We start from the raw sequence: 144,179 nt of genomic DNA on the forward strand, positions 1-144,179 counted from the left end.
TCAGTTAGCAATTACCCGTCACCTCTCACGCTGTGATATGGTGTCTCTACAGACAGCGGGTCAGCCTCCAACTGATCCATGCTTAATTAACAAACAGCACCATGCAATATTAATTTCCTCTCTATACTGTTTCACATTTTGAATGCAATTATGATCATGTTGTCTTAAATTGTTGTTCCACCCTTCAAGTGGTGTGTTAATATCAAGATCACTTTGTCAAACCCTACACCACATTTTTGGGCTAAGCAGTAACAGACTATAGATGCAACTCAGTTGATAGTACAGGCAAATTGCTGTTCTTTCCCTGTTTGTAAATAGTGGCCTAAACATTGATGACAACTCTTGATAAAGAAAGAAAAAAATGGGGAGACAGCACACAGTTTTTCATCTGTATCTGAACAGTTGCACCTTGTGTTAAACGTTGGCACTTGCTTGGCCTGGTGTGAGCGTGGCTTGTGACGGATTTTTACCACATTCAAGCCTGATTGCCATGCTCTGAATTATTATTGTGAACACAGTGCCAGTTAAATTGCTTGGGATCTCACTCCCCCACACTTGATGAGCACACTTCAATATACTCTTTGTGTCCACATTGGCTCCACATTTTTAAGATGACAATATTAAAAGGAATTTATGTCATTATAAGCATTCAGTTAATATGTCTTGTCCTTATCCTTGTCCATTATGTATATCAAATAAAAGTCTTCCCAACGTGTAATTCTTCCAGACATTCTCCTTGCTTACTGTTCTTTTGAAACTGTCTAGGCCAAAGCAAATGCATTCCTGAGGTTCCTTTGTGCAATAGATAAAGGATCAAATGTCTTGTCAGCTCTCTATACTCAATTAGTCAGTTAACTTGTTATGACAAAAATTCTACACCACCTGAAATGGAAAGAATGATGAATAAATAAAACCCTTCCATTGTTTGTGGGGTTCAGACAAATTTCTGCTTACATTTACTTTATAAGAAAGACAAACATTTTGTAAATCCCCATTTCAGACATGTTAAAAGGAACAAAACAATTGTAAAGATACTACAGTGACTGCAAGATTCTTTGGAGTCAATCATTAACAGATACACTGAATATATAAGGACAACATCCACTCCTCTTTATCATCTGTACATTCCAGATGGTTTGAAATTTTACATTCCTCTCCACAATGTTTTATTACACCCTGCAACACTCAATCATAATAGCTCCTATAGACCTGTGTCGTATATTTCTTGCACAGGCACATGCCCATAATTGTCTAGAATAATCACTTTTGTGCTTACAGACAACTAGAGGCATTCCTGTCAAGTAGCTCTAAAGACATAGAAAAAGGCCCATGCAGCCTATAAGAGAATAAAGAATGTTTGCTCAAGCCAGCACCAGTGACTGCTAAGAATGAAATGCAAATAGTGGTGCCTTGCCTTACAGGATTTTAAAGAAAAAAAAAATATTCTTAGACTTGACTCAAGCACTTTTTCAGCACTGAAAGACCAAGTAACTTTTAGCTTTACCTCTTGTGTTCAGATTCCGTGGATCAGAATTTCCCTGTCCAGAAACTCCTGTTCTCTCACCTTTTTCATTCTTGTGCTGGTTATCAGGTCATGATGCGTGCATGTTACATTGTGGCAATGCTTAAAATGTATCCAAATATTCCTATAAAAAAAAATGAATCTCTCGAACATTGCCACAATAGTAAGTAAAACATACACATCTGGTATACGGTATACTTAATTTCATAATACTAGCAAGACAGTCAGAAGTTATTCCAGTAGAGTATTCACACACATTCCCTAATGTGGATGATTGTCATTTGCAAACAGCAGAAAAACACGATTGCACTTTTAAGAATTATGTAACAGAAGAGCTTATGTTTTCATTGTAAGCTAGTAACTAAAGTAATCACAAAAAATAAATCGAGGCAAACTTGGTGTAGAATAAGAGAAACAACAAATATGCAAGCAGCCTTCACACCACCATCATGCTTTGTAATAATGTAGCAGTGAATATTACGAAGGTCACTTCTTCCTCACAATCCTGTAATGGGCGAAGCAGATTCTGAAAAAAGGAGTTAGGGCTGTAGAAAATGAAAAAGTTAACATGAAAACTGCAGGCAACACAGTCCTTAGCACTATCACCTCACAAAGTTAACATCATGGGCTTGAGTCTCAATGTTGACCGTCATCTCTGTGGAGTTTACATGTTCTCTCCAGGCCTACTTAGGTTTTTCAAGTTCTACCCACGTTTCAAAAATGCTAGTGTACAGTTAAGTGATGATTCAAGACTGTTCCTATGTAAGTGTGGGTGTGGGCATGAGTGAGCTGAGAAATGTGCTTAACAAAGTGCTGCCTTCTTCCTTACACTCAATGTTGATAGGATAGGTTTCACCCTCAGCCATGCATTAAGTGGGTTTAAGAATGTTACGTTTATTAACACTATATGTGATTTTTCAATTGCATTATTTTTGTGTCAGACAGACAATCAACAGGCAAAGTACCTGATCACACTTGCTGCTTGATCAATTGCTTGTATTGAACCACTGACAAAGCAATTCTTATTCATCAAAATAAGTATTATGCATTTCATTTTAGAAAGAAAGATCTTCACATAACAGAAATAAACAACAAATCTTTACACAACAGAGAAGGCCATACAACAATAAAAACCTTAAATCAGTTTATTTTTGAAGCATCAAAGCTGCATATATGGAATATACAGTGCAAATTTCCATTACATGTATGAAATGGTGGAAGTACACAGGGCTAAATTAATAAATCAATACTAACATTGTTAAATTTCATTTTATTGGTGTGGAGAACATTGCATGTAACCACAATTTAAAATATTAGTTGACACATTTTTACCCTACATTATTATTCTAATCAGGTCATGGCTTTATAACTAGAAAATTCATATATTTACTTCAATAATATTCTTATTGTTTTAAAAAAACGTTTTTGGTTTGGACATATTTATGAAAATTTGTCCTTTTTAATCAAACCTGATATTTGTAAACATGTTATTCGAAAACTGTCAGCATCTAAGAACACTTGGCAGCACTTTAAGTGTTTTTGAAATTGCTCTGTTACAGCTGGAGCATTATACTTTGGAAAGAGCCACAACAGTAAATCTTAGTTCTTCAGGGTCACGAGCCATAAACTTCTTGCATACTTCAGCAGCATCCTATGAAATTCATTGGGGGATAGAAATGAATAGGAAACCATTAGATGCATTTTTAAAAAAAACTTTTAAATTAGACAATTCATTTTAACTATTTATAAAATTATAGACAGCTGTTACATAAAATGTATAAGATTTTTTAATAAGAGAAACAAACAAATAAAAAGACACTGGTGGTAAATGTTAAACAAACCCCAAATGATATCCAACTCCCATCCACATCCCATTTCTAATACAAAAGGAGTTTCCAAAATTGACAAGATTTTTAACTCCTAATCATCCACCCCAAACAAGCAGCACAAACAACACACACAAAAAACTACATTAAAACTACTGCTGCACTAAATTACAAATAAGTTCCAAAAAAGATTTAATGAAATTAAAGTGCTAGTAATTTGGCCTAACTTAAAGTAAATGTGACTGAAGTGCAAGGAATTCCTGCATATATATAGCTGTTGTCAGAACTATTGGTATTATTACATTTTGGGAATATTATGTGCAATATCTTTACAAGTAAATGAAAATGTACCAGTTTTGAATCATCAGAATATTGTAATAGAATGTCTAAATTTTACAGCAAAAAGATACAGTATCTGTTTAACTTGCAAGTAGTTTTAATTTTTACAGTAGAAAATGAAAAAATTACCCTGACAATATTTCAAGTACGATTTAAATACCTGGTTCGCCTATCATGCCCTTCTGTTCAGTGTGTCGAATATGGTACGGGCTATTACTTCAGATAAGCTTTGAGCTCTTTGGATGTTTTGTGTATGGTTTTTCAACAGTTATACCAAGCTTTACCAGCTTCTTTGATTCAATTTTCATTTTCCCATCACATCCTGGGAGGTTGTTGATGATTCCACAATGCTTATTTTCTTGATTTTGAAGTGTCCTTACTGAAGTGTGTACTTGGCAATATCATGCACATACACAGTATATACTGTATAGGCCAAAGTTGTTTTACTGCCCACTTTTTTCAGGAAATATTATACATGACATACTTTACCTAAAGTGCCAATAATTTAGGATGACAGCCTTATCAACAATCTTGATAATTCAAGTGACTGGTTTGATTTAATGTAAATAAGTGATTATAGATTGATTTACTACATTAAACTGTTAAACGTATGTTCCCCTGGTATGGAACTACCTTTGATGGAATTTAGGCATTCTAATACAATATTAAATACTGAAAAAAAAATCTACAAGATAGACTATGTTTGGATAAAGTAAACAAGTTGCATTATTAAAACTAAAACTGTTTTCACTTTTATCTAAGACATAAAAGCACACATTTTAATCATAAGCAACATAATGGCATTACAAGTCTGCACTTGTCTGAATTGTTTAATTTATTAGACATTATACTTCATAAATAACTATGCCTAATAAATACCTTATGAAATTAGTCAGACTCACAGACTATAAATATATAAAAAAAAAATGATAAATAGTGGCCAAGTCTGTTTTCCTGTTTCAGTAAGATATTGATTTTTATTCCAGCTTTTCAGAAATAAAATCTTTACAGTTAATAAATAAATAAATAATAAATAAATAAATAAAAATACCTGCAAAAATGTGTCTTCAGTGGTATTTCCATGAACTATTGGGAATGGTTTACGGCCATCTGTTTAAGAATTTTGAAGATTACAAGGGCTTAATTTAGAACTTGGTATCTAAAATAAGTGCAATAAAAATTTTTAAAATATCCCCAATTTCAAAGGAGGCCACATTGTGACTATTTTGGCAACAACTAGAAATGACCAGGAAACCCACTCATACAATACCATAAAAAAATAAACAGATATACAGCACAAACTTCACCTCCAAGCATACAAAAATCAGTGTAGTCCAGGGGGCCTTTCCAATTTGGCTTTAGGGTGAAGTCAACTGTGGTACTCCAGCTAGATGAAGAACTGCAAATATACATTGTCTTGTACTTTCACAGACTGCTGGCTATAATAACTTTTTTGCCTGATTCAATGATATCAGTAAATCTGAGTACAGCATGATTTTAGATAAATAAAGGAGCACAGCTTTTCAACCATAATAAGCAGCATATGGGACAGTAACTACAGTTACCTACTTTGCCATTCACTACTTAATACATCATTTTGCATGCTGCTGTCAATCTCCTACATATCTGGTCATAACAGCTAGCTCATGTTTCTATTAATTTGAATTCCAATTAACAAAGTGTAGAGCTGTATGATATTCATCCTAGTTCCACTATCTCATCTGGATAATGTCTGGAATTGCTGCAGACTTCAAACAAGGTTAACCAAGAACATTTTTACTTTTAGGAAGAAAATAAACATTAAAAAAAAACCTCATAGATCCTCCTAGTATGACACTATAAGCCATAGCTTCAAAGTCTCAGAATTACTAAGGACTAGTAGATAAACAACATAGGTACAAGACTTTTTTTCACCATTTTGCTTTCATATTCAGTGTATGCATTTCTATACCAATTTACTAAGGCCAATTATTGCTCAATTGCTACAGAGAGGGGTTTTCCTTCTGGACTCATCTAAACATCCCATGCATTTTTTCCCCCTAGAAAATCCTCTCTTTATACATTTTGTTTTGCAAAATAAAAAACAAACATTCTATACATACAGCAGTCTGGCCTTCTTAGCATCATTCTGGTGAAAGGATGAAAGGAAAAAAGTGCCCCCTTGTTTATATGTGTTGTATCTAATTTATTTAATCAATTTTAACATATATTTTGGTTATAGATAGGTGTACTCTATTATTATTTTTGAAAAATACATATTAAAGTCATTAGTCACATTTACTTCATAGGGTCTAATAAATTATTTTGACTTGTTAACAGTATATTAGTCCATTACATTTTATATCCATGCTAAACATTTATACTCTATTACATATACTGTACTTATTTGATATGCTTTTTGAAAAAGGGTAATACTCACCTAATTCATACAAGCATCCACTCACATTTACAATTGCAATGAAATGAAGGTCTACTTTTTCATCTATACTTGGTGCCTAAAAATGAAACCACATAATCTTCAAATCAGAACTTCTCATTAAACTTAACAAAACTACTGAAAGGCTAAACTTCAGGGTTATTCTGAATATTATTATGCTTTATTAAATGTAAATCTATGAAGCAAATTAAACATATTCTAAAATGTCTAAATCAGCATCCACTGTAGCCAAGAGGTTTAGCGGCTTCACTACCAACTACACAATTCCTAGCCATAAATTACTGTATGAACTAGAAAAAAAAAAACAAGACTAATCTGCCTCTGGTTGAAAATGTAAAATTATGGAAACAACTGTACTAAACACCTGCAATCTATAGTTAAAAAAGATAGATAGAGAAATAGATGTTGTAAAACAAGCATTATGATTGTGTCTACTTTGTGGCATTATAAAAATAAAAAAAATATTTTTTTTTTTTAAAGAACACAACTGATTTGAACATATAGAGCAGGGGTCCTCAATCACGGTCCTGGAGGGCTGCAGTGGCTGCAGGTTTTTGTTCCAACCCAGTTGCTTAATAAGAAGCACTTATTGCTCAAGTAACACTTCTGCTTCACTTTAGTTGTCTCGCTCGTTAAGATTTTGAACCCTCATTGCTTATTTTAGTCTTAAACAGCTGTATTCTTGGTTTTTAACTGGTTTTTAATAGCTCTTAATTAGCAATAACATGCAAATGACAAAAAAGACCAGCATTTATCCATTTAGCTTGTTACCATTTACACCTGTGTGTATTTATCATGCACTATTGGGTTTAATTAAATACTTGGAAGGAAAGTGAAGAGAATAAAGTGAAGGACTGAGAATTACTCATCCATTTTAGGCTTCATATCCTTTGGATGATATCCTTAGAAAAGGGAAGAAAATCTAGGATATGAGAATGACCTGACATAGAGTTAATTAAATTATTGGCAAGAATTGCTTTCTAATTAAGCAAGCAGGTTAGAACAAAAACCTGCAGCCACTGCGGCCCTCCAGGACTGCGATTGAGGACCCCTGATATAGAGTATACTGCAGCTGCAACAGCTAATCCACATTATCGACAATAATCGATTAAAAATATTGGCAATAATCACTTTCATCAATTAGCTGATTATGTCATTAGGCTTCATATGTTGAAGCGTGCAATTGTGTCTGTACTTCTCTCAGTTGTGAATGCATTTTAAAAAAGACAAACAGTAAGCAAGTGACAGAAAAAACAGTGCGACTGAAGACTTTCAAGGTCTGAGAACATTGAACTCTGAATGCAGAAAAAAAAAAAGGTAGTGAGTTGCAGAATGTGTAGGTCTGACTTCATGTGGCATGAGAGCACATCGGAGAAGCACAAACATTTGAACAGGAAACATACCATTACAGCACAGGATTCGAACTCCAGTCCTCGAGGGCTGTAGTGGCTGCATGTTTTCATTCTAACCATCTTCTTCATTAGTGAGCCGTTTTTACTGCTAATTAACTTCTTTTGCTTTAGTTTTAATTAACTTGACTCAGACCCCTTAATTGTCTCTTTTTCCTTAATTAGTAGCCAAACAATAATGAGACATCAAACAAGCCACCATATGACAGAAGAAACAGAAAAATCAACAGATTTGGAAATGTCTGCTGTGGCAGAATGAGAGCAGCAACAAGCCATTGAATTAAATAACGGGCTTAATTAACAGCAAGAATCAGCTTCTCATTAAGAGACTAGTTGGAGTGAAATTGGTTGGAGTTTGAAATCCCAGTTTAGCTGGTCATCTGTTTGCTCGCTTCACATCTCATTTCTGTTTGGCTGCCATTTAATGAAGAAACAAATCAATTCAGAGGACTGAATCCTTAAAAACAGGGCTATTGAAATGAAGGGAAAAGTAGAGTTAATTAGCAGTGAAAACTACTCACTGATTAGGAAAAGGGTTAGAATGAAAACCTGTAGCCACTGCGGCCCTCCAGGCCTGGAGTTCGACACCCCTGCATTACAGGCTCTGTGGAGCAACACTTGCCTTCATCCCAGTAAGTTGAATGTCACTTCTGTATGAGGGGCCAAAACAGGCCATAAATCATATATTTTTGTACGAAAATGGTTTACGTGTGAACACTATTGGTTTATTAATAATTACTATCTGTTTGCATGCATACTTAATTGGTTTGCATGTGAACAATACTGGTTTCATTCATATGGACTATATTGGTCCATGTCCATATATTATCGGTTTGTGCGTGAACTACATCAGTTTGTATATGCATAGCACTGGTTTGCATATGAACTATATTGATTCACGTGTGTATATCACTGGTTCCAGTATGTTTGTTGTTGGTTTGTGACAGACAATGCACTAGCAATTAAAACACTAGCACATGTGACAGAGTTCTGTGATAAGCAACTAAAAATATGTTTCACTAGCCAGTACATCTTCAGATTTTCAGTTGGTATATGGGGGTGTTTGTTTATTTTTTTTGAGCCGTGGTCACTCTGCTAAATTATGGTGCTGCATTACACGCTTGCATTCACGTGTAACGCTAGCTTGTTTGTCCTTACAAAAATGGCTACGAAGAAACTTAAATACCAGTACAAGAAGAAAATTTGCATTTCATGAACTTTGGGTTTAATTTCAAATGATTTTTTAAATTAATCCAACTAATCAATTAATCGACAAAATAATCACCAGATTAAATCGATTATCAAATTAGTAGTTGCAGCCCTACTATATACATACATACATACAGTATTATATTATATTATATATGTATAAACCCCCCCCCCCCCCCACAAAAAGTACATCTATCCAAACACATGGACTTGTGCATCACACATTTATACTGTACTTTTTATACTTTAAATATGAGGAAAAAATGACAGCTGTTTTTGATGAAGGAATTTAGTATGTCCCATCTCTAATTGGACTAAAAGTACAGTTTGAGGTTTTTCTGAAATTGAGTCTATAAATAAAACCTGAAACGGCACACTAAATTATGGGCTTCTATGTCAGGAGTCTATAATGTTCATTTTTCTGTTCTGCACAACAAATGCCAATGTTGGTTATTACATCAGATATTAATAAACAAAATCAGAAAGTATGTGGGCCAGATTACTTTAAGAAAAGTTAAAATTATAGATGGCAATCAATATGCTGTCCAGTGAAGCTTCACTATTTACAAAATGCAACAGCAGCAAAAGACATGTTCTGGCTTCAAAACGTACAAAGACAAATGTGCTAATGTATAAGATTTTGAAATAACAGATAAGATTCCCCTCAGTTTTTGCGGACACCCAATTGTGAATTTTGCAACTGTTAAAATGTATTTATTGAACAACTTTTTTTTTTTTTTTTTTTTTTTTTTTAATATAAGAGTCAGATGAACTTTAATTAGTCTTTGTGCACATTTTGTTCAAAATACAGTATCCATCATTATACCAATATTGACTGAAAATGCATACACTATCAGATAAAATAAGTCAATGCAGAAATACAAAGCAATAATTAACAGTTTTCTTTGGACATTTTAGTATACTTTAGACAAGGACATTGAGATATGTTTGACACTCAATTTGAGTTTCTACTTAATGGCCAAAGGAAAAAAATAAATAAAAGCAATGAAGGCCCAATTAAAAAAAAAAAAAAAAACACACAGTGGAACTGCCAAAAACCTAAATAGAAATACTTTAGTCTTTTGGATGAGAATTCTTACAACTGCCAGAACCTGGGGTAAATGAAATATTGAAATATTTTTGGTTATTGGTTTCAGTGGTGCAGAACATATTCTGATAATTATCTTACAGGCATACCACAATCTAAGCTTTCTTAAAGAGCCAGTAAAACTGAATGAGTCTGAAATAGAATAAAAAGATAAACATGTATATATTTTTTTAGTAAAAAACACACATACAGAAAGGGTAAAAATAAAAATGATACATCCTTTTATTACAACAAAGAAACAAAGAATAGGGAATCTGCTAAACCACAAAAAATATAGCTGAAGGTTGAAAGATTAAAAATAGTACTTATTTTATTCAGAACTCTGCCATTGCCAGTCCCAAGCCTGAATGCAAAAGGTGGAGGGAGGCTAGTAATCTGGCGCTCTAAAAACCTCCACTGCTAAAGAAATGCTGACCATTTTTTCAGCTGCATTCTATGAGAGTGGGTTGGATTATACACAAATTACAGTGTCAAAGGAAACCGGGAATGTAGTCCAACGCCTAAAGTATGATTTGATTTTTATCCACAAAAACAATTACTCGTATTGGTACTTGAAAGCTATTCCAAGTTAGGTGCCTCACACAGCTGTTCCAGGACTTCAGCAGATATCAATTGGATGTCTATGACAATAGAGAAGTTTGTTGGACCGTCACTGGCTGAATGAACAATGAAGGCAAGACTGTCTTGTTTTCTGGACACATGGAACATCACGAATGTGGAGTAAGGATCATATTGAACAAATGAGCAGCCAATGACCTTATTTGATGGAAGGCGGAGAATGACAGAATTATTATTGTATGGTTTCTGACCAGTCACACCCTGGTTACGATTGTCTAAGTGTACGCACCAACTGACAGTACCAAAGTTGCTGAAAAGGATGATTGCTAAGGCCAACTCCAAAATACCCTCAATAAGACCATGCAACACACCCTCAAAATTATTCTGGTTGACTTCAACGTGCAATTTGGCAGGGATCATCGCAGATTAGAGTGGACTTTTGACCCACTTATATCATCCGATCATCTAAATGACAATGGCAAGTATTTGGTCTCGCCACTTATTTCCAACATTGCCATATTCATAAAAAGACATGGCGATCCCTGGATGGCATTACCTTCAACAACGTTGACCATGTCTGCATCAGCCGTTGGTGGAGGACATCTCTTTGTGATGCCCAGATATTCTGGGCGGTGGACGTTGGCTCATATCATCATCTAGTCTGGGTGAATTTCAGGCTCAAGTTGAAAGAAGACTTGTTGCCATGCAACTATACTCCAGTGAGAAGCTCAAAGACACTACCACCACAAACATCTTTACTGTTGAGTTAGAAAATAGGTTTGAAATGTTTGCTGAACTACCCAATGTCGAAGAGAACTGGACAGCGGTTAAAAATCACCATATGGGACTGCAGAGAAAGTCACATGACACCAGAGTGGCAAGCAGAAGGAACAGTGGATTCAAGGTCGTTCATGTGAACTTATTGATGAAAGTAGATTGTAACAAAGGCAAGATCAAGCAGAGGCCAGCAACCTGCAAAATGTCAAATCATAAAGTCAAAAGATCATGCTGCCACAATAAGAAAGATTGGCTCCAATGGAAAGAGGTAGAAGCCCAAGATGCCACCGATCACTGAGACTCTTTATAGGATCATCAGCAAGTTGACAGGTGCATGATCCAATTCAAATGTTCCAATTAAAAACAGAAATGGCAAGCTTCTGCTATCCCAAGCCGAAAAGGATGAATGGTGGATTGAACACTTCAAAACCCTCCTTAACCAGCCTAGTCCAACCTACTATGTACAACTTTGACGAGGAACAACCACTCGCTGGGTTCATCATTAACATTGGTGAAATTATGATTGAAGAAATTATGGTAGCCATCAAGAGTCTATGGAAAAAATGGCTGTTCTTGACGAAATTCTAGCAGAGTTCCTGAAGGTTGGTGGTCAGCCTTTGGTCGAACAGCTGCCCTGGCTTTTCAACAGCTCTTGGTGGCTGGAAAAATTCCCCAAAGACTGTAGAAAAGGCACAATCATCTGACTTCCAAAGAAAGGCAACATCTCTGCACAAACTGAAGCAACTACAAGAAAGCAACTACTTTCTTCAGTACCTGATAAGACCTTTTGTGCAGTCCTACTTCGACAACTCTGCAGCGCCATCAATCAACATTTCAGGAGGAGCAAGCAGGATTCAGAAGCGATCAATTATGCTGCAACCAGATATTTGCTCTGTATAATATTATTGAACAATGTTTTGAATACTGGCATCCGCTCTCCATTAACTTCATTGATTTCAAAAAAGCCTTTGACAGCAACCATCAAGACTTACTGCGGGCAATCCTTTGTATCTATTGCGTGCTGCAAAACTTTGTTATCATTTTCAAGAATCTTTTCCTTAACTCCTGCTGTGTTAGAACCGAAACGGGACTCGCGGCTTTCTTCAAGATTACCTCTAGCATCAGACAGGTCTGCATTTCTTGACAATATTCTTCCTTATTGCGCTGAACTTTATCATGAGGAAGGCAATGGCATAAATCAGAGCAGGCATCAGATCACGATCACCTGACCGATCTAGACTTCATGGATGATATTGCACTATTGGCCGAGGATGACGCTCGAGTCCAGAACACTACAATAAAGCTCAACCAGTAAGCAAACAGGATCAGTTTGCAAATTAGTTACGGCAAGTCAAAGCTCATGAGGATCGGACATCCTGAAGCACAAGGGAATATCACCATTTGTGGCACACAATTGGAGATAGTTGACAAATTTATCTATCTAGGAAGCATTGTCTGCCCTGATGGTAACGCCAAGACCGACATCTGAGGCTTTATCTGGAAGTCTTCGACCATATTCCACCACTTCCAATCATCTAGATGTTAGCCTCAAGATCAGGCTTTAATCGTAAGCCTCCATCATTGTCCCGGCAGCAATCTATGCATGTAAGACTTGGAAGATGTTAGTCAGCATCATCAGGAATATCAACGTATTCCACCATCGCTGTCTGTGACAGATCCTCAAGATACGTTATAGTCCTGCAGAGGAGTGGATCAACTAGTCTCCATGTTATTGTTGCATGGCATTGAAACAGATTATCTGGCCATATTCTTTGTGTGCCCCGACACCACATACCCTGAGCAGTCATGCACTGTCCCCCACAAGGGACTAAATAGGCATGGGGACAACCTCTAAATACCTGGTGGCAAACTTTCAAAAGTGACCTCAAACTAGTCAATGTGTCTTCGGAAGAAGCTGAAATGCATCGCAGTAGAGGGACCTCATTACCCAGCATGTTTAACAGCACAAAAGGAATTAAGTCTAATTATTTTACTCATAATTACAGCACTCCATTACATAGTCTTCACATTTTGGAAAATGATTTAGAATGGAACACGGCATGAAAGGAATTATGAGATGAGCATTGTGTGACTACTTAGTTACAGCATTGGCTCACAATAGTATGAATTACTCCTTTTTATACATGGTACCATTACATCTTTCTCCTCTTACATGTTATAATATTTACTAAGAAAGGCACTGTGTAGATTTAACATTAATTATCCTATTACTCATCTGTAAATGTCACAACAACATTGCTTACAATAAATAAATTAGGTTTTGTAGTTTATGTAGGCTACAGAACGAGTCACTGTACTTTAAAGTGTAAATTTAAACTTCAAGAGTGTTCAGTCTTTGCTACAGAGTTATTATTTTCCTCTGAGCATACTTGTAATATATATAAGAACAATACAAAAATATTATAGGTTTACACTTGTAAATTGTCCTGGGATTGTGCTCAATGCAAAAAATAATAAAGGGCATTCATGAGCCTGAGTAGTCCTGAATTTCAAAGACTAGCAGTTTGAAAAACTGCAGAATCAATTCTGCTGTCATTCTTTTGTAACATTTGGTAGCTGGTTTAGAAGAGATAGTAACAAAATACATTATGAATTCCACCATTTCTAAGATGAGGGGCGGGTGCTGTTGGTAATTAAATAAATTCACTGAACACACAATTATTAAAGATGGCTACATATACTTTACTATGTAAAGTAAACCAGATTAAATTAAGTGTTGGGCATAAGCAATTGTGATATTTGGGTGTTGCCTCTATTTGTAAATCGAGCATTAAATTCACATTACAAAACCCATGCCTATCATGCTCAATAACTGGGGCTGTATTTTTCATATAAGATACTGTAAGACTGCATGTCATTTGCAAAAATTCATAGCTAATATTGTTTTTCCTATTGTACTGTTCATTTTTCCCATTAGTCTCACTTGTTTACTGTATTGTTATTTCAGGACTGAAGGCTGAAATTTCAATCCAAAAAATAGTGTTGCATTGCCCCCCATCAGAATTTATGAAAAATAACTGAATCTATATGTGCTGAACAGAACAGAAGACTGTGAATCTTTTGTTGGCGTGCAAAAGAAAAAACACATGTGCAAGTTAGCAATATTGCAAGGTAAAAAAATGACACTATTACATTCATATTCTTTATGCCAAAACAGAATTTAAAAAGGCAAAGGCTCCAAAGAAATCAGCAGGTTTCCTTTCAGAGGATAGGCTAGAACACATTTTTCACATTATGCGGTACATATGGTGGAAACACACACATTGCTCATAAACCATTCAGAAGAAGAATATTAGGCAAATCATTTCATTCTGGTAACTGTGCTGTACAGATTACTTAATGCATTTTTCTACATGTATTTTAAGAAGAGTCAAATAGAAAAACTAAGTAATGGATCGTTGATTGATTTGTACTCCACGCAACTGGTAAGTTTATTTGATGGTTCTGCCATCTGTATTAAAATAATATGCACACATACTGTACTTTTGCAGCCTATAAGAAAATGTTTCATTAACCAGCATAGCTTTACAAGTGAAGGAAGCATTTGAAATAATGGTAGCCACTTTATCTCCATGAGTACAAATTTTTCACTCTAGTCTTTATTCTCAACTTCACCCACACGAATAGATGAACACAATACTACATCTTTTAGGATAATAAAGGATGTGCAACGTGTACATTTATTTTTTTTAATTCTCCCACTAATTTTAGCTTTATTGCATACTTTTCAAAGTGTATTGTGATGGATATTTATCCAAATGCAATACTTGCTTATTTATGAATTAATTTCATTCATCTTTAATTCATTTATTAAAGAAATCTCACAATCTCCAAATGAAGTTGATGTCTGGATATTGATAGGTTGAACTAAAATTCCACCTTTCCTTTCTTTCAATTATTCTGAAGTAAATTAGCTTGTGTCTTTCAGATAAAGTTTTTCTATTAGACATATAATCCGCTCTGAAATTACTGGAATGGCAAGGCCAATTCATTTGCTTTTGCTGTACACTGTGTAGACATTTGGGTATGAGATCAATGAATCTGAGACAAGAGTTCAGCATTTCAGCTTTTACCTACTAGTATTAACTAGAAGTTATAGCAAATCACCCACATTTTTAGGCAAGCAAATTATTAGGAACATGTGAATGACAGGTGTCCTTTGATATCCAGGTGTGTCCTGTTGGATTGTTTACACAATGAAATAGCTCTGAATGTGAACGCTTGGTTTTAGCCTTGGGTTTCACATTTGAATACTGTATTTGTTGTTACACAGGACAAACCAACATGACCAGAGAGCTGTCTATGGGAGAAAAGTATGTCATTTTGAAACTAAGGAAAGCAGTAAAATAAGTTAAAGGCAATGTACAAACATTGGACACAGTCAGTACAACAATTTGGAATGTCATTGAAATGAAAAAAAAGAAACAACCACCAACAGATATTGAACAGGTCAGCCAAGGTAAACAACAGCGGCAGTAGTTGACAGAAACACTGCAAGAGCTGTGACGTAAAATGCCAACACAACAGTCAGTGACATTACCAACAACCTCCACAGGTATCACAATCCACAGTTCAAAGAAACTTGAAGTACAGAAACAAGTGTGACATACCACTCATATCAGTACAGTGATCCCTACTCGATTGCGGGGGTTGCATTCCAGAGTGCCCCGCAAAAGGTGAAAATCCGCGAAGTAGAAACCATATGTTTATATGGTTATTTTTATATTGTCATGCTTGGGTCACAGATTTGCACAGAAACACAGGAAGTTGTAGAGAGACAGGAACGTTATTCAAACACTGCAAGCAAACATTTGTTTCTTTTTCAAAAGTTTAAATGTGCTCCATGACAAGACAGAGATGACAGTTCCGTCTCACAATTAAAAGAATGCAAACATATCTTCCTCTTCAAAGGACTGCGCCGTCAGAAGCAGAGGATGTCAGAGAGAGAGAAAAGCAAACAATCAAAAATCAATAGGTGCTTTTTGGGCTTTTAAGTATGCGAAGCACCGTGCGGGAAGCATATCGCTTGACAAAGCAGCTGCAAGGAAGGGAGCAATGTGAAGGTAGTCTTTCAGCATTTTTTAGACGAGCGTCCGTATCCTCTAGGGGTGCGAACAGACCCCCTGCTCACACCCCCTCCGCCAGGAGCAGAGAATGTCAGAGCAAGAGAGAGAGAGAAAAGCAAACAATCAAAAATCAATAGGGCTGTTTGAGCTTTTAAGTATGCGAAGCACCGTGCAGGAAGCATATCGCACAACAAAGTAACCACAAGTAAGCCCAGCAAGGAAGGGAGCAATGTAAAGGTAGTCTTTCAGCGTTTTTTTAGACGAGCAGCCGTATCCTCTAGGGGTGCGAACAGCCCCCGTGCTCACAATATATTTGAGGAGTTTTATTTAATACGTAATACGTGCTCTGATTGGGTAGCTTCTCAGCCATCTGCTAATAGCGTCCATTGTATGAAATCAGCTGGGCAAACCAACTGAGGAAGCATGTACCAGAAATTAAAAGACCCATTGTCCACTGAAACCACATGAACCAGCGAAAAGTCTATGATATATATTTAAATTTGCTTACATATAAAATCTGCGATAGAGTGAAGCCGCGAAAGTCGAAGCGCGATATAGCGAGGGATTACTGTAATAGGAGTTGGAAACCCAGATTCGAATTTGCAAATTCATACAGAGATAAGCCACAAAAGTTCTGGAACAAAGTTTTATGACTGATGAGACCAAGGTTAACCTCTACCAAAGTAATGGAATGGCCAAAGTGTGAAAGAAGACAGGATCTGCTCTTGACTTAAACATACAAGCTCATCTGCAAATATCGTGGAGTTAGTGTCATGGCTTACACTTAGATGCCTACTTCTGGATCAGGCTCACTAATCTTTAGTGATGACTTAGCTCAGGATTGTATCAGCAGAATGAATTCAGAAGACTACAGAAACGTTCTGACTGCCGATTTATAGAGAAATGCATCCAATCTAGACTTTGTTACTTCCCTAGATTTTAGAGTTTATTCTTAGATGGATTTTGGCAGAGTGAATAATCCAAAGACAACTGAATACTGTCCTAACTTTTCTGCATTTGGATATTTTTTTGGTGATATCATAATGTCTCTCCCTAGAGTTGGTATGCAGACAGCTTAGGCCTACTTTTAAGTTCCAAAGTTAGTCCACCCCTTTTGAATATAAACTTGACTAAGTCAGATGTGAAAATTGCCCAGAGTGTTCAGACTGCATACCCTGCTTTAATTTGGTTGACTCAATAAAGGATTCGATTTTGATTACCGTGTATATAAAAATTTCCTTGTTAGTTTTTCCTATGTGCAATTTCAATGTGAAATAATATTTATTAATGCAAAATTGGATACATTTTTCATTGCACTGTTGCCTGAACTATCCAACTATTTTTCTAATTTTAGTTCCTCATGTCTTTTCAAGATGATTAGTATAAGAATCAGTGGGCATAACTAATTTTTGGATGAATTAAAAGCCAAAGTGAGTACTGCAACATCTCATATAGCTGCCAAAGGCACCAACCAAAAACGGAACATTTGGCAATTCTATAAATAATTACATTCAAAAATGCTCAATTAGATAAATGAGTCCAAATGCAAAACTATTCCAAAAACAGGTTAATCTAAACAGAGCAATGTAAGTGTGTAATATTAGTTTGATTTGCTCCAAAAACCAAAGTTATCCAAGACATTTAAAGGTAATATCCATCACATTATGTGAAAAAATATTTAATAATTTGTGTTTGTGTTTTGTCCAGAGTTGGTTTTGGCCTTGTACTTTAAATTATTGGAATAGACTCAAGCTCCATGTAACCTTATCATAATAAAAAATCAAAAACAGATGGGGAGCATGTATGGTAGCTAAATTGTTTGAAAGGGAATATTTTAAAATCTTGAATTTGGAAAATGCCATTGTTGTAAAATTCAGGACTGTGAAAATTAACATTTTTCAGTTTCTTTAGGATACAAGCTTGAGTTAAGAAAGAGACATACTGTAATTTATTTTGTCACACTGGCCAAATCAAGTGACTGAGCTGTATTATAAATAATTCAGAAAGAATTCTGACTCAGTTCTGTCAGATAGTAGCCATTTTCGTTTTCCTAGGAAAAAGGTAATTATTCTTCTTTGTAAAAATCTTGATTGTGTGTATATGAGACCACTTTTTTCCCAGCTTGAGTTATTTTCTTGTATCCGTTTAAAAATGCCTTCTGTTGTGCTTTTCCTGATGCAAATAAACTTCCCTCTGGGATAATAAAGTCTTCTTATCCTGTCCTAAATCTGTTATATGCTACAAGATTTTATAGATAAATAGCTGTCGAGTGTCATCATTTTTCTCTATTAACAGTCTTAAGACATTCAGATGTTAAAAATGTTTTTTTTGTACACATTTCTTATTTTGAATTAATAATCTATCTCTTCTTCACAATGTACATGTCAAGAAATTGATTTAACAATATTAATTTCTGAAAATCATTAAAAGACTAAATTAGCTAATGGCTCTGACCCATTTATTTTTGTTCAACCAATGTTTTTAATGAGTGTTTTTGAAATTTAAAAATATGTACAGCTTGCTCTGTTCCAGTAATCTCAAAAAATGCTGAACTTTCCATACAAAAGTTCTCCACTGGAGTTATTTTATGTGGAAAGAGAGAAAAACAACATAAAAAAATGTTTGGATTAAGTGGTTAAAGTCTGAAGGTTGGTATTCCTAAAACTGCTGTGGGGGAGAAAAAAAAAATCACTGCAATCTCTGTATATATAAATATATAATCCAACATCTGTCTGTCTGTCTGTCAAGAGAGAACTACTTAACGGATTTAGATCTGTTTTTTTTGTATCATTTGCTTAAACATTACGGTTGATTTTAAGACTTCTTTCATCGCGCTAAGTAATATGGTTCGGCTGTGGCACCGATGTATTTATGTGAATCCGAGAGACAGGCTGCGGGCTGAGGGGAAGGAGAGGCAGGACCTCAGGAGTAGGGTGCCGGGTGGGGCCATCCTCCATTCGAGTCGCTCTATCTCTTTCCACGTGTTGGAGTGTACCTTGCCTCTGCTTAGCTAGTGATACCTGTTTGTTCAGCGGACACATCATTTAGAGATTGTTAAAGAGCAATGTTTGACGTTTTTGAGAGAGAGAGAGAGAGAGCGCTATGTGCTCTTCTCCCCACGTGGGGGATGCTCTCCCATCAGAGCTGAACACAATCAGAAATAGTGGAAACGTTAGACGTTGGAGCGTACCTACCTTCCACTTGGCCAGAGATACCTTGCCAACTTTTTTGGCAAAGAGATCACAGCTACATTCTCACCCCTGACAGCAAATCCAAAAATACTGTATATCAAGAGGCCCTCGGATGCGAAAGCTATCAATATAAATTCTTCTCAATACAAATTACTACTTTTGTCCTGTTTCACTACTGCTAATAGTTAATATATAGAAGTGCATATGCCATAACAACTTCATACAGAGTAAAAATTTAAAAAAAGGCATTCAATGAATATCTTTAGAACTTATGCAAGCCAAGACCAGTAAAGAGAACAATGGTGGAATATGTGGCTAAACTGGATTTACAGTCTGTAGTTAGCACAAAGTATTGTTATTGTTTCACTTTCCTATGTTATTGGTAAAAAAAAGAAAAATTAAAAAAAAAATTAAAATAGACTAAACTAAGTATAACAAACAATGTAGTACATGTCATAGTTTAAAAAGCTAATAAATAAAATAAGACTTTCATTTAAATATATATTTTTACACAGGTACAGTTTAAAACTAAATAAATCTGAACATTCGAACAATCCAGACGAGAACAGACCATTCAGACAAACAAACACTTGGCAGTCCTATCCACTTAATTTTTCCCAAATAACATCAAGTCTAGTTTTGAAACTCCCTAAAGTCTGACTGTGTACCATGCTACTTGGTAGCTTATTCCAAGTGACTATGGTTCTCTGTGTGAAGAAAAATTTCCTAACGTTTGTGCGAAAATTACTTTTAACATGTTTTTAACTGTGTCCCCTTGTTCTTGATGAACTCATTTTAAAATAACAATCTCAATCCACTGTACTAATCCATCTATCCATCCATTATCCAACCTGCTATATCCTAACACAGGGTCACGGGGGTCTGTACTAATTCCTGTCATAATTTTCAACACTTCAATCATGTTACCTCTTAATCTTCTTTTGCTTAAACTGAAAAGGCTAAGCTCTTTTACTCGTTCTTCACAATTCTTCCCCTGCAGACCTGGAATAAGCCTAATCACACTTATGTGGACCTTTTCTAGCGCTGCTATGTCCTTTAAGTAGCCTATACACTAAAACTGCACACAGTGTTCCAGATGAGTTCTCACCAGTGCATTATAAAGCTTGAGCATAACATTCTTGAACTTGTTACACATTGTGCTATATAACCTAACATTGTTATAGCCTTCTTAATGGCATCTGAACACTGTGTGGAAGTTGATAGTGTTGAGTCCACTACGACTCCTAAATCCTTCTCAAAAGATGTACTTTCTATTTTCAGACCTCCCTTTGTGTATTCAAACCTAAAATTATTTACTTCAGATAGATAGACAGACAGATAGACAGATAGATACTTTATTAATCCCAAGGGGAAATTCACATACTCCAGCAGCAGCATACTGATAAAGAACAATATTAAATTAAAGAGTGATAACAATGCAGGTAAACAGACAGACAATAACTTTGTATAATTTTAACGTTTACCCCCCCTGGGTGGAATTGAAGAGTTGCATAGTGTGGGGGAGGAACAGTCTCCTCAGTTTGTCAGTGGAGCAGGACATTGACAGCAGTCTGTCGCTGAAGCTGCTCCTCTGTCTGGAGATGATAGTGTTTAGTGTTTTTTTTAGTGTATATAAGTTTTATATAAGTTTTTAGTGTATAGTGTTTTTTTCTTATGTGTAATGCTTTACATTTACGGAAATGAAATTTCATCTGCCACAAATCTGCCCAAGCCTATATGCTGTCCAAGTCCTTTTGTAATGATTTAATGCAGTGTTTCCCAAATTCGGTCCTTGGGAACCCCTGTGGCTGCAAGTTTTTGTTCCAACCGGATTCCTAATCAGTGACAACACCTGATAGCACAGATCTCATTTAATTAGCTGTTTTTTTTTTCTTTTATTCGACATTCAGAAAAGCATAGCAGCGTGATTTATAAGACATTTAGAAATATTTATGCTTTTGCTATAGATTTAAATACTTAACTCTCTTTAGTTGATTTCATTATACTTTGCCCTTTCTCTGTGCAGTTTTTCCCCCTTCATTGTATCTTAATAATGACAATTTAAAACGAGCAGATCAGACACGCTAGCATACAACACTGAATAATCAAAGGCTGCAACTACTTTACCATCAGACCCACTAATTAGTAAATAATGGATTAATTAAACAATTAGAACACCTGGAAAAGTAGAATAAAAATCAAGATGAAAATACTGTTAAAAAGAAAAAAATATATATTATTCCTATATAACTGCTTGGTACATTTTAATATTTTTTTTTTATAGCAAACTTAGTTTTCTAATTTCTATATTGTTCTCTAAACATAGAACTTGGGAAATATCAGTTCACTTTATTAGCCCAGGAGTTCAATTAAAAACAGAAGCTGGTTGGAACAAAAACCTGTAGCCACAGGGATTCCCCAAGACCGAGTTTGGGAAACACTGATTTAATGGATTCCAGATTTTCTGCCAATTCACCTATCTTGGTATCATCAGCAATCTTAACCAGAATGTTACTTATATTCCTATCCAAATTATTTATATACATTAAAATAGCAGCTGCCCTAGCACTGACCAGAGGAGTACCAATCTTAACATCAGCCAGTTCTGATAAGGTTCCTCACACCATCACCCTCTGCTTCCTGTGTCTGAGCCAATTCTGCAACTATCTAAAAACATCACCCTGAACACCCACTTATTTTAGTTTGATGCCCTGCCTCTCATGGCACTTTATCAAATGCTTTCTGAAAGTCAAGATAAATAATATCATATGCACCACTTTGATCATACCCTTTTGTTGCTTCCTCACAGTATTCCAGCATGTTAGTAAAACATGACCTACCTCTTCTGAACCCATGCAGACTGTTCAGAGAAACTCCTGTACATGCCATGTGCTGCTCAACCTTATTCTCCATTAATTTTCCTGTGATGCATGTTAAGCTTACTGGCCTATAGTTGTTTGGATCTGCCTAGTCACACTTTTTATATAACAGGATAATATTTGACATTCTCCAGTCCTTTACAATTTCCCCAGTGTGCAGTAACTTCCTAAAAATGTGCCAAAGGTTTTTATATGTACTCACTAACGTCCTTAAGAACTTGAGAGTAAATATCTGGTCCTGGAGATTTGTTTGATTTCAACCTATTTAATCTGACCACTATGTCTCCCTTTACAATTTCCAAATCAATCTGTACCTCCTCAGTAGGGAATCCATTCCCGGACAGGTTTATCCATTCCCGGGAATTCGGGAATCCAGGAATCCCACATGTCATTCCCAGGAATGACACAGTGCATGAGCATCTCACATGTGAACGGTTTTAGAACGAGCGACACTTATTTTTAATAAAACTACTGCAATATGTTGACACAAATAAAAGACTAACCTTAACCACAAGCAGTTTATGCTGTCATATAAGTACATGTATCTAGTTAGTTGTGGTAATAAGAGCGTAGAAAGCACAATGTCGAGCGTGCAGTCGTCCAGGCGGGAGCGCACCTTCGTGCAGAGTACACCAGCCGCTGAAAAAGCATGCTCTGCCTCCACTGAAGTAGGCGGCACAGTCATCAGATACTGATACACTTGTTCTAAACAACGCCTGCGCTTGCCGTTGCTCTGAAACACCGCCGTTTCAGCTTTTACTGATGCATCCAGTTTCTTGTCATTATTCTGTGATGGCAAGTTTCTTAGCACAGATAATGCGGATGCAACAGAGTGACGCATTGCAATTTCAAGTTGCTGTTCAAAGCTGTCAACAGCACAGACGTCAAAGAACTCTGCCCCATCCCGGCATTCGTGCGCTGCAAAGTGCAGACTCCTCCCCGTCCACTGTGCTCAGTCAGCCAGGAGATTGACTGCTACTGGTCTGTTGTTGACTGAATTAAATAGGCAACAAACTACACCGTGGGCCAAAAAACCGTGCCACTTAATTATTTTCAACTATAACACTGTTATTTCTTGATCGATTTTTATAACATTTACACGCTATATATGCGAGCTTAGCCATTCCCGTTTTCCCGGAAATTACAGCAGTTTCATTCCCGGGAATGCGGTAATGAAAAATGTCCAGGAATTCTGGGCTCCCCGTAATCGGGAGCCCGGAAATGGATTCCCTACTCCTTAGTAGTCCTGTTTACTGCAGGTTATCTACTTCCTCACTTGTCAAGACCTCAGAAAAATGCTTATTTAGTGCATCCGCAATTTCCTAGTCTGTATTTTTTAAATTCCCCTTTAGTATTCCTGATGCACTTCACCTCCTACTTGACGGATCTTTTACTACTAAAATACTGAAAGAATCTCTTTGGGTCATCTTTCGCCTTATCTGCTATATTCCTCTTGTAGTTTTGAACAGTCCCTAAATTAACTGCCTATTCTAAACTGGAAAATTGTTTACCATGATTACAAAGGTCTGAAAAAATGTTTGCTTATATCAGTATAATAATATTTTTGTTATTAAATCATGACATAATATGAATCTAATGGATATATTACATTTTTATTTTAGGTAAAGATCCTAGCAGAAAACAACTTGCATCAAATCTAATTTAATTTACTTGCATATGTGTGATATTTCCTTAGAGGTGTCAAATATCCCAGGAATTCCTAGCAATATGATGTCTGTTCTTCTGTTTAACTATACACCAAGAATGGTAGACATTCCTTAGTGGTGTTTCAATTCGCTATCGGCACATACTGACAATAATGTAAAAAAGAAACGTCATCTTTCAGGCATTTCTGAGCATTAACTCTCCACTTCCAGTAATCATAAAATAGAGTGCAACTTTAGCAACATCAGAGTGAAAATGAAGAAGATTATCAATGAGGTCTACTTAAGAAAAATGCCATCTTTGTTATTATATTAATGCAATTACTTTGTGTTAATAGCTTCTCATGCGGTTTATGGGTATGCCTTCATCGTAGGAAAAAAAATCATAATGCACTTACTTCAGTCTGTCCTTCTTGTGCACTGCATTCATGAGTAACACGAATGCTCTGAAATGACAAAGATAACTTCTTATTACACATCTTTAATACATGCTTTTGAAAAAAAAGAAAGACTTTACGTTTACCATATGTAAATCTGGAAAAACCTTATTATATTTAATTGTGTCTCCTCCACCTCAGCAATACAGGAAAACACTAATTTAAAAGTTTTTTTGCATAAATTTTACTGCTTTACTTATCAAATCTTCCAAATAATTGGATTAAGGTCATTGTCATCACAATCTAGACTGAAATGATGCTTGCTACTGCTCATTCTGTGTGGCATCAGTGTACAATCACCCATGCATTATGTACTTTTCCTGAATTAATTTGGGATTAATAACCTATGAGTGCATATTTTTGTATTGAAGTACAAGACAGCAACGGACAGCAAACATACAGCAGGTTTGTGCAACAGTACTTAAAAAAAGTTACATTTTAACTTTTTATTGTTGCACTTCACTTCAGTATTTAAAATGCAACAGCTTAGTAACACATTTACAGACCATGTGAATTGCATCTTCACAAAGTACAGTGGTGTGAAAAACTATTTGCCCCCTTCCTGATTTCTTATTCTTTTGCATGTTTGTCACACAAAATGTTTCTGATCATCAAACACATTTAACCATTAGTCAAATATAACACAAGTAAACACAAAATGCAGTTTTTAAATGATGGTGTTTATTATTTAGGGAGAAAAAAAATCCAAACCTACATGGCCCTGTGTGAAAAAGTAATTGCCCCCTTGTTAAAAAATAACCTAACTGTGGTGTATCACACCTGAGTTCAATTTCCGTAGCCACCCCCAGGCCTGATTACTGCCACACCTGTTTCAATCAAGAAATCACTTAAATAGGAGCTGCCTGACACAGAGAAGTAGACCAAAAGCACCTCAAAAGCTAGACATCATGCCAAGATCCAAAGAAATTCAGGAACAAATGAGAACAGAAGTAATTGAGATCTATCAGTCTGGTAAAGGTTATAAAGCCATTTCTAAAGCTTTGGGACTCCAGCGAACCACAGTGAGAGCCATTATCCACAAATGGCAAAAACATGGAACAGTGGTGAACCTTCCCAGGAGTGGCCGGCCGACCAAAATTACCCCAAGAGCGCAGAGACGACTCATCCGAGAGGTCACAAAAGACCCCAGGATAACGTCTAAAGAACTGCAGGCCTCACTTGCCTCAATTAAGGTCAGTGTTCACGACTCCACCATAAGAAAGAGACTGGGCAAAAACGGCCTGCATGGCAGATTTCCAAGACGCAAACCACTGTTAAGCAAAAAGAACATTAGGGCTCGTCTCAATTTTGCTAAGAAACATCTCAATGATTGCCAAGACTTTTGGGAAAAAACCTTGTGGACTGATGAGTCAAAAGTTGAACTTTTTGGAAGGCAAATGTCCCGTTACATCTGGCGTAAAAGGAACACAGCATTTCAGAAGAAGAACGTCATACCAACAGTAAAATATGGTGGTGGTAGTGTGATGGTCTGGGGTTGTTTTGCTGCTTCAGGACCTGGAAGGCTTGCTGTGATAGATGGAACCATGAATTCTACTGTCTACCAAAAAATCCTGAAGGAGAATGTCCGGCCATCTGTTCGTCAACTCAAGCTGAAGCGATCTTGGGTGCTGCAACAGGACAATGACCCAAAACACACCAGCAAATCCACCTCTGAATGGCTGAAGAAAAACAAAATGAAGACTTTGGAGTGGCCTAGTCAAAGTCCTGACCTGAATCCAATTGAGATGCTATGGCATGACCTTAAAAAGGCGGTTCATGCTAGAAAACCCTCAAATAAAGCTGAATTACAACAATTTTGCAAAGATGAGTGGGCCAAAATTCCTCCAGAGCGCTGTGAAAGACTCATTGCAAGTTATCGCATGCTTGATTACAGTTAGGGCGGCACGGTGGCGCAGTGGGTAGCGCTGCTGCCCTCGCAGTTGGGAGATCTGGGGACCCGGGTTCGCTTCCCGGGTCCGCCCTGCGTGGAGTTTGCATGTTCTCCCCGTGTCTGCGTGGGTTTCCTCCGGGCGCTCCGGTTTCCTCCCACAGTCCAAAGACATGCCGGTTAGGTGGATTGGCAATTCTAAATTGGCCCTAGTGTGTGCTTGGTGTGTGGGTGTGTTTGTGTGTTTCCTGCGGTGGGTTGGCACCCTGCCCAGGATTGGTTCCCTGCCTTGTGCCCTGTGTTGGCTGGGATTGGCTCCAGCAGACCCCCGTGACCCTGTGTTCGGATTCAGCGGGTTGGAAAATGGATGGATGGATGGATGATTACAGTTATTGCTGCTAAGGGTGGCCCAACCAGTTATTAGGTTCAGGGGGCAATTACTTTTTCACACAGGGCCATGTAGGTTTGGATTTTTTTTTTCTCCCTAAATAATAAAAACCACCATTTTCAAACTGCATTTTGTGTTTACTTGTGTTATATTTGACTAATGGTTAAATGTGTTTGATGATCAGAAACATTTTGTGTGACAAACATGCAAAAGAATAAGAAATCAGGAAGGGGGCAAATAGTTTTTCACACCACTGTATATCAAAGATGACCAACAATGGTATGAACAAAATACACTTTATTTAAAAGTCTGCTTTGGATCAAACCTAGATCTGAACAGTATGAAATTCTGGCAATTTTGTTTCAGGTATTAGAGTGTAATTGGAAAAATAATCAAAATTAAAATGTTTTTATTTTAGAAAAAAGGAACTTACAAATACAAATCTACTGCCATCTTGTTCCATTCTCACATTTTACATTTGTGCTTCCTTGACAAATGATAGCAGTATATTTTTGTATAGTTCATTAGAAAATGCTATGACTGCTCTGGAGAAGAAGCCAAAGGGGCATCATGTTAACTTATAGATAACTTACAACCCTGCTACACAAAAGATTGTCTCTAGTACAGTTACATGCTACCTGGAGGGATACAGTGGCTCTCTTGCCTGTATCGATTTCCACTGCAGGTTGTTATAGTCAGAATGGGTTAAAAATTGGTTACTTAACCACAGTTTTCCTTTTAATAATGTCTTTGGTGCATGTGCCTTTACAATTAACAGGTATGCCGATTCGCAATTAAACACAGTTTTTGTTTATGTTTCCTAGAGAATGTGCACAATATGAATAAAGATCGACTGCCAGATTATTGTAGAGAGATGCCAGACTGCAGACACATAGTCTATTCAATAAAAATGTACATTTTCAGATGACACAAGTCAAGTGTTTAATCACAGCTCCTTTAGCTCCCTTGAAAACACAAATGATTAGGAGTAGCTGTTACATGCTATTGTACTGTGACAGATTCTCCAACATTTTACATTCAGGTGAAGTTATACCTTATGAGATTTTGGACTGCCTACAGACAGTTATGTTTTTGATCAACATTGCTGGCAACTTAGTGACAGGTCTTCCAGATGGCAACAGAACATTTAGAACTAAGTTGGGCTGAGGCAATACACTAATGAAGTGAGGAAAGGCACTTCTCCATAATTTGGCTAATGTCTCTTGCTGTATTCTATGCAAGTGTACTCAAATCAAATTTAGGCAGGCACACTGATGTCACTAAAGCAATTTTGTACTGCTTGTTAATTCAAGTCCTATACAAAATAAGTGAATGAGCATTTAACTTCAAATCACCTATGAAAATAACTACAGTACTTCAACAGTAGTACTGTCCTATACTATCACGAACTTTAGTATAAAGAAGCTTTATCTGCATTCTCAAGTGCTTGTTTCAATATTTATTTCAGATAAATCTACCCATCTATATTGAAAGCTCTTGAGTATGATCCCACAAACCCTTTTCCAATAAAGACTTAAGAGAATGAATTCCCTTAGCCTGCACAAGTAGAGAATATCTTTGAATTAAAGATACATATAACTGCTTTTCTCTGCAAACAGCTTGAGGGAATAAAATGCATCCAAGATTAACACATATTCTTCACATACTATCTCACAAGTCAAGTGTACTCTACAGTTTGAGTATGAAGCAAAATAATTATTAGCATTTTAGTTTTTTGGTTTTTTTTAATATTGTCTTAAAGATGAAAATATAATGCAGCTATCAGTATAGTAAATTGGCAAATCACAAAGTAAACATTAATCTTAACAGAAACAGTTACACCATTTCCCTGGGAAATTAAACTTTTATAAACCAGAAAGAATTTTAGTAAATTCACATTATTGACAAGAACATAATATACTGATAAGACATTTATCTTAGTGTATTAAATATTCTGTGAAAAAATGCTGGAAAAAAGAAAGATATTTGTAAAGCAAACATCATTAAACTATATCTGTACTGTAAAGTATGAAGGTAAATATTGTGCAGTATCAATTTTTTTTTTATAGCTAGATCACATAAAACAGAAACCTAATAAGAATAAAAGCCATAAATAATAGCAATGTCTTTACATATTACAAGTTCCTCTTTTTGAATAAAACAGCCTGAAGAAGAATACCACATAAGTAAAGAACTAACCCTCTAATAAGAAACAAGTCAACTATATAAGGCATTACATTTAGGGTTGCTCTCTCTCTTGTTTTATGTGTAACTAACTACAAGATAATTATGTAGCTTAAAATTATGGCATTTAAAATTAAATCCAAATGTGGTTCATTTCAACAAAAAACCCATATGTTTAATTAAAAGCTAAACTACAGTATTTACTGACCTCATCTTTTTCAAGATAGCTGGCTCTTTCTTCAGGTGCCATAGATCTAGATTCATTCAGAAATTTTTTCAGTGCCGAGGTAGATTCTGTAGGAAAAAAGTGCATTTAACACCATTAGAAAGAGGGTCTTTAAAAATAATGGATACAAGATGTAGCTGAAATTTATTTTTTTTCTTCACTATCATTTTAAGAAAGAAAAAAAAATTGTGAAAAAATAATTTAAAAATATCAAAAACATTAAAAGCAATTTACATTCATTTGTAGTTCTTGGAGGTTATTACAGAAACCATGCTTTGAAACCTATCTGTTTATTTAGATTTGCTACACCCACTTACTGTATTTCTCTAAAGAGTTGTTGGAAGCCAGAGACTATCCCATTGGTACTGGGCACAATCTTATAAAACTGCATTTGACCTGAAGCATTACAAATGTCAGGTGGTGTGCTGGGGAGACAGCATAAAGAAGAGAGACGCCTCACGCCTGGACAAACTGGTGAGGAAGGCAGGCTCTGTTGTAGGCACGGAGCTGGACAGATTCACATCCGTGGCAGAGCTATGGGCGCTAAGCAGGCTCCTGTCAATCATGGAGAATCCACTGAACAGTATCATCTCCAGACAGAGGAGCAGCTTCAGTGACAGACTGCTATCACTGTCCTGCTCCACTGACAGACTGAGGAGATCGTTCCTCCCCCACACTATGCGACTCTAATTCCACCCGGGGGAGTAAACGTTAACATTATACAAAGTTACTTTCTGTTATACCTGCATTTTTATCACTCTTTAATTTAATATTGTTTTTTTTTTATTTAATATTGTTTTTTATCAGTATGCTGCTGCTGGAGTATGTGAATTTCCCCTTGGGATTAATAAAGTATCTATCGATCTATTTCTATTACAGCAAGAACTATCATATATTTGTCATGCTGTTTTATGACAAAGTGGGCATTGCCAATTCTGCTTGGCTTTTTAGTGGAACACAATACCTGTTAAGGCAGTATATTTAACACGGATGTATTACCGGTAATCCAGATTCACTCCCAATCAACATTCCTGAAAAAATGGCTTAACCCATACTGTACCAGGATCAGACAAAAACTAATTTGGTAATAAAAGTGTAAATCAGACTTGAAGTGACGTCTTTGCAGAGGCTGCTCCAGACCAAAAGACTCCAAATGGACACCCAAGCTAGAACAAAGAGCTACAAAATAATAAGTGATGGACAAAAATGGTCCTATAAGCAGGCACTGGTTCTGTAACTAGAAGAGACTTTAATTCAATCACCAGAGGTTACACCTCCTTTAAAAACTTGATGCATTCATCTCTTCTCTCTCTCGCATGCTCTGAAATCTACTTGCTATCTGACACCAAAAAGCCGATATGCCACTCTCTCTCAGCTGAAACACAAGAGCACTCTGCTAAGCCAAGCTCTATGCCAGTGACTAAACCCAGTCTAAGAAGACTGAGAAGCAGCCATTACTTCAAGAAGGGAACTTCAGCATCTAATATTCTGCCAGACAAAGTTTTTCCCTATGAAGCTGCATCTGACACAGCATTGAGCCAAATTTAGAAAAGCACAGCACAGAACACCATGTGACAAAGGACAATAATGCAAAGAAAAAGACTACACACTTCAACACAAGAAGAATCCTCCAACTGAACCCAGAGCAACAACAAATCCATGTAACATCGGACACCATCCTTAAATACTTGGTACAGTACAACAGTTTCTGTGCCAAGATAAATTAGAACTCTAAATACCAAGTAAACTGCAAGCCTCTTCTGTGTTATATGTTTGTTTGTCTGTCTCGTCTGTCTTGCATCCTTGTCCTGTCTTCTACGTCAATATACAGTGGTGTGAAAAACTATTTGCCCCCTTCCTGATTTCTTATTCTTTTGCATGTTTGTCACACAAAATGTTTCTGATCATCAAACACATTTAACCATTAGTCAAATATAACACAAGTAAACACAAAATGCAGTTTGAAAATGGTGGTTTTTATTATTTAGGGAGAAAAAAAAAATCCAAACCTACATGGCCCTGTGTGAAAAAGTAATTGCCCCCTGAACCTAATAACTGGTTGGGCCACCCTTAGCAGCAATAACTGCAATCAAGCGTGCGATAACTTGCAATGAGTCTTTCACAGCGCTCTGGAGGAATTTTGGCCCACTCATCTTTGCAAAATTGTTGTAATTCAGCTTTATTTGAGGGTTTTCTAGCATGAACCGCCTTTTTAAGGTCATGCCATAGCATCTCAATTGGATTCAGGTCAGGACTTTGACTAGGCCACTCCAAAGTCTTCATTTTGTTTTTCTTCAGCCATTCAGAGGTGGATTTGCTGATGTGTTTTGGGTCATTGTCCTGTTGCAGCACCCAAGATCGCTTCAGCTTGAGTTGACGAACAGATGGCCGGACATTCTCCTTCAGGATTTTTTGGTAGACAGTAGAATTCATGGTTCCATCTATCACAGCAAGCCTTCCAGGTCCTGAAGCAGCAAAACAACCCCAGACCATCACACTACCACCACCATATTTTTACTGTTGGTATGATGTTCTTTTTCTGAAATGCTGTGTTCCTTTTACGCCAGATGTAACGGGACATTTGCCTTCCAAAAAGTTCAACTTTTGACTCATCAGTCCACAAGGTTTTTTCCCCAAAAGTCTTGGCAATCATTGAGATGTTTCTTAGCAAAATTGAGACGAGCCCTAATGTTCTTTTTGCTTAACAGTGGTTTGCGTCTTGGAAATCTGCCATGCAGGCCGTTTTTGCCCAGTCTCTTTCTTATGTAACCAGTGATCCATATTACTAACCGAGAATAAACCGGATATGGACGCAGGTACACGGCGATGGGACCATGAGACGTACTGCGCAGGCGCACGTCTCATAAACCGCAAGCGAAGGAGTCACGGCCCAAGAATGAAAGAGCTCAACTAACGTGAATGAGAAGTGAAGCAACAACGCGCCCATAGCTAACGACTAACGACACAGCCACACACAAAAGAGGATTTTGCGCTGCACCCCAGAGTCAAACGTGAGAGGCTACGGAGGCCCCACAGGTCCACAAAGATAGTACGTAAGGCGCAGGCGTCACCGCCATAATGTGAGTGGCACTACTACAGAGTGAAGGCGCAGGCGTCACCGCCATATTGTGAGTGGCACTACTGCGGAGTGAAGTTAGGAATAATGTGCTGCTTGGGATTGTACAAACCGCTGAACACTTTACACCAAATTCAAACACAATACAGCTCAACGATACAAACACGAGCCCACCTGGATAAGATCAATGAACGCAGGCGCCAACAACGCGCGTCTGAAACTGCGGAAGCAAAGCAGGCACGGGTTCAAAACGAACGACCTTGACTGACGGATATACAAACACGAGCCCGCCTGGATAAAATCAATGAACGCAGGCGCCTACAACGCGCGTCTGAAATGCCACGGGCAAAGCGGCCACGGCTCCAAAACGAACGAGCTGGACTAATGTATTTCAGGATACCCAACGCCGGGGGGAAGCGAGCGAAGCGAGCAGGGGGCGGAGCCCCTTTGTCTTAACCTGAACTGCACTGCATTAAATTATTCTCTGTATGGTGATGCAAATATATATAAATGTCAGGGCTTAACCTCTAATGTAGTAGGTAGCACCATGAAAAGGAGACCAATGATAACTTGTTCAGGTAGGGATAACCAATTAACAGATGGACATTTGAAGATGCAAGATAAGACACTGTTTGTACTCGGAGACAGTAGGTGACAGGTGCCCATCTTCTTCAGGCTACTACATGGCTGCCTAAACATTTTAACAAAAAGGACTAATTAAGCTGCAGTGATACCTGGGGCTATCATGGGGGGTTTCTGGGAGCATGGAGTTTTACTGGACCAAGTCCAGCACCATAAGTGACTCCTAGAGTGACCTACAGACTTAAGGGCTAGGACTCTTTACCAACAGGAGAGAGGAGTTAAGCATGGAGTACTGAAAGGATTATCTTTGCAGGGATGAAGAAAGCCAGAACGGTTTAGGGAAAGGAGTGGGAGACAGAAAGGAGTGTTGCGTTTGACAGTATGAGAAGTAGACCAGCCCACAGGTAAACACAGCATTCATTGTTTTAGGTAAATTCTAGACAGGTGTGGCCCTTTAATACTTATTTATAGTAATGTTGTGTGTTTGTCACCAGTGACCACCTATTTCTAGTTAACAAACAACCCTTTCTTGTCACCTTGACTTCATTTGCCTCACTGTGGGTTTGAAGTCCACTTCCATGAGTCACATATAAATAAGTATACGATTAAAAAAAACCGTGTTTTTTTTTTTTTTTCTTTTTTTTTTTTTTTTTAAAAATAAGCAATGATGTTTAGGCATTAAAATTCTGGTAGGGCCATACCAGAATTTTTTTCAACAGGTGTTCAGATTTTGCAAATGTTGACATTAACTTATCTAACTAATAATATCAGTTCCCCTTCTGCTAATGACTAGTGAGATGTACAAATTTATTTATGGTTTGCATTAGCAAAATAAAAAAAAAAAAAATCAATTAAACAATGGAATGCTGGTGACTGGTCTGTATTGATTGATACTGTAATACCTGCCAACATCATTGTCATCTGCCAAATGCAACAATATCAATTTAAACATTAACACATTAAGTAAACTGCCAGTCTTGAAACTACCCACTGTCCAAGAAATGACAGTATATTGGTGGTGAATTTCCGAAATTGAAGCAGCAACACTTCAATTTAGAACTGAACAACTTTGAGGTGAAAAAGACAAACCACAATAACATGGAAAGACCACACATATTATACACACTGCACAACTCAAACACAACACTTTGGGGTTGTCCAGTAGCAGAACTACTGGTAAGTGCTGTACAGCAAGGTGTTTGGTGGGCAGTGTGAGACTGACAAAAAATTGAAAGAACAATTTTCTAAATACCTGTTTTGTTTTTTTTCTGCATGAAGACTCTGGGCAATGAGGTTGGTGTATACTACTGGATTTTTATCACAAAATTACAGTACAAGTAAGGTATCTTCTGTGGGGTTTTCTGATTTAGTCCTCATACAGTCCTCCTCACCCGAGGGTGAAAAATCAAGATTCTACTCAGCCATTATGGTCAGAGCAAAGAGCAAACCCCCAAAAAATTGCTGCCATTACCTTCAACAGAACGTTCATACTGCACACACTTTAAAAAACAATTTTCTAGATAAGAAAAGATAGAAAACTACATTGAACATATAGTGGAAAACTGGAAAAACATGCTTATGATGATAAATTATTTTCATTAACCATCAACTTAATAGGTTAATGAGGGAAGGTTATTACTTATTTTACACAACACCTAGTGTATATGTATCCCACTGGCCCGTAATGGAGAAACACCACTGATCAAAAGTCCATCCATCCATCCATTTTCCAACCTGCTGAATCTGAACACATGGTCACTGGGGTCTGCTGGAGTCAATCCCAGCCAACACAGGGCACAAGGCAGGAACCAATCCGGGCAGGGTGCCAACCCACCGCAGGACATGATCAAATTTCTCAAAACAGAAAAACAAAATGTTAATCAGATTATTATAATGAATATAACTAATGTTTAATGAAACAACAAATTATACAGCATAAAAAGAGACAAAAAGTCCCAGTGTTAAAAAAAAAAAAAAAAAAATACCACATTTTACTTATTTTTACTTCTGACTTTAAGGAGTTTAAAAAATATAGTTACAGTGCAAGTTAAATTCAGAAATATACAAGTACGGTAGAACTGTGTTCACTAAAGCATTCTTTTAAAATACAAGCTGACATGTTTGTAATAAAACAAATAGCTTTTTACTAGAGAAATTTCCTTCTCTAAGAAACTAGAGTACAGGGAGAGACTGTACAAGTGTGAAACCATAATTCAGGCATTCCAGACATGAAAAAAATTAATGCAGATGCATACATGGCCTAACATTCAGATGCACTTGGGGACTTAAGTAAGTAATGTAAAAGTTAAGGTGTTTTACTTCATTTTAGTTAATTCAATGAGTCCACTATCACAATTTTGTTTATTAAATATATTTGCAACAGTGCATCATATTCAGAAGTAACAATGATAATAGAATACAACTACATGTGTTAGTTGGGTACAGTAAACACATTTAACAGTACTTTAAAATGTAATCTAATGTAATGTAATGTAAAAAAGTGGCACAAATAGGCTTGTGGTAGCTTTCATAGATAACAACTAGAATTAGTCTGCTGATTGTTGGGGTTTATGTCTAACTGTATGTCAGATTTCTTAAACAAAGCATTTTTGCAAGAGGTATTTGAAGTCTCAAGATAAAATCGTTGGCTGCTTTAGACCATGATGTATAGACGATCTGGAGTTCTATTAGTTATAATGTAACAGAAATACTTAATCATTATAAATGTTCAGATAATGCAGCCATCAAGCTGTTTTTAGTGTATGTACTGTAAATACAAAATATATATATATTTGTTCACTCTATGCTTGCATAATTTACTTTTGTTTTGCATTAACTTCTAGATAAGTAATACTTGTTTTCTTTTTTTTTTTTTTTTTTTGTTTAAAGGACTACCTCCCCCAAAAATTACATATTTTTTATATGTTACTTATCTCAAGTACTTTGTAGTGGTGGCTAAGAAAAACTTTTAATCTTAAGTTTTCGTTTAGAATGGAGAGAAAGAAGTATATCCCATAACAGAATTCAATCATCTCTAGTTTTGTACAATGGCAAGTGGAATTTAAAACCTCTAGGTCCAATTGGGGTCAGAAATAAAAGACTTCATAATGACGTTCAAAAACGATGGCGTGATACACATGTGGAGAAGGTTAGAGATTATGAATGTAGTAAAATTTGAAAGTATTAAAAAAAAAAAAGATAGTAAAGATTGCATTAGCACAAACAAACGGAAATTATTACTCTGTGAAATAACGGAACAGCAAAAAGAGATTGAATATATGGACATAGGTGATATGTCAGAAGTATGTAGATATTGTAAGGCTTTAAAATTAAAGTTAGAGACTTGTAGATCATCTAATTCCTGTTGCCATCAGGGAAAAGTAGTGTTGCCTCCCAGTGAAGAGACATATCCGCCAGAATTAAAAGATTTATTGTTTGGTGAAAGTGAAATCCACTAACACTACAGGCAAAATATCCGAGTCTACAATAATTTTTTCATGTTCGTATCATTCAATGCTCAGAACATAGATTTACACAATAAGAATCTATAAGAATCTGTGGTCCCACAACAATTAAAGCTACGACAAGTTTAATTTCGAAAACAGCACAATTCGTGCAGGTGTATATTTATGATAACGGAAAAGCGATGCAACATAGAATCGAAACGGTGTTCAGTCAAATCAGAGTATACATTTACATGATCGGATTTCAAAAACAGGGTTTACCTCACATGCATTTATTGGTTACTTTGCAAAATAAATTAACTGCTGATGATGTAGATTGCTTTGTCTGTGCTGAAATTCCAAACAGAGAAACCTATCCTGAATTATGGTACAAAGTCATTAAACACGTCTCATGGACATCATTTAAAAGATTCAGTATGTTGGGACTCAAAAGAGAAAAAAAGTGTTAAAAGAAACTTCCTAAAGTGTTTGTTCAATCAACAGATAAGACTAAGGCTGGCTTTCCTGATTATCGCCGAAGAGATAATTGTCACGAACAACACACTTATCACGGAAAGAAAGCTGGTAAAATTGTGATGATCGGTAATTCAATGATTGTACCATATAACTCGAATTTGCTAAAACAATTTGATTGTCATATTAATGTTGAGTATCGTGCATCAGAAATGAGTATTAAGTACATCTACAAGTACATTCATAAAGGGCACGATAGAGTACATGTAGCTTTATCCAAAGAACAGTCTCAGGACGAAGTTCAAGCATATTTACATATTCAGTACTTCAGTGCAATGGAAAGTGGTTGGCATTTAATGGAATTGACAATGCACGGTCGAAGTCATTCTGTTGAATTATTAATGATTCATTTACCAGGTCAGAATATAATTCAATTTAAAGAGGGCGAAGAAGCAGAAGCTTTAAAGGTAGCGAAAAATAAAAATACAAAATTAATGGCTTATTTTGAACTTAATAAAACAGATGTAAATGCAAAAGCATATACGTATACGCAAATCCCTCAACATTACACATGGCAGAAACAAAAAGTGTGTATGTGTATATATGTATGTATGTGTGTATGTATATACGTATGTGTGTGTATAAATCTAAACAGTTACTCAGACATTAAAAAAAAAGCTAATTAAATGTTATATGTGGTATTTTATTAGATATATAAAAAAAACTATATATAGAATTTTAATTATGCAGATGGATTGAAATTGAAAGAAGTTTTGCTTCTAGAGAAATAATTGTTTCCAGTCTTCATGGGGTGTGTTCAGCCCCCTCTCTTCAAAACGGCACGTAATGCTGGAGGGGGCGGAGCCCCTTAGTGTGTGTGTGTATATATATATATATATATATATATATATATATATATATATATATATATATATTATACAAGATGCTTCTAAGAGGAACCCTTTAAAAATCCCTCTTCAAGGTCAAATTCCTTACATGTACAAAAACATGTATCACTAATGATAACCGGTTGACATCAACTTGAGTTATGACTGACATCCTGCATATTGAGACTCTGGGAACACTTGCAATTTGGGTACTTTCTAGAAGAGGCCCTGCTGAATTTCCACATGACACCGCAACACATTTCGCACTGTTGTGGTATTGTCATGAATTATGAATTGCACTTTAATAGATTATATCATTATATTTTAATAGCTGAATATTGTAATGAGAAAATCCAGTGATGTTAACATTTGTGAAAGGGTGCTCACGGACACAGGCAGGCAGACACATTTGAAGCCATCACCACACGTTTATTTATACAAAGTATTTACAAGTCTTAAGTGCACCACACAAACCCCAACCGTCACCCAAAGTCCTGGCTCTTCACTGAGCCGTCTCTTCTCTCTTCCAAACAACACTTAAGGCCTCTCCTGCCGCCTCCTCTGACCTTGTCCACCACCTCACCCGACTCCAGCCTTGATTGCAGGGAGGCGGCTCCTTAAATAGGCAGGCGGCTGCGGACCACACCCGGCCACCTGCCACACATTATTTTTATTAAATTCGCATTTAAGTTTATACAGTCCACATATACTAGTAACAGCGTTTGACGTAACCAGCCACATATGGGGTTGGTCAGCCCTAGGCCCTGCACACTCCTAAGTCTGCCACTGTCAACATACAAGTCTTTTAATCAACAATTATGGCTAATTATGATTTTACTAAATAAATAAATAGAAGATTCCCTAGAGACAAAGAAATCACCATAGATCTTATACAAGATTCACATATGGGGCCTCATGTATAACACCGTGCATAGAACTCACACTAAAACATGACATATGGACAAAACTGGAAATGTGCGTACGCATAAAAATATCCAGATGCCTAAAACTGTGCATACGCCAAGTTCCACACTCTCTCTCTTTATAATCCCAATGAACGTGAAATTCAACACATGAGCCTACATCACCACCCTGAATCCTCCCAGAATTCTGCATATTTGAATATGCAAATCAATATAAATAGCCCCTTCCATTCAGTATTTTGTTAAAAGACAACGGCAAAAACACATGGGGGGGGGGGGAAACAGAAGAATATCAGCAATTGCGAAGTGGAGGCAAGGAAAAATGTACTATTTGTTGGTTTAAGCAGTGGTATAAGTAACAAATGGAAACTGATGGAGTAATGCAGTGTGGCTGAGACACTCGAAAGTTCAAGTTGAGAAAGTCGCACAGTGCCCCAAATAATAAAAAAAAAAGGTCACATATCAAATTCAACATGAAAAAGCGTGTTATATCTCACTGTCTGTTTATTCTGTTTCAGACACTATTACAAAAACTGACCCCCATGCAATGATGGTGCTGCTCTTCGGGCCCTGGCTGCTCACACACCTCTGCCTTGGAAACCGCTGGGCGACCATCTGGATATGTGCTGACAGACATTGTTCTGGAGTTGCAAAATGCAATAGTGGATGCTGTAAGAGATGTGGCCAATGGACTAAGGAATTTAAGGGCTGTACTATGTGATATTGGCCACAAATTAAATGAACTGATTAAACAAATTCTGCATCCTATTACCCGATTTTATAATTCTGCAGTGGGTAGCGCTGCTGCCTCGCAGTTAGGAGACCCGGGTTCGCTTCCCGGGTCCTTCCTGCGTGGAGTTTGCATGTACTTTCCTCCCACAGTCCAAAGACATGCAGGTTAGGTTCTACATTGTCCCTAGTGTGTGCTTGGTGTGTGTGTGGTTGGCTGGCGCCCTGCCCAGGGTTTGTTTCCTGCCTTGCACCCTGTGTTGGCTGGGACTGGCTCCAGTAGACACACTGTGACCCTGTAGTTAGGATATAGCGAGTTGGATAATGGATGGATGGCTAATTACATTCAAACAAACTTGTAACATAGTCCAATTTAGCTGATTATTTGGTGGGGTCAGGTTCATCATACAGCATCTTTTCAGATACAGGCAAGCCACGATTGTATGCCACATTATAAAGCCTGCTACATGCTTGCACAATGCAACACACTTTTGGTGGACTATAGAATAGCACTTTAATAGAGTGGAAATGCTTTCTATTTACACAAGAAAATTCATTCTCTGAAGACACCTTTATAGTGTAGTGTCGTAACTAGGCACCACAACACATAGATTCTCTGCTCTTCACACGGCTCTCTGAGGTAACTTGCTATCCTTAGAAGGATTGCTTGCCTTTTGATGCACTAGGTGGAAAAAAGCACCTGCAACTGTGTGCAGTTGCTGTTTTTATAGGCTATCTTTCTATAGATGATGTAATGCCAGCTCATTCTTTTGGTGATTCATTCCCGGCTGATGTAACTTGTCCAGAGTCATTGCAATAGCAATTGACTGCTCTGATTACATTTGGAAAACTGGACATTGCTGTGAATTGTGCTTTGATGTTTGCCTTCTAAACCACAGTGTAAGGAAATCGTATATATCTGAATGACAAGCACATAATACCATCCCATATAGCTGGCATGGCATGATGTTTGTGAAATACCAGTTTGGTCAGTAAGTTCACGTTAAAAAGTTCCTGTTGGTTAAAAACCCAAGAGTGGACAGAACTTGCAAAGAAGCAGGTAGAGCACAATTCCTCTAAGTCTGCTTTTGTAAACCCAGTGCCAGTTCAGCACACAGCTCCAAGAGGATAGCTCTTGAAAATTGAAATCAACTTAGAAGAGAGAACGGATTTACAGATGATGACAACTGGCTTCTAATTTCTTCCATTTGCAGTGTCTTCTAACAATGCTAAAGCAGCTATGGTAATTGTAATAGTCTGGCCATTCCATGCACCATTATATTGTTACAGAAAGATTACAATCAAGTGAATTAAAATTGTAAACAATGTGCAATTAATTTCAGTGTATCCGATAATGCACGCGTCATGGATGTTAATATGAAAAAGGAAGTTAACTGACACAGAAACAGTAGCACTGCTTTGACACTGAGTGCCGCCATAACCGAGCAGAAAAACACATACGCAAGGTGTGAGGCTGCAGTGAAAATGCTTAGTTTTTACACATCCCAAAGTGAGTGTGGAAATGGGCGTATGCAACATTTTTGAGCATATCCACCGTTTATACATGAGGCCCATGATTAAATATGGCAAAATACATTTTCATCAGCAGGCTGCCTCTGAAATCTTTTTCCTCCACTCTCCTCGGTTCTCTGCATTGCTTTTTTTCATATCAGCTGATACCACCATCATAACCACATTTTCTTTGGCCTCCCTCCTGGAGCACCTCTTCACCCAATCATCCTCTGACTTTCACTTCACCTGCCAAAATAACCTTAGTCTGTTTTTCCTGAATACAACACCTATCACCCTCATACCAAGTCTTTATATTTACACAACATTCTCCTTCTTAATCTGACACAATCCTCACATTCATTTGATGATGCTCACCTCTGTTCTTTTCTAGCTCTGCTTTATTTTCTTCCTTCATCAGCCAGGTCTCATTCCTATTAAATATACTACCCCTCACAAAGGGTTAATAAACTTTACCCTTCAATGCCAGATAGGCTCCTTTAGAAGTCAGAAAGAAGGACAGCTCCCAGGAGTAGGTCTATGTGTTTTCCACTCATATTATATATCAATGGTGTAATCACACTTCCTGCTGCATTCAACATGTTCATTTTATTGACATAATTTATTATCCAAGAAAGACATGGCCAGTTACAGGCCAGTTCACATCTGTATTTCTTAAAATTAAAATGAACTCTGGGGCTCCTCCCCGTGCTCGCTTTGCTCGCCAACCCCTGTGTTTGGTTCATCTATCCATCCATTATCCAACCCGCTATATCCTAACTACAGGGTCTGTTGGAGCCAATCTCAGCCAACACAGGGCGCAAGGCAGGAAACAAACCCCGGGCAGGGAGCCAGCCCACCACAGGGCACACATACACACACACACACACACACACACACACACACACACGCTCCAAGCACACACTAGGGACAATTTAGAATCGCCAATACACCCAACCTTCATGTCTTTGGACTGTGGGAAGAATCACCTGGAGGAAAGCCACGCAGACACGGGGAGAACATGCAAACTCCACGCAGGGAGGACCCGGGAAGCAAACCCAGGTCTCCTAACTGCGATGCAGCAACGCTACCACTGTGCCACCGTGCCACTGTTTGGTTAATTGGATATACAATTTTAAAAGCTTTTTTTTTTCTTTGGAATTGTTTCAGTTTCATTAGTTGCACTTTTACTTTAAACGTTTATTAAAAACAATATTTGGAATTAACTTTTCTTCAAGATCGCATAGAATTTTGAATCCGTTTTTGGAGACACATTGTAACAACACAACGTATAATCGCCCGTGAGTGAATATTGTTTCTCTAATAAATAATCCGACTTTTTCTAATGGTTGTCCCTGTGATTTGTAAACTGTAAACATTTTATATTCGCGGAATACATACATCACCTTTCTTGTCGCCTGTTAAAATTTTTCTCCGTGCTGCTCTTACTTCTTTGCGTTGTTTCATCTAGAACGTATTGTCCTTATACGCTTTATATGTGCTGAGAGCACATGATCTGTGCGTGCTACGGATTTACAATTTAAAGAGATTGTTATTTTCATGGGAATTGTTACATATTCATTATTTTCACTTTTACGTTAAAAACTTTTGGAAAAACAATACTTTTCCTTTATTTCCGACCCCGTGCATGGTTACATCTCTTTCTTGCAAGACATATAACGCTCCTTGCGTTTTTTGTGAGTGATGAACACGCGCTAAACGTCAGATCATCAGCTGTCTTTCTGTTGCTGGCAAGCTGCCTGTGTAGATGCCTGTGGACTTGTTTTAAATGATGGCTCAGTGCCTCACAACCTCGCGTGATGTTGTAAAAACAATAATCGTCCTTTATTTCCGGCCCCAAGCGTGGTTAAATCTCTTTCTTGCAGGACGTATAACGCTACTCCCGTTGTGACGGAGGGGGGCAGCTGCTGTCGCGTCGTGTCTTGCAAGAATCTCATGTTCTATATCCCTGCGAGACGCTCCGTGGCCATTCTCTATCGTTTCGCGGGTCTTTTATTTGTCTTCTGTGATGATCACGTATCGTCTCCTAGTCATTCCATCCCACAGGATTTTCTTTTATAAATAGAGAGATGTATTTTTGGTTCAAAATATGGGGGGTTTATTTTTGTACCTTTCATGAATCATAAAAAACACAAGTAACACTAAAATATTAACAAAAAAAGAACCACAACTGGTTATATATATAAAAAAATAAAGTTGACAAATTCCAATTAATAATATCCATCTCACTTTCCCCAGATGTGTTTTAAATTAAAATATAAGCTTGTTTTATCATCAAATTCTACAACAATACTTCTATAATGTTTAAAACATTAATTGCTTAAAACAAGGACTTGCTTTTGCATTAACCTTGTCTCTGCACTCATCCTACATCTATGCATCCATTTTTAAAAACCTACTTTTTCAAATAAATGTTCATTTGGAGCTAGAGGTTTTATTGAATGGTTCAGAAGCAATGGAAATGGAAATTAGGAAACTAAAATATTATTAGAAACATAATGTGTGCTAAGGCAGAATGGATTAACAGAGCAGAGTGAAATACCCCCACCATCATACTGCATCTTTCTATAACCACTATAATTATTTACTATTTGTTTTCCATTTATTTGATTATTTTGATTGCTCAGAGAAGGAAAAAAAACACTTCATTAAGATAATGTTGCTGTTGCCCTCAGTTTGCTACTGTTAAAATAAAAAAATACATATGTTAAATGATTGCCAAAGGAGCAGATTTTTATGAGTGATAAAGAAGCAGTGTTTAGTAAGGGTCAGTGACTTTCACACTACCATATAAAAATAGTGTGTAACTTGTTTTAGCTAAATTATGGGTACAAATTGGGGATTGCTTCAACTGTAAAAGAAAACACAAGGCAGGATTAGTGTTGGATTGGTACTAAAATTTTAACTACGGTGTTGATACCAGCTTTCAGACCTCAGTACCACCAGTGGAACTGTATTTAAGCAGAGCAACAGACAACACAACCCCCCAGAAAACAATACTGCACACCTCCCTGATGCTACAAAGGTGCACAATTCCTCATAATCAACAAAAGTCTCAACAAAACTTTGCTTTGTCTCACACCAACCTCAGGCTCCATTCTGCTCCCAAATTAATTCCCACTTTCCCCTTTAAAAGGCACTTGTGTTGGGCTCATAGTGTGGTTGGATCAATTGGTGGGGGTTGAATGTAGTCAAGAGTTGATCTACTGATAATGTTTAAATATTATATTTTGAAAATAAAAAACTGTGACTAGATGTTCTTTCCCCCCTCCACCCAATGATGTCCTCTACTTGAGACTTGAAACAGTGGTGTGGCTGATATTTATACAATTCCAAACATTGTCTGGGATTTTGGGTAAACAAACAGCAGACCTTTAGATTTTATGTTTAAGGTTATTTGATATATTTTGGGGGGAACCACACACATGCCAGTTTGACTCAAGTGATAGCTTCCAGGACTGGCCAGAGCCATTCCTATTCAACACCAACATAAAACAACAACAATGGGTAACAAATAAAATAATAATGCTATCTTTTCTTCTTTTTAGATTAGGATTTTACAGTAAAGACATATTGTTTATAAGTTCAGTGATAAATTATAATATTACAATAAATTTATACTGTATATGAATTACTTTTCAAGAATTTTCTTAGGCGTTCATCAATGCCCGCTCAGCATTGCAGGACAAAATCCATCTCTCTCATGTCTACTTACTATTGTTATTTTTTTGTGGCCCAGGACTAAAATTTAAATCAAGTCCTGCTAGCCTACAGCCTGACAAGAGAGCAGAAGAATGAAGAACTGAGCACCATGTGTTTCAACACTACTTTTTTCTTTCGGTACCGATAGTACTTAATTTCTGGTATCGTACCATTTTAAAAATTGTTTTTTTTTGGTACTTTTCTAGTATCGGTATACCACACAACCCTAGGTAGGGCATAATCTGTACCAAATATGCTATGTTATGCAACTGTACAATACTATAAGTGATTTTAATCTTTGCATTATGATACACAACATAAATTAAGTTTCTATTTACAATTTAAATACATGTTAATTATCAAAAACCACATATAGTATATTTGTTACCGGCAATGTATGAAAGGCAGGCATTGTATAGAATGCCTGGCGTTTTTGGGCAAAGTATGAAATAGCCAGATTATTTTAATATTATATATACTTTCCCTAAGCATTGTCTGTAATACCTAAGCATTATATAGAACGACAAATGCTATTTAGGCAAAGTATTAAAAGAGAGTCATGAAAAGGCATTTATTGAAAAGACGTATATGAAAATGAAAGTAATACAAAATAAAGTATAGGACTTTCATGTTGAGGAAAACAACAGAAAATAAAATATGAACCGACTTGTTGCCACATGACATTAGAAACGTTATTAGCGGGAGTATTTTATACTTTGCCGGTTTGTCTTTTATCATTGCATAGAATGCTTAGGAAACATGTGAAATATTAATTGTTTCATACTTTGCCATCCAATTTTCGGCATTCTATATATTGCCTAGCCATTCTATACAATACCTGCCTTTCATACATTGCCGGTAACATATTTATACTCAACATAAAAAAAAGACTATTTTTGAAAATCCCAGATGAAAATACACATGTGAACCTACAGGGTGGTATCACATTTCTGCTTAGCTAAACTAAATAATGTAAATGAAGTCATCAAATTACAAGGCTGCTATTTTTAATATCATTGATGAAAAGACTGCAGTAGGGTTATCTATTGAAAACTTGGGGAATGTACATTCTAGAAAAACTTGGGGAATGTACATTCTAGAAAAAGATAGAATCAAGAGCAAATATGCTTACCAAATTCCAGTTTATCTTGGTTGTTTGCAACAGCATGAATAAGGCCAATTGTTCCACAGGCATTGCTTATTGTTTGCTTCATGAAATACACCTCTGAACTAATTTTTTGTCCTTGAGAGTTTATTTTTGATTCTTCTTCTTGTCTATAAGATTCATACTAAAATGTAAAAAACAAGGATGACAATATAAAAATAAATGTTACTACACAGAATTTTTACAGATACCAATTATAATCTCTAAAACAGACTATGGCTTTTGGATATTTACTGTTTTTTACTCCAGTAAGTAAACTCAATGATGCTCGACTGTATAGGATATATATTACGCAATAAAAGTTGGCATTCCTTGTGATTCTGTAATAACACTAACTTGAATTCAATATCAACAAAATGATGTGGTTTATGATTAAAACAAGACAAAGGAGGAATGATGAAAGGGTAGAACACAACATCAAATGAAACAGAACACAAAGTAAACCATTACCCCTAATGATCTATTTCCTGTCAAACAACTTACCTACTTGCAAGATACTCTAGTCAGGCGCACTGCCTCCTCATCTCCAAATTTCTCTCTCTCTCTAGCCACAGTACCTCAATGTCAGTTGCTTCTCTTTATCAAATCACATCTCAACTCCAGACTCATTATTCCATTAGCATTGGCAGCCTTTAAACATCATCCTAGAGTCACTAATGCTGAAGCCACAAGATCACTTCTTGAATCATAGGCCAAACACTAATAATACTACAGGGTGACAAGATCTGAGCCCCATCTAGTGGCTTAATAGTTCCAGTGATCCTGGAGATTAATCTGACTAAAAGTTTCAGAACACCAAAATATTGCAACCTCCAAACTGACTTTTTCTTGAAACAAGGCACAAGCAACCCAACCAAATCATTAAGGATATCTGTGCTATCACAGTTGTGATACTGCGAGTAGTACTGGCTACTATCAGTATGTCTACAATGCTCTTTGACAAAATTACTTCAGGGATAATTTTTTTTTGTCTTCTCATGGCAACACATGACAAGCAAAGGCATTGTATTCCTCACCAGCTGGGCAACCCCTTCACACTGCATTGGTAGCTACAGTCTTCACGTAAATGAACACTATTTTTTTTTTTTTTTTTTAATTTTAATATCACTACCCACTTCAGTTTTCTGGTTAGGTCTCCTTTCCTTTATATTTTTAATGTAGCAAATAGTACTAGAACAAAAACTCATAATTTCTAAACATTCTTGCTTGTTCTAAGGCACATTGGACATATGGACAATAGTGCGTAACTACTAAAGCAATAGTCTGGTAAAAATCATTATTTTTTTTTATTTACTATACAAAAAGAATGCATGCCGAAGTTGCAGTGTTCTTAGTGAGATAAAACAAACTTGCAACTTTTTCTTTTGGCAACAGGTGGCTAAACAAAAATTTTTTAGTGTAAAGTCTGCCTAATTTAGGCTTCTTTGTTAATCAAAAAATATTTAATGGTAGTCCAAGTGCACCACCTAGTGGAGTAGTAAAGTAAAACAGAATACAAAACTAAGATAGATAGATAGATAGATAGATAGATAGATAGATAGATAGATAGATAGATAGATAGATAGATAGATAGATAGATAGATAGATAGATAGATAGATAGAATTTGCCATACTTCAGAGTAAAATGTAATATTTGATCATGTATTACTTATGTAGGAACATTTTGCTTGGCCTATCCTGTAATATGCTGTTTGATTTGCCTATCTTTTCGTTACATATTTACATACATATACAAAACACATATATACAGAAAATCTACTAGTATCAGATCCGAGGCAGTTTTACAGACGTTTAGAAACAATGGAGAACTGTTACATATTTATAACATTATGTGCAGCCTAGGCTATCTATATTACTAAATGACAGTTAATTTATGCACGGCAGATGCACCGAAGCGCATGCGCACTGTGCCCCAGAGTCAAACACAGCGGCTTCACTTTAGTTCAAATAGGGTTATTGAATTAAATGGAAACTTTACCATGCCTACGACCTGTGAACTAAACCGGAGGTAAAGCGTGCACGCCAGGTTCTACAGCCGTCCGGACACGACCACCCACACCACCGCATATACGACGATACAGCCATAAAAAAACAAAAACGAGACTGCATGAAGAAAGACAATAACAGAAGCACGTTGAAATGAACTGTCCCAGGACTCAGCCACCCTCCATAATATTTCATCACGCAGCGGCTTCCCACCGAGGCACATACGTACTGCGCTGTGGCACACGCCCCAGAGTCAAACGCAGCGGCTTCCCAGAGTCAGTACGTGGCGCCCACACAACACAACCTGTACACTACACTTGCTCTAATCCACTGTGCCAGTAATATAGATCACATAACGGTCACAGACTCAGACTCAGTGGCTGGCACACGAACACCACAACCTGTAAACTAAACTTGCTGTGCTCCACTCTGCCAGCAGTCAGTGTCAGCAAAGGCAACGAAATCATGTCTCCACAAAATGAAACCGCCTTAGTACAGATATGCTTATTTAATTAAATGACATCTCCCCAGACGCACCCACCCTCCATGATATATCATCCATCCAAATATCGGACGGAACAGAAACTGATTGCCATTCTTGGATAATACTCTAAATTTCCATGCAATCCATAAGCACTGGGACACTGAAGTTAAAATGGAACCTTTGCTGCATACTCAAATTGTATTCAAGATAAAGATGAATACAAAGCATATTTACAAAAATGTGCTTTTATTCTAAAATGTTGCTGGTATGTGTATAGTAATTAGGAAAAATTGTAAATATTTAATACTTTTTCCTTATATACTATTTTTTCTAAGCTATCCCAGTTATTGGCAATTGTGATTTCACTGTCCCAATACTTATGGGAAGGTGCTGCATAACATAAAAAATAGGCTTAGTATCATCCCTCACAATTCAAAACATGAAGCACAACCAACTTATATATCTGACATTAATCTATAAATTTTATAGAAGCAATAGTATAAAACTACATCAATTGTTATGATCACACGGTGCAATACAAAATTATAAATAAAAGATAAAAGATACTTATCATACATTTATGTATTAGAAATAGATTTTTAAAAATGAAAATTCTAATACTTAAAGTTATGCAATTGCAAATGTGGAAAAGTAATTGCACCCATGGACTAATGAGTGATGCCCTCTTCACTTGCATCTATAAACAGAGCTATCCAGATATTACAGATCAGTTTCACGTTGGACTAATTCTGGCCTATTATTCCATGTAAAACTCCTTCAACTCAATTATATCCCTGGATGTGGAGTATTAAAAGCTTGTTTCAAGTATTGCCACACCATCTCAACTGGGTTTAGGGCTACAGTTTTAACTAGGCATTTCTAAAACTTTAAAGTTAAAGTCAAGCATGCTCGTACACATTTACTCAAATGTTTCAGTTTATAGTAAACACAGACCATGTTAATGCCAAACAGCAGATCTGACAAACATATTCATAATACAATATATTCTCAAATGGTTCACTTCGATGATGTCAAGTCATATAGGTCCTGATAAAGCAAAAGCATTTTCAAACTACATAACATTAGCTTAACTCCAGATGTTAGCAAAAAAAAAAATTCTTCTAATAAAGCATTTTAGAACTACAGAAGAGTATCTAAGTGCACTTTGTTAAATATAAAGCAGGCACTTGTGTTCTTATGGTTAAGGTTTCACAGTTGTGCTTGAAAGTTTGTGAACCCTTTAGAATTTTCTATATTTCTGCATAAATATGACCTAAAACATCATCAGATTTTCACTCAAGTCCTAAAAGTAGATAAAGAGAAACCAGTTAAACAAATGAGACAAAAATATTAGACTTGGTCATTTATTTACTAAGGAAAATGATAAAATATTATATACTTGTGAGTGGCAAAAGTATGTGAACCTCTAGGATTAGCAGTTAGTTTGAAGGTGAAATTAGAGTCAGGTGTTTTCAATCAATGGGATGACAATCAGTTGTGAGTGGGCACCCTGTGTTATTTAAAGAACAGGGATCTATCCAAGTCTGCTCTTCACAACACATGTTTGTGGAAGTGTATCATGGCACGAATAAAGGAGATTTCTGAGGACCTCAGAAAAAGAGTTGTGGATGCTCATCAGGCTGGAAAAGGTTACAAAACCATCTCTAAAGAGTTTGAACTCCACCAATCCACAGTCAGACAGATTGTGTACAAATGGAGGAAATTCAAGACCATTGTTACCCTCCCCAGGAGTGGTCGACCGACAAAGATCACTCCAAGAGTAAGGCGTGTAATAGTCGGCAAGGTCACAAGGACCCCAGGGTAACTTCTAAGCAACTGAAGGCCTCCCTCACATTGGCTAATGTTCATGTTCATGAGTCCACCATCAGAACACTGAACAACAATGGTGTGCATGGCAGGGTTGCAAGGAGAAAGCCACAGCTCTCCAAAAAAAACAAAAAAAAAAAAAAAACATTGCTGCTCGTCTGCAGATCACGTGGACAAACCAGAAGGCTATTGGAAGAATGTTTTGTTCACGGATGAGACCAAAATAGAACTTTTTGGTTTAAATGAAAAGCGTTAGGGGACGGCACGGTGGCGCAGTGGGTAGTGCTGCTGCCTCGCAGTTGGGAGACCTGGGGACCTGGGTTCGATTCCCGGGTCCTCCCTGCGTGGAGTTTGCATGTTCTCCCCGTGTCTGCGTGGATTTCCTCCGGGCGCTCTGGTTTCCTCCCACAGTCCAAAGACATGCAGGTTAGGTGGATTGGCGATTCTAAATTGGCCCTAGTGTGTGCTTGGTGTGTGGGTGTGTTTGTGTGTGTCCTGCGGTGGGTTGGCACCCTGCCCTGGATTGGTTCCTGCCTTGTGCCCTGTGTTGGGATTCAGCGGGTTGGAAAATGGATGGATGGATGGAAAAGCGTTATGTTTGGAGAAAGGAAAACACTGCATTCCAGCATAAGAACCTTATCCCATCTGTGAAACATGGTGGTGATAGTATCATGGTTTGGGCCTGTTTGAGGCATCTGGGCCAGGATGGCTTGCCTTCATTGATGGAACAATGAATTCTGAATTATATCAGAGAATTCTAAAGGAAAATGTCAGGACATTTGTCCATGAACTGAATCTCAAGAGAAGGTGGGTCATGCAGCAAGACAATGACCCTAAGCACACAAGTCGTTCTACCAAAGAATGGTTAAAGAAGAATAAAGTTAATGTTTTGAAATGGCTAAGTCAAAGTCCTGATCTTAATCCAATCGAAATGTTGTGGAAGGACCTGAAGCAAGCAGTTAATGTGAGGAAACCCACCAACATCCCAGAGTTGAAGCTATTCTGTACGGAGGAATGGGCTAAAATTCCTCCAAGCTGGTGTGCAGGACTGATCGACAGTTACCGGAAACATTTAGTTGCAGTTATTGCTGCAAAGGGGGGTCACACCAGATACTGAAAGCAAAGGTTCACATACTTTTGCCACTCACAAATGTTATATTCGATCATTTTCCTTAATAAATAAAAGACCAAGTCTAATATTTTTGTCTCATTTGTTTAACTGGTTTCTCTTTATCTACTTTTAGGACTTGAGTGAAAATCTGATGATGTTTTAGGTCATATTTATGTAGAAATATAGAAAATTCTAAAGGGTTCACAAACTTTCAAGCACAACTGTAGACCTAGGACTTCAAACCCTGAGGTCATGGATTCAAACACTACAACTGACACTGTGTGACCATGATCAAATCATTTAGCCTGCATATGCTCCAAGTAGAAAAACAAAAGAAATGCAACCAACTGCATCTGAAACGTTGTAAGTCGCCTTGGATAAAGATGTCAGTCAGATAATAAGAAGTTACACATTTATTCCAGATACTCAAAGACAACCATTTTTGTCCACTACCTTTGTGATTTTGGATCATAAACCCTGAGTTGCAGCAAGAGATCTCTAATTCTTGGAGAAATGTTAACAAGATGTTTACTTGTAGGAAAGTTGCTGGTCTCGCTGCGGCTGTATGCTCTCCGACTCAGAGTTTGGTTTTTCCACCCTGCCTGGATTATTTTCTTGTCTCCACAAAATGTCTTTTTAACTCTTATGCCTCACACTGAGTCGACTGCACCTTCAATTTCGTTGTTCCTTTGTAAAAGTGACAATGACAATAAAGATCCATCTATCTATCTACTGTATCTGTATTTTTTAGCTTTGATTATAGTTCAGTGGAGCATCAGAATCTTAGAAATTTTACTTTTTAACTTTTAAAACTGATAAATATTAACACGGTTTTTCCTAAGGCTTTCAGGAAATGATTTTCATTGTGCTATGATGTTCCTCTAGAAACTGTGCTGGTAACATCACTCTAATGAGCAAGGCTGGATTCAGAGTCAACTGTTTGAATGTATTAGTTAACAATCAGGCTTAGATTGAGTCCACAGCCGGGGAGGGGCAATAACTTTCACAGTTTTAGTTTGAATGTTTATTACCTTGCACTGTAAACAAGTCAACACATAACCAGACTGTTATAAGATTTCTTCCCCTACCGTATCCACAACTACACCCAATGAAATAATCTTAGCAAATTCCAAATGTGTTCAAAAAAAATATGCAGTAGTGGGGGTTGAGGATCACAGAGAAATCTCATTTCATTGCAGTGTAAAGGAAACCCTATAATAATCAGTGGTTACTCTCATAAATTCGACATCATCTCTACAAATGCTACTATGAATTATGATGCAGATTGGTAAGTGTTCTTCCTTAGCCGCGAGTCTGAATCTGGGATCAAGACTGTCTGTGTGGAGTTTGCAAGTTCTCTCTTCTCTTGTTTGAGTGGTTTACTTGGGTTCTCTTTGCACGTCCCAGAAAACAGATGTGCTAGGGTAACATGAAACTCTTAATTTACACTGCACAAGTGTACTCTGGGATAACCTGGCACACATTCCATGGATCTTTATTACTAGGGGGCTTTGCCCCCTGCTCGCTTCGCTCGCCAACCCCTGTGTTTGCGCTATGCACTAGCCTCTTTGCGGTTCCGCCGCTCGCGTATGGGAATGCAGATGTAGAATTTACTAACTATTTTACATTACAATGAGTAATTAACCATATTAAAAAATATTAAAACGTAATAATTTGAATGTAAATTAAGTTTCATTTTGCGTTAGTTATTTGTGGCGTAATACCATTTCGTTCTGTTTAGCTTTGAAATTAAACTTCAGTAAAGACATTTTTTTTTTTAATTACATTTTCGTCAATATTGCATTGAATTGTGATTCTGTGTTTGGGTTTTCATCGTGACAATGCCACGTATAACTGCATGTGACTGAATTTCGTTTCTTTCTCTCTATTAAATAAAACAACTTTCGAATGTTTGGCTCTGAGATTTGTAAATTGTCTTTGCAAAAGCTATTCTAATGGGAAACTGTTAACGTTTTAATACAAATGGCCTATCAAGATCTCCTTTGTTTTCTAATGTTATCCCCTAAAGATGTACTACATTACCTTTCTTGGATACATCCTTCATTCTACAGTAATTCATGTGAAGGAAGACCGGATGGTGTTAACGGCTGTAGATATTCTTCAAAATATTGATGTTTTCATCTTCCGAATTGTCAGCATAGTCTATTGATAGGCATTAAACTAATTTGCAGTGTGATCGATCGTCATTTTTGGCATTAATTCATTTGACTTCATCGTTTCTCAGTGCTAGGATTGCCCGTGTACTCATTTTTACAGTTGATAACCCTTTTTGATGAAATTCTTCAATAAGATTTAGACACAATACGTCTTTAATTGGGAACTTAAAGTAAGGAAAACGTTAAAATTTGTAAGAACTGAGAGCACAAGAACTGTGTCTGTCAAAAGCATTCACACGAATGAGAGGTGAAACTACAATGTGCATGGTTTTCCATGGTTGAGAGGAGGGCACCTCATAGCTAAAGTCTCGACTCGCAGGACTTGAAAAAATTTCCAAAACTTTTTTTTACTTTTATTATAATTGAGAGATTTACACACACACACAATATGTTTGTGACACAAACAAATCAGATTGCTGCTAAGAAGAACGGATGACATTTTTTCTCCCACGTAACCAAACCAATTAGGATCCAAGTCCTGTCCCTACTCCATAAAAGGAAAAATCTGACATGAAATAATGATAATGTACATTTCAAATATTCAAACATTTCAAATGTAAAAATCATTAATAAAGTTAAGGAATTTGTAAAATTACATTTTGATGTGTGCATAACTGCACCCTGTGATAAACTGGCAGCTTGTCCAACTTCAGTTCTGATCTTACCGTATTACATACTATGGCAGACAGCCGGGGCGCCCCTTCAGTATATATTCCGAGGGAGCAAGCATGGGCTATACAATACCTCCACCGGGTCACTAGATGGCAACCCCCCTGGGTTGCAATAGTGCCTCGGACTCCCGCAGGGCTTCATGGGAGTTGGAGTTTGGTGCTGCCCTGTTGGGATCCGCAGGCGCCGACAGGGGGTGCTGCAGCAGGAGCTACTGAGCCCTTATGGTCAGTGCTTTCACCACCCCCGGAAGTGCAGCCGGAAATGGGCAATCAAGCACCTGGAGCACTTCCGGGAGCCTTATAAATGAAGCCACCACTCGGAAGCCAGAGTCGGGAGGAGGGAGACAAAGCTTGCCGGAGAGGAGTGGTGGAGAAAGTAGAAGAGAAAAAAGAATTAAGTTTGGTGCTGTGTTTGTGGGAACGGGGACAGCGTTGCCCACAGGAGAAGAAATAGAAATAAAACATTTATTTGTTTTATCAGTGTGCCTCCCGTGTTTGTCTGTGACAGGTCAGGTGCCAATATAGCGCCTTTTGTTACAATACCAACTCCTCTGCAGTCTTGAAATGGAAAAGTGGGTTAGAAAAATGGATGGATGGATTTTTTTTTTTTTTTTTTAATTACACACCTACTTTTATGTATGCATACAATTTAAGCACTGTATAAATGTAATGAATTATTATTATTACTAGCCATGTGCACCCAACTACGTTGCGCATGTTAAAGTTGTCTGTGAAGGGCTCCCTGTTTAAACGCGGCTGCCAGTCATGAACTGGGCCCTTCGTCGCACAGCATTATGATTTTTTATAAGGGAAACAAAATTACAAAACAAAACCCTTAGACATTGATTAGATAGGAACCGCCTACTCAGAATCACTGTCCGAATAGTAATTATGTGGTGGTGGAGGAGCATTTCTGCTCCTCTCCGTTCAAAGTCCGTCTCGTTTTCATGACGCTGTCGTTTCCTCTCATGATCTCTTCTCAACCTTTCTCCAATCTCGCAGGTTGCTTTGTGGCAATCCAAAGAGTAAGGAAGAACCAATGCTTCTTTCTTGAACTCCAAACGCAGACTGATGGAAAAATCACAGAAGTGTGCCCGACTTATATACTCTGAATGCCGTCTCCAAGAAGTGGGTGAACATTCGATTTGGACGAAGTGCTGCCAACGACGGTCGATAGAAACACAAAAAACCACAGTCTCGACAACAAAGCAGGTGTCGACGCCAGATCTAAACACAAAGACTGCTATCGACAGTGTTTGCAAACAAAAGTAACAACCAAGGTGTTGTGTATTCAGCCAGTACAAACAGCATGTAGTCTCCTTTAGCTCAATCCTCTTTAATCACCACACTCCAACCTCATCCAACGATCCTCCCCCTCACTTCCTCTCCTCCTCCATCACTACTGCCCTCTACTGAACACAGCAGGAACACCACACAAGGCAGTGAATTTGTGGACAAAGATCAAGATCCAAATGAAGATTATATATAAAGATTATCTGCGGTGGGTTGGCACCCTGCCCGGGATTGGTTCCTGCCTTGTGCCCTGTGTTGGCTGGGATTGGCTCCAGCAGACCCCCGTGACCCTGTGTTCGGATTCAGCGGGTTGGAAAATGGATGGATGGATATAAAGATTATATATACTTTATATTTATACAGAAATAAAAATGCAATCCTGGCATAACTGTTCTTGGCTATTTTCTCCTATGTCAAACATTAGATATTGGCTAGGAGTTAAAATGTTATGTCTAGAAATATTTGTACACTGCACTGATTCAGAGTCTCATTATTATAAAATTTGGTTCCCTGCTGGACAGGCATGCCCACTATTTCCATCCAAAGAATAAACCTGCATAAGTTATATCATACAAGTTATAATACACATCCAGGAAACACACCAACACTGACAAAAGATAAGAAAATAAAAAGTACTGATGATTTATATTTGATGTCCACTGCACCTGTAAATTTTCACTCATAATACACGCACACACTTTTTAGTCTTTCTCCCAGTTAAGGGAACAGAAAGAAACAACATAACAAAATACATCAACAAGATAATGTAATTGTACACATGTAGGTCATATGACCTCAAAAAGTCACAGCAGAAATGTTTAAACAGGTAGATAGCTGCAAGGTGTTCTCTCTCAATTCTCAAACAAATATTTCAGATCCAAAATCTTTGGAGTATTATGAATAATTAAAATACAGTTTACCATATTTTATATCTAATGGTGACTGTAATGTGTATGTATGTTTCTTGTATATTTTTTGTTAATTTACAACTTAGTAATTGATGTGAAAAATCATACAATATTTTTTCAAAATGTAATGCCAACAAAGTATATTACATTTTGCTCCAAGTGAAATCATCAGCAATCTTCTTGTATTTTAATTTCTAGAGTTCTTAAAATATATTTTTGTATGGAGACGCGCATGTTGCGGTTTTTGCCCCAGCTTTTAGTGGTATGTAAGGACTTTTCTGTTAAAACTTTAATCATCAGAAACAAATGCTGAGAATGCAGTAGAAAACAAGTATCCTTTGTCCTACACCTCAACCCTGCCCTTTCTTCAAAAAAAAAAAAAAATCAACATTTTTGGGTGGACCAATGCATTCAATACGTTAAAAAAATCCATTAAACTGAATATTTCATACTTTTCCTCTACTTGATTCATGCAGCTTACATATTATTAAAACAACTGAAAATAATTAACAGAGAACTGGCTTGCTCAACATCAAATGACAAATTCTTGTCAAATTGTTAATCACTCCTCACAAGAGAATTTAATTCTTTCTATTGTAAGGCAGTATATGACATTGCCTTGCCACCAGATTATGGGAGATGGATTGTAATTCCTCCATTTAAGCAAAATGAGTTTTCGTGCAAACAATGTAGCACAGGATATCAGGATAGACTTTTCATTGAGGAATGTTATCCCATCACATATTACTACAAGTATTGCTGTTGGGGGATTAAGAGTAATTTTAGATCTGAGGCTTTATGAATCATATGCAGATATCTGAATTCAAAATGTTCTATGCCTACAGCAATCACAAAACGTATGAACTAGCGAGTCAAACACTTGACAAGTTTTTACAATGTGGCTATTGTCCTAGATATCCATCCATCCATCCATTTTCCAACCCGCTGAATCCGAACACAGGGTCACGGGGGTCTGCTGGAGCCAATCCCAGCCAACACAGGGCACAAGGCAGGAACCAATCCTGGGCAGGGTGCCAACCCACCACAGTGTCCTAGATATATTTTAGACAATTTAAAACATGATACATGTGAGTACTTGAGAAACACTACCTTACCCAGACCTACTGTGCAGCCGTCAAGACATAAAGCTTGGTTTCTGCTACTTCATACTGCCAATTAAAGTATGCCCACCACTGACACACACCAGGCCCAAATGGCCTCAATTGCAAAGACCTGTACACTTTGTGACCAACTTAAAGTCAAATGGCTGGTCCCAAATGCAGCCGTAAGTCGGCACATGATTGTATGTGAGGAAGATATACTTAAAATGTTGTATTTCAAAGGATTCATACACGGTCCATATATGGTAAACAAAAATCTCTAAAGGTCTATATGTAGTAACTTCAACACATTAAAAAAAACAGTCTTTCTAGGGTCTATAATGACCAGCAGCTAACCTCTTCCCAACTCTGACATGCACAATTAAGCACCAATGAACTTGACAGGTAGCCTTTAACCTACCCTCAGAGGTCAAATGTGGTTCAATCTGAGCTCTGAATGTGTACCTAGAACACAGTGATTCAAAGCCTGGCTTCAGGATAATTATTTCAATGCTTGATATCTACAACATGGACGACTAATATCACACACCAAATACAGGTACAACAGGAAAACTCCAAACTTTCCTATAAATTGTGCAAAGCTAGGAAACATCAGACAGTAAAAGCTGAAGAATCAGACAGACTACCATAGCAAATCAGACTTACTTTGTGCCTAGAAGAAAAGGCCATTAATAAAATAAGACTTCATGTTCAGACAGAACTACACTTCACTACATCCATTAAAATTCTTGTTTCAATCCACAAAATATCAGGCATTGCTGCTAATTAACTGCTGCATTTGGGCCAAGTAAATGGTAAGTCTTGATAGTAAACAGCAAGCTGAAGTATTTCTGTATATAGGATATTGCTTTAGATGAATAACTATTATTGTGAAAACTGTGTGAACAGCATAAGGAACAGTTCTAACCTTTAAGAGATATTTAATTAATTACATGACCAAATAGCTGATTTGTACCCCTCATTCAAAATTGTAATTTACAGCTAGACAGAATCAGGGCTTCCAACTCCCTTTCTCTGGAAATTAGGACATTTGGGTCGAAAAATGAGAACTTTTGAGAATGCCTTTCCCTACAATGTCATAATAAGCCTTTATACTGTCTTATGCTTTTTTTTAAATTATACAAACTTTTAGTAGCAGTTTATCACTATAATTATGATAGGATGGCCACAATCACAGTCACTGCCAAACTAATAACCCATTAAATATTTTGAATATGTCAAGCCTCTTAAATTAACAGACTTCATTCCTTCCATTCTTATTTGGCTAGCTCAAGTGTTGTGAACCTGTAAAAAATGATGGTAAATTCACTTCTAGTAAAATAAAAATAATTTTACTCTTTTCAATTTAGTTTATTTGCATTTATCTACATTCTTTTATATTTTTCCACTGAAGCTATTTTTCAGTAAATCTGGGTTCTTGGATAAATATGAATATAAATCTTTACATACGATACTACTGAAATTGAATCTTGTGAACATTAGCCTCTTAATTGAATCTGTTCTGCCCTTTTCAAAAACAAGGATATTTGTTATTCAAATAGTCCATGAACTTCCTTTTTGGCAAAATGGGTATTCATGAATTTATGTAAATGAAAGAATTATGAAAATATTACTAAATTATTTGATCAACCATTAACTAAAAAGATATTGCATTTATATGACAGAATAAATGTGTGATTTATTTTTTTTAATTAACTGAAACTTTAATAGTTGACTCATTCATTTAATATTATAAATCCATTTTGGAACAACAGGTGATAATAATATTTTCCATTAAAATATTACAAAGCAGTACTTACTCACACTTAAATACAACGGACTGTACCTGACGGTATGAAATTTCTTGTTTAACCAAGCTGAAGAAAGAAGAATTAAAAATAAGATCTCACACAGAAAACGTGAAATTGTGATTTCGATTTTGAATAAATTCACTTAGTTGCAGTGAATTAGGATACAAATAATTAAAGGAAAAACATAAATAATGAACTGTCTACTTGCCAAGAAGATAAAGCTGAATTCAAAAGATGAAGTGAAAAAGGCCAAGTTGGACAGATATTGACTATTCTTGTCATTATATTTGCGTGGTTTCCTACCAAAATGGAAGTGAAGATTCTGGGGGAAAAAGTGCGTGCACTCCATACGCAAATGCTGGTTGATGTACAGCTTTCAATTATTACCAATGATAAGGATTTTGAGATTTTCAAATGTTAGGAGCCAAAATTCCAGACATTTTCAAAATTGTAGAAATTCCTCCCAGACAGTCCATGGCACGTTAAAAATGAGGACATGTCCGGAAAAAAGAGGAAGGTTGGCAGCCCTAGACAGAATGCCAAAATACAAAGACTCGTATCTGCGGTGACATTCAAAACATGCAGTCTCAAAGTACATACTTTTCTTGAGACCTTTTCTAAGCCATGGGGAAAACTGTCAGATACATTATAAATGAAATCCGAAGAAGAAGGTAAAGACAAAAAACAGAAAAGAAACCAACAGATACTTAAATGATAAAACACTACTTCTTTACACTATCCTTACATTATCGATCCCATCACATTAAGAGTTATATTTGGTTATTGGGTTTCTCGCACAGAGAACCATAGACACATGGAATAAAGTACCAAGCACTATGGTAGGGACTTTCAAAACTAGACGATGTTATTTTGAAAGAGTTATGTGAATAAGACTGGCGAGCTTTGTTGGGCTTAATGGCCTGTTCTCATCTCGACTGTTCTAATGTTCTAAAGTGCAGGTTGCACTGATTGGCAATTTTAAATTTGGTAGTATTAATGAGTGGCGCTGTTTCTAAGGATGGATAATGCTTTCCACCTAACACATCAATTATAGGCTCTCTATACCTTTGCAACGGTTCAGAAAAAAAAAAAAACAACAACAACAAACAAATGACTATTTAATGTGGCAGATTGACTTTGGAAGGTTCAGTAATGAGATGACAGATTTTTTTTTTTTAATGATACATTTGATTTCAATGACTGCAGTTGACAAATTAAAAATAATGTGCCACGGAGTTCTCAGAACATAATTATGGAATACAAATTATAACTACAGCTCTACAACAATTCCAGGTTTAGTATTCTATGTGCAGTATATCTCTATGCTAGTGAAATATGGGTACTATCATTTCCACCCACATCTCAACAATATTAAAAATTGATAATTCTAACATAGTTCAAAAATATTTAACTAGCACTCGTCTATGCTGAATCATCCTATGAAAATAATCTCTCATAACAGAACCACATCTCCCTGTACCTTATCTTTATACAGTACTTTTATACCTAGACACCATCTATTTTAAAATCCGTCTTAATCACCCTTTGCCTCTTATTCTTGAACACTATCTACTTCATTCATTATGCTGCCAAAAGTCATGTTTTAATCCTGCTGAGCTGACTGCCAGAAACATGCAGGCAATGACACATAGTTGAAGTATCTTGAATAGAAACCAGGAAGCTGCCATCTGAATTTATTCAAATACTGTAATTTTAAATACTAAAATTTTACTCACTTTGTCCAAAGACATTGGAGATTCTAAATTGGACCAGTGTGACCAAGCATGGATTTATGCAGGACGATCGTATGCTTTTAGATTGATGCCCCATCTAGCATTGGTTTCTGCCTTAAAAACAATGCTACTATAATAAATTCTGACTGACAAAAACTATACAACATAAGTGGGTTTAGAAAAAAATAAATAAAATAAAGAATCAACTAACTAACTGTTACTTGTTTTCTTTTACTATTCTTGAGCATTTCTCACAGCTGACTTTTCACTCTTCTAATTCTGATCAAATTTCTTTTAAAGGTAGCATGGTGCCAAACATTTTGTAACATTGTTTACTACTTGAAAAATATATTTACTTCTTTATCCATTTATGCCACTTGATTTCCATAACGTCCTTACAGTATGTGTTTTAAACACAAATACCCTGCTTCTGTCTTCCATTTGCAATTAACATGGCCCAACCATTTAATGGCACTATCCATTATGTCTTACTAGGTTATCAGCACTACATTTATGATAATAGGAACTATATGCTGTCTAACAGAAAACAATTTGAGTCCGATTTAATGAATACTATTATTACACTAGGGGGCTTCGCCCCCTGCTCACTTCATTCGCCAACCCCCTGTGTTTGGTGTTCCGGATACACACCTTTAAGATTGTTGCTATTTCATTAATTTTACTTTTATTTCAGAACTTACGTAAAAATAATATTTGGAATCCTGGGAGTCCCAATGTGCTGAATCCTTTAAATGAGGTCTGTGAGACATGTGTTTAATGACTGTGTACCATAATTCAGGATAGGTTTTGGAATTACAGTACAGACAAAGCGATCCACATCATGAGCAGTTATTAACCCTTTAACCGCCAACTCCCTAAATATTCCCCACGCCAGGCGAAATCTGAACAATTTTCGTTTTTTTACTTTTTTACATTTTTTTTACATTTTTTACATTTATTCAAGCAGTATTGACCACTAAATGTTGTGCAAGTTCTAGAAATGGGCAAACACATAATAAAACACAAAATGTACCTTTTCTCAGGCTTCCACAACAATAAACTTTCATCAATTGTAACTGACGGTCCTGGCATGTAGGGCAACTGAAATGCTTCAAATAAATGGTCAATCAAAGGACGTAGCTTGAACAAGCGGTCGCGGTTTGGATCTTTCTTATCTGGCTCATTTCTGTTGTCATTCAAATGAAAGAATTTCAGCAGCAAAGAGAATCGGTTACGTGTCTCAATAAACTGTGCTGCATACAGATTTGTCTGATGAGCAAAATGTCTGATCAAATCAGGTGACACAAACAGCTCATAAAACTGCTCAGCAGTGTAATTGTTTACATCAACAGTAAAGCCACACGTTGCCTCAAACGGATGCAGAAAAGGTAGTTCACCTCGGGCAGAAGTCCAGTTGAGATGCTGGGGATACACCCACTCATCGCCGTCATCCGATGCGCCGTCATTCACAGTATTATGCAGCGCACATTGCTGATCATCATTGTCGCTAAAATCTTCTTCAGAACTGCTACAATCATGATCAGAATTATTGTCCAAAATCGCCTGCAAAACCTCACTTGAAGTCAGTTTACGTTTCGCCATATTCACAGCTTTCACTTTCGAATCACATCACGTGATCGGCCAATACAAGCACAGAGTTGTCGAAATACAACGTAGTAATAATACCCACGCCAAACTGTCAGTTATACTACGCGCCAGGCATTCATATAACCACAGGCAAATGTGCCGGATAATTCCGGCAGTAAGGCGTCAGCATTAAAGCTACGATGCCGGATATATCCAGCAGAGGGCGGTTAAGGGGTTAATTTGTTTTGGAAAGTAAGCAATAAATGCATGTGAGGTAAAACAGTCTTACAATATTTACATACATCTGACATATCACCTGTGTCCATATATTCGATCACTATTCGCCGTTTAGTTATTTGTCAGAGTAATAATTTCTCTTTGTTTGCGCTAATGCAATGTTTACGTTCTTTGTTTGACACTGTTGTTTATTTCTGTTTTCATTTTCTGTATCTTGCTCTGAATGTGTTTCGAGTCCACGTTTTTGTTTGAGTCTTTTGAATTCCAGTTTTCATTATCTGTATCCTGCTCTGCATGTGTTTGGCCTCCTTGCATTATAACCTCTTTATGACGTTTTACTTTGTTGTCTACTCTGTCTTTCGCCTACCCCCGGCGTTTTGAACCCGTGCCTGCTGTTTACCGTTAGTAATATGGGTAAGTAATATGGATGATTGCACTTACTGTTAATATGGAGCATTCTCTGTGGCTGAACTGTTAATAATGCATCACTGTAATGAGATTCACCTATGCTGTATAGTTTGTACGTGTGAGGATGACGTACGTGTAATACGGATCGTTCGTTTATTCTTATTACCCATCAGGTGTTGCGCCTGTGTCATCTGTGGTTGTACTGTTAATATTGTATTACTGTAATGTGATTCAAATATGTTGTTTTGTCCGTATTTGTCAGGTTTCTGTATGATGTCGGGTGTTTGCTTGCGGTTTTTTAGAAGTGCGTGGATTCTGCTGTGTAGTGTGTACGTTTATTTCAGTTGCGCATTGTAAGAGAATGCACCTTTCGTAGTATCTGGCGATTTCCGTACTGCAAGTCGCTTTCCGTACAATCTCGGGCTTGATTTGTGAACCTTTGTGGAGTCCGTAGTCTGTCCCGTTTCATTTCCGTACTATCTTGGGCTTGATTTGTCAACCTTTGTGGAGTCCGTAGTCTGTACCGTTTCACTCTGGGTCGGGGGGCTGACTCCTGTGTTTTGTGTGGTGGTGTCGTCGCCTATGGGCACGTCGCCTCATTTCTTATTTCTGTCAGTGGAGCTCTTTCGGTTTTGAGCTGTAATCTCGGGCTTGATGTGTGACCCTTTGTGGACTCTGTAGTCTGTCCCGTTTCACTCGGGGGCGTGGGTCGGACTCCTCTTTTTTTGTGTGCTATGGGCGCATTGCCTCATTTCTTATTTCTGTTAGTGGAACTGTTTCGACATTACTCCTGCGATGTCGGTGGATCGCGCTGTTTCGGTTTTGAGTTTATGGGTGCGTTGCCTCATTTCTTATTTATTTATTGTGTGTAGTCCGTAGTCTGTCCCGTTTCACTCTGGGGCGTGGGTCTGACTCCTGTAACCTGCTCTCCATGTGTTTGGCCCCGTTCTTTAACCTCTTTATGACGTTTTACTTTGTTTCCTACTCTGTCTTTTATTTCTGACCTCGCTTTATCCTGCTTGCGGCATGTCAGACGGTTCGTAGTCTCTCCCATTGCGGGGGGGGTTTTGTGTGGCGCCTGCGCACTATGTCTCCTGCGTCCACGGGCAGGTCCCTGCGTCCATATCCGGTTTACCATTCTCGGTTAGTAATATGGATTACTATTCAATAACTGAATTCTAGTAATGACATAAAATACACATAAATAAAACTGGTTGAGTCAATTTGTAATTAAGGTTTGGTAGTCAGACAAAAAACAAAACAAATACTACACGGTGGAACTGCTATGTAAAAACTGCTTCTAATGTGTTAAACTGGTAAAGTTTTTACCTAATGTGTTTCCAAAAAATATACAGAAGGAACAACAAACTAAAATTGGTATACAGTAATCCCTCGCTATATCGCGCTTCGACTTTCGCGGCTTCACTCTATCGCGGATTTTATATGCAAGCATATTTAAATATATATCGCGAATTTTTTGCTGGTTCGTGGATTTCTGCGGACAATGGGTCTTTTAATTTCTGGTACACGCTTCCTCAGTTGGTTTGCCCAGTTGATTTCATACAAGGGACGCTATTGGCAGATGGCTGAGGAGCTACCCAATCAGAGCATGTATTACGTATTAAATAAAACTCCTCAAATATATTGTGAGCACAGGGGCTGTTCACACCCTTAGAAGATACGGCCACTCCTCAGAAAACACTGAAAGATTACCTTCACAGTGCTCTCTTCCTTGCTGGGCTTAAATGGTGCTGTTTTGTCAAGCGATATGCTTCCTGCATGGTGCTTCGCATACTTAAAAGCTCGAACGGCACGTATTGATTTTTAATTGTTTGTTTTTCTCTGTCTCTCTCTCTCTCACTCTCTCTGACATTATGTGCTCCTGACGGAGGGGGTGTGAGCAGGGGGGGCTGTTCGCACCACTAGACGATACGGACGCTCCTCTAAAAAAATGCTGAAAGGCTGCCTTTACATTGCTCCCTTCCTAGCAGCTGCGTTGTCCGGCGGTGCTTCGCATACTTAAAAGCCAAATAGCCCTATTGATTTCTGATAGAGAGAAAAAAGCAAACAATCTCTCTGACATTATCTCCTCCTGACTCGCACTCCTTTGAAGAGGAAGATATGTTTGCATTCTTTTAATTGTGAGACGGAACTGTCATCTCTGTCTTGTTATGGAGCACAGTTTAAACTTTTGAAAAAGAGACGAATGTTTGTTTGCAGTGTTTGAATAAAGTTCCTGTCTCTCTACAACCTCCTGTGTTTCTGTGCAAATCTGTGAACCAAGCATGACAATATAAAAATAACCATATAAACATATGGTTTCTACTTCGCGGATTTTCACCTTTCGCGGGTTGGTCTGGAACGCAACCCCAACGATAGAGGAGGGATTACTGTATGCTAATTGCTAAAGTATTATTATAGGTATGGACTAAAAAAAGTAGAAGAGCTTGACATTTTTATGTTAGAAATTGGAGGGAAAAAAAATTCTGATAGCAAAAAATACATGGAAACAAAGTTTTGCTAACTTATTTTGCTGTGACTTTTAAAATCCACCTCAGTAGTCAACTTGTAATAAAAAAAAGGAGCTAGAAATTAAGGAGGCTATATTAAGAAAAGAACAGAAGCGAGTAGCAAGTGATTTTGTTAAAGCAATGAGTATTTGATGAACCTATAATCAAAGGGATAACTTTATTTATATGACATTATCTGGCGGTTTTATTGTTCTCAAAAACAAATAATCTTTTACTATAGAAATAACCCCTTATCTCTATGTGAATGGAACTAACAATTTCTTTTTTATGCTTTTTCTTCGTATTATTCTTTTACCTACACCTTGAATAGCAACTAACTTAGTAAATATAAATCAACAGATATGCAGGAAGAACAAGGCAGTTTTAAAAATCAATAACAAAACAACTATAATTAAAACAGAGGTGGAGAACAGAAACGTGTTCTAAATCATCAGTAGGTTCTATGGCAATGAGTCAACCATTTTCTGCACCACACCTTAGTTACTAAATTTAACACTGCATATTCTTTTAGCCATTGTGAATCATAATACTAAAGAAAAAAGACAGAATTTTAAAATGTTAAAAATTATAGATGAGGTTATATTAAATTTGATATATGGCCCTAGTTATAAATAATGTCTGTAAGAATTTAAACCAAGGTCCTGACTCTGTGGTCATAAAGATCCCCGGACATATTTTAAAAACAGCAAGGTGTTTCCCAATGTCCTGGCTAAATTACCCACCATAGCCTTGTCATTCTAGTCCCCTTATCACCTTCACCCATCCATCCCTTTTTGTCTAACTATCTCTTTCACCCATTCACCACCTAATTGTTAATGTGTGGTAAGTATACAGGAACAAGAATGGCTACCATCAAATCATTCAGGTGGATGCTACACCTTGGTGGTGGTTGAAGTGGTTCCCTACGGTCTATGTACAGTATGTAACACTTTGAGTAGGTTAGAAAAGCACTGTATAATTGTAATTATAGTTAATTAAATATAAAGAATAAAATTTAAAATCTAGTTTCAGATGCATTACAGTTACAATTAGTGACAATTCTGGATATAAACAGCAGACAGAAATTGAACATTCATTTAATAAAAAGTCTGATCAATTTTATTTAGAACATACATTTATAAACATGAGCTTCATAAAACTACTGCAGAAACTGTGTACACACAATCATAAAAAACTACTGTTACTAAGTGAAAAGCTGCTATTGAAGAATGATACCAACCGTGGTAATTAACATATTAAGATACCCCTAAGCATTACTAACTCCGTTCCTTTAAATATTTATATGCACTGCCTCATTTGCAAATTAAGCCAATGTGGAGTATATTTTTTATGATGCAAAAATTAAAGAAAAGGCTTGAATCATACACCAAATGTCATTACTAAGACAGTCAAGGAGATGTAAACATTCTCTTTTAAAATAAAATGTCAGCAATATGACAATACATAACCTACCAGAGGACAAAAATTTCCTATAATTTGTTTGATAAAAGCAACTTAAATATTTTGAGGATTGGTTCATAACATAGGAAATGATGTGTAAATATAATTTTATTGTTTTATTTATACCCAGAAATTCTGCAATGTCATCTAATGAAGTGGCATTCGTGGATCTGACTGCCAGTCAGATATTAGTGCCCTCAAGCAAAAGTCCACCGAGTCCTGAATGACTCTTCCCCTCATTTGTAAATATGTCAAGTTTCCAGATAAGTAATGCCATTATTACTAAGGAGCGTATGTATGGTCACAGGATTGCACTGTTTTAGATACTTTGTGTCCCTCCCATTAAATAAATGCCACAATATGTATGGAAATCTGTATCTGTGTGAACTAGAGTCAGTGCAAATGTGTCACTTTCTTATGCAAATATTATTACTCAAGTGTGTGTCTGTGTTTTGGGGAGTGTCTAATCATGAAACATGCAAAGGATAATCCTTAAGGCTAACACATGGAGACTAGGGCAGGTACTTCAGTAAATTATGGACACACCGTTTAAAACTTTTTTTTCTTTTTTTTTTTAACATTGTGCAATACCTTAAACAACTACATTAGAGAATATTATGTTACTCAAATGTATACTATTTCACTTCAATTTGATTTATCAGATTTCTTGATTAATAATATGTTGTTCAAAAGTAAGACATTACCTTTTCTGTTACTGGGAAAAGAAGCAAAACTGCGCAAACAGGCTTTGGCACCATGGACAGAAGTTCAGGATCCAATCCATAAACGTCTCCAAACTGCCAACTGGGACGTAAACCTAAATGTTTGAGAAACTAAGGAGAGAATTATATTACAAACTGTAAAAATGTATGGATGGCACATTACCTATGGTATGCTGGAGTACCACTGCAGCAGAATAAAATACACTTAAAGTTGGGGAAATGAAAATGACTGCTGTATTAATTTTTTAGACAATCATCTATCCGCACAGATATTTTCTGGAGGACATAAAATTTTATTTCTCAATGTTACTATTTCATGCATTATATTCTCATATTTTGGCTAAACAATGAAGCAACAAATCCTTACTTAGTCTAAAAACAAAATAGCCCATTCTAATTAATTTCAGCGTCAAATGGCCTTTTGTCAAAAAACACTGTGTAAACATGTGTTGCTTATAGATTTAGAAGACAATAACATTAAGAAATTGTTTTAAAGGCTGGATTTATTACAATAACAATCTATTAACTGTTTCAAAGCTACTGGCATTTGGCAGCAAACCCACAGAAAAGTCTAACAATAAAAAACAAAGAGGCATTTGAATCTTCCAACAGCTTGTGTGGGATGCCTCCCCCATCCACTTGACAACATTCAAAAAGGCCTACAGTATTAATAAAGACTACTTTAAAAATGACCCACATAATCCATTTCATTAGAAAGTTTACTTTGCATAACAAAATACAAACCTACATTTCAGCAACTGTTAAATAAAACACCAACCGTTTACATGTTTTTGCCTTAAACTATTAAATTAAGTCAGTGATAGAGTAAAAAAAAAAATAGAAATTGCATTTTTAATGCATTATTTTTATTTTTGTACTGTCTCCATGATGTTCTATTCATGCCGTACCTATTTAAAATGTTATGGTCATAGAGAAGCACAAAAGTGACCTAGTTCATTACAGGGCAAAAACAACCATGCAGGCCCAGTTTAGAGACCATGAAAGATAAAACACTTAGCCTTCAGATAATATACTCAAGAATTCTATGCATTATAATAGATTCCACAAAGAATGCAGCAAATTCTAGATTTCAAGCAGACATAAACTCAACAACTGCTAAGTAAACTAACAATGCAAAATTTAAATAAAACAGTTTAAAAAGTGTTTTGTTTAATTTAGTGGTGCTGCTGTGAGTAGTCTTTATACCTGAAACACTGTGTGACAAAACTTTTTTTTGTAGTGTGGAATCATCCATGTCACTGGGAATGGGTAAACACCTCTATTATTGAGTGAGTAAACCAGATTGACATGTAAAAGCAATAATGCCAATATGCCCCTTTTGCCTCTATATTCCTTCTTCTAAACCTATTTATTCTAATGTAAATTCACCCAGGCAGCATCAGACACATCACAGGAACGAACCGTAGACTGGACACATTCAAACGTACTGCTACGTCCTTACATATAGGACCTGGTTGTAGTCTTTTGTTAACCTAACCTGCACATATTTTTAATGTGGGAGGAGAAGGAAAGAGAGACCTTGGAGAAAAACCCCATGTAGACATGGAAAGAGCATGCAAACTGTACACTGCAACTTAAGTATGAATGAACTCTAGACTATGGTGTTGTAATATAGCAGTTATAACCAATGCCCAAATGTGATGCCTCCCCATTCTAGTACCATATTCAAATACCTTTAATGATATGTATCTGGATATTCTATGTTTATTAATCATCAAGATGCCCATCAATCCAGTACCACCACAACTTATAGTTATAAGAAGCATCCAGCAGACCTTGCACACATTGCATTAGTTTAACAATAAGCAGCCCTATCACATATTTTTTATTTAGAAAAATTTATTCAAACCAACTTACAAACCACTATGGTGTAAATTGTTTCTACAGATGGAGCCCCTGGAATGCTATATCAGTCCTCACTAAAGGTACACTTAGAATATGGATATAACTTCTTTACAGTAAGGCTTGCATGATTCAAAAGGTGCTAGGTGTAAATTAATAGAACGGGCCTTAAACTTAAATATATAGCGCGACGTTTATACCCGATGGTATTGTTTTTACAGATTTAATCCCTGCATTGTGATTCAGTAAAGATTTTATCACATTCAACATAATACAGTATTCTAAGCTAGCAGCAGCACGGATAATTGAACATTACAAAAAATATATGGTACTCTTGATTTCATACAAATATGTACCACAAATGACCACCCTCCCCCTTCTGTAAGAATCACAGGGTGTGTTTTCTGATACGGCGATTGACATCTCTTGTCTTTTATCCTCTTTTATCTATAGAAAAGTATTTTGTATTCATGCAATCCTACTGCAAATAATTCTTCTCCTAGATAATAAAGTCTAATTAAGCTAAATGAACAAGATTACTGACTCACTGTGGTAATACGTAACACGTTATTTTAGATCCATTAACCGGTAAGCACATACAAATAAGCTTCAATAACTTTTAACTGATTAACAAAGATACAAACGTTAAGAACCGCTCACTGGACTCTAATGGTCTGCTGTTGACCTTGCTACTCACTTGGTTCATCACCTGTAAAACAAAAGAGAAGAAAAAAAGCATTGCTCATTGTGTCGAAAGCAATGAATGAAAAGAAAGACGCCCAAAAGAGCACCGACAGCAAGCACACTCACGTCGGGGTTCGCTTCCAGCGGCAGCCATCGTTGACCCTCCATCGTCGGAGCTTGCTTCACTCTTGCTTTTTCTTTAATATATATATGCTGCCGAGAATATTCAGAACTCCACAAGTCTCCACTAGTGTTACTTTGACAGCACAAGTTCACCCCAGCCCTTCCGCCCTAGAGTGATGAACTTGAATGTGGTAAAATAAGGGGGTGTTATTGATTTCTCCAGGCGAGACGTGATCTTCGAAACTGTACCGAATGGAATAAGTGTAACAAGCATTTAAATTCAAATTGTAAAATAATACATGATGGTAGATAATCGACCTCGAAGTTGAAGCAGGGTATCTTAGCGGACAGGAATGGAAAGAAAATGCCTCCTATGTAGTGTGGAATCGTCCATGTCAGAGGGTATGGGCAAGCACCCCTATTACAGAGAGAATAAGCCAGATTGATGTGAGGTGCCGCCAGGCGGCGATACGCTCCTGCTGTGAAAGAAGCAGCACGTGTGACTCTACCCTTTTCAATGTTCCTGTCGACGCCTGCCGAAGACTTGCCTCACGTCACCTGTTATACGGCGACAGCTGGAGATAGTGTCGCAGGCGGACGTTCTTGTAAGAACGGTATGGGAATGGCGTTTGCTGTCTGCGCAGCACTCCTAAGAAGCTGTGATGTAAAATAACATATTTTGAATGTAATTCCAAAACCGTTGTTTCAAAAGATGGGTCATTTAGATTTTAAAGATAATTTTGATGTTGGCAAGTAATGTCGTAAACGTTAACTTATAAACATGATTTTTCTCCTCATTAAGTATTATATTTGGAACATCATACAGTTGTGGATTGGATCCCTAATAGCAAAATTTTATTTTTGCAATTCATGTTTTAATAATGACATTTGTTTAGTTGCACAATTATTATATAAGAAGTGCAGGTTGTTGTCTTACACAACATTTTTTAGATAAATGTCAAATTTCTGTGTCCCATTTTGAATTTTAGATTTGATTATATTAGAGTAGGGGTAGGGTTGCCAGATTAGAAAATTACAAATACGGGACACTCTTAAAATCTCTCTCTATATTACTGTATATATAAATGTGTACATGCCCCCTACACACCCAGACCAATATATTATATAAAAGTAGAGACAAATTAAAAACAAAAAGCAAGGATTTTAATGGGTTATGAGGAAAACAAAAGTAAAATCATTTGAAAATGATTTAATACAAGCTACAAATTATGTAAAAATGAAATCATTTGAAAATATTTATTTCATGCAGACAACAGAGGAATATTATTATTATTTAATACAGGCAGTCAGAAAAGAAGTGGGCCATGGCAAGTAGTAACAACACACATTATTGACACTGTATGTTGCGATGCTGATACAGAAATACAGAGCAGCGCGGCTGGAGAGCAAAACGGTAACAGTGTTGCTGTCCTCAGTCAAGCCTAGCAACTGAGCAAGTTGCAAACAGACAGCAAACACTAGTTTCCTTGTTACATTTGGGTTATTTTCATCAAGAGAATCTGAGAAAAGAAAGTATAAGTACTTATAAAGTTACAACTAAGTACCGTAAGAAGGTAGTAAAAATATATTTTTATTACAACATTTGAAAATGAACTAAATACAAGACATTTGGTTGTCCCTGAAAGGTCAGTACGGGACAGGGGACAAAATTATCAAATATGGGACATGTCCCGTATATAAGTGACGTCTGGCAACCCTAAGTAGGGGTCCTCAATCCCGGTCCTGGAGGGCCACAGTGGCTACAGGTTTTCATTCCAGCCAGTTTTCTCATTAGAACTCAGTCCTTGCTGATAATGATAGTTGGTATTTAGCTATATACCTTGTTAGTCCTTTCATTCATCAAAGACAAATTTTAGTTACATTGTAGATCAGAGGTCATCAATTACAATCGTGGAGGTCCGCAGTAGCTGCAGGTTTTCACTTCAACCAATTTCTTAATTAGAAACCATTTATTTACTACTAAAGCAATGTTTTTTGGACTTAATTTTACTTATCTTGCCTGTTACAATTCAGAAACCCTAAATGCCCATTTTAGCTTTTAGCAACTGCAGTTAAGTTTTAATTGTTGCCTGTTTTCTTAACCAGGCATTAGTTAATAATGAAATGCAGATAACCAGTAAACCAGTAGCTGTCCATTTAACGTGCTTCCTTTTAAACCTTTGCATATGCACCATGAAGTATCTGTCTGTTAAAAAATTTTTAGAAATAAATGAGAGCGGAACTGGAAGGACTATTAAATTTAAATCTGTTCTGGTCCAGAAAACACAAGGGTAATGTTCTCAGAGAAGGAAACTACAGTGCAATTAAAATTTCTCATGGATGAATGAAAGCACTAACAAGCCAAATAGTTAAATACCAAGTTCCATTATCTTCAAGGACTGTCTTTTAATCAGGAAACTAGTTGGAAGGAAAACCTGCAGCCAGGACCATGATTGAAGACCCCTGCAAGAACATATTGACGTTCTTCTGCCACAGTTGCACTGGGCAGGGATGTATGTTCACTCAATAAGAAAGTAAGATGATGAATAAATAAATACAGTATATAATAAGAGTAGCAGAAGATATATAATAAAGTAAACAATAGTAGCAAGTACAAAACATCTGTAAAGGCATAAATAGATGCTATTAAATGATATGGGAAAAAATAGATGACAGAACACATGTAACATACAGTACAATTATACAAACCGGCAAGTGGGTACAGTACAGGGCATGTAAGATTAGGTTCAGTTATCTTTTTGGACTCTGGGAGGAAGTGTGTGGAGTGAGTGGTGAAAACACTGTATGAGGTTTATGGCTTTTATTTGCGATGATGTCCTCATGAATCTGGTGGAGTAGATAGTATGAGGCTGTGGAAGGTCAGTCCCAATGATTTTAGAAATTGTACAGACAGTCCTTTGGAGGAATTTGTAATCCGGGAGAGTCAGGTTATCAAATTACACTGTGATGCATCCAGTCAGGATGTTTTCAATGATGCAATGGTAGAAGTTCACCAGTATTTCTTAAAAGGGAAAAATAGCATTTACTGAGCCTTTCTGCAAATGCAGGTAGTTTTGACAGACCATAAAAAGCAGTCTGTGATCTGGACACACAGTAACATGAAGCTGCTGACTGGACAAGGGAGCCATTGATGTAGAGTGGAGCATGATTGCCTTTGTACTTTGTTAGTGTCATTCATGACAAAGTAATCATGTTAATCAATAGAAATGCAGATTTTGAAATATTAAGTTATTAGATAGAAAATGAATTAATGCTCATATAAGGAGACTGTGTAACCCTAGTGTAATGCCTTTCGTGTATTTTCTTCTGGAATGGAAAATTTTATAATTTTGAAAAACTGTATGGACAACCCCATATTGATAGTCTCATAAATGGGTCAAATAAGTCCACAACAGAATTGTACATAATATTTATCATGTTAAACTAACCCTAGCCAAATTTAAGCATGATTTAGATGACTTTTGCACATTTTGTGCTAATGAAAAAAAATGAAAGATTTTTACATTTTTGGCTACCTATTGTATACCTGCTACTTGTATCTAATTTTTCAGATGGAAATTCAAAGTTACACATCTTCAGCTTTACAGATTATTAACTTTAAAGAAGTCAACCACGTGTTGTGTTAAATGAGGATTAATACATCTAGAGAAATAATATTGTAGCACCAGTGCTGAGTGCCAGAATTGATTCTTTTGCACTTTACAAGGCTCTTTTAGGCAGTTCGATATACTTAATTAAATATCAATATCTTACTTTAATAATCTGCTTGAATTTAACATTTCCTAATATTAAAACCTGAGATTAAAGCAAAGCAGCTTTTACTGCTTTGTTTTTTAATTATTGACAATAATGATCACCATTTCTTCATATGTGAGGACCTAGAAGTTCTGTATGTCTTTCTGTCTCAGCAGTCAGGGCACACACAATTCCCACATTTCCTCCATAAATGGAACAACAGGGCAAGAACTGACATAGAGTTCAGAAGGAATGGCCATCTAGAAAGAAGCTACAGATTGATACCAAGAGCATCATCAAACCTAGCTCAGTGGTTCCAGATAAAGCGCACCTTCCACTCCTTCATTTTAAGCTTAGTTTAATGAAGCAGTTTGTCAAAGCAGTATCAAAAGATGGAGCCTGTCTGATGTGTTTGTCCCTGAAGTTTCTAGGTTTGTCTGAAGCTAAATTCAAAGAGGGCAATTATGCTGCACCTGATACTAGAAAACTAATTTCTGATACAGAATCTGATTGTACAATGAACAAGCCTAGAAATACAGGGTTGGGTATCATTAAAAAGACGTAATTTCAAAGTCTTTGGGTAACACTGAAGATCCCAATGGGAACAAAGTGGCGAAAAACTGCACTGTTAAGTTTGAGAAGTTGGGTTGTTAAATGAGTATCAAAGTTATTTTCTTGCATTGGCAATTGGAATTTTTTTCCAGAAGATCTTGCAGTATTGAATGAAGGACAGGGTGAAGGGTTCCATCTGGTTATCAAGGACATGGAAAGAAGGTCCCAGGGACATTGTGATATCATTTAAATGGGGAACTGCTGGAAAATGATTCACAGAGACTTGCCAGAAAAAATGGGCAAAGACAGGCTGCCAAACAAAGTTTTGGATAAAGAAAACTGACAAGTGACAAAAACTACATGTAAGCCAATACTGTATGTATGTGTTGTTTTCTTTACAAATACATTTGAAAAGATTAGATTGACCAAAAATACTTCATGGTAAATGGATTTAGAAGAATATAACGTACATGAGTAAAGTTTTGTCTTTTGTTATATTTTAATTACATTTCTTTTCAATTTAGAACTTAAATTTGAGGTGATGTAAACATTCTAGTTATATACTTTTATTGTGTTCATGAATACAAGTAACCATACCTATTTAAAATTAAAACAATTTTGTATATGCGCTTAATTTTGTAGACTTCTCTTTTCTGTCGAGTATTAACATTTATGTTTGCCTGAATGCCTGCAAAAGTGTCTTCCAAGTGATCCACTTCAAGGTTTGTTTTTTTCATCTAGGACAACCACTGTGCAGAATAGTATATGTAAGGCACACTCACACAAACACATAAAAACGTTAATAACTTTAACCTTTGTGCAATGTGATGATGTACCGATTGCATCTAAATCAAAACATTTATGTGCTGCTACAGCCTACTAAGGCAACATTTAGTCTGCTGAGAAAGGTGATCAAGTTAAGAGTTTTGTTTGACTGATCAAATTAATGTTACAAGAGATTCAAGTCTGATATGCATGTCTTTCATTATCTTGCCGGAATTTGCAAAATTAATTAAAAATGAATGCTGACTTTAGACTGTTTATATTACTGATTTGTCCTTCCAATGACAGTAAACAGCAATAAAGTATTAACTAAATCAGTAACGTTAGCTGCCAATAAAATTACAACAGTTGAAGTTTTTCTGAGCGGGTTGCACATTTATTTAAAGGTCTAAATTGCCTGCGTGGTCCTTTTCCAAAATTCAGCCAAAAACTAGTTAAGTATGAGAGCCGCTTCTATTTTGATGAAATTTACAACTGTGGCCTCTATCTAACAACACTGAGGGCACTTAATGTCGATTAACGTTTGCCACCTTTAACAACGTGTAGAGATCCTGAAGTCTATATATCTATAAATAATCCAGCACCACGTAGGCACTGTAACATAATATCTTATGAACATTCGATATCATCAATTATTACACATAATACTACTCCATCACTTCAGTAAACCGCTATCTTTAGTGGTTAATGGCAATTGATGTAACGTTATTTGGCCTACTGGAAGATGGACACATACAAATTTCTAAACACAACTGCAAATGCTGCTTGAGATTCATGAAACAGCTATATAACCCTAATGGATTCAAGGAGGTTGTCTCTTTGCATTATACATCAGTGATGTTACGCGATATGGTAAGGATTGTGGTTCTGGAAGGAGACATCTGACTCAAGCCAAATACATCAACCGACGAAAACCTGCAATCCACCTGGCAGTCCGTGGCAGTCCACCGACATCGGTCTCCTAATCTCGGTCCCAACGCACAGTACGTGATCTGCATGTAGAAGAAGGGATGGTTCTGCTCATTTGACATATAATTTAATTCCTTAGAAAAACGGGTTTTGTATACTGGCCTTTTAAGATCAATTTGACGGTTTGATTATCTTAACTTAGTATTATTATTTACCTAAGCAGCAATATTCACAAAGACAGTTTTATAATTTGCGTTATCCGGCCGGTGGTAAGTATTTGAAAGGCGCTCCAGAAAAGGAAGGTCTTTGTGTGGCATGTACACTCAAGTGGGCGTGGACATCCTTCCACGTGTCTCAAACAGATTTTAACATTTGAGAATCTCGCTGCAGAAGGCGGGTCTTTTTACGGAACCCGTGATTGCTGCCGGAAGTCGCAGTGTTCCGAGTACGAAGACTGCTACAGTATATAGTCGAAAGACATGGCTCATGCAGGCGTTGACTCGGGTATGTGCCATTTATTCAAAGTTGTATTTCAGTTTCATGATATGTGTAATTGTCATTTTTCGAGCTACATTTTTACAAGTGTTTTAAATTGTTCTTCATGTGCAAACACAAGTAGTCTTTATTTAATGAAACGTACATGCTTGGATTTGGATATTTTAACCCCAAAACACACGTTTTTTTTACATAATATGCGAAGTAGTATTATCGCAGAACTCGCAAGATATCAGATATTAACATCTTCAATAAAAGTACAATATCAATTTAACAATAGCAGTAAGATGCCAGTTGCGTGGAGTTTTATATTGGCATATACAACAAATTCGTAACAAATACATGGTTGTCTCTGATATGTTCCTTCTGATATTTTCTTTTTATTTCACTTTTTGCAAAGTTTACTCTATTAATTGTTCCGAACACAAACTGTTAGTGACAGTAGTAGCAGACACCAGAACAAGCGACACTAATTGCTAAAGGGCTGCTATTTTGATACAACTCACTTAAGTGCTTATCAGTAAATAACGGGATAAATATCCAGACATTTTTATAAAGTAAAATGATCAAAATCAAGAAATAATCCCTATGCATTTACATTACTGTTTCAGTAAAAAATTTGCAGAACCAGTTTGTAATTTCTTCACTGACACAAAAAAAAAACCAACCTAAAATTGGAAAGTAACAGCTTGTTTAATTATAGTAGGAGTTCAATTAAAAGAAAAATTGGTTGGCAAGCACCCTCGGAACTGAACTTGAGAAGCACTGCTTTAAATAACAACTTGACCATATGCAGTAATTTAGTAGGGAAGTAAGCGTTTTTGTGGGCTGCTAGATATGGTGTTACTATTTTATGTTTTACTGTACTGCAGTACAGTAGTATTAAAATAATAATAAAACAGGCAACTATATTAATGTATTATTACATATGCTATTACATGATGTCCAGATAGGGTATCATGTAATAGCAGAATTAGCAGCATTATTTATACAGTGTTGAAAATAATCATAATGTAACAGTAGAACTAACAGCATGTAATGTACCATCCCAAGGCACTTTATGAAACACACAAGAATGCAGTAGATAGATAGATAGATAGATAGATAGATAGATAGATAGATAGATAGATACTTTATTAATCCCAAGTAATTTACCAAGATAGTATACCACGAGTACAATAAAACTGAAACTGCAGTGGAAATAAAAACTGGAAACACAGCATTAATATGAACTTGTCAAGAACAGAGAATATTCCAATGTGTAAAACCAAGAGGTCAATTGAGATGAGAAAGGCTTTATGGTAGTACAGTGTCATACATAACAAAACTAAAGAAGTGAGTCTTCAACTTTAATTTAAATGTTGTATTTGATAGAGCTTGATGAATAGATCTAAGAAGAGGTTTATATATGCAAAACAAAATGAAAATTTAACAAATTGGTGAAGCAAATTTTTAAAACTAAAGGTAGTTTATTATCAGAAGGTCTTGAGCTTTTTACATGTTTTAAAGAATAAGCAGCCTAGTAAAATATTTTGGGTTTGAAATCCTAAGAACTAGTGCAGCGTTTGGGAGATGGGCAGGCCATGCATGGTGCTACATTGATTCTTGGGATTTTTTTTTTTTTTTTACACTAATACAGTATAGTACAATATAAGAATATATATATAACAAACTGTAAATAGTAAACAATACAACTTATGAAACAAAAACAAACTCATGGGGATTTAAATAATTCAAATAAACAATTTAGCATAATTTACAAAGTCAATGATTCTTTTAGCCTTTTTATTTTTACTGTTTTAAATGGATTTAAGAGAGAATTCCATTTCTGTTTTAAATGATTAGATTAATATTGGGAATGGACTTCATCCCTTTCATTTAAATGTGTTACCTCCCAATAATTAATAATAGATTTATTTTAAATCTATATCTGGGGGTGTAAAGAAAAATAAAACATAAGACTCATTAAAAGAGACTGGAACAATTAAAGATGTGTGTAAGAAGTATTCCAGTTCTTCCTAAAATATTTTGGTTGGAATATATCGATAAAACAAATGCAATAGAGTCTTTGTGTGCATGTTACAAAATGTACATTGATCATCTAAGTCGAATTTACATCTGGATAATATTTACTCAACGGGATAGATTTTAGAAATAATCTAATGTATCACTTCCTTAATTTTATTGGTTAAACAATGCATACTTAGCATTTTCCATGCTTTCTGCCAAATATTATTTTTAAATATAGAGCTTAAATGGGTCTTTGCAGGTGGAATATATTTTGTTAAATACATGTTCTGTATATAATAATTATTGCACTTCCAATCCAAAATATTAACACCACTCAATAATATTTTAGATATTAAATGATTGTGTTCCATGACTGCACTTAGGCAAAATAATAACTCTTCTAGACATGGCATCAAACACTACCACATATTGTTTGGGCGTAAATAGAATCTGAAAGGTTACCCAAAACTCTGAATGGTCATTCTTATCTAGTAATAGTTCAAACCATCTTTGGGGTGGAAAAATATATTTTTTTAATAATGTATAACTTTGTTGCATTTTGAGATCTTTCACTACCTTAATACTAGACAGTTGACATCACTGGTCTGTTATTTTCTGGTAGTTTATACAAACAACAACAACAACATTTATTTATATAGCACATTTTCATACAAAAAAGTAGCTCAAAGTGCTTTACATAGTGAAGAAAAGAAAAATAAAGGACAAAATAAGAAATTAAAATAAGACAACATTAGTTAACATAGAATAAGAATAAGGTCCGATGGCCAGGGAGGACAGAAAAAACAAAAAAAAAACTCCAGACAGAGTTTGGAAAACTCCAAAGACCACTGTATCATTCAGACTGTAATTCTTTCAAAGCAAAAGAGTATGTTTTGCTATTAAAAAATATAAAAATGTGACAGTTCTTGTCTAATTGATTTTACCGGTTACAAACCCATTAGACATGGAAAATCTCGGACAAGCAGGACAATGTATACATCTCAGTTCTTCTGGGCACACTGGCAGTTTCCTACATAAAATGTGACAGGTAAGGATGTGGAAGTCTGTCTGAATCTGCTCAGATTGTCTGCAAAGTGACTTGTCGGGAAAAGTGGAGAGAGGCTGATATGAGACTGTGAAAAATTATTCGGTTTATCTGATAAGTTAAACCTTTCATTAGCAAAGAGGCTGTTTTCTAAAACAGTTCATATACAGCAAACAGGGAAATTATAAAACAGGCAGACATACTGTATTAGTGTTAAATAAGGAAAAATAAGTTGCCTACTGGGATCTATGAAACAAATTAAATTGCTGTTGTGATTGGGGTTTTTATTTAAAGTGGACACATACAACTACCGAGGTACCTTTTTATCTAATTTTTTTTTTTTTTTTTTTTTTTTTTTTAGATTTTAATAATTCTGTTGAAAATATAGTAAAGCTACCACCAGATATTTTCGCTGAAACAGTAAGTGCTGATTTTATTTTGTTCACACTTTTGGCAATCTGTGTATCACTTATGTAATTTTCATGAGGTTTGCGCTCTGGTGTTTAATAATGCATTTTTATACATAGATATACATAGATCTTGAAGGCATTTGGTGGTTTGTTACAACCTTTTTAAATGTTTAATTTACAGCATTGCAAATTATAATACAAAAGGATTTCCTGTTTTTTTTAATACAGATCAGAGTGTTAAAATTTGGCATCCATTTGTTTCACTAGATTCTGCATTATTGTTCTTTTTTTAAAATGTAATTTTACCTTCATGATAACGAAGTCAATTGTTTGTCTTATATCGTAAATTAATTACAAAGCCATCAAACCATGATTCATGATCTTGATTGTTTGAAAATCTATAGAAAAAATAATATAACAATATTACATATAACCTATTAAGAATACCATTTATTTTACGAAATAGAGTCAAATCAAACCTATAAAGACCCAGCCAGATTTGAGACTTCATTCCTGTAAATACAGTAGTACATGTACTCTTCTTAAAGATGGCCACACACAGGATATACACTTGGAGTTTTTCTGAGCTTGAAAGCTTCTGCTTAAATTAAAAAAGGAATGACAGGGTGGTAGTAACCTATCCAAATGTTCATACAAGTATAATCAAAGCTAAAGGTGGTTCCAGAAACTGTGTGTTAAGTGGTATACACAGTTGTGAGACAAAAACATTAGCAGTTTTCTTTTTTCTTTTTTCTAAGAACCCACTTTTATTTCTCATGCAGCTACTGTTTGTTTTAAGACCTTATTAAAGGCGAAACAGGTCTGATACAGCTTGTTTTGATTTTATGTTTTACAGCAAAAAAAAATGTTGTGTATATTTTGTTTTACATTTTTAATATGTGTGTCATATTAATTTTGGTTCAGAACAGCCTACTTCTTTAAGATTCTCCTTTTTATCTACAACAGGATCTGATTAATGTCCAGGTGAAAATATGTAGTCATGCCGAAAATTATACAGGGGAAAATATTTTTAATTTATTTATTTTTTAAAAACAGAAGTATAGACTATTGGCCTGAATGCCTGGAAACTTCCAGATATGTGTGATCATACCGTATGCAGTAATAGATCACTGCATTGGAGTTCATTCAGTTCAGAAAATTCCTGTATAAAGCAGATGCCAATGGATTTTACATTTACGTTTAAGATGGGAAAATAGCCAAGACTAACTGGTTTTAACCATTGCATAGTGCTGAACTACATAGATGCCAAGATATCATAATCAGCAGTTGTGCTGGGGTTTCCACATGTGAGATGGTCTCATGTATATTGGGAATGGTCCAACACCTAAAAATCATTTTACTGACAGTTGTTTAATATAAAATAGAATATTGATGAAAAGTTGTGACTGACTCTACTTTATATAGTGTAACAGTTTAGTAATGGGTAAAGTTGGCAGCAAATAGACACTACTCTGATTAATTTATCACAGAGTATAGCAGACAAGGGCTCATTAGAATTCTACTCCTGTTAGCATAAAACATAAAGTTGTGGTTTAAGTAGTTTAAATAACACAGAATTTGATCAGAGTGTATCTTCTTATTCACACTGATGGGATAAACTGGCTGTGGTTTGAAATCCTATGAGTATGTTAATCTGTCCTGCAGGGTGTCAATATTTTAGCATGGCAGGTAGTCATGGTGCCCATTTGGGCCATTTTATACGAATAGAGTAATATTTCAGTGTCACAGTATACCAAAGCGTATTTTGTGTGCATGATTGCTTGTACTTACCTGCAAATTAATTTTTCAGTTGGAAAATGATTCACATCACAGGTCTGTGATAGTTTTAGAATAGCCCCAGGAACATGGTAATGAACTTGGTTCATTGCAGAGGCCTCTGCAGTTACTAGGTCTCAGTTCAATTAAGTGTCAGTGGGATGTGATTAGGGATGGGAATTAAATTAAATAGTTTAATTCAAAGTAATGTGTTAAAACAAACTTCAAACATGAAAATCATGGGGTTTTTTTGTTTTTAAACCAGATGATGCACTTAAACAATAGAGCAAACACTTCAGTTTAATTAGCTGGTGTAGGCATACTGGAGCTCCATCAGCCCCAAAGTCTGCTCTCAATGCAAAGCAGAAACTGAAATGTCAGGAGGGCGGAGATTGTGGATGAAACCAGGTCGCCAAGGGGAACTGGCACGCTTTTCAGTTTGGATGGTGACATTGCCACAAGCTCATCTGTGTCTGGAAAGGTAAATTTTCCTGCCATGCTGGAGCTGAATGTAGCCTGCAGGATAGTGATATATAAAGCTCCTGTGGACTTTGGTGACATTGAAACAGGAGGCTGAAAGTGCAAGTTGCTTGAAATAAAAGGAAAGAATAAGGAACAAAGTGATAGCATCATCCATGGTCTTAACAATAGGAGGGTTGTAAATAGCTATTGATTTTGTTATTGTTTTGTTGACTGTTTTTATTGGTAGAAATAAACCTGTTTGATTTCTACACAGAGAACTGTCTGTGTTCCACATGCTAGGAAAGGGACATTACAATATTAAAGCACAGGACATGACAAGTGGCGCATCTCTTATGAATGAGCTCCTTCCAAAGAAATACTGTAACATTTTTTGTCAATTGGGTGTAATTGGTTTAAATATGAAAGATTGGATGTTGAACAAACTAATGAAAAATGTAAAGTTTGCAGAATGACAATAGAAGTTAAAAGTGGCAGCACATCCAGCTTATTTCAGCACCTGAAAGAGAAACAGCAGAATGGAACCAGTGTGAGAAAGCATGAGACTAAGATAAAGCCTAACAAACAGCTCTTAAGTATTCTTTGTCCTGCTTCAGCATGCAGTCCCTATTGTATATCTTACTACATTGGAAGCAGAGTGTGCCTTGTCTGGGGCCGGGGAAGAATACCCTGGATCTGTCCATCTTGCTTTCTTAGCCAGCAGCTATGACTAGGCTACTGAGGGGAGGAAAGTGAGCAGATTGTCTGTAACGTACAGTTGGCAGTCTATTATAGTGCATTTGGAGAATGGGACTACTCTACTACTCAGAGACCTGCAGTTATAACAGAGGGAAGAAGCTGGCTGGTGTGCTCTGCAAGCTTAACTGTTTGTTTGTTTGAAGAAGAAGAAAATAAAAGTCACCTGTGGGGTAGCAGAAGGTATGTCTTAGGTATAGAGAAGAGCAGTGGGAGCTGCAAAAAAGAAAGGAATTATAAAGAAAACTGGAGAGTTTAAGGGGGAAAAAAAGTTCTTATTTTGCACCTTTTCTTATTGACAATAAAATTATGTTTTTGAATTTCTAGGAATGATACAGCTGTATGTTCAGTTTGCAAAATTAGGACACACTGCCTATTTTGTTGTTTTTTTTTTCTCAATAATAGTTGAAATTGAGTTCTGTGTTAAAATATTTAAATAAATCATCCATAAATGTAAAGAAAATCAAGATTTTAGTTTTTTGCCATATCGCCCAGCCCTAGATGGGATACAGCTAACTGGAGTAAAGATAAGGTAATTTTCAACAAGTAGAAAGCACATACTGGATTGGTTTTGATATATGGTAGTATCCCTGAGCTACCCTTTGAACATTTGGTTAAGACTATGCTTCAGTGAATTCAGGATATTCTGAGGAATTTAGAAAGACAACTAATAAAGTTGCTACTCAGTGAACAATCTTAAATTTGTGAACATTACATCTGTAATTTAACATTGCACTATGATATTTGTGGGTACACTGTAATTTGTTTTGCTGGTTTATATAGTGTTTAGTGAATGATTACTAAATGACGTCTAAATCTTTCAGTGTCAAGAAGTTTTGAGGTATCTGGAAGGACACTCTGCTGGCATCGATACAGCACAGCTCCATGATGCAAGTTTACTTTTTGTCTTTTTAACTTTTTTTTTTTTTTTTTTTAAATCTTCTCTTTCCAATTAGGTTGATGTAATAAATTTTTATTTGCTTTTGTTAACAGATTTATTATAAGTCAGGCATCAGCTTTAGTTTGCTGGATCTGGAGATGATTGTTAATGTGATTTTGTTTGCTTTCAGGTACGGAGTTACTTTGAAATGTTTTGTGTAAATAAATACATATAATTGGGTCATGTTTATAACATAATGATACCAAATATAAAGTCATACATTTTCTCTAATATGTTAACATTGTAAAATAAAAATACTTTTATTAAAGTCATTTATAAATGTGTAATGATGCTAACCAAATGGATTTAAATGTTTGTAGATATCTCAAAAGCATGAAATACATGTTTTTCTTGCAGCATTCATTTGCTAAAAGTAGTAAATAACGAACTTCTATTTAAAATATTTTACAAAAATAGTCATTCTGTGTAGTCAATAATGATAGCTTTGTACAATTGCAGTTGTTTATTGTATAGAACTATTAGAGTATATACAATATCCTTCATTATGTTTGGGGCAAAGCACATTTTTACTTGGTTTACCCCTCTGCTCCACAGTGGTAATTTCTACATGGTGTTACCAAAATGTATGCAAATATGCTTAAATCAAAGTCTGCAATATGCACTTTAATCACAACTGAATTATTTAATTTGTAATTTGGAACTGTGGAACAGAAGGGTAAAACAAGGAAGTAGGTGTGCAGGGATGAGAGGAGACTAACCATTCAAAAACACACCTTAAGGACCAGTTTAAAAGTGCCTTAGATTATGTATTGGTCAGAATTCAAACTGAAAAGATTTTATGTTTGTCATACTAGAAAGTATATTATTACTTAGATTTCATACCAATGCAGGATGTTAATACTTACAGTATATCCCTCTTCTTTGTAATTCATTAGTAACTTAATTGAATTTATTATTTAAAAATGCAGCACTGTTTTAATGGTCCAAAATATTAAATGAATATTTTCTGTTTTTGTACTTAACTACATGTGTGTATGTTTTATATATGTTTTTCTGATAACTTTGTTTTTGTGTTTCTAACAATACAGTAGTTGGTAATAAAGTAGATTTAAATCTGTCTACAGCCAACAAGATTTATTTTATTTCAGGACAGCTTCAAAAAACAATTTCACTGCAGAACAACTGGTTACCTACTTGGGTGAAAGAAATAAGAAATGGTCAAAGTCAGCTTTACAGGTTATTCACAAAGCTTGGAGTGAACAAGGTAGCACCATCCTAGCTCAAGGAGATCCATTGAAAATGTTTATGGTTGGGCAGGTAGGAATTTAAAATTTTTATGCATTGGGACTACTGAAAATCTTTCAGAATACTCAAAAAGCAACAGTGTATACTTTGCAAGACAAAATGTATACACTGGATTATTATTACCTTGGCATTTGTCACAGTACCAAGAATGAACCAGTTTATGGAGAGTAAAGTGAGGGGGGAAAATAGCTGGTAAAATGGCAGGGAAGGTTTTTGAGTTTATTAAAAATATCGATCTCAATCTAACTTAACCACCTGAAAAAGAATGCTAAGGCGTCTTCAGAAGTTTTATTTGTTACTGGTTAAAACCACTTACAAATAACACTATTATAATTTCATACAATAATTTTTCATTTTAGGCACTGAAGGATAGCTCATGTTATATGTCGGCTTTTAATGTTTCTGGTTTTGCTTAGAATTTGTTATCATAATTAATTAATCAGTCTTTGCTGACCAAGCTGTCACTTCAAAACCAACATAACAATGCCAGTCAAAAAAGCTTATAAACTAGAAGTTCAGATAATTTTTTTTATTATTAAAGCTATTATTATTATTGTTATTTATATAAGCTTCACCAAATCAAATTCCATGTTCCTGGTATTGTTATAACAACAAAGCATTACTACAAGTGTTTCTTTAAGTTGATGTTAAAGTTTTTGCCATGTGCATATATTACAATACAATTCTTGCTTCCATGTATCAGAATAGTGGCAGTGATACAACTTCAACAAATAAATAATAAATAGAAGTGGAGTTCATAAGCTATATGAGAGTGAGGACATTCAGTGATGGCATCTAAATGAGGAAAGTTATAATTAGTGGTTGGACTGGATTCTCACATTGAAAGTTTTCTGGTAGAGTAAAAACTCCAAACCATTTCCTTAATAGAATTGGGACAGGTGTGAACAATGTTTATAAAGTTTATAAACTCCTATTATAAACTCCAAAGTAGCTGACTTGATATGAAAATAGCTTTCCTACATATACTGTATACCATGCAGTAAAATTTCTGCCAAATTTCACTGTGCTGGGTCGGAGATACAGTGGTGCCATTTCATCGTATTCAGGGACTGTAAACCTTAAGACTTCTTCACATTTTTATGTTATTACGAGGGATGTTCAAAAAGTTTCCACACTTTTTAACTCTATTTATTAAGAATTTCAAAAATAAATTACATCACTTTTCTACATAGTCACCTTCCTTTGCAATGTAATATTCCCATGTTCCCAACTTTTTAATGCCATCGGCAAAAAATGTTTTTGGTTGAGCGCATAGCCACTGATGCACCGCTGCTTTCATATCAGGGTTCTTTCTTAATTCCTCGTGGTTGTGGCACTGGTACAGCCATTTGTGAACATTTAAACCCACTCATAGAGGACTCTAGAAGAGAGAACTTTATCCCCATATTGAGCACACATACAGAGATGAATTTATGCTCCCAGCACACCTTCTGCCCACAGAAAGCTTATGAGAGAACACTGTTACTCTTAGCTGCAATTTCTAAGTTTTGCAGCCATCTTCACCACAGGGTGACAACTCTTATACTAAACTGCAAGGGCAGCCAGCTTGCCAGACAGAACTAGTCACATGACACTCTCAGACATGACCAATTACTACTCCTCCCGCCTTCACCGTTGCCAACAAAAATATAAAAGTGCGGACACTTTTTGAAAAACCCATGTACATTATTGAATCTCTGTATATTTACTTGGAATTTTTTTTCTTTGAATAACAGGAACTCCAACTAGAGTAGCAAAGAAAAAACATCATTTTTCAAGACCTAACAAATCTTAATACATAATTCGCCTGCCTCCTCACCCACTCACTCACGTCCGTCCGAAGCCGAATGTGCGGTCGCCTTCTGCGCACGTCTGAAGCCGATTGCACAGTCGCCTTCTGCGCAGCTGCCCGAAAAACCTTACGAGACCGACATCCAACCCCAACATCACGGCAGCCAGTGGATTTACAGCCGCAAAAATTCAAAGAGAAAGGTGACTTCGATTAAAGCTCTAGAGGCCTGAAAGGCGATTTCGACTACATCTCGAGGCCTAATTACGCATTCTGATTCAATTACGCATTCATTCAATACACCTATATCAGGTTTGTGGTGCTTATACTTATTACTATTCCATATTGTACTGGAACATTCATCATTCAATGTTATACTATAGGCCTGGAAAATTCATCAACTAACAGTACAAGCCTGTACAGTAATGAGTAAAGCGGACTACAATCATTACAAAACAACTTCTTCGTTACTTATCATTTGTTTTTCATACACTGCTGACGCAAACTCGTGCCCGTTTCATCTTACGTTGTCGAAACGGGCTCTTTGTCTAGTTAATTATAATTAAAAAAGGAAACGTAGTTGAATAAGTGTGTATTCTCTCCCTTAAGTAACTATTTAATGGAGTCCATTCTTACAGAAATTTCAGCCAATTATGTTTCAGAGAAATTTTCTATTAGCGTTATGCACTTTGAGAAAAAATAAAATAATAAAATGGTATATTTAGCCACTTACGGTAATTACTTTCTTAAAAGTTTCACATACTTTTGCCTGTATTCTCAATAAATTATTTGATTGGACTTTCTACTTTTAGAAATAATGCTTTTGTTTCTCTTGCAGTTAGTTGATCTTCAGTGGAAGCTTGGGATGGCAGTTACCTCAGATACATGTAGGTCTCTCAATTATCCTTATGTTTGTATGACCATGAAGATAGCCAGTTCCTCTGGGCATATAACTAGCAAATCCTTTGAAATGACTATCCCTCAGTTTCAGGTTGGTACAGTTTGCCATTGTTATTTGTCATAACTTCATATTCAGCAATGGAAAAAGTTGGTTTAATTTCTGCTAACAATATGCATTTTATATTACATATATATGTTTCTGAATGCTAATGAAGACAATGTTAAACATACTCACCCATAGAAGCTGTGTTTTTTTTTTTTGGTTTTTTTTGAGCACAACCATGCAATACAGTATCTTTATAGAATTTTTTAGTCTGATTTATAATTAGCCATTCCATTAGAAGTGTTCATCTTTGCTTTATTTATTTTTGAGTAAGGGCAAACCATAATATAGCCACTCATTGACTCAAAATCCATAATTTATTAAAGCAGAGACATTCATTTATTCATTCACTATGTGCTAGCCAAAAAACTGTCACTATAAAAATGTTCATTTATTATTTCTGTACTTGCATAGTTCCACAAATTTTGTTTTTTTCATTTCCGTGTTATGCTATTTATTTAATAGCAATATTAAAAAATTGTGGTAACCTATACAGTGATCCCTCGCTATATCGCGCTTCGCCTTTCGCGGCTTCACTCTATCACAGATTTTATATGTAAGCATATTTAAATATATATCGCAGATTTTTTGCTGGTTCGCGGATTTCTGAGGACAATGGGTCTTTTAATTTCTGGTACATGCTTCCTCAGTTGGTTTGCCCAGTTGATTTCATACAAGGGACGCTATTGGCAGATGGCTGAGAAGCTACCCAACTTACTTTTCTCTCTCTCTCTCTTGCGCTGACTTTCTCTGATCCTGACGTATGGGGATTGAGCAGGGGGGCTGTTCGCACACCCTAGACGATACGGACGCTCGTCTAAAAATGCTGAAAGATTATCTTCACGTTGCTATCTTCTGTGCAGCTGCTTCCTGAAGCGACATGCTGCACGGTGCTTCGCATACTTAAAAGCTCGAAGGGCACGTATTGATTTTTGACTGTTTGTTTTTCTCTCTCTCTCTCTCTCTCTCCCTCTCTCTCTCTCCCTCTCCCCCTGCTCCTGACGGAGGGGGTGTGAGCTGCCGCCTTCAACAGCTTTGTACCGGCGGTGCTTCACATACTTAAAAACCAAACAGCCCTATTGATTTGTTTGCTTTCCTCTGTCTTTCTGACAGTCTGTGCTCCTGACGCGCACTCCTTTGAAGAGGAAGATATGTCTGCATTCTTTTAATTGTGAGACAGAACTGTCATCTCTGTCTTGTCATGGAGCACAGTTTAAACTTTTGAAAAAGAGACAAATGTTTGTTTGCAGTGTTTGAATAACGTTCCTGTCTCTCTACAACCTCCTGTGTTTCTGCGCAAATCTGTGACCCAAGCATGACAATATAAAAATAACCATATAAACATATGGTTTCTACTTCGTGGATTTTCTTATTTCGCGGGTGGCTCTGGAACGCAACCCCCGCGATGGAGGAGGGATTACTGTATTATATATTGATGTACAGCAGCTAGGCAATTACTAACTGGAAAAAGTAATTCAGCTAATGTACTGTTGTAATTATTTTTATATTAACTTGATATAAAAATTTCTAATATTTGAGCATTATTATCACTAATTTACATTGTAAATGGCTGGTACATTGCAAAGGAAACAAAGCATGGCTGGCAATAATGTTGTAAAAGTTATTTGATCCAAAGAGGAAATATCTCCTTTACTCTGGCTATATCTGCTTTCTGTATGGTTGTTCTTGTTTGTTATAAGTTTTTTCCACTCGCTCTCTTACCCTCCATTGTACCATTTTCCTGCTAAAGTCATTTATGTTTTGAAGATCTGCTAAGTATGCATTAACAACAACCTTTTAAAACTGTTCTGAAACAGAAACTGTGTGCTTCTAAATGATACATGTGTATTTGTTTTATTACTAGTTCAATTTAAAACATCCTTTTATAGTGAAACATATCACATGAAAGGCAAAAACATTTAAAGAGTTTAAACACTGATCTGCTACACCAACAAAACAGACTTTTTGTTATTAAAATAGCTATCCTTAATTATGTATAATGTGTTGTACTGTTCTGTACTGTACTATAATGTGTTCATTTCCTTGACTAATTCTCCAATAATACTGAATAATAGCCCCATCCCTGAATTTTTTTTTATTTCACAGCACCAAAACTCAAAATTATTTCTATAATGAGAAATTGTTTTATATTAGAAAGTTGGAGCTAAATACTTTTGCAGTGTACTATATTTGACCTGAACTCTGTTTACATAAATGCGTGTGTTGTACAATGTTGCTTATTTAAAAATATTTATATTTGCCTTTACTTTGCTTTATGTATCAGAAAAGAAATTATCTGTATTATTGGTTTGTTGGTTTATTTCATAATACTAATTACCAACATAATATTACAGTACTTGGAAGTCCTTAACTGATTAGGAGAATGTTGGAGTATACTGTATATTTGGCACAGCTGGGTGTTAAGATTTTGAGCAAAGAGTATTTATTAGCAACTAGGTTATACCTTGTTATGTGCTAAGTAGCAAGTAGCAGGGAAAACAAAGACTTATGAAACTCGCATGTTTGTTAAATGTGTATTTAACCTGGTTTGCAATTGAACACATCCTTATTAGGGTTGCTGATTAATCAGCCTTAGCGCTGTGACCACACGAGGGCGCCAGGTAGCCCCAAACCACAGGACCTTTAATACAGCACATGTTAATAGAATAAAATAATGGATTTTTATTCTCATTCCAGCCACTTTCCTCAATCCTCCCCCAACTATAAGCCAAAAGTTTGCAATAATTATTCATTAATTCCCAATTCTCCCTCCACCTCCACTGAATTTCACCTGCTGGCTCCCAACACTGACTCTCCCATATGTGGCAGTGGATTTCCTTTTATGCTGGACCTGGGTGCCATTCTGTCACATCTATGAAGCACTTCTGGGCCGTAGACAAAGTAGAGTGGTCCTCCCCCGACAGCACCCAGTATAGATGCCATGGGACCCCTACAGGGCTGCATTTCCAGACTCCATTTCCCTAGCATCCCTGCAGGTGTCCCAACTAGGTTCTCATACGAGGACCACTGCCACATAGCGCATGGGGGATGGAACTGCTCCCAAGTTCTGGCTTCTTCTGACCCACTCATTATTTTATGCCAATTGGTCACAGAGGTGTCTGTACAACATTCCTCTCGGCTTCCTGTCCAGGTAATAATCCTGTGCTCCTCCCTGGCCAGAATGCCCATTCTTATCCCGCAATGCGTACAATTTACACATTGATAAATTTCTGCAATTATATTTTTAAACACAACCCCTAAATTAATTATTTTAATCTGGTTAATTTGATCATGCTTCACACGCAATTAATGAAGTCGTGCCAAATGACTCTAAGTCTACTAACAGTAGTAGCAGGTCACAGCTACAAAGGAATTCCAGTATATCTCCAGCAAAGCATGTTGACATCCATAATACTTTCACTGTATAACTGAACTGCATCTGCTTCTCTCACCTTCAAATGAACCTGAACTAAATTATTGCAGTTCTTTTATGATTGTGTACAGATTATTAGTTGATAATGGACCTAGTCACCCATTCCCTTGTTACACTTGCATCTCCCTTCCCATACCCGCCAAAGCACCCTTTCCCCAGCCTCTTGCTTCAATAAAGCCTCAAAATCACACTTTTCAGATCTTGGCCAGCCATTTCCTTCTTGCCACTTTCAGTCTAGCACCAGTAAGCGACCAACTCTAAAGGAAGTGAACAGGTGGCAGGCAACACATCTTCCTGAGGGCCCTTTAAAGAGACAGCCTCAGTACCCCCCACCCCCTCCAAGAACACTCCAACCCTCTTCTGCTGATATCCTTCTACACCCCTTCATGTGCTCCTGAAAGGATGCAGGTACATGTCATTTCACTGATTGTTATTTTAAAAGCAGTAAACTAAAGGGGCACATTTAAATTATGTTCTCTTGTTATCTACACAACAAATGAGAAACCTTCCACACAGAAAGCTCTTGAGAGATTTTATAAAACCCAGACTGTTATTAAGTGAGTTGCAATCTCACACAAAAGTATTGCCTGTTTCGCAAAGATGTTGGCTGCTGGCATCAGTAACAACATACCTTAATCGCACAAGCTCATCCAATCAGAAGAGAGTGTGCTGCATGTAATCCAGTAACATAAACCTAAAATAAAGTATCTGATTAGTTTTAATCCTGTTATTTGCTATAGGTATTTTCAAACAGTGTGATATGGTGGAGCAGTGGCTAATGTTCATATAACAAATCCTCGGGAGAGTTTGTTGAAAATGGAGAAAGAGATGGATATTATTTACTTTACAGCACATGAAGAACTAAACATATTTAATTAATTGACAAGAAGTTGTCCTCTGAATTTAAATTTAATAGTTCAGTTTGTTTAACTATTTTTTTTTATTTTTACAATGGTTTGTCTATTTTTGTTTATGTGTAAGAAATATTACCTAAAAGAAATCTAAATTTAAATGAACAGTGAAAAAAGAGAATGAATTCCACCCAGAATAGAAGTGCATAGCTCTTTTTTGCTTTGTTAGCTCTTCATCTTCTTATTGTTTTAGGTTATGATTAAGAGTTAGGGTCAGCATCACGTTTGGATCTTGTGTGGTATTTGACATCGTGTCAGTGAAAAATGTAATGTTTAGGTTCAGTAAAATAATAATTTGAATGGTGTATGTGTTGGTAACCCTTAGTTTTGTGTTTTTATTTTCACAGAATTTCCACAATCAGTTTAAGGAAATTGCAGCTCATCTTGAAACAGTATAATATATATAAGAAGACTTGATTTAAACCTTGTGAATAATATTCCTCTCCAAACAATGCAAATTACCAGTTTATATTGTAGAATTTTATTGTCAAGGAAGTGCTCTACACAACAAACATTACAGTAAAAAATAGTAAAAATATGAGGATTTAATTTTCAATAGGCTATACTTAGTTATTGATTGATTTTATAGATGTTACAATTTCTGAACTGCAAAATCAGTAAATTTGGAATGAACCCAAAACTTCATGTAAGAAAATTCTAGTATTTTCTTTATATATTGCTTTTATTTTGAACATATTAATTATGTAACACCATGTCAAGATAATTAAAGTGAATTCAAATAATTAGGTTCATGACAATACACATTAACTTATTTAAAAATATTTTCATAAAGCCAACCTTGGGAACTGGTAAAATTATAATTTTTTTTTAAATTATACTTTTCAGCAGTTCTAAATGAAGAAGGTGAGTTACAGGTGGGTGTTACACATTTTGATAGTGCTGTTTTATAGAAATAGCTATCATTACATTTTAACTCTCTTAACAAGATTACAACTCACATTGCCAGTTAGTCTGTTTTATTTATATTTAATAGTTTTTTTTATGTTAATTCTCACTGATGCTAGTTTGCATTCAGTAAAATGTAACTGGTAAGGAGTGTAATATGTCAATATACTTATACCCATAATTAATTAACTATACATTTTCTATAATTGTTTATTTCCAAATTTTTACAAAATATTAAATACACAAAATTGTTTAGCTAATACTTGGAAATAATTGTATTTCCCGAACTAGTAAATCACTTAACCTCTCAGATTACATAGCTTTATATACTGTACATGTATACAATGCACATAAGGTCTGAATGTTATTTTTTTAAGTGCAGTATTAATAAAACAAAATTAATATTCTTGGTAAATCTATCTGTGAGTGGTTATTCATGTATTATCATAGGTATACATTGAGAAAATGGTTTTACTTTAAGTGATTTTATATATATAAATAAATAAAAACCATTTGTCTCCATCACATAACATTTCAGAAATTTCTTCACAAAACGCATTTTTTACCTGTCAGTTTTTTATTGTTTTTGCACTATAATTAATTAATATTAGTATGTTTTTTTAAGGTAATTTGTTTGGATTTAATATTTTCTAAATTTAAAAATTGATGTTTAAAGTAAAAGTTATTTCATTCGATAATAAGGTCAGAATATAGTTAGAACTTAACTCTGTGATGAGTCATAGCAGCAGGTGGGATATGCTAAATTCCCATGTTTTCTCCATGAGTGGGACAGCAGAACCAAGAATTTACATTAGATTCAGAAGTAATGGCCAGCTAGAAAAAAGCTACAGATTGCTGCCATAAACATCATCAGACATAGCTTGGTGGATCCTGATAAAGTGCTGCTACTATCACTTAATACTAAGCTTAATTTAATGAAGCAGTTAGTCAAAGCTCTATCACTTGGAGCATGGTTTATTTATTTGTGCCAGATGTTTCCAAGTTTGTTTGAGGCTAAATTAAACATGGGTATTTTTACTAGAGATGGTATTAGAAAATGTATTTCTCAATTAATGGTGTGATCAAAGAAGTAATTTTGAAGTTTTCAAGCATCAATAAAGATTTCACTTATAAAGGATTGTGTAAAATTTATCAGTTAAGTTTAAGGAATTGGGTTGAAACCTGAGTTTCAGTTTCTTTCTGAAATTTTCAAAGTTCAGTTTTTGCATTGAATTTTTCCCTGAAAATGTTGGAATGGTGAGTGAAAAGCAAGGTGAAATATTCCATATTTATGACATGGAAAGAAGGTACCAGGGACATTGGGAAGTCAGAACGATGGTGGATTACTGCTGCATGACTCCTATGGACTCACAATTAAAAAATGTGCACATAATGGACCAGATATCTTGGACTGAAAAAATTAAAGTGACAAAAATAATGTTTTTTTACATGTATACCTAAAAATGTTAGAATTGACTTAAAACAATATTTTATACATTAATAAATTATGTAATTTGTAATTTTCAATTTTGTACTGTAAATGTGATGTGAAGGAAACATTCTAACTGTATTTTTGTATTGTGTTCATGAATACAAATAAAAATAAATACAATTGAAACAATTTTCTATGAGTTTAATTTTGCAGACATATGATTGGTACTTTCATGAAGATGAATGAAAGATATACTTTTTTTTTTTTGTTTATGCATGTAATTCTTATTCTGAATAGTGCCAGCAAATACTAACTAACTAACTAATTAGTTAACAACATAGCTTTCTGTGATTAATGGTGATTAATCTGTTTTTTAATTTCTTGTTTTCATTTAAGAAAAATTGATATAAAAGTTGAACAAAAATAGAGGGAGATGTATTAAATAGTAAATATTGTTTAATGCCAGTACTTTGTTTGATAAGAAGTAATTAGGTTTGCTTATACATGTATTTTTCCAATACTGCTGCATTGGCTGTAGGTGTTTGTGAATCTGATGCCAGTTTTTCCTAATAAGGAAATTCCTTCCTTAACTGTTTTCTCTGCATTTGTGCATTCATATTTGTGTTTCATATTTTGCCTTTCTGATTTCAGATTAAGTTGTGTGTGGACTTTGTCTTAATACAGTAGAAGTTTTACTTATTTATAAGCTAAGGAAGATTCTTATTGTTGCCATAGTTTTCAATTTACAGATATTTTTAGCATCTGTATTCTTTTTTTCAACTCCATTTTTGTTTCAGTTGTTTTTAATTATGGGACCTTTTTAACCAGTATACATGTAAATAAGTTAATATCAAGGTAGCTAACTGTGGGGGGAAAAAAACTAATTTGGTTTGTTTTACACTCTACTGTGCATTATTTAATTAACCATTGAAGTAACAGTGTAATTCCATGATGAAATTATAGTAGAGTGGGCAGTGCTGCCATTATTAACTGAGCATTTTGAAAATGGCATGTTTTCTTCTGTTTAATTTTTTCATCTTAGTTGGTGCATTGCTCTCATTATCTCAATGTTGAACTTCTGATATCATCAGCTAAGACCTCCTTCTGTACTCTTTTTGATTGACCCTGATCCTCACTAAAATAATAATAATAATTTTAATACCTGTTGTAGTGCTTGATATGGTGACACAGTGGTTTGTGCTGCTGCTATTACAACTTCAGGAACCTGGATTTGATTCCCAGCATAATCACTGTCTATGTCAAATTTGCATGCTTCCCTTGTTGCCGTATTTCTTTCAGGTTTTTTTCTCACATTCCAAAGACATGCAGAATAGGTTGATCAGCACCTTTTATAGGTACGCTATGGAAAAGTGCCTTGTGATAGACTGATGTTCTGCTCAGTATTTGCTCCAGCCAGCCAAGTACATTGCACTACAAGGGTAGACTGTGCTCTTCCTGCAATGTAAACTGCATTAAGATAAACAGAAAATAGTTGGATAAATAATTAATATACCATTCATATTTTAAAGAAAATTGAAAACAATATCTATTGTAGGATAAGGAGAGCATGTAAGGTGTTATATGTTTTCAGGTAAAGTTTGTAGTTAATTCTACTGTGCTATTCAATTTTTTATATTTTCATTCATTTAATAATAGTAATTTGGCAAAGTGGGCACAGTAGTAAAGTAGTGGTTACTATTGTTGCATCAATGATCCAGAATCCCAAATATGATCATTGCCTGTGTTGAATGTGTGTGTTCTCCCCATCTCTGCACCAGGTTTTTTTCTGGGTATTCTGATGTCCCTCTCACATCCCAAAGACCCAGTGTGTTAGGTTGATTTGCAGTTACTGGCCATGTGTGGGGGTGTAGATGACTGGGTCCTGCAATGGACGTTGTAAGGTCTAGGGTATGGTGATTTCTTGTTCCTGATTGTACAGCTGAGGCCCTTCATAACCCTGAATTGAATTAAGTAGGTGTAAAACTATTATGTGTTAAGAAATATCAAATAATATTCTTCTCATCCAGCAGTATGTTTTAATTTGAATTTAAGCACTTAAAAATGCAAGGAGAAAGTAACGTTATATTCTCAAATCAGCTTAATCCAATTTGGGGGGCTGGTGCCTCTGGCCTATCCCAGCAGCATTGGGTACAAGACACTAAATAGCCCCAGACAGGGTGCTAGTCTATATGAGACAAAATAAAAAAAGGGTTTAAAATTTCTAGAGAAAATTCTTCTGATTGGCCAGAGAAAAGTTTTAAGTGTGCTTTCTGATAAAATATTTCATTACATTTTTTACTTCTTAAATCAGTCCTTTAAGATGGACATCTTTTTGAAGGACTTCCTGAGGTATTTTTAATGTACTATTTATATCCTTAAACATCCATATGATTGTTGGTTTGTTTTCAGCTGTCCTGTTGCACATAACCAGCATGCTTTGTTGTTTTTATAATTAATAAAATGTCTGTCATGATGTTTAAAAATGTATATGTATTTTATACTGAACTTTACAATAAGAAAAGTCTCTATCTGGATACAAAAACCAGAACATCTTTATACTATGCATAGTTATACGACTACAGTATGTAGAGTCCAGTGTAGACACCCACACAGATGCCTACAGAAACATTGCTTACAGATACTTGAGTTCCATACAGTGACAGATTATATATAATTGACTGCATTAGGGTAAATGTACAGTTTTACCTCTGGACTGACATGTGATGTTAATTACCCAATGTAAATATGGCCATTGTTTCTCTTTGTCAAGTGTATGCTTTAAAGTGTTTCATTTTAGAATTAACTGCCTTAATAGTTTTAATATATTTATATTCAGAGGAGAGATGGTAGTACAGTATAGCAAGAAAAATCATCTTAGTACTGCCTTTGTTAAGACACTTCAGACCCGTGAATGAGTGGTTGTGAAAGCAGTATGTTGACTGTTTAGTATAAAGAAAGTATTGAAAGTCCTAGCCATATTTCCTAGAAAGAGCACAGGTATAAGACACTATATCTCTTGGGAGATCAAGCACTAATCATTTTTCTATCACAAGGAGAGTGGTTTTCTTACCATTTTAATTTTGAAACTGAAACCATGCTGCATTCTACACTCTTAAAAGTCAGATGTGTTCTTGTTTTAACTTTCTTACACCCACAGTACAACCAGATATATTTTCTCATCAAAAAATGTTTTAGTTTTTACACATTTTGAGCGTACATTGGAAATAATAATGTAAACATTTTAATAATCAAACTTTTTCAACTTTCTTGGCATCTGCTTTGTTTGTTTGGACAGCATTGTGTCAGCCAGTTTGCTATTTTGAAATATAAAGCAGTATTTAGCAATGGTATAAACCTCAAAGATCTTAAAGGGACATATTTTTACACTGAGCTGTGTTTTAACATTGCAATGCTACATGAAGATATTGGTGTTTAACAAATTGTCCCTTGTTTAATAACTAGCCACAACATTAGTGCTTTCTCTGATGTTTCTAAAGTGAGCATTAAAGAAATTAAGATAGAGAAGCCAGTGGACATTTCCACTGGAAAAAGTACTCCCACCTTCTGCAAGGAGGTTTGGTGTGTAGAGGAATACAATGGTCAGTTTTTCTCTGTAATCTTTAAATGTAGTGTGGTAACACTTGGACAAGATGAAGATCCAAGAGCATAACCTCATCATTTGTCACATGTTACGAAGTCCATAGGAATGTATTAAAAACCTAATCAGAGATTCTCTCAAATGTACTTGACTCCTGCTTTTTCATGTTCCTCTTTAGTTTACTCTGTGTCCCTACCAAGTAAGAGGCATATATTACTAAATTATACAGTTAGGTCCATAAATATTTGGACAGAGACAACTTTTTGCTCTAATTTTGGTTCTGTACATTACCACAATGAATTTTAAATGAAACGACTCAGATTCAGTTGAAGTGCAGACTTTCAGCTTTAATTCAGTGGGGTGGACAAAACGATTGCATAAAAATGTGAGGCAACTAAAGCATTTTTTTAACACAATCCCTTCATTTCAGGGGCTCAAAAGTAATTGGACAAATTAAATAACTGGAAATGGACATTTTATTTCTAATACTTGGTTGAAAACCCTTTGCTGGTAATGACAGCCTGAAGTCTTGAACTCATGGACATCAGCAGATGCTGGGTTTCCTCCTTTTTAATGCTCTGCCAGGCCTTTACTGCAGCGGCTTTCAGTTGCTGTTTGTTTGCGGGCCTTTCTGTCTGAGGTTTAGTCTTCAACAAGTGAAATGCATGCACAATTGGGTTAAGATCAGGTGACTGACTTGGCCATTCAAGAATTTTCCACTTCTTTGCTTTAATAAACTCCTGGGTTGCTTTGGCTGTATGTTTTGGGTCATTGTCCATCTGTATCATGAAACGCTGCCCAATCAATTTGACTGCATTTAGCTGGATTTGAGCAGACAGTATGTCTCTGAACACCTCAGAATTCATTCGGCTTCTTCTGTCCTGTGTCACATCATCAATAAACACTAGTGTCCCAGTGCCACTGGCAGCCATGCATGCCCAAGCCATCACACTGCCTCCACTGTGATTTACAGATGATGTGGTACGCTTTGGATAATGAGCTGTTCCACACCTTCTCCATACTTTCTTCTTGCCATCATTCTGGTAGAGGTTGATCTTGGTTTCATCTGTCCAAAGAATGTTTTTTCCAGAACTGTGCTGGCTTTTTTAGATGTTCTTTAGCAAAGTCCAATCTAACCTTTCTATTCTTGAGGCTTATGAGTGGCTTGCATCTTGCAGTGCACCCTCTGTATTTACTTTCATGCAGTCTTCTCTTTATGGTAGACTTGGATATCGATACGCCTACCCCCTGGAGAGTGTTGTTCACGTGGTTGGCTGTTGTGAAGGGGTTTCTCTTCACCATGGAAATGATTCTGCAATCATCCACCACTGTTGTCTTCCGTGGATGCCCAGGTCTTTTTGCGTTGCTGAGTTTACCAGTGCTTGCTTTCTTTCTCAGGATGTACCAAACTGTAGATTTTGCCACTCGTAAAATTATAACAATTTCTCGGGATGGGTTTTTTCTGTTTTCGCAGCTTAAGGATGGCTTCTTTCACCTGCATGGAGAGCTCCCTTGACCACATGTTGTCTGTTCACAGCAAAATCTTCCACATGCAAGCACCACACCTCAAATCAACTGCAGGCCTTTTGTCTGCTTAATTGATAATGACATAACGACGGACTTGCCCACACCTGCCCATGAAATAGCCTTTAAGTCAATTGTCCAATTACTTTTGAGCCCCTGAAATGAAGGGATTGTGTTAAAAAAATGCTTTAGTTGCCTCACATTTTTATGCAATCGTTTTGTTCACCCCACTGAATTAAAGCTGAAAGTCTGCACTTCAATTGCATCTGAATCGTTTCATTTAAAATTCATTGTGGTAATGTACAGAACCAAAATTAGAAAAAAGTTGTCTCTGTTGTGGAGGATGGCCAGGGTTCATGCCCGGCCAGGACGTCCCTTCTACTTGTATTCCGGGGGAGCAGCCATGGACTCCTCAATACCTCCCCCGGGACACTTGGTGGCAGCCTCCCTGGTTGATAATGCCTCAGTTTTCCACAGGGTTTCATGGGAGATGGAGTTCTTCCCAACCCTGTGGGGACCTGGGATAGCTGCCAGGGGGCAAGGCAGAGATAGTTAAGCCCAGCTGGTCTAATCATGGACCCACACGGGAATGCAATTGGGAACAGGTGAGCAAGCACCAAGAGCACTCCCGGGAGGGCCATAAAAGAAGCCAGCAACCACCACTCAGGGCCAGAATCGGGAGGAAGAGGTGCCGGTGCCGGTGCCGGTGCCGGTGCCAGTGCCGGTGCCAATGCCAATGGAAGGATTGCTGTCTTGAGAAAGAGGTACTTTGGGACTGTTATACCTGTGGGGTTCACGGGGAAGACGTGCCCCACAGGTGAAGAAAAAAGATTTATTTGTGTTGTGTTAAGTGCCTGTGGGACATGGGGGGGGGGGGGAAACGTGCCCCACAGCTGAAGAGAAAATAAAGACTTGTGTTCAATTTATACGTGCCTCAGTGTGAATCTGTGCTGAGTCGGACGCTTATATAGCGCCTTATTCACACTGTCCAAATATTTATGGACCTAACTGTACTTCACCCACATCTTCCCATCTCTCGCATCTCATATATGCTATTGCCTAGCATTAGACTTGGCTCTTGCGCTTGACCTAATAGGCACTAAGCACATAATATGGCCTAATGATAACAGTTTGTGTTGATTGTCTCTAGTTTACTTGTGTAACACAACGGTGTTTTTCTCGATCTGGGAATGGTTCCCTTAATGTTTTGTGGGCAGACAGGGTTGATCACTTCTGCATTTTTTGGCTTCTTCCCATAGTTTTCATTATCAAGGAACAATATGCAATTAATGTTGTCATAGCTCTCCATATGGGCATGATGACAATCCTATCTTGATTTAACTCTAGCCGAGTGAAATTACAGATTACTTTTGGTAAATAATTCATCTATTACTCACATACTGCTGTGCAACCTTAACATCTAAAGCTATTAATATGCCATACTGCACAGAGATGAATAACCACTTTACTGTTGCTTTGTGTTAAGACCAAAAAAAAAAAAAAAAGGTTTTTGCTAAGTTCTTATTACATGCATTTTTCCAGTACCTAAACAAAAGTGTTACTACTACTGATGCTATTACTACTGATACCACTACTATTTATTTGCTTAGCTGGATTTTTATTTTCTCTGATATATGTGTAATAAATGTATTTTTGGCTTTATATATTGCATTGTGTATAATCACAAAGTTTTCTTTTTGTACTGTCACTTCAAATGCACGTGTTTCCACTGACTAGACCATAGATTGCTGGGTATGCAGAGTAATGATACAGTTCTCTAACCACAGGAAAGTTCAGCATTTCTAAAGTCTGGAGGTAAACAACTCAACAGAGCTAAAATATAAGGTGACTTCTAACAAGCCATGCAAGGTTCACTTACAGTATAAGAATGTTGTTAGCTTTCAAATGGAAAAGTGTTCTGAAAGATGGTGATTAAGGCAAGAAAACATTGGGTGCATTTTGATATAGTCAGCAAAAAAGAGAAAAAGCAAAATGACAAGAAGCATCACCAATAGGTGTTTTCAGATATCAGCCATGAGCTCATCCACCTGATGTTCATAGTCATCATGTGAAGCTGGCTTTCAGCAAAACGTTATGGCTGATAGAGAGACTTCAATTGACTGGGATTCACTCAAGTCAGGGTTTTATTTTTCAGGGTTTTTTTTTGTTTAACTGTCTAGAAAATGAAACATTTGTTTAAAATTTAAATGCTGTGGTTTGTGTATTATATTGATTATTTAGTAATATCTCAAGAACAATTTTAAGTTTTAAATATTAACATTGAAAAATGGATTTATACTTAATAGTTACAAAAAAATGGTCTACAAAAAATATTTTTGGTTTGCTACTGGGAACTTCAGAGCAGCTCTTTATTAAGTTTTTTACACTGATTTCATATATGAAATCAGAATTAAGATAGCTCGTCAGGATTTTGGAATACACATCATTGATGTTTTGACACTTTTGAATATCAATATTATATATCAACACAATATCTGGAGTTTGGACTGTGTCCCACCAAAATTGTTTTGATGTGTTTATTCTGAAAACAAACCAGAAGACGATACCAGAGTCACGTTAAAGCATATTTATGTCAATTTACCTCAATATAAAAGTGAGGTCAGCGTGCCCAAAAATGTTGGAGGCACTCGCTTTTACACTTGTACTGCACATCTGTCTCTCTTTGCAAGAACCAACAGTAGTCGCCCATCATGCTCGGAGTGAATTTTCCCCGATATCAGTTTTCCATCACCTTTATATCTTGATGAAATCTTTCCCTATACTCATCACTGACATCACACAGATTTGGTGGAAAAAGTCAAGATGAGAATGTAAAAAAATGCGTCTTCAGTGACATTCAGGCTTCCATAAGCTGATATGCTTTCAGCAGATTTTACCACAAGCTCAGCATTATTCTCTGCTCTGTGACTGCCAAGAAAATTCTGGACAACCCGCACGAATGCTTCTCATGCTGCTGATTCAGTGGGCTTCAGTTTCCTTTTGAACTTGTCGTCAAGCATCAGTTCACGGATTTCAGGAACAACAAAAACACCTTCCTTAATTTTGGCTTCACTTTTCTCTAGACCAAACATTTCTTAAATGCTGAAACGCATTGCCATTTCTGTCCATTGGCTTGAAAAAATTTTCAAAGTAATGGCAAATCTAACAAACAAAAATGTCCTGAAATGCAATGTTATGTTTAACAGTAAAGCCTCTACCTACTACACCCTCATGTCTGAGTTGTGTCATTATGAGTCATATAAGACCTGGTAATCAGTAACAAACATTTTTTTCTGCTACTTAAAAATTAATAATTTGCACATCTGCTCACTGCCATTTTTCCCTGTTGTTCTTTCCAAATGTGTTCAAGCTCTGTCAGGCTGCATGGGGATTGTAAATGAACAGCATTTTTCAAGTCCAGCCACATATTCTCAAATTGACTGAGATCTGCACTCTGCCTCAGCCACTTCAGGACTTTAACATTGTTGTTTTTAAGCTTTGCCTTTAATCTTGGACTCATTTTGCTGGAAAACAAATGTTCTCCCAAAGTGCAGATTTCTTGCAGACTGTGTCAAGTTCTCCTTCCTGTATTTTTGTTGCATTCATTTTACCTTCTACTCTTACACGCTTTCCATGATTCACAGTGGGCGGTGGTACATTTTTGGTAATGTGTAGTGTCTGCCTTACGCCAAACATGATGTGTGGTCTGATGGCCAAATAACTCAATTTGAATCACAATTAGACAACAGAACCTTCTTCCAGGTGACTTCAGATAGATAGATAGATACTTTATTAATCCCAGGGGGAAATTCACAGTCTCCCGTGTCCCTTCTGTGCATATTTTTATAGACGCATTCTCTTTGAAACTCTCCCATAAAGCTAAAGCTGGTGAAGCACACCCACAACAATTGCATGTACAGTCTCTGTGATTTCTTCTACTGTAGCTTGTAACTCTGACTTCAGACTTCTCACAGATCTCTTGGCAGCCTCCATTACTAGTCTTCTTGCGTGATCACTCAGTTTTTGTGGATGGCCTTCTCTAGGCATATTTACAGCTGTGCCATACTCTTTCCATTTCATAATGATTGTCTGGACACCTGGACCCTGTGGGGTTTTCAGTGACTCAGATATTTCTTGTCTCATTCCCCTGACGTGTGCTTTTCAATCACGTTTTCACAGAGTTTCTTAGAGTCTTTTTTTTTTGTCTTTATTGTGTAGGTTAGGACATGATACTGACTCACCACAGGTTGGGCCTTTCACATACAGGTGCATTTATAATACACTCACTTGGAACCCCTTGACTGCAGACAGGTGGTCTCCACTGAACTAATTCTGTGACCTCTTAAACCAGTTGTCTGATGATTTAGGTGTGCCATGTTAAAGGGGGTGAATACTTATGTGATTTGTTTTATATGTGTTATTAATTCACATCACTTTACAGAGGTCTCTTGTTCACTTTGACATTAAAGATTAATTTTCTTTTAATCAGAGTCAAAAAAGTAAAATTAAATACACTGACAGTAACATCAAGCAAATTACAATAACCAGACTAGAATTGGGCACATACAGACACCATTTCTCCAAGCCTGTATCTTTATACTGTAGGAACATGAAGAGAGTCGTGTTAATGCAATATTAGTGCAATCTAGCCGAACTTTAAGCCAGGGTTCAGATGATGTAAATTAGCAATGCAAGCTAAATAAATTTGTAAGTTTGTTTAATAAATGTTTTGGTTTACAGAGGATCAAAGTCAATTTCAGCAATACTGGAGGCAAAGCAGGATCAAACCCTGGAGAGGTTTTTTCAGTCTATTACAGGGTACAATCATGTGTACAGCTGCCCTCACCCATACCATACCAGTTAAGAGACATTAGTCAACTAACGAAAGTACTCTTTGGGATTCTGGAAGAAAACCAATACACTTACAAGGAAAGAGATCATAACTCAACAGAAATAGTGACCAAAATTGAAACCCAAGTTTTTGGAACAGTGGTGCAATAACTCTAATATCTATATCCCCATAATGCCAATGTATTCTCTTTTTTTTTGTATAGAGCTGTTAATTGAGGGCAGTTGCAGAGTGCTGTGACAAATTTACAGGCAGATACAAATAAAAAACTACAAATCACTATTTGCATAATGACACAGATTTGTTTAAACAGATAGGGAAACAAAGTAGTCCAAAACTGATTAAACATAAATGGAGCCCAGCAATATCTGCCCATTAATTCATTGTTGAACTATTGGCAGTTGACAAAAGAAGAGTGGAAATGAAAAACTGTATGTCAGCACAACCCTATGGAAATAAACCTCTGGGGTTTCCACAGTCAGTTATGGCAGACAAAAGGTCCACAGTCAGTTATAAGAGGCAATGTCAAATGACAAAATCAGGCACAGTCACAATCTTGGACACCTACACCCTCCTGGGCATTCTATAATAGTCTAAGCCAGCAACCTCAATTTTTATATATATGGTGCCCTCCATAATATTTGGGACAAAGACACATTTTTCATTGATTTACCCCTCTGCCCCACAGTTTAAAGTTACAAATCAAATATTTCAGACATGATTAAAGTGCACATTGCAGACTTTAAGGGCACACATTTTGATTACAGTATGTAGAAATGACAATACTTTTTCTACATGGTCCCCCCATTTCAAGGCACCATAATGTTTGGGACACAACAATGGCAGGTATGTTAAAGTAGTCATATTTTGTACTTTTTTGCATATACCTTGCATGCAATGACTGCATGAATTCTATGATTCATAGACATCACCAATTGCTGAGTATCTTCTCTGGATATGCTGTGCCAAGCCTGTAAAACAGCCATTTTCAGGTCCTGCTTCTTTTGGGTGCTTGTCCCTTTGAGTTTTCTCTTCAGCATATGGAAGGCATGCTCAGTCAGTTTTAAACCGGGTGACTGACTTAGCCATTCAAGAATTTTCAATTTTTTAGCTGTGTTGCCTTAGCAATATGTTTAGCATGATTATCTTCTTGTTAGATGAAGCCTGGTCCAATGAGTTTGGAGGTATTTACTGTACTTGACCAGATAAGATGTTTCTATACACCTTAGGATTCATTGTGGAGTTGTCATCAATGAAGGTAGTGTGCCAGCACCTGTGCGAGCCAAAAATGCCCAAGTCCTAACACCCCCACCACCATGTTTAATAGATGAGGTGGCATGCTATAGATTTTGGCAAGTTCCTTCTCATCTCCACACTTTGCTCTTGCCTTCATTCTGATACAGGTTAATCTTTGTTTCATCTGTTCACAACACCTTTTTCCACAATTCTTCAGGCTCTTTAAAGCACTTTTTCACAAACTGTAATCTGACCATCCTGTTTTTATGGCTAACTTGTGGCCTGCATCTTGCAGAGTGACCTCTGTATTTCTGTTCATGAAGTCTTTTGTAGATGGTCATCTCTGACACATACACATCTGCCTCCTGAAGACTGTTTCTGATCTGTCAGACGGGTGTTTCTTTACTGCAGTGACGATTATTCTGTCATTAGCAGTGGTGGTCTTTCTTGGCCTACCAGTCCCTTTGTGATTACTGAGCTCACCAGTGTGTTCTTTTTTCTTAATGATATTCCATACAGTTGACTTAGGTAATCCTACAGTTTTACCAAAGTCTCTAATGGTTTTATTCTTGGTTTTTGGCCTTATAATGGCTTCTTTGACTTTCATTGCCACTGCTCTTGGCCTCATCTTGAATAATGGCAACTACAGACTCCAAAGCAAGCCCTGGTATCTTATGCCTGCACTAATGAAGCAATGAAACCCACCTGAGTAATCACAAACACCTGTGACGCCAATTGTCCCAAACATTATGGTACCCTTAAAATTAGAAATCAAACAATGCAGTTGAGTATAGTGCACATTACAGACTTTCATTTAAGGGTATTTGTATACATTTCAATTGCGCCATGTAGAAATGACAACACTTTCTCTACATCCCCCCCCCCAATTTTAAGTTGTGAAGCAGAGGGGTATTATCAAGGAGAAATTTGTTTTTGTCTCAAACATTGTGGCTGGCCGGGACACCTCCATGCTGGAAGGACTTGGGGAGGGAGCATAGCCAGAGCATTACCTCTCCCGGAGCACTAGGTAGCAGCCCCCCTGGGTTGTAGCGGTGCCTCAGACTTCTGCAGGGCTTCTTGGGAGTTGGATACAGCCCTGTTGGGATCTGTGGGTGCTGCCAGGGGGTGCTTCAGCAGCTGCTGAGCCCTTTTGGGCAGCTCTTCCACCACACCTGTAAGTGCTGCCGGAAATGCATCAATGAACACCAGGAGCACTTCTGGGTGCCTTATAAAAGGAGGCAGCAGCCACTACTCTGGGAGCCAGAGTCGGGTGGGAATGGATGAAGCTTGCAAGAAGGAGAAGGAAAAGGAATTAGTGTTGTATTTTGCTGTGCTTGGGGACTGTGCTAGACTTGTGGGAAACAGGGAAAGGTGTCCTGCATCTGTCTGTGTTGGGTCTGGGTGGTGGTATGTGTAAATATATATATATATATATATATATATATATATATATATATATATATATATATATATATATATATATATATGAGTGTGTATGCCTGATGAGCCCAGAATGAGGGCGAAACACGTGTCGCGTACTCTTTGCATTTATTTGACAGTAAACTATTTCAACCATATATATATATATATATATATATATATATACACGTAATAAGGAAGGAAAAAGTAGTGCTAATATGTGTGAAATTAATCAAACATAACATTATATGCTTCCTGCTTCAGTGTAGGGTCTTCTTTGCACGTGATACTGTTGAGATAGTCTTTGGCCTCTGCAACTCCAAACTTAATTAAGCAGTTTCAGTGATGGATGGGAAGATTTAACAAAGGAATAGTAAGTGCCACTCATATTTTAAATGTACAAAGGTGATCGTTCATGGTGCAATAATTACTTTGACCATAAGAGAGGCATAGATGCCTAAATCATATTTTAATGAGACAACTTTTACTTTATTATTTCAGGTCTGGATTTTCTAACTTTAAAATCTCCACTTCTTTCAACGATGCCATAACTTTGAACTATTCTACACTGACAAGACAAATCAGATTTATAAAATTATTGCTTTTATGATCAGATTTCAGGCTGCTTTTTCCATTAACAGCACACCTCTTGGATTGTGTGAGCTATATAATTAGGTTTGATGCATTGCCCTGCAGATACAGAAAATGATGACCATTAATGTAATTAACTTCTTTAACATCTTGGCAAATGTCAATATATGAAATAGATGGTGGATTAAGATAAAAAGGCACATCAAAGCCTGTGGAAGATTCACTTATTGTATGTCTTATATATATTTAAACTAGAAAAAGAATAAACTGTATACATCAGTATAATGGTTTACCATACACTGCAGTTTTTTGGTGCTATAACTACATACCTGTATTTTAGAAAAAAAAAAACTTTTATCTGCCCAGAATTCTATTAATTTTATTTGACATAGACTCTTACAATTCTAAGTATTACATATAAACTCCTTTTCAAAATGATTTTAAAACTTCTGTTGTTATACTTACTCATTTTCCTGTACTTAATATTAAGATAATATTGGCAAAGAATTGATAATACATCAAGCTACAGTGAAGCACACATGTCAAAGTACTGTAGTCAGCGGAGAAAAAACAGGGTTAGACTCTTAAAGCACCTTAACAATTTTTATCCTAATAAAAGCCATCCTTGCCTCTTCTAAGCTGCATATTCAGTTCACAGCTTATGGGGGTTGCAGCCTAAATGGAGAAGCACAATATGCAAGCTGAGAACCAACTCTAAATGGGACTCCAGTCAATCACAGGGCATGCTACCAAAATCCCCCTTTTTTGTTAAGGCTATTTATTTCTCTTTAGTGACAGGTCCCAAGACATCCTTTTCATTGTGCTTGTGCACCTTTTGTTATATACTTGTATCTTATATACTTGTGAATTTCCCCTTGGGATTAATAAAGTATCTATCTATCTATCTATCTATCTATCTATCTATCTATCTATCTATCTATCTATCTATCTATCTATCTATCTATCTATCTATCTTACGCAAGGCAATATGCCAGTTGTTGTCACAATGACTCTAAAACCAAACATCCTGTCCCGAGTTGTTTACTGCCTTCCGCCACCCAGCCCCATGCTTCCCTGAACTGAATTAAGCCGCTTTAAGAATGTATGTCCATATGAAAATATTTTCTTCAAATCCCACTAATAAATTAATTCTACCATGAACAAAAGCTAAATAATCCAAATATTATTTTCTAGTCCTAATTGTTCTTGGTCAGACTCCTGAATAATATTTCACAGCAGCTAGCACAAGGTTAAACTAACCACAGCCAGGACTGAATTCCATTGAAGTTAATTCTTGCCCTTACTGTGACAGTTAATACACATTGCTGACCAATGTCAGCACGTCCCCTGCAATTATTGGTGGAGGTATTGTGTAACAAACAAGTTTCAGCTACGCACATGCTGAGAAAAACCGACCTAGAACAGTCATATATTTATAATACACAAAACAGTCTTGATTTTTTGCCCTCACAGGCATGCAACCGCACTTAAGATTTAAGGTTCATATTACAGCCATTAAGGGTGGCCCAGTAACACAATGCTCAGTGACTGACCAGTGTTCTGAGATTAAATTCTGCACCTGGTCACAGTCTCTATGGAGTCTGCAAGATCTGCATGGAGTTTTCTTCAGATACTCCAGTTTTCATCCAGTTTCGTCAAATACATGCATTCTACAATGGCTCTTTCTGCTGGTGTATGAACTGCAGTGGCCTGGTGCCCTGTTCCAGGGTTTTTCCTGTTTTCTGTTTTGGACAAAGATTTTCCATTGTATAAAAGCAAGTTTATTTGAATTAATTTCTTGTAATCATTTTATGAGGGCAGACCTGACCCTTTAGGCAACCATTTGAATATTTAAAAGTTTGAGGATGATGGGTCTGTTTTTCATTGTGTAAGGATGTACAAAAAGGGTGACTGTTTGGTCACATTAATATTCTCTTTCATTTTTGATAATATAATATAGCTTAGTGTATGCAGTATGTTATAGTCTCATAATCAATGTATATATATATATATATATATATATATATATATATATATATATATATATATATATATATATATATATATATATATAAAAATAAATAAAATATTGTTACGCATGCACACCAGAGGGTCACCTTCCAGGCTTTCTTGAAGTAAGTAATACCACTCCAGGACAAGAGGGAGCGCTGTCACTTACAGTCTTGTCTCCTTTTTCCCTCACAGCCTCAAGAAACCTCCCCTTGAGGGCAATGAAGCCACACTTCTTTCTTTCCGCCTAGTATAAAAGGAAGACACTCCCAGCAGGTGGTATCTTATTTCAGAGCTGACCATGATAACCTGCAAATGAAAACTAGAATGTGCTGTTAATCAATAGTAAAAAGGAATTGTCCTTCACAAAGAGAGCATACTAGCACATCATTTTCCATTATTTTTTTATTATTATCTTTGATTGGAATTTAACAGGGTTTTGCCTGGTTGTATCTTCCTGCCGAAAGTGATTATTTCTTCCAGAGCCGCTCCTGAGTGATCTTTATGGTGTGTAGGTCAGCTAACAGGGAAGTGTGAATAATTTGAGCAACATAATCTTTTGTAGTAAACACAGTCCTAGTGAATTTTATTTTGTGTTTGTAAAAATCTGTTAGCTTTTTTTTAATGAAGGACTTTCTTAATTATATTGATTATAAGAACCAGTACTGAAAATTGCACGGATAAGTAATTTTAAGCTTTGGTCCATTTGTCTGCTAGTCTGCTTCAGCATGTTCTGGAGTTTCATTTGCTGTGAACTAGCAAGTGGCACTTTTGTTCAAACTGTAGTTAAATGGAAAAAAAAATGTTACCCCCAGCGATTGGTCCAACAGTGTGGATTTGTATACCAGGCATGCATATAGACGCACATATATATTTTGAGCTTTACATATCAGATTAATATTTCATATGCTAATTTAGGTAATTTATGGAAAATATTTACTCAATATTAAAGACAGTGAAACCTCTATGCACTTGTAACAATAATATTTTTACTATGGAATTAAATAGTAATTTTCCCAGTACAATCTGTGGTTATCATGCTTACATAATTAGTCTCATATTTCTGTATGAAACTGAGCTGCTGGGATGTCAACAGGAAATGGTACAAAATGGGAACACACTTGTAATGGGACACCAGGCTGAAACCCTCAGAGGAATTCAATTTTTTCTACAACGCTTGATTAAAACATGATGGTTGGAGGGTCGGAAATGGACACCCTATACAGCTACAGCACAAGTTAGTTTTTACCACAAAACCATTAGCTTACACAAATCAAATTACTGCTTCAAACCCATAGACAGAATGGCACTAAGATACAATATATTACTACTGAAATGAGCTGCAACTGAAATGGAATCAAGAAGCATATTCAGCCAGGCCACTGGACATTTAGAGGACATTCACACATGGTTTATTTGGAAATGGCTTTTTTCCCCACAAAACACTAATTTATATTTTCATGGTGTCACATTTGAAGTGTTTGTCTCACCTTTTTTCATTTGTAACATTTTGAAAGTGTACATAATTGGCCATGATGTCCCTGGAGATCTGTTGCTGCCATTGTCATAATGAGTTATCAATTTGTTTAACAGTGCATGAATATGCTCCACTATGGACTGCCAGATTCTGCCATCCACCCATCCCTGTTGTGGGAGTTTACAGTTTTTGAAACTCTGAAATCAGATTAAGGGGGTTGAGTAGATGGATTGAAAAATAAAGTACAAGATAAATCATAGCAAATAACTGAAAAAACTGGCAGTAGCCTACAGATTTCCAGGCATGAAGCCAGAATATAAAACCATAAACTAAATGTATTCAAGAATAGACTAATATTCCAGTGAGAATTTGATGGATCAAACAACCATGTTAGGATTCATACAACTGATATAATATAGTGTTTTTTAAAAAATGTAAAAATTATTATCATAATGAATCCTGTTGCTAAGAATGTGTGCTCAGTTAAGTATGTTTTCAAAGTTAAACATTTAAGTAAATATGCCTACATAAAGGAGTGAATAACATGATACTGTACCTATTGTTTGTTTCTGTGTGTACTCATCAGAGCTTCATAGGAAACACATGCTAAGAAAGCTAAAAGCTCAACATGTACTGTATTCCTATCAGAGCCACACCAACTGAAGAATGTTCTAGTATGAAATGGACTTGCACACCAGTGGAGCAGTACCTGAGACTTGGGTTTGAATGTTGGCCAGCTCACTTTCTTTGTGGAGTTTTTGCATTCTCCTCACAGGTGGCGCAGTGGTAGTGCTGCAGCTTTCAGTAAGGAGATTGTGGGTTCGCTTCCTGGTTCCTCCCTGTGTGGATAGCGCTTTGAGTACTGAGAAAAGCGCTATATAAATGTAATGAATTATTATTATTATAACTATATCTTCCTGTTTTGGAGATACTCTGGTTTATGTCTAAGATGTTTGCTTTAGTTTAATTAATGACAATAATTTGGCCTGATATGAGTGTCCTGCAATACAGTAACTAGTATTCTATCCAAGAATGGCTCTATTTTTCTGCTTGATACTGTTGAACTAGGCTACTCCTCCCTGTAACTAGGGCTACATAGTGTTAGTAAATTTATATTCTACAAAACGTTTCTCTGTAGATCCATAAAAAAAGTCTTATTGTCAGTGAAATCCTCTTTAATGAAATCCCTATGTGCGTCCAGGTGTCCGTGTGTGTGTGTGTGTGTGTGTGTGTCTTCTGGTGAAGTGCGCATGCGCGGGGCTCGGTGAGATGCGCAATATTACCGTCAGAGAAAGTTGACGGCGTTTTACGGAAATGCAAACCAGTATTATTGCGAGAGGAAATTAAAGGTACACAATACAGTGACTCATATTACAGCCACATACAAGCCAGTATTACTGTCAGAGGAGATTAAAGGCACATTACCGACGCGCACGTCTGTATTACCGCCAGAGAAAATTAAAGATATACAGTATTACGGACATACAAGCCAGCGGACGTACAAGACAGTATTACTGTCACAGAAAATTAAAGACACACAATACACGGCGGCAGCCCACAAAGAACGGTCAGCTCAGCAAGTAAACATCAACAAAAGAAAGAAAAATACGACCAACAAAAAGAATGAGGTCAAAGTCCCTTGCCATTTAATATAGACTGTTCCTACTAATGTTTATGCACCACTGTTCTAGCGCCCATTATTTTAACGGGCTAAATGACTAGTATGTAATAATGCCATTACCTGAAGAAATAGTTCATTTCTTGGTTGAAACTAAAATGTACAGTATATGCATTAATAGACTGAACAACTTTAATCAGCTCGATTTCTCAAGGCAAATGCCCTGACTAATATACAGTAACTGATTGTTCCTACTCACATGTATTGATTAAGAAGGGCATGTGAAGAGAGAAGAGTTGGTCAGGCATAAACACGAGAATGACCCAAACACAAGTTTTGCTTCTCTATGCTGATTCTCTTTGTGGGCAGGAGAATGACTTTCTTAAAGAGCTATAAAAAAATGTAGAGTGAAGATCAGCAAAGCTTAAACTTACACAAGACAATTAAGGCTCTAAATGTTTCTACAGTGGAGAGTGCTGCTGCCTCATGCCTTCTAGGCCTAAATCCTGCTTGCTATCTATGTGGAGTTGAAATTTCTCTGTATGTCTGTATTTTTTTCTTTTGTTTTGGTTTTCCTCTCAAATTCCCAAAGATATGTGTGTATTATATAAATGGTAGTACTATCTTTTTTTTGCGTGAATGTGCTGGTGTGCATAAATAGACCCAGCAATTGACTAGCACCCTGTGAAAGGCCGAATCCTGCCGTGAATCTGGGTTGGTTGGGATAGACTCTGTACGGGACACCGATTGAAACTAAACCGTATATAAAGCAGATTTGTCAAAGTTTTATTGTGCTGTGCTACCATGTTTGACATTAAATGACAACAGGGCATCTCATCACAGTAGAATGAGTGTAAACTACATTATATTCATGTACTTTTTTCTTTTTAGCTTGCATTATGTGTGCCAGTAAATAATCTGGCATTTTAGCAAAATGGCCAAACTTGGGAAGTTCTGTCAGTTAAATATAAAGTTTGAGTTTTGCACTTCTGCTTACAACTCTGTAATGGAATAAATGGCTTCAGTAAATTGATAAATGGATGGCAAATATTAAATACTTCCGTAAAAATACATTAAAGTGGCTATTCATTTTCATAGTAGAAAGCTGGAATATAATTACTGGTTCAAAATGTTTTTTTAAACAGACAAATTAATATATATTTAAAATCAGGCAATGTTTTAGCTGATAAAATAAATTAATTGTTAAAATGGGCAATAATATTCTTTAAACAAGGTTTATACTGCCATAGAATAACAACTACACTGCATTAGAACACCTTGATTAATATATGGAGGAATACAGTTTTTTTCCAATACATTAAAAAAATCAACTCACATACAGTAGTTGTTTTATTTATAAAGCTACATTACTCTACCTTAAATTAATTTAAGTTAAAATGATTGCATTTGCAGAATTTACATAACCATCTATAAAAATACTGAAATTGGACATTATATAAACCCTTACAATACTTCAAGTGCTTACACATTGCTGTGTCTTACAGGTCATTTTTTACCAGATTCTGACAAACTTTTATAGATGCCCTGGTTTTCCAACCCATACCTATTCTGTATTGATTCACCATAATAACCTGTAGTACCAATGATTTTAGGTTATACCTGTATTGTAGAACAACTGATAATTATGTGTTATTTATGAATTGTGAGCATGCACATTACCCTAAATGCAGAGTACAATCCATATTTGGTGGGTCAAAATTGACCCAAAGGACATGGCAGTGTTCAAAATATGTAGCAGCAGTACAAAAATGTGATGTTTGGAAATGTCTTTGCTTTTTGTAACTTTACTAAAATTCTTTATATTTCTGAGCTGAAAAGATGACATTCAGAATGCTTTATAGGTGTTGAACAAGCACATTACCCTAGATGCAGTGGAAAATCCATTGAAGTCTATGGTGGTTCAAAATTGAACCAAAAGACACAGCATGGCATACACTTACACAGTTTGCTATATGAGGCAAATGTAGGAACGGTCAAGTTTTATCCTGAACAGATATAAAACAGTCTAGTCAAATTTGACCCGAGGACATTTGTAAGAGTTAACACATTTAATGTACATCACAATCATATCAGATTTCAACTCTCTTTAAACAGAGGTATAATAAGTCAAGGGCCATTAAACACCTGCCCTTAAATGAATTTTTATCTCCAAACAATCACCATTTATATAAAAAAATGATATGGCTATTTGTGCAATACAAAATTCTATTAATCTGACTTAACCTAAAAAGAATGGGCTTTCCCCCAAGACTAGCTATTTTTAAGTACTGTCTTCTTCTTCTACTTGCAGCTGCTCCTGTTAGGGGTCGCCACAGCGGATCATCTTTTTCCATATCTTTCTGTCCTCTGCATCTTGCTCTGTTACACCCACCACCTGAATGTCCTCTCTCACCACATTCATAAACCTTCGCTTAGGCCTTCCTCTTTTCCTTTTCCCTTGCAGCTCTATCCTTAACATCCTTTTCCCAATATACTCAGCATCTCTCCTCTGTATATGTCCAAACCAATACAATCTCGCCTCTCTGACTTTGTCTCCCAACCGTCCAACTTGAGCTGACCCTCTAATGTACTAATTTCTAATCCTGTCCATCCTCATCACACCCAGTGCAAATCTTAGCATCTTTAACTCTGCTACCTCCAGCTCTGTCTCTTGCTTTCTGGTCAGTGCCACCGTCTCCAACCCATATAACATAGCTGGTCTCACTACCGTCTTGTAGCCTATTTTTAAGTACTGTCTACTTTCAAGAAAATAGGTTTGGATGAATTGCCATGTAGTAGGCTGTTTTTCAGAACTGTTTCCACATTTTGACTATATATCTTGGTAGAGAGTCCAATATATTTACATACAGTATGATGATTTGCAAAAAGGAATGTGCTTTTTGGCTGAAATGTTTTAGAGCGTTACCAGGAATAGCCACACCTTTGTACAGTTGAAAAGAAAAATAAAGTTAGCAAATATGTATGGACAATGATTTATTGTAATTTGTTTTTAATAAACTGGCAAATCTGTTGCACACCCTACATCACTAAAGTTTTCCTTCTCCTTGAAACAACATGTCTATTACGTCTCAGTATACAGTGGATTGAGAAAGCACTTAGACCCTTCATGTTGCAGACATTTTATTACTTGTACTAAAATCATTTAAATTATTTTTTTCTCCACAATGAGCAAAATTCAATAACCCAGAATGAAAACGCAAAAGCACGATTTTAGAAATTTTTCCAAATTTGTTGAAAAACAATATTACATTGACACAAGTACTCAGACCCTTTACTTGGCACTTAGTTGAAGCTCCTTTGGAAACGATTCTAGCCTGGAGTCTTTTTGGGTGTCACATGACAATCTTTGCACAATCTGGATTTGGGGATTTTTTGCAGTTCTTCTTTGCTGATCCTCTCAAGCTCCGTCAAGTTGGATGGAGACTGTTGCTGGACAGCTATTTTGAAGACTTTCCAGAGATGTTTGATTGGGTTCAAGTCTGGGCTCTGGCTGGACAATTCAAGGGCATTCCCTGAGTTGTCCCTAAGCCACTCCTGTGTTGTCTTTGCTTTAAGCTTTTGGTTTTCTTTTACTGTGGAGAGGGTTCTGTGTGGCCATTCTGACATAAAACCCAGATCAATAGAGTGTTGCAGTGATGGCTGTTCCACTGAAAGGTTCTTCCATCTCCACATGGGTTCAAAATGACCACCAATTGGCTGGTTACCTGTCTTACCATAGTCCTTCTCCCATGATTGTTCAGTTTTGCTGGGTGTCCAGCTCTAAGAAGATTCGTGGTTGGTACATGCTTGTTGAATTTAGGAATTATATACTGTAGGCCACTGTGCTCCTTTAATGTTGAGGGAATTTTTTGCAGCCATTCTCAGAACTGTGCTTCAACAAAATCTTGTCTCTAAGCTCTGCAGGGAGTGCTTTCAACCTCATTGCTTGGTTTTTACTCTGATACACATGCATGCTCAACTGTGGGACCTTCTATAGTTAGGTGTGTGCCTTTCCTAATCACGTCCAATCAACTGAATTTATCATAAGTGGACTCGACACAAGATGCAGAAACCTCTTGATCAGCACTGAGATAATAGGATAATACACCCGAACCAGATTTCAAGTGTCATGGAAAAGGGTCTGAATACTTGTGTCAATGTGATTTTTCAGATATTTAATTTTAACACATTTGAAAAAAAAAATCTCAAATCCTATTTTTGCTGTGTCATTCTGGTGTTCTGGTGTTGCTTGATGTGGGGGAAAAATAATTTAAATGATTTTAGCACAAGGCTGCAACAAAATGTGAAAAGAGTGAACAGGTTGAAATACTTTCTGAATCCACTGTACATTTTAAATGTCATTCGCATAAAAGAAAAGAACAGCAATATGTAAAACAATATAACTTAACCTGTTGACATATGTGGATTAAGCAATTTAAAGATTTTTTTTCAGTGTATAAAACTTTATAAAGATTTCAAATTTAACGCAAAAAAACGCTTCCATTCCTAATACCACGTTTGTATCTAAAAGTTTAACTTATGGTAAATTCAACTGTAACTTTAGTTTTAACCCTTATTGTTTTAAAAATGTAAAAAAATATATTACACAGGCAACTATTTTGAGGCTGGTTGCTCTGAATTGTAAAAAGAATTTGAAATAAAGTGAATTGGTTTAAACCATGATTGATCTTTAATTGTTTTTTGCTTTCATTGTACCACTACAATCAATGACCTTCTCTTCCGACTAGCAATTATTGGGTGCTCACCTCACCGTTACATTATGGTATTTTTACAGTCTGTTTATTTTTAAATACAAAAAATCAATTGTAATGATGTACAGTATATTTAATCAATGTGGTTATGTTGGGGCTGGAAGCAGCAACACATTTTAAATCTCCCTGCACTGAAAACACGTAGAGTCTGCTCGCTCCTGATTCGGAACATTTATAAGGCTTTGTGGTGCAATGGCGTGAAACTGTTCAGCGCAATAAAGTGCAACTCTGAACAAGCCCTTGCCCAAAGTAAACAGGGGTGTGACCAAGTTTTAAAGCGTTCGGTTGTAAAACTAAAGGTTACAGGCTTACTACCCTCCTTTTCGAGCACTGCGCGACTAAAGTTTAGTGCTCCAACAGCACAAAAACACTCAGAGTCGTGCTCTTAACAGTATTCGTTTAAGTAGAATAGTAACGGTGTGTAGTTAGTACATTTTCAGGAATAGTACAGATTAAAAGACAAAGCTAATAACTTCAGAGAAATGGTAAACTCGCCGTCATGTGAAATTCTATCTTCAGTGTGCGTCCCTTTTACATAAAAGATCTCCTATATACTTTTGTGATAGTTTTCTAGCTTTTATTAGATGCGACAAATAAACAACTGTAAACATACAGTTTTTGTTCCGGGAAACAATTTCTTAGTATAACATTTCTTTTCGAAATCTCCGCCCTGCGCTAAATTTACAGTACTGTATCCCTCCACCTACAAGTAGGCGTGTTAACGAGAGAATGGGGGCGTGTCGCAAGTAACCACGCCCTTCTATGGCACCCACGCGCAGCGCGCTCCCTCAAATTAAACACAGAAGGATTTTCAGCTACCTGGTGGCTTAAAGTCAAGATGGGCCGGGGACTCCTTAGGGTGTCATCGTGCGCGCGCGCGCGAGAGAGAGAGAGCGCGCTGCGTGTGTTCATGCAGTTTCTCCTCCTGGCGTGTGGACGCAGCAGCGCCTCCTCGCCGAGTCACGTCCCATCCCTCCGCCTCCTCCTTCAACAACTGGCCAGACCGGCCGCCCTACTCCTCAGTGCTGTGCATAAAACAAAAGCATTTGCAAATCGTCGACGAGGCGTGCAGAGTAGCACGAGGGTCGTTTAACAGCGGGCATGGGGTAAGCCTCTGCCACTTGTCGCAGTTCACCCCCAAGTGGCATTTAAATATATACTTGGCCGGAGGCGGCGGCCACGTTTTTAAGGTCGCTTTGCTTTTAGGAGTAAACGAAGGGGGAGGGAGCTGCATGCTAGCACAAACTTTTAAGGACGAGAACTGTACACACTTTTTAGCTGCGCCAGGAGCACATGTCGCCGTGCTGCAGACGACGCACGCTGGCACCTCGCGCGGCTGTACTTTTAAGAGCCTGGATAATTGCGTCCTCGTTGCGTCGGGGGCGAGCAGTGACTTGTCAAACTTGTTACATCCATTAAATAAACTGACACGACCCCAGTACCCCTTACGCCTCTGCAGAATTTGATCAGAACACTGCTGTACTTCTTGGGCGACAATGGAGCAGGAAAACCTGCAATCGACTGAGAAAGCTGGGCACCCTCTCAAGCTGGAGAAGAGGTTTCGTCTCTGGTACATGGGTTGGTCATCCCTTGACAGCAGGGTCACCATGCCCATGTTGCCCTGGCTCATGGCAGAGATTCGCCGAAGGAGTGAGAAGAGTGAAGCAGGCGCAACCCAGCAGAGAGAAGTACTGCTGTCTCTCACGCCACCTCTCGTTCGCTGCGTCCCCGCCGCCAACAACAGCAGCTCGTCCGTATTCATCTTTGAGCACAAGGCGCACAACATTTTCAAATTCATCCGCAACAGCCATGACCTCATCCACTTCGCTTATCTCATCCGGACCCAACCGGACAATCCTGAGTCGGAGATGGCATGTCATGTGTTCAAGGCGTGCGACCCAGAACAGGTGAGCGTCAGGTTGTGTCATCCGAGTCCTCTGCTGTTGACATGCGTACTGCCTGGTGCCAGGCAGGACAGACATTGATACATGCTTTAGCGCAGCTGTTAATCGTCTTTTTATTACACAAAAGAGCTGTGTTTACCTGAGCTGGTGCACTTTTTTACTTTTATATAAACGCATTCATTCTTTTATTATACTGTATGTTGCTAATTTTAGATGGCATACCCAACCCATTCATTAAGTCGTGCTGATGATTATGTTTAAAGGGTCACTCCGGCCAGTTTTTACAGAGTTTTGTATTTTCATATACTTCATATCTTTCTTCTAAGTTTGTTTTATTCCATAAATATCAACTTACTGTTAATAACAACCGCATTTTGTCTACCTTGCTGCCCATTAAGCTGTTGTGGTCTGTAGTTCTTGCTAAGCATATAAATAATCATTGCTGAACTGTCATAGTCACTTGAGAAACTACTTTTTTCCGTGGAGGCTGGCTTTAAATGTAATTTCTCGGATAAATATACTTGCAGAAAGCATTGTACATTGTTGTGATTTTTTTTCTGTTTAAGATGCACAAGTATATGAAGAATAGAACTGATAAAACATTCTCCATCTGCTTAATCCAGTCCATGTTTGCTGGGGGCCAAAGCATGTCCCAACAGCACTGGACACAAGGCAGGAAAGAGCCATAAACTGGGATCAAGCCAATTTGCAGGAGTTAGCACACATAACCACATTTTTACACACACAGCCAGTTTGGATATTCTAGGTAACCTAACCTGTACATGTTCTGTTCTGGGATGTGGGAGAAAATGTAACACAAAGAATTCTACCCAGACAACTTGTGGATTCCACCAATATAACAACTTGGCTTGAAATTCTAGCTTAAAGTGCTTGATCCACAAAGCAGCACCAGCACTAACCCCTACTTTAACATGTTACTCCAGATCTGAAGTAAGTGTTAGAAAAGTTATCAATGATAGGGTATTAGCATAACAGACTGTATATTTTAAATGCTTACATGTCAGAACATGCCTTATGTTATCTTCATTAATTTTCTGTGCTTATCTACTGCAGCTCAGTGTTTCTGGATTCCAAACCTTTGTGCATGTTCTAAATCAGAGAGATTTTTGAAATGGAAAAAAGTAAATGAACAGTACTTAAAAACTAGATTGAAACAGGTGATTCATTGATATGGATTTAATCATCAAGACAAATAGTACCTTGAAATCTTTCCTAGGCAAAGAATTCAAGGGAATAGGAACCTTAAAGCTGAATAACAATCTTCAGAGAGTTATGCAATTGGCTTTTGCAACAGTAAAAAGATAATCATGAGAAGATCGGTGTATGCAGAACAAACAGTTATTTGGGGCATTAGAACAAAACAGCTGTACATGTTGTAGACTAAGATAAATCAATATGATGAAGCTTTTGTATAGGAGCCAGATGAGGTAGTGTGGTCATAACATTTTGTTTGGGTTAAGGCTCTTGGCAGGAGCATTCTTAAGCTTTTGATACTTTGTATAGCAAGACAAAAAATAAGAGAATTGCAGTTGTTCAACAAAGATGGGGCACAAATGATTGGAGCACACCTCTGTTTTACAGAACAGTATGTTACAATGTATTTTTGTCTGTATCTCTACCTCTCTGTTCATTTATTCGTTTTCTGCATCCACAATTTTCAGGACTTGGGAGCCTGTCCTGGAAGGAGCAGGTCCAAAACATAAACAAACTGTAGGCAGTAAGCAGTCCATTTCAGAACACTATGCATAAACTCACAATCATTTATAGCAGGTGAATTTTTAGTCAGCATTTTACTTGAGAGCATGTCTTTGAACTGTTTGAGGAACAGCAAGTATCTCTGTATTATAAAAAAAAAATCCTGGGAGAGAATGACTAGGGAGACGAGACATGATCTTCACGTGAAGATCACGGAAGACGCTTAAAAGACCCGCAAGACGAACGAGATTGGCCACGGAGCATCTCGCGGGGACCGTAAACATGAGACTTTGTGCCAAGAGATTGACCCAGGACCGTCTCGCGGGGACGTAGAACATGAGATTCTTGCAAGACACGCCCTACTTACAACCAATATCAGATAAGACCACGGGCACCAAAACACTCATTCTTGTCAAGGCTTTGAGCACACACAGATCCAGGGCTCTCAGCGCATATAAAGTGTATAAGGACAATACGTTATAGATGAAACGTTGACGACTAAGCGAAGAAGAAAGAGCAGAGCAGAAAAAAGAGATTCAAAAGCGTTGGAGAGAAAAAAATGCGAAAAAGAATAATCTAGGTGCAAATTCAGAAAATAAGGAAAGTAATAATCAGTCTGGAACAAGTGGAACTGAAAAAAAGCACGTCCATTCGGGCTCAGAATTAAAAGACAAAGTATAACTTCATAAAGACGTTCAAAAACGTTGGCGCTATACACATGCAGATCAAGTTAGAGATTATGAAAGCAGTGGAATTCGAAAGGCTCAAAAAAAAAAACGATGGCATGATAACACATGCAGAGAAAGGTAAACAATATGAAAGCAGGAACATTTGAAAGTATTGTAGCGTCCCTTCCAGGTTGAAGCCTTTTTTTGACTGTTAGGTTCAATTGAGGGAGGGCAGAGTACAGCACAGAAGACTGACAGCGGGGTATTGATTGATGCAGTAAGGGGAGGGGGGGGGGGTTGGAGAGGGTGCTAGAAGGTTGTGTTTGGGGTTACGAAGTTGCCGTTCTTTTTCTTGATTGTTCAAGTAAAACTTTTGTGAGACTTTACTACATCTGTCTGTTTTTTTTTACTTCTCTTTTCGAGCCGGACATGGAGGTCGCTAAAGTATCAAAAAAAGATAGTAAAGATTGCATTAGCACAAACAAAAGGAAATTATTACCCAAAAAAAGGGAAAATAATCATCACGGACCAGGTGTAAGTGAACAAATAGCAGGACAAAGTGAGGTCAGAAATAGAAGACAAAGAATAGAAAACAAAGTAAAACGTCATAAAGAGGTTAAAAAACAAGGGGGCCAAACACATGTAGAGCAGGTTAGAGATAATAACAGTGGAATTCAAAAGACTGAAAAAAAATGTAGGCGCAAAACACATGCAGAGCAAGATACAGAATATGAAAGCAGAAAAAAATGAAAGTGTCAAAACAAAGAAACTAAACATCGCATTAGCGCAAACAAAGAAATTTTTACTCGGAGAAATAATGAAAAGACGAATAGAGTTCGAATATATGGACATAGGTGATATGTCTGAAGTATGTAAATATTGTAAGGCTTTGAAGTTTAAGTCAGAGAATTTCAAACACGAGGTTTACCACACATGCATTTATTGGTTACTTTGCAAAAAAAAATTATTAACTGCTGATGATTCCAAACAGAGAAGCCTATCCTGAATTATGGTACAAAGTCATTAAACACATGTCTCACGGACCTCATTTAAAAGATTCAGCATGTTGGGACTGTAAAGATTCCAAATATTCTTTTTAAAGAAGTTCTGAAATAAAAGTGAAACTAATGAAATAGCAACAATTCAAAGAAAAAAAAAATCTTAAAAGTGTGTATCTGGAAAACCAAACACGGGGGTTGGCGAGCAAAGCGAGCAGGGGGCGAAGCCCCCTAGTATTATAATAATAATAATAATAATAATGCATTTTATTTATAGGGGCACTTTACATTAGCAGTAAATCTCAATGTGCAACATAAAAAGATTAAACAAAGGCAAGGCAAGATAAAAACAGAGATAAAACAACAATAATTATAGTATTCTTGTTAATAGTATTCTATATTAAAGGAAGTTCATCAGATATCAAACTGGCTGTGAGGTGTTGTGTTACTGCCCATCACATAACACTCTTACTTGTTTGTCAGACATGTTATTAAATAAACAATTACAACTCTACATTAGCTCTGTTCATCCAGTGTTTGGTTTTATACAAAATTGAAACTTTTTAAAAAAAACTGACTTTAACAGTTAAGTCTGTTATCTTTGAATTTCTGTTTTATTCAATGTTGGTTATTTAAAAGAGTATTTTAAATTTCAAGACTTTTGTTAAGCGTGTAATCCATTTATGCCCATGTATTTTATTACATATTTCTAGGTGGTTAATTGACTTCTGTATTGTTGTAACCCATTGCCTTACTTCTTTTTTTGTTATTATTCCTCCACCTTTTACTCTGGTATAGTTAGCATTTCAGAGTATTTGACAGTTGTCAGAAAAATAAAACATATTTTAAGACTACCGTATTTATGCATTTTACATGTCTGTCATATGTTAAAGCTTTTATACTATGTTGGAATTTGGTCTCTCTGTATAATTTCAGCTTTGACAGTTTTCAGTTCTGTTGCTTGCAAGAAGAAAATAATGCATTAATTTCAGACACTTATTCTTATGTCTCAAGAAACAGAATACATTGCAACATTTTCATTTCTTGCTGTGGTGAGGAAATAATTTGAGTCTTTGCTGACATGCAACAGTGAATTGTGCATGTCTTAGTCCTTTATTCTGTTATCACATACATCAAAATTTATGCCAGTTATTTTCTTTTCTATTTTTTAGATTATTTAGCTTGCGCTGTAATTTCTGGGTTCATTTGTTTTTAACAATATTTGTCTTCTGCTTTTGTATTGATTTGTGTTCGGCTTTCAATATGTGCCATTTAAGAAGGCTATTAGTTAAAGGATAAGTTAATAGTTTCTGGAAAAAGAGGTGTTTTTTTTGCAAGCCAAACCCTGACACTTCACGGAAGACATTTTTTTGTGAGAATGAGAGCTTTGTCACTTCTATTTGGGCACATTTATTAAGTTTGAAGTTTCTTGCTTGTCCTGACAGCCCTATGACTACAATTGTAACTTGCTCAGAGAGGTGTGATTTTCTGAAATTACCAGATACAGCATCACTTAACAAAACAGTTACCTTAACATATGACAGTTGCTTAAATTTTGGGTTCCATCACACCACTTCATAGTTAACTTTTTTTAAACAATCCCTATCCCTATTGGTAATAAAATTTTCAGTTAGTTCTGTTTACCTTGCAGCGGAACTTGTGTCTTCTATAGCATGCAGAACCCATTTGTCTGCCTTAATTTGCCACAGAACACTTAGTGTTGTGTCATTGATGTTGCCGATGGAAACATCTTCTACTAGCACTCTATGAAGAACCATTGGCTGGACCACACTAGTTTCTTGAGTCTGACTATATAAGCAAACTTGCTAATCATTGATCTGAAGTAGATGGCATCAAAGAAGAACAGGAATAACAACTAGGCCGATCTGCTCTGTACAGTCCAGTGTTACATAACGAGATTTGGAGATAAACATTCTCCATTGTGAACTTGGCACCCTTAAGGCAAAGCTTGTCAATTAGTAGGGAATTGTTTGTTAAGAAAACCTGAAAATCCACCTAAACATAGCTCGGAGGGTGATAATTAGAGTTCCTTCTTTGCCTTGCTTTGTCCATAATGGCTCCCAAAATTTATAGACTTTTTCCTAGAAGTAATGTAGGGGTGTATGGTGTGTGTTAGCTGTGTCAAATCAAATGGGCCTTGTGCCCCATTATTAATTTTTTAAGGCTCATAGACCTCTGACCAATTCTGGAAGAATGTAACCACATTTAAAAGATTTTATTTGATGATTCATATGTTTGTTTTTCCTGATTTTACTAATTTTACTGTGTAGCACAAAACTAGTGGGCCCATCATTAGCATACTTTACATACAACTAAATGGAAGAGCCTGAAATAAGTCCATCATGACAGTCTTCAACCTGCACATTTTCAGCTGTTGTCATCCCAAAATGCTCTTTACTGTCTTGCTACTCATCGTTGTTTAGCCATAGTCCTTTCTTTGTTGATTTTCACTTTCCCATGTTAGAGGTGCCAGGAGTTATCTAGCTGTCATCGTATCACCAAGTGCATTTTATATCTCAGTTCTCCAATTTATTGCAAGGAGAGTTTAGCCTATTTATCAGGAGAATACTTTTCCCACAGGGTTGGTGATTTATGTGTTTCATGCTTTGAATAGATTGTGGGCCACAAATTCTCAAATTTCTGATTACTTCAGTAACTGGGTTTGGTTTATATAAACAGCAGGGCATCAGTAGCACTTATTGGGGTGTGGATTATTCGAGGATAGGGTTGATAGGGGATAGGGTGCAATCACAAATTTGATGCTGAGCTGGTTCAAGCTTTATTTGAAGACCTTGGCTGCTGCATGCCTTCTGTTGTGTCGGTATCATTTGTTTATACAAGGCTTATGAGAACTTATTTTGACATAATAATTCACTGGACCAAACAAATCATGTCTTCTGTTGGTGCACTTTCCTGAATTTATTCCAGTCCCTAAAAGCTTTAGATATCTTATAGATATCTAGACAGTAAAGATGGAAAAACTGGCTCTGGTGTTTCACACTCAGTTATTTTTTGTGAATCAGATAAGACTGGGTTTCATTGGTTTACTTTTTCATATAAAACATTTACATAAGCACCATACAATACCATTTTCTAAGCCTACTTAATCCTGAGCAGGGTCAAGATGGATCCTGTCCTTGCAAGGAAGTATCAAAGTTTACCAGGAGACAGACTCTTGTCTTTTAGTAGTATGCAGCAGACAGCTTGATCATTTTTATTTCCAAATGACTAGCATATGTGATAGCACTAATTCTCAAAATCATTGTACTTGTTGTATCTCATGGCTTTAAAATGTATTCTTATGTGCTTTTCATAGCGCCTAATGATTTTTTTCCTCTGTGAAATATGCTGTGCAAAATAAAGAGCAATTATCCTGGTCAGATGACAATAGCATTACTGAGCGGAATGGTGAGCTTTGTAATTGCAGGATAAATATGGACACAAGTGTATATTTTGAGCCTTTTTGCTTTTGTATAGAGCAATCACATCACAGTTATCAATCAACTAGCACAAGTGAGATTTAGGATAATGATCACATTATATTATATATTTTTTCTCTTGTTAAAGAACCTTGTCATGTAGTGTTTTGTATTTGTTCCTGAAGTATGATATTAGCCACAAAATTAAGATTATGTATTATGGTATGTCTTAAACTACCTACATCAAGCAGTTTGTCAGAAGATGATAATTATATTACCTCAAAGTTCCCAACTTTATAATGTACATGTTTATCTTGCAATTTTGTTTTACTTTGAGAATGTGATGGAATTATACCTTGTGACAATTTGGGGTCCTCTCGACCCCTTGAACCGTCTGACCACTCTTCAGACACCAGGTAAAAGTCCAATTATTATTATTTGGACAATATTAAAGTGCACAGAGCACCTATACTCCACAGTACTCATAAACAATAACTATAATCAATAATCAATCACAATCCTCCACTCCCAGACGCGTTGCCACCCTTCCACCCAGCTCAGCTCAACACTCTGGTCTCTCACAGTCCTTTTTATAGTCCTTGACCCGGAAGTGTTTTGCCCTCTCTGTCCATGTGACCTGGAACACTTCCGGGTTAGATAAAAATCCTTCTTTCTTCACCACGGAAGCACGTCATTCCTCCTGTCCATGTGACTTGAATGTATTTCTGGGGCGTTGGGCAAATAATCCTTGTTCCTCCGTGCAGCATCCCCTAGCGGCCCCCACGGCATCCAGCAGGGTTGGGGATAAAAACTGCATTGTCCAGAATTCCCTGCTGGCATTTGGGGCACCTCCATGCTGCAGGGAGGGCTCCACCTGGTGGCCTGGGGGTATTGGTCGGGATGAACGGCCGGCCACATATCACAACCTATATTATCTTAACAGGTTCTTTATAGGAGAAGGTCTTGTGACCAGTATGTCAGAAAGAATCTTTCTCTCTCCCTCTCCCTTCTTTGAAATTATAGGGGGTTTGTATTCTTTAAAATTACCTTGTTCAGGTTCTCAGATACACTTTTGATTACAGGATGTATTTAGTGAATTATACAAGGGATGTACTTAAAAGTAACATATCTCTTTTTTCCATTTTATTGAATTTATTAAAAGCAAGTAACATTCCATACAAGCAAGTGAAACTTGACAAAACTAAATTCAATTCAACCCCCACCTATAATAAAGAGAGGAAGGCCAACAGTCAGAGTACAACTTTTAGAGTAGTAAAAAGGGGGAAAGAATCCTTTTCCCCAATATAAATGCTTATTCTGAAATGTTATTAATTAGATCCTGTCATGTTTTAAAAAAGTTTTGAATAAAATCTCTAATTGAGAATTTGATTTTTACCAATTTCAAATAGTATATAACATCAGTTACCCACCGACTTAAAAGAGGTGGGCTAGGATTCTTCCAGTTGAGCAAGATAAGTGTACGTGCTAATAGTGAACTAAAGGCAATTATAGTTTGTCCTTCTCCACTTTAAGCCCATCTGGAAGTACACCAAACACAGGGATTGTGACACTAAGGCTGTCTGAAATGTATTTAAAGATGTTGGTCCAGAATGATGTTAATTTAGTGCATACCCAAAACATATAGCCCAATGAGGTTTAGAGTTTGATTACAACATTCGCAGGTTGGATCTTGACCTTGAAATATTTTGGATATTTTTAAACAAGACAGAGGTGCTCGATAAAAGTTTTTAAGTTGAATAATTGTATGCTTTGCCCATATGGAGTATGAGTGAATTCTGTGCACGGCTGCCTTCCACTAGTTTTCTGAAATGCTGAGTAAGAGATCCTTTTCCCACTCTTCTCTGGGATCTTTGAAAGAAAGGGACTTTAAAATGTTTACCCAGTTATGCTTCATTAACTTGGAATATGGAACCAATATAGGAAGTAGCTTTTATCTGTGGCACCTCTGCACCATTTTTCCACCTTCTCAAACTTACACAGTTTTTAATGTTTGGAAAACATACAGGGTTAAATCACTTAGTGATTTGCACATAGATAATGTCTTTGCGTCCTTTAAACAATTACACTCCAAATGTAACTTCCCATCAACACAGTTTTTCCACTATTTCCAAATTAGAAGCTTTGCCAAGCAAAATCTGCCCAATTTTCCTCCCCTCTCACCTACTTCTACTCGGGAAGAAATATTGATCGGTCTTGAGGACTCAGACAACATTTTTATAATATATATTTCTTGCTTTAAGAAAATACAGGAAGATCCTGTGTTTCAGGTCAGTGAAAGTGACAAGTACAGATCAAGCAGTACTTATTGGGAGTATCTATCACCTTAGTGGGCTCACTTCCTATGACAAACATGTCAAGTAATATTTGCCTTCAAATGCAAATGTTTATCAAGACAGTCAGTAAGAATTGAAGATAGTTCAGGGGTATTTAGCTCTGGTCCTTAAAGTATGCATTGGGTGCAGGTTTTCATTCTAAACAGTTTCGTAATTAGAAGCCAGACTGACCAGATAATGAAACTTGCTATTTAATCATGTGGCTTGTTAGTGCTTTCATTTATTTCAAGACAAATCTTTATCACGTTCTAGATTTTTAATTTTCTGAGAATATTACACATATGTTTTGTGATCCGGAACTCACTTGTACCTTTTGGTCCTTCACTTCTTTCTTATTTATTTCAAAACAGTGAAATAACACAGATACTACATGCCGAATATACATAGGTTTAAATTGAAGCACATTAGCTGAAGTGCTGGCAACTCTTTTGTCATTTGCACCTCGTTAGTAACTGATGGTTGGTTAAGGAAACAGGCAATTAAAATCCTCATACAGCTGTTTAAAAGTAAAACGGGAAATTAAGCATTCTGAATCGTAACAAACAAGATAACTAAAACTATGCCCAAAAAACATATTGCTTTAGTAATAAATAAATAGTTTCAAATTAAAAATTTGGTTAAAGCAAAATCCTGCAGCCACTGCTATCCTCCAAGACATTAGAAGGCCATTTAGCTTACACAACTTTGACCAGGCTTGAAATGATGATTTTGTTATTCTAGTTATCCCTAGTGGAACAGGATGTTACAATCAGCTGGTGGAGGAAAAGTAAAGAGGACAAGTGCCCCAGAAACATGACTCGGATTAATTAAGGGTACAGTGTTTATTGCAAAAATTATATGATTAGCAACACATGTAAGCACCCAATTTGGACAAACCTTACACTAAACCTGGCAAACTAATGGATTTAGATATAGTGATTAATCAGTCTGGGAACAAAATATCACCTCAGCAGCGATACAGGAAAAAAAACCTGAAAACGAGCAATAGCTTCATGTAGCTCATAAGGAGATTTTATTAAACTTGTTAACCTTACCATAAAGGAAATATTCCTTAATGAAACATCTTACAGAGGAGCTAAAAAAACTAACCTGCTGCAAGATAGGCACAAACACAATGATAAGAACTCAACTTTAAATGAAAAGCCTAGCAGAATTTCCTGGTTCACAAGTGGAAATGCTCACTCATAGTCAATGCCCAATAATCTGAGTTTTTGTGAAGTTTAAATAAGACAGTCTTAGGCAACAGTAAACAAGGGAAAGCAATTAGTAAACAATCAACAAAAGGAAGGAAATCTAATAGAAAATAATTAATTACTTCCTTGTAGTATTTGTTTGTAACATTATGCACCAGTTCAAATGGGATGAAACAATCAACAAAGAATTAGACAGCAAACAAAAAATGAAACAAAAGAAACAATGAGGATGGCACCCCAGCACAGTTATGCAGGAGTGGAGGGAACTTCTGCTGTAGTTACAGGAAAATCTCTCAGAGTTACCAAGCAACCATGAACCTTGTTTAATTTTATGGTTATACACAGTAATATTCTACATGTCATTTCATTGCTTTGCTACATGTGTTGATTACTGACAACTTTCTTTAGGCCCTGTCCACACAAACATCTGAACTGAGTGGTTTTTCTGCCGTCTGTAGCATCAAGTGAGTGCGGATTCAATGGCAAGCGTTTTTCTGCTCATTGCAGTGAATCAGACCGTCCATATGGGCATTCATCACTTGCGTTCAGTTGGATATGTGTTTGGATGGCATCAAAAAAGCGTAGCATGCAGCTTTTTCTTGGCATCAGTTTCTGCCCAAATTCCAATGGGTGTGAAGAAACCGGCTTTATTGCATTTACATGTCAATCATCTAATGTTCTGGAGGACCGGATATCCATGACAAGAGAACAGATCTCTGGCAGAATCTTTCAGCACTGTTAGTCCATAGCAGTTCTGTTGGCTTTGGCATGACAAGAGGCTGGAGACATTCCCATACCACATGAGATGTTTCATGCACAGTTTACTAAACGGTGAACTTTCCCAGTAGGTGCTGGAAATATGTGTGTGTATATATATACACACACACACACATACATACACACATTATCAACAAAATAATAATGGAGAATTCAAAACAGTTTGTAGGTTTGTGCTAATGACATAACTTTAGCTACTATTAATTATTAATGGAAGTGGGTGAGTGCATACGCAAGTACTGTTTGTATATTGCTTACCACAAAGTGACAAGTAGCCTCTCTTCTAACACTGATGCGCATATTGCTTAACCGGAATGTAATGTGGTGTTGTATCATCTGAAGCAGGCAATCAAAACTCGAAACTGAAATCCAACAGTATTTGAAGAGCTTATGTGGAAATTGTCACATTTCTTTATAGATTTCACAAAACCTTCCTTTCTTCGCACTCTGTGCAGTCAAAAGGTGAGCCCAGTAGCCACAGTGATATTTTCTCTGCCTACATAGGATTTTTAACACAAGGAGGTGAAGGTTCAGGTCTAATAAAGCAAACTGATCCATGTTTCATGAATCCAATGAAGGATTAACCTCAAACCCCACAAGTTTAAAACAGTCTGGACCATAGACATATATAGATAGATGCTGCATTCACTGTGTTGCCCAGTCGACACGATATGTCAGCGCGTACGCCATATTGCGAGTGGCAGAAGTGCCATTTAAACTAATACAAGTAAACGTTGAAACTGGGTTTTCTGATGAAAAAAAAAACTTTTAAAACAGTATTATTTACATACAACAGATTTTGGCGAATCATGTGAATGCAATTATTTATATCAATTTATACACTAATAATGACAATTATTAAATAATGATAATTATTATTAAATAATTCCTCCCATATAAGTAACATTTCTCGGACTGCCTTCTTCCATCTGTGAAACATTTCTAGACTTTGTCCTGTTTTTATGCAACACAGTACTGAAGTATTGGTCAATGCCCTGGTCATCTCACGTATAGATTACTGTAATGCTATTCTATCTGGCATCCCACAAAAACTTATCCATCACTTACAACTTCTTCAAAATTCTGCTGCCAGGATAATAACCTGCTGTTCTAAATCCACTGCACATATTACATCTATTCTCTCTCAACTTAACTGGCTCCCTGTTAATTACAGAATACAATACAAAATATTGCTCTTAACATTTAAAGCTCTCCACAACCTCACTGATCTCCTCCAGACTTACACTCCCTCTCAGTCCCTCAGATTCTCATCTGCAGCTCTACTTTATGTACCGCACATCAAACTCTGTTCTATGGGAGCTCCAGCGTCTCTCATAGTGCTCAACTCTGGAATTCTCTTCCCTCTCATATACGTCAGCTCGATTCAATAACACATTTTAAAACTATCCTCAAAACTTATCTTTTCAAACTGGCATACCAATTGTGAAATTTGCACTGTTACTGCCATTTATCTTTGTTTGTCTTTCTTTTAACAGTGAAATGATACACTCAATGACAAACATAAACAATTTTATTGTATACAAATTGGCTTAATAATTTCTGAAAGCATTTCACTCATTCCTCTCTTAATCTCTCTCTCTCTCTCTCTCTCTCACACACACAAAATATGGTTACTTAAATATATACAGAACATGATCTAAATTCCATGAAACAGAACTGTCTTACATAGTTTTTTCCATGTGTTGCCACTCTGTAATTTGAGAGTATTCAGTCTGGCAATATGGTGCAGCCTTAGTTTGTGGAACACAGACACAACTAAAGACATGAGCATAAAATGATGGTTGTCAATTTCAAACTGTGTTTCCTCAGTGTGCTCTTTGAGAAAAAACACATCATCTGAACAAACTGATTGATCAAAGATACACTGACAGCTTTCCCTAATGTCGACTGTCGGATAACACGCTCAGCTACTTTGACCACCTTGACTGTACCCTCAGAAGGAATCATCAAACCTCCTTTGTTTTTTTAATGTGAGCAAGTGGTAGCTTTCATCATATGATGCCGATACAGCATCTGTTACCAAGCTAGCACGGCACACATCACAGGTCAGCTTTCTCAAAATCCCAACAAAGGGCTACCTCCCACTGCTTCCTGAGGTGGATTTCTTTGGGACACTTTCAAAGTTTGAGAAATGTTAACAGCTAACAACAATCTACATAACATAGTTAGTGACTAAATACGTTTAGCCAAAACGTTGTTTGGAGGCTCACTTGAGCACATAAATGCATAGCTTTGCTATCTTATCCTGGTGTAGCTAAAGTTAAGATTATAAAACAGAATTTTCTAATAGCCAAATATAACCAAAACAATTGTTCAGCTTGACCTATGAAATGTAATCCCTGTGATCTGGTTTGGAGTGTACAGCGGTTTGTACAATCCCAAGCAGCACATGCGTGAGGCATCTTTATCCATTACTTCACTCCACAGCAGTGCCACTCACAATATGGCGCCGACGTTGACGTACGATACTGCTGGTCATGAGACGTCTAGTAATTCTATGTCTATGGTCTGGACTGCCTGATTAATGACCCCCACAGGTAAACACACACAACTACAATCTAGGCTGCAGGTTGGCGTTTAACAGAGACAAGTGAACGAGAATGTAATGTCATATTGAAGTCAATTAAACGCCAGTACAAAATGCAACTTAAACACCTAGGTTACTCAGAGTGCATTATACTAAAGTCTTTAGACTAAATTCCTTAGACTTAAGTGTTTGTTTTAAAGGGTTTATTTTATTAATTTTATAATTTCACACAAGTTATGAACAGGAATACTACACCTAGAATGGGTGCAAGCTAGTATTTGTGCTTCATATGCTTTATACTTACAGTCCAATTGGCCTTTAAAAAAGGGTTAACAATAAACTGTTCTATATTAAAAAGTAATTGTATTACCACACACATAATTAAACAGGGGTACCTTGGCTAAGTGTCAGTCTTTTAGTTGTCATATACACAAGGGTTCCTTATCATTAGAAAAAAACACAGCTTTACTAGTAACTGTTCAATACTTATTGTCAGAGAGCATTTTTTCACCACTAAAGGAATGCTAAAAATGATTTTCACCACAATGCACAGGAAATCTGTTTTTGTATGTAGAATGAAGGCGTTTGGGAAATTGCCCTTGACCATTTTTAACAATACCGTAAAATATTAAAGAAAAGTGAAGTTAAATAAAGAGATACACTTTTAGTGGAAGAAGGTCCATTTGTTGTCTTATTTGTGATAGCATTTGATATCTGTCTGTGAAATGTTAACTTTTCATTAGAGGTAAATCCATCCATCCATCCATTTTCCAACCCGCTGAATCCAAACACAGGGTCACGGGGGGTCTGCTGGAGCCAATCCCAGCCAACACATGGCACAAGGCAGGAACCAATCCCGGACAGGGTGCCAACCCACCGCAGATTAGAGGTAAAATGTATCACAAAGTATAAGTAGCACAATGGCTTCACCTGAGTTAATGGGGTAACTCAGGAGCAAAACATGCTTTTTGCAGAACATGCCTTTTTCAGCTAATAGTTACATACAAAATGGGGTTACAAAAGTTGACAGGAATGGAATATGTTCATAACCTGAGGTCTGCCTGTAGTTAACAAAGTTTGAATTCATGTTTTCTGCATATATTGACTAATATCTATTAAATAAAATGACATGCTGAGTTAGGATATCTTTCAAATGAGTACATGCTGTTGGTTCTGTTTGCCTCCCTGTTTGGTACATTTCTTTGTTAACCCATCTATACTGTATGTTGTCATATTTGTGCTCAGTTGTACATGGGAATGTGGCAGAGTGGGTTCATGGTCTTCAGTGAAACAGCTTTTGCACAAGGAGCCAAATGCAAAACAAATAAAACACTGAATGACAGCAATCATGTTATGGTCAGATAAGTTTTTAAAAGATAATTATATTGCTAATTGTAGTAATTCTTGTTTACTGCTAAAAATATGATGTTCAGGGTATACATAAATGCTTAAAAATAAATTTGTTGAGAGTGTGGGAGGCCATGGGTTAAAAAAAATTAAAGTGTAAGTCTTCCTGTATGCATATCCTTTAACAAAGGTATGTTTCAGTTGCACCATTTTGGAAATATTGGAAACAATGCATTTTATGTTAGAACTTCTGTTGAAACTCCTGATTGCAAAGCTTGTACGTGACTTTGGTGTTGTATGCTAAAGATCAGGCGATTAATTCTGTTTTAAACGTATAGTTAGGACAATATGTGAGATTTATCCTAAATATGAGCTGAATGAAATGCCCAATGAAAAACTGGTTTCAACACTTTTCTTACGATGTGTTAAATTATAAATGTTTGCACAGGTGCTTTGTGAATTTCCCATTGGGATTAATAAAGTATCTATCTATCTATCTATCTATCTATCTATCTATCTATCTATCTATCTATCTATCTATCTATCTATCTATCTATCTATCTATCTATAGTAAAAATTAACTTCTGTACATAAGAAATCATAGTTTAAAGAGATTGTTTGAAATGAAAACTCTCTCCACTATTAACTTTGTTACATTTGTATTTTGTGCAAATAAAATTCTAGAAAAATAAAAAATGAAGCTTAATATGCATATTTCTTTCTTTTAAGGATTTGGACTGTGAACAAAGCTAGACATATGATGCAATATAGAGTGCAAACATTTGTTTTTCTATCTGGTCTATTATATGATTAATTGTCTTTGGCACAGATACATGTTTATTCTATCTCTGCAAGGCAATGTGAATTATATATCGTCAGTTGAAGCTGGGGGAGCAAGTGAAACATATTTCAACATGTTGTTTGAAAGCAGTGCAAAGAGATGGAAAGAGAAAAACAGCCAAAGAATCTGTTCTTTTGGACCATTTAATGAAAAAATGTACAATATAAGATGGAACTTGAAATGTGCATTTTACTTTCATACCTCACCTGTTGCATATTTGTCTGTGTAAATGGTCCATGCCCTAAAAGTACACTTAATTCTTGTAAGTTTCATCTTAATGCCTTTTGTTTATCTGGTATTCAGAACATACTTTTTCTCTCTTACTGTAAAAAGTTCCCCATATTTTACAATGATATATGCTTCTCTTGACCATTAATCAAGAGAATTTTATCCTATACTAGTGGGGTACCCAGAGCTGCCCAAGGTGTAATAAAGTTCAGGTGCAGTCACTAAATAAATTCCACAGGGGGAATAAGTTTGCCTCCAAACCAAAAATACACTGACTAAACCCACCACGTGGAGAAACCTTGCATACCTTTACCTAGGAGTGGGCAATATGACTAAAAATCCATGTCATGGTATAACTAAAAATTCTGAAGGTGTGTTAGATATCATCATCCATATTACTAACCGAGAATGGTAAACCGGATATGGACGCAGGGACATGCCCGTGGACGCAGGAGACATAGTGCGCAGGCGCCACACAAAGCCCCCCTCCCCAGAGTGAAACGGGAGAGACTACGCAGGCGCCACACAAAGCCCCCCTCCCCAGAGTGAAACGGGAGAGACTACAAACGTGCACAGGCGCCACAAAGCCCCCCCGCCCCAGAGCGAAACGGGTGAGACTACGAACTGTCTGACATGCCGCAAACCAGGCAGGCACGGCTCCAAAAAGAAACCGCTCGACTGACCGAGCTACAAAGTGAAACGGGAAACACCACGGAGTCCGCAGTGGTCCACAATGCACCGCATGATAGTACGGAAGGAGCTCCGTATTAACAGTGGGGGGCCCCAGAGTGACACGGGCGAACGCTCCGTATTAAACGTACGTCATCCTCACACGTCCAAACTATACAGCATAGGTGGATCACATTACAGTGATGCATTATTGACAATACAGTAAAGATCACAGTATCGAAACAAATGGAAATTAGTACTCGAAAAAGGGAGAATATAATCACCACGGACCAGGTGTCATTGAAACAAAAGCAGGATAAAGTGAGGTCAGAAATAAAAGACAGAGTAGAAAACAAAGTAAAACGTCATAAAGAGGTTAAAGAACGGGGCCAAACACATGGAGAGCAGGTTACAGATGATAAAAACTGGAATGCAACAGCTTCAAAAAAACCTAGGCACGAAACACATGCACAGCGAGATACAGAATATAAAAGCAGAAAAAACGACAGTTAAACGTCCACACCACACAGCGGAGGCAGACCCAGAAGGTGTAGGTGCCTACATCGCACGTCGGAAGGCGCGGGAAAGTACGAAAGGCAAAGGCGCCTACACAGCATGGTAAAACCCGACATAATACGGAAGGCGCAGGCGTCGCCGCCATATTGTGAGTGGCACTATTGCGTAGTGAAGGCGCAGGCGTCACCGCCATATTGTGCGTGGCACTACTGCGGAGTGAAGTTAGGAATAATGTGCTGCTTGGGATCGTACAAAACGGCGAACGCGACCCACCTGGATATGATCAATGTACGCAGGTGCCTACAACACGCGTCTGAAACTGCAGAGGCAAAGCGGGCACGGGTTCAAACCGAACAAGCTCGACTGACAGATATACGCCTACAACGCGCGTCTCAATCCGCAGAAGCAGGGCAAGCACGGGTTCAAAACAACGCAGGCTCCTACAACGCGCGTCTGAAACTACGGCTGCCCAGTGGGCACGGGTTCAAAACGCCGGGGGTAGGCGAGCGAAGCGAGCAGGGGGCGAAGCCCCCTTGTTCCTATTATATTTCTATATAGTTTACAGGTTGAAATGTATTTTAACAAATATCAGATGTATAAAAGATGCATTTAATGTAATTCTTAATTTAATTACCGCTGGTGTACCTCTTGTCCATTGAAACTGTTATTAATGCTCTTCCACTCAAACAGATTTGATTGCTGGTTTTTGACAATCTTGAACTGATAAATGTGCAGTTTCTTTCTCTTTTGGCATCTCTCTTTCACAAACTCGCCAGGGGCTGCCAAGCAAACAAGATAAGGTCACTAAATAAAGTCCCACAGGGTGAAGCAATTTAAAAAATAGATTATATTCTTCAATGTACAGATGGAGTACATTGTGTTATAAACTGAATTAGATTCAACCGTGTGGATTTGCAAACTAGACAAGCACATATCCAGCCCAATATATTAAATAGAATTCAAATTAAATTCATAATTATAGCTTAGTTGTGACTTAGTTTGCAATGAAGTGACCTTTTTTAACCACCAAATTAGCTTTGAGGTAATATTTGGCTATATGTCATTGTTGTGAAGATCAAACCAGTTAATTTTTGCAGTTATAATCCAATAATTACTTCAGTACCTTCTTTCTAAATTTGATATATTCATTTAAAGGCACTTGTTTGGTGGGTGAGCAGTGGATGGTTGTTTCAGTATCTGGTCACTGGTAGAATAAATGTTGGATTTCTGTTTTGCTGCCAGTGGGTGTGACTTCGTTTAGAATATTACGTGGTGAATGACTTCCCCAAGTGCACAGTAAAGCAAGTAAACTGGAATACTTACGGTAATCATCTTGAGACCAGGCTTATTTTCTAGTAGAAGAACTCACAATACTGTTACTTCTCGTGTCCCTGAAGTGGCTGAGAGCCATGACTGCTGTTCCTACATATTCTTACTACACTTATGTTATTAAAAACTGCCCAATATTGTTTGCCTTTGAACCTAAATGGTTATACCCATTACCATCTAAATTGTTGTTTTCTTGTTATGCTGTTAAGCCTGTTAAGAATCCAAGGCTAAAAGATAAAAAGTGGAATTTGGTCATTTTAATGTGAAAAATTCAAATTTATTTTGTAAACATAAGGAAGTACACTTTTGTCATACTGCTTTGAATGCTTACCCGAGAGCTATGTTTTTGTTTGTGTATTCTTTACATTTCTATGCATAATGATATCATGTTTAAGCAGTTATATTGTTTATATCTTCAGCTTTTGCTCATTATTTTATTTTTGGTACAAGGTTTTGTTTAAAAGATTGTCTTTTCAAAGAATGCCTTCCTGTCTTGGCTTCTGTAAATATGTTATTAAGTAACTGCTGGGAAATTCTGTATTCTGTAGGACCTTGAGTGGCCTTTTTTCTTCTTCTAAACTGTTCACATTATAATCGATATCAGTGTTACACAGTTGTATGTACATTTTTGATTGTAATACTTTAAGCATATATGATTGTAAGAAAACAAAGGTAACTACAATTTAAACCCATTTTTTTACTTGACTGAATGTTAAATGCGCGCTAATTTCTAACATAGCACAAGACAGTATAACTTGTCCTGTATTATTTTTAGGTTAGAGGACAAGCTATTCCTATTCTTTTGATACCAGGTGCTGTAGCCTGGTTGTTGTACAGAACTGGGGGTGAATCTACAAAGAGTGGGAAATACCTTGCAGGATTAAGCAATCGGGTGCCTGTGCAATATATGATCAGCTGTCTGTTAAGGAGCTAAGTCCCTGGGGGCCTTTGGGGGTTCTTAAATTGGGTTTGTACACAGGGGCTTACAAAAAGAGGGGCTATCAAGGCCAAAGGTACAAGTTCCGTCCTCTCTGTTGATGAACTTTGTAACCCTAGTTAATTAACCTGGTAATACTCCAATCACACAAATATGGAAACTACTGTATTATAACCATAGTGGGAAAAAAGGTTAAATGGTTAATTATGTTGGAGAGATAAACAAAGTGGGGCTTGCCAGGAATCATAGTAATAGTATGGGCAAAGTGAAAAAGAAAAATAATCTTACAAATACAAAAACAAAGTTTTAGTCAGAACTCTAAGTCAAAAGTCAAAGCTTAGATTTCAGTCTCATTCATTTGTAATTATTGGTATAAGCCAGATCTTGGGATCCAGAGAAATGGGCTTCATCATCTGTTAATGCCTGGGTAAAATGAATAGAGTACAATCAAGTGACTATCAGTGGGGATTACTGCAAAACACATTGTGACTGTGCCTGTGCAGTAACAGTCAAAAATGATGACAGTGAGAAAAAGACAACTACAGATTGGTGTGGTGATTATGTTACGGCCATAAAGAAAAAAAATATTTATAACTGTTTCAGTGCTGTAAAACCGAAAGAAAACTAGTCTGATGCATAGATGTTCATATTCAGAACAGAGCTCCTCTCCTAGAATGCAGAGGCCCCAAATTTGTTCATCCGGTTTCTTTAGATGTTTGAGAAATAGTCATAGAATACTGGTAGCATATACTGTACATACTGTTTGAAACAGACACACAAGAGCAGACCTTTAAGTTAAGGTCCTTAACTTTCCAAGTGAGTAAATATAACAAACCCTGGAACAAATGATGCTTAAAGTCTATGATTCTTTGGATTTCAAATTCCTTATCTCCATCAGTATCCACCAGTGGAGGTGGTTAAGACAGATGACACATATAAGTATAAACAGGCTTTAAATGATAAATGCAAAATTTAAGATGGACTCTGAAATTCTAGGAAGTGATAGCCTTAAAAAAACTGTCCCCACTTTTTTATAACTGTATACAGACTTAACATGCAGGCCAATGTCCTGTCTTGTGAGCCACATTTTGTGCCTGAAATAATCAAATAACCCCCTTTAATTACATTTTTAAGATTGTGCATTGTGAAGAGTGTCCGGCTGTGTCAGATGGTATCGGAATGGCCACTCACCACCATGTGCCATCCCTTTTGCCATTATTATCAAAGACAGCTTCCTTATGTGCAGAATTGCTTTAAAAATTACACAAAAAATTTGTACGGCTTGCTAAATTTCTGCCTGTATCTTATTTCCAATGGTATAATGTGCACCACTACTTTACATTTATTTATATTTAATTTAATTTGCCAATTAATTTGCCCAAACTGTAAGTTGTTCATGTCCCTTTGTAATGATTGAGGTGTTCAATAAATTTCCATCACAGATGAGGTACAGGTCTGTTGCAACCTGAACTACATGCCATCTCTGCAGCTATTTTCCTCAGATTATTCAAATCCTAAATGAATTTACATAGGGTTAATCCAGTTTTTTGGCAGCATATAACTGGTAACTGTGCTGTTTGTCTATTCGTAAATATTTCATACTTGACTAGACTTGTACTATTTGATAACTACTGTATATTATTTTGTATATTTTTTCTATCTTTTTGAGTTAACTATTGATGTTTGTAAATATTTTGTTCAAGAAATTGCTTTATTTGTATACTGGTTTGTAGAGTGTCAGGTTAATGGTGGGTTGAAATTGTGTTGTCTTGAGTTGGTTATGTTTTGCACCTAACCAGAGTCAATTCTGGTATGTTTCACAAGCTAGCAATAATGTGATTCTGATTCTACCTTGTTTTCCAGTTTCACCAAGTCTAGCATCATATGCAGACTTAGCCAGCTTGTTAATTATATTCTTTTCTAGATCATCTATGTATATTAACAAGTTAGAAAATGTGTGCAAGGCCTAACATTCAGATGCATTTGGGGACATATCTGAAGTTAAATCATTTAAAAGGTGGAATATTTAAATTTTTCGGTTGCTTCATCAAAGAGTCTTTTAACACTGTTTTGTTTATTAAATATTTTGGACCAATGAGTCATACTCAAAAATAACAGCAATAAAAGAATGTAATTATATGACTACAGACTAGACTACATAAAATACATGTTTTTGAACAGCACTTTTCAGTATAATATAGTTGAAAATAGGAGTCTAGATAGGTTTCTGGGAACTAACTTCTGATAGACTGCAGATTCTAATTCAAGTAATGAAAAAATGTCTTTGATTGATTTCATTGTCTACTTCAAACCATGATGGATAGCAGGTTTGGAGCTTTGTTGTTAAATTTTAGTGTTAGAGAAGTATTAAATGATCATCATGTGCACATAATGCAGCCAAGAGTTTGTTTTTATCCATCCATCCATCCATTGTCTCCCGCTTATCCGAGGTCGGGTCGCGGGGGCAGCAGCTTGAGCAGAGATGCCCAGACTTCCCTCTCCCCGGCCACTTCTTCTAGCTCCTCCGGGAGAATCCCAAGGCGTTCCCAGGCCAGTCGAGAGACATAGTCCCTCCAATGTGTCCTGGGTCTTCCCTGGGGCCTCCTCCCGGTTGGACGTGCCCGGAACACCTCACCAGGGAGGCGTCCAGGAGGCATCCTGATCAGATGCCCGAGCCACCTCATCTGACTCCTCTCGATGCGGAGGAGCAGCGGCTCTACTCTGAGCCCCTCCCGGATGACTGAGCTTCTCACCCTATCTTTAAGGGAAAGCCCAGACACCCTGCGGAGGAAACTCATTTCAGCCGCTTGTATTCGCGATCTCGTTCTTTCGGTCACTACCCATAGTTCATGACCATAGGTGAGGGTAGGAACATAGATCGACTGGTAAATTGAGAGCTTCGCCTTGCGGCTCAGCTCCTTTTTCACCACGACAGACCGATGCAGCGCCCGCATTACTGCGGATGCCGCACCGATCCGCCTGTCGATCTCACGTTCCATTCTTCCCTCACTCGTGAACAAGATCCCGAGATACTTGAACTCCTCCACTTGAGGCAGGATCTCGCTACCAACCCTGAGAGGGCACTCCACCCTTTTCCGGCTGAGGACCATGGTCTCGGATTTGGAGGTGCTGATTCTCATCCCAGCCGCTTCACACTCGGCTGCGAACCGATCCAGAGAGAGCTGAAGATCACGGCCTGATGAAGCAAACAGGACAACATCATCTGCAAAAAGCAGTGACCCAATCCTGAGCCCACCAAACCGGACCCCCTCAACACCCTGGCTGCGCCTAGAAATTCTGTCCATAAAAGTTATGAACAGAATCGGTGACAAAGGGCAGCCCTGGCGGAGTCCAACTCTCACTGGAAACGGGTTCGACTTACTGCCGGCAATGCGGACCAAGCTCTGGCACCGATCGTACAGGGACCGAACAGCCCTTATCAGGGGGGCCGGTACCCCATACTCTCGGAGTACCCCCCACAGGATTCCCCGAGGGACACGGTCGAATGCTTTTCCAAGTCCACAAAACACATGTAGACTGGTTGGGCAAACTCCCATGCACCCTCCAGGACCCTGCTAAGGGTATAGAGCTGGTCCACTGTTCCGCGACCAGGACGAAAACCACACTGTTCCTCCTGAATCCGAGGCTCGACTATCCGACGGACCCTCCTCTCCAGGACCCCTGAATAGACTTTTCCAGGGAGGCTGAGGAGTGTGATCCCTCTGTAGTTGGAACACACCCTCCGATCCCCCTTCTTAAAGAGGGGGATCACCACCCCGGTCTGCCAATCCAGAGGCACTGTCCCTGATGTCCATGTGATGTTGCAGAGGCGTGTCAACCAAGACAGTCCTACAACATCCAGAGCCTTGAGGAACTCCGGGCGTATCTCATCCACCCCCGGGGCCCTGCCACCAAGGAGTTTTTTGACCACCTCGGTGACCTCAGTCCCAGAGATTGGGGAGCCCACCTCTGAGTCCCCAGGCTCTGCTTCCTCATTGGAAGGCATGTTAATGGGATTGAGGAGGTCTTCGAAGTACTCCCCCCACCGACCCACAACGTCCCGAGTTGAGGTCAGCAGCGCACCATCCCCACCATATACAGTGTTGACACTGCACTGCTTCCCCTTCCTGAGACGCCGGATGGTGGACCAGAATCTCCTCGAAGCCGTCCGAAAGTCGTTCTCCATGGCCTCCCCAAACTCCTCCCACGCCCGAGTTTTTGCCTCAGCAACCACCAAAGCCGCATTCCGCTTGGCCTGCCGGTACCTATCAGCTGCTTCCAGGGTCCCACAGGACAAAAGGGTCCTGTAGGACTCCTTCTTCAGCTTGACGGCATTCACCACCGGTGTCCACCAACGGGTTCGGGGATTGCCGCCACGACAGGCACCGACCACCTTACGGCCACAGCTCCGGTCAGCCGCCTCAACAATAGAGACACGGAACATGGCCCATTCGGACTCAATGTCCCCCACCTCCCTCGGGACATGGTCGAAGTTCTGCCGGAGGTGGGAGTTGAAGCTACTTCTGACAGGGGGCTCTGCCAGACGTTCCCAGCAGACCCTCACAACACGTTTGGGCCTACCACGCCTGACCGGCATCCTCCCCCACCATCGAAGCCAACTCACCACCAGGTGGTGATCAGTTGACAGCTCCG

At 37.0% G+C, this 144,179-nt stretch overlaps 3 protein-coding genes across 10 annotated transcripts in view; 2 read left to right on the plus strand and 1 right to left on the minus strand.

The window, feature by feature from the left end:
• Positions 1–2,651: 2,651 nt before the first annotated feature.
• On the minus strand, positions 2,652–70,899 carry uchl3 (ubiquitin carboxyl-terminal esterase L3 (ubiquitin thiolesterase)). Of its 6 annotated transcripts, none has more exons than XM_028799603.2 (9): positions 70,340–70,899; positions 70,227–70,238; positions 67,649–67,777; positions 45,608–45,764; positions 29,112–29,197; positions 24,405–24,452; positions 6,107–6,182; positions 4,739–4,797; positions 2,652–3,173 (listed from the first exon to the last, which is right to left on the minus strand). In XM_028799603.2, exons 1-9 carry the CDS (start codon positions 70,379–70,381, stop codon positions 3,090–3,092), a joined length of 693 nt encoding a protein of 230 aa, XP_028655436.1. In that variant the 5' UTR covers positions 70,382–70,899; the 3' UTR covers positions 2,652–3,089. The 6 variants fall into 6 exon arrangements, with proteins under 6 accessions (XP_028655436.1, XP_051783273.1, XP_051783271.1 ...); XM_051927313.1 differs by lacking the exon at positions 70,227–70,238 and adding an exon at positions 69,886–69,969 and having other exon boundaries at positions 70,321–70,399; XM_051927311.1 differs by lacking the exon at positions 70,227–70,238.
• Positions 70,900–76,704: 5,805 nt separating this feature from the next.
• commd6 (COMM domain containing 6) lies at positions 76,705–95,156 on the plus strand. Of its 2 annotated transcripts, XM_028799607.2 has the most exons (7): positions 76,705–76,840; positions 80,248–80,306; positions 84,112–84,177; positions 84,281–84,357; positions 85,337–85,505; positions 88,121–88,273; positions 92,977–95,156. In XM_028799607.2, exons 1-7 carry the CDS (start codon positions 76,816–76,818, stop codon positions 93,025–93,027), a joined length of 600 nt encoding a protein of 199 aa, XP_028655440.1. In that variant the 5' UTR covers positions 76,705–76,815; the 3' UTR covers positions 93,028–95,156. The 2 variants fall into 2 exon arrangements, with proteins under 2 accessions (XP_028655440.1, XP_051783275.1); XM_051927315.1 differs by lacking the exons at positions 76,705–76,840; positions 84,112–84,177; positions 84,281–84,357 and adding an exon at positions 78,009–78,166.
• A 23,913-nt stretch (positions 95,157–119,069) lies between these two features.
• tbc1d4 (TBC1 domain family, member 4) overlaps positions 119,070–144,179 on the plus strand; it is a 210,143-nt gene continuing 185,033 nt past the window's right edge. Inside the window, exon 1 of one of the 2 annotated variants that reach the window (XM_028799608.2) lies at positions 119,070–119,968. In XM_028799608.2, the coding sequence (XP_028655441.1) occupies positions 119,558–119,968 (411 nt within the window). In that variant the 5' untranslated portion in view covers positions 119,070–119,557. The remainder of the gene's footprint in view (positions 119,969–144,179) is intronic. The other variant, XM_028799609.2, reaches the window with a different exon arrangement.

The sequence above is a fragment of the Erpetoichthys calabaricus genome, chromosome 4 (genome assembly GCF_900747795.2).
Source record: "Erpetoichthys calabaricus chromosome 4, fErpCal1.3, whole genome shotgun sequence".
Classification (NCBI taxonomy): domain Eukaryota; kingdom Metazoa; phylum Chordata; class Cladistia; order Polypteriformes; family Polypteridae; genus Erpetoichthys; species Erpetoichthys calabaricus.

What these genes read in the sequence shown, in the direction of transcription:
- uchl3 (XM_028799603.2), bottom strand. Translation starts at nt 70,381, where the DNA reads ATGGAGGGTCAACGATGGCTGCCGCTGGAAGCGAACCCCGAC. An exon ending in GCTATCTTGAAAAAGATGAG is followed by an intron (nt 24,453 to 29,111) that starts GTCAGTAAATAC and finishes TTGTCATTTCAG; the next exon opens with AGCATTCGTGTTACTCATGA. An exon ending in TGGATGCTTGTATGAATTAG is followed by an intron (nt 4,798 to 6,106) that starts GTGAGTATTACC and finishes ATTCTTAAACAG; the next exon opens with ATGGCCGTAAACCATTCCCA.
- commd6 (XM_028799607.2), top strand. Translation starts at nt 76,816, where the DNA reads ATGGCTCATGCAGGCGTTGACTCGG. An exon ending in TCATGCAGGCGTTGACTCGG is followed by an intron (nt 76,841 to 80,247) that starts GTATGTGCCATT and finishes TTTTTTTTTTAG; the next exon opens with ATTTTAATAATTCTGTTGAA. An exon ending in CAGATATTTTCGCTGAAACA is followed by an intron (nt 80,307 to 84,111) that starts GTAAGTGCTGAT and finishes TAAATCTTTCAG; the next exon opens with TGTCAAGAAGTTTTGAGGTA.